The sequence below is a fragment of the Thermobia domestica genome, chromosome 17, assembly GCF_964235325.1.
Source record: "Thermobia domestica chromosome 17, izTheDome1.hap1.1, whole genome shotgun sequence".
Classification (NCBI taxonomy): domain Eukaryota; kingdom Metazoa; phylum Arthropoda; class Insecta; order Zygentoma; family Lepismatidae; genus Thermobia; species Thermobia domestica.
In genome coordinates, this window is record NC_137470.1 from 74183461 (window position 1) to 74327639 (window position 144179).

Sequence of the window (144179 nt, forward strand, 5' to 3'; positions counted from 1 at the left end):
TGGGGCAATGAAAACTTTAGCCACGACCATTTGACCCACCATCCACCATGAACTACTCTCACCCACTGTGACCCACAGATCCGCCAAAACCCATTGTCAACAACTCTGACCCATGATTCACGCCCTGTTCTCTACTGACTAAAGAGTTTAAACTTGTAATAAACCAAGGCTATGAAATTATCACTCATCGGAGTTTGAATTTCTACGATCAATCGTTCAAGCACCGCTGTATTACAATAACGGTGGATCTGACATTTCTAATATAAATAAAATAAAGAGTTTGCTTGTGTGTCTGTCTATCTGTGTGCGACCTGTGGACCAGACGAGTGGACCGAAAGTTTTCAAAATTTGGTCACGGGTAGCTTGGTCTAGGCCCCAGATCAAGACGAAGAGTTTATTCAAATCTCGAAATAGAGGGGTCTCAGGGGGACGCTTACCAGGACCGGCTTGGGGACCAGCCAAGTTGACCGAGAGTTACCGAATTTTGGTCAAAGATACCTTGGTCCAGGTCCCACACCAAGGCAAAGCATTTTTCACAAAATTCGGGCCAGAGGGGTCTCAGGGGGCGTTTACCGGGACATGTAAAAGTAGAAGAAAATGACCGATATTCGTGTCGATTTCATAGTTTTCGCGGTCGCTGAGATCAATGGTAAAACTCTGATCGCATTACTTCCAAATTCACCCTATTCGGCTGCGGGCCGGGAGTCAACGGGGAGGGGGAGGGATACCGAAACGTAAAAGTAATCCAAAATGACCGATATTAGTGTCAAATCCATAGTTTTCACGATCTCTGAGATCAATGGTGACACTACCATTGGCGATGACTTTCAAATTCATCCACCATTGTATGCGAGCCTCGGATTACCAGAAGGGGGAATTCCGAGACATGTAAAAATAATCGAAAATGCACGATATTAATGTCAAATCCATAGTTTTTGGGGTCGCTGAGCTCAATGGTGAAACTCAAGACCGCGTTTAATTTCACATTTAGCCCCCACCAGCTAAGGAACGGAGGCATTATAAAGGGGATCACGAGACATGTAAAAATAATCCACAATGACTGATTAGTGTCAAATCCATAGTTTTCTCGGTCGCTGAGATCAATGGTGATACTTTCATTAGCGATGATTTTCAAATTCGGCCACCATTGTATGCGGGTCGGAAGTCACCGGGTATAGAGAATTGCGAGACATGTAAAAAAATGGAAAATGACCGATATTAGTGTCAAATCCATACTTTTCGCTGTCGCTGAGGTGAATGGCGATACTCCCACATGCGTTGACTTCCAAATACAGCCCCTATCGGCTGCGGGCCAGAGGCGTTGTTTGTTTGTTTGTTTTTTCAAAATTGGAACCAGAGGATCATAGGGGCTTTTACCGGGATATGTAAAAGTATTAGAAAATGGCAGATGTTACATGTCACACATTCATAGTTTTTGCGGTATCGACTGGTGGCCAGAGGCGATTTTTTTCACAATCCGAACCAAGGGGGTCTCAAGGGTCGTTTACCGGAACATGTAAAAGTAGTAGAAAATGACCAACATTTGTGTCGAATCCATATTTATCGGGGTTGTTCAGATGTACAGTGACCCTCGCGATAGCGTTTACGTTCAAATTCAGCCCCCATCGGTCTTACCAATGAAAACAAATGTACGTTGTTGGATATATATTCACACAAAATATATCCAATTTTAGAAATGTTTCTTAATTGTTCTTCCGTTGTTCAGTTTGTTTAGACTGATATTTTATCTGATCCGTGCGAAGAACGGGCATAACAGCTAGTACGAAATGGTAACGTGTTTGTCATGGACCAAATTACAATGAATTCAATTATATAGATAATAATTATAATTATCATTGAAAATTATTTCCTTGCTGAACTATAAACACTTTTCAGTAGAAAAAAGTATAAAATTTTCCATATAATTAAGCGTACCGTGCAAACTTAAAATTTTTAATGTAATTAAGCTTACAGTACAAATTTTCTCTTTTTCTCACAACTTAATTTCCTTGTGCTCTGAACGCTAAACACAAGCTTCAGCAATTATTATAATAGAAAGCAGTGGATATACAATATAATGCGAAGCACTGTATTTTTTGTTTCTCAATTTGTTTCTAAACTAATATCGATCGTTTCGATTACTTTTTACAAATCAACCCACTACCACTTTCCCATACGTAGAAAGTCCCCCTTCCATAAAATATATTTTTTTAAACAAAATGCAAGGACACGTTCTGTTTATTTTTAGCTCCATAGATTGATGTCCAGTTTCGTGTCGAGCCGAGTTTGACAAATAGCTTCCTCGTTTAGCTCCTTTTAACTCGTTTTGAAATCATGATCTGTACTAGAAAGCAAAAGCCATGAGAAATGTAAGCAGTAATGTGGAATATTTTAGTGGTGCTCACGACAGGGTTACATTTTGTCTCGTACTTTTAGTGCATCTCGTTTCGTCTCGATAGCGAAACGACTACCGGTATAGATTTTTATAACAAGACAGCGACAAATGCCGTGGGCACCGGCGTTATTAACTTGTTCCACCACCAACGAATTTCGAGGTGGTTTCTTTTGCATGGTTTGTACGCCTATTCACACTTTTTGTGCGTCACCGCAAGTGGGTCAAAATGGGCCTACAAATATGGCAGAACAAATGCTGTTCCGCCACCAACGAATTTCAAGGTCGTTTCCTTCACATCGTTTTGTGCGTCATGGGAAGTGGGTTAAAATGGGTCTCCAAGATGGGACGAAAATGATCCATTGTTCCGCCACCAACGAATTTCGAGGTCGCGTCTTTCGCATCGTTTAGTGCCTGTTTCTTGCCGTTTTGAGCGCGTATTTTCATGTTTTGTGCTTCACTTGAAGTGGGTCAAAATGGGCCTCGTAAGTGGGACGAAAATGACCCACTGCACCACCACTACCGAATTTCGAGGTCGTTCCTTTCGCATCGACTAGTGCCTGTTTTGTGCCGTTTCGTGCCCCTATATCGACGGATTGTGCGTTACCGGAAGTGTGTCAAAATGGGCCTCCAAAGCGTGAGGAAAATGACCCACTGTTCCGCCACTATCGAATTTCGAGGTCGTTTCTTTCGCATCGTTTTGTGCCTATTTTTTTTAAAGTTTTCTGCGCCTATTTCCTCGTCTTGTGCGTCACCGGCAGTGAGTTAACCGGGCCTTCAAAGTGGGAGTTGAATGACTCACTGTTCCGCCACTATCGAATTTCGAGGTCGTTTTTTTCGCATCGTTTACTGCTTGTTTTGTACGTTTTGTGCGTTACCGGAAATGGGTCAATGTTATCCTACAAATATGGCGGAACAAGTTAATGCTGTTCCGTCGGGAACGATTTCGAGGTGTTTCCTTCACATCGTCTTGTGCGTGTTTTCTACCGTTTGGAACTCTATTTCCACGTTTTGTGTGTCATCGGAAGTAGATCAAAATGGGCCACCATGGTGAAACACTGATGACCCACTGTTCCGCCACCAACGAATTTCGAGGTGCATTCTTTCGCATCGCTTTGTGCGTGCTTTCTGCCGTTTCACCGGAAATGAGTCAAAATTGCTCTACAAATATTTCGGAACAAGTTAATGCTGTTCCGCCACCAATGAATTTCGAGGTCGTTCCCTTTAAATCGCCTAGTTTCTGTTTTGTGTGACTATTTGCACGTTTTGTGCGTCACCGGAAGTGAGTCAAATGGACTTCCAAGGTGGGACGAAAATGACCAACAGTTCCGCCACTATCGAATTTCGAGGTCGTTCATTTCACATCCTTTCATGCTTGTTTTGTGCCGTTTTGTGCGCCTATTTCGACGTTTTGTGAGTCACTGAAAGAGGGTCAAAATGGGCCTCTAAGGTGGGACAAAAATGACCCACTGTTGCTCTACTATTGAATTTCGAGGTAGTTTCTTTCGCAATGTTTAGTGCCATTTTTGTGTCGTTTTGTGTGCCTATTTCCACGTTCTGTGCGTCACCGGAAATGGGTCAATGTTATCCTACAAATATGGCAGAACAAGTTAATGCTGTTCCGTCAGGAACGATTTCGAGATCGTTTCCTTTATATCGTCTTGTGCCTGTTTTCAACCGTTTTGTAAGCCTATTTCCAAGTTTTGTGAATCAATTGTAGTGGGTCAAAATGGGCATTGAATGTAGGAAGAAAAATGACCCACTGTCCCACCAGTATCGAATTTCGAGGTTGCTTCTTTTGCATTGTTTAGTGCATGTTTTGTACCGTTTCTGCGCATATTTTCACGTTTTGTGGGCCACCAAAAGTGGGTCAAAGAAGACCTACAAATATGTCAGAAAAAGGCATATTCACCCCACTTTCAAGGCCCAATTTGACCCACTTCCACGGACGCACATAGCGACACAAATCACGCACAAAAAGTGTGAAGTAAACGACCTCGACATTCGATGGTGACGTTACAGCATTAACTTATTCCGCTATACTTGTAGGCCATTTTGACCCATTTTCGTTTTCGCACTAAAGTGGAAATAGGCGCACAAAACGTTACTAAACAGGCACTATACGATGCGAAAGAAACGACGTCCAAGTTCGATAGTGGCGGAACAATAGCTCTTTTTCCTCACACCTTGATGGACCATTTTGACGCATTCTGGTGATGCTCAAAACGTGGAAGTGGGCGAACAGAACGGTACAAAATATACACTAAACGATGTGAAGGAAACGTCCTCCAAATTTGTTAGTAGCGGAACAGCATTAACTTGTTCCGTTATATTCGTAGGTCCATTTTGGCCCACTTCCGGTGACGCACAAAACGTACAAAACAGGCACTAAACGATGCGAAAGAAACCTCAAAATTCGATAGTGGTGGAACAGCGAGCCATTTAACTCCCACTTTAAAGGTCCGTTTAACTAACCTCGGGTGATGGACAAGAAGAGAAATAGGTGCAGAAAACTTTTTAAAAAAGGCATTAAACGATGCGGAAGAAACTATCTGGAAATTCAGTAGTAGCGGAGCAATGGGTCATTTTTGTCACATTTTGGAGGCCCATTTTGACACAATTCTGATACCGCACAAAACGTAGAAATAGGGGCACGAAACATTCACTAGTCGATGCGAAAGGAAGGACCTCGAAATTCGGTAGTGGTGGAGCAGTGGGTCATTTTCGTCCTACTTTCGAGGCTCATTTTGGCCCTCTTCCAGTGACGCACAAAACGTCGAAATAGGCGCACAAAAGGGTACAAGATGTGAAATTAACGACCTCAAAATTCGATAGTGGCGGAGCTTGTCATTTTCGTCCCATCTTGGAAGCCCATTTTGACCCACTTCTAGTGACGCACAAAACGTGAAAATACGCGCTCAAAATGGCAAGAAACTAGCACTAAACGATGCGAAAGAAGGACCTCGAAATTCGTTGGTGGCGGAACAGTGGGTCATTTTCGTCCCACCTTGGAGACTCATTTTAACCCACTTCCCATGACGCACAAAACGGCACAAAACGATGTGAAGGAAACGACCTCGAAATTCGTTGGTGGCGGAACAGCAATAACTTGTTCCGCCATATTTTTAGGCCCATTTGACCCACTTCCGGTGACGCACAAAGCGACACAAAACACGCACAAAAGATGCAATACAAAGCACCTCGAAATTCGTTGGTGGCGAAACAAGTTAATGACCAACATACCGAAGCCGAACCGAGCCGTGAGCACCAATATAAGTACTGTAGTTCTTACCATTAAGGCTGAGAACTGCACGGTCCAATTTTTTAGCCAAAGCAGAAGCCCAACCGGGATAGTGATATCAACTGGCTCGGCTCGGTTCAACTGAGCGAACAGCTTGAGCTGGCTTGGTTGGGATGACCCATCGACTGGGCTCAATTGAGCCGATGGCTTGAGACGGCTCGGTAGGGACGAGTCATCGACTCGGCTCGATTGGAGCCAATGGCTTGAACCAGCTCGGTTGAAACGAGCCCATCGGTTGGGTTCGAGTCAGCTCAACTGAGCTGATGGCTCGAACCGGCTAGAGCTTGCTCGGTTGGGTGAGCTGTTGGCTAGGCTCACTTCTCGGTTCGGCTCGATAAGTGAATGAGCTGTGAGCGAGCCACTTGAGTCGTTGACAATCCTAAACCCGAGTCGAGCAGTTTTGAACATGTTTGGCTGAAGTCCTATAACTTTCAACAATTCTTGGCTCGAGCCCGAATACTTGCTTCTCCTGAACTCACACCTAGAATCTCGTGACCGATGTCCTTGGCTCCTGAAGATTTCTTGACGACCGAAATCGACAGTCTTCTAATTTTTAGTATTCAGATACAAACCGCCTATATTCCATGTTTACATACGGTGTTATAATAATAATAATTAGTTATAGTAATAGTAGTAGTATCATTGATAATTATATTGTCTATGTAGGATACTTGAAGAGAGTAGTACTTGGAACTACACAAAGGATTTAGGTCAAATTGGCTCGACTCGACTCGAAACTCGATCCGAATTCGAGTCGAGTTTGGGAAATTTTTCGAGCCGAGTTCTCGAGTCAAGCTCAAAGATGCCTGCTTCGAGTCGAGTCGAGTTTTTAAAAAAACTCGGTCGTGTCCATCCCTATTGTATGCATGACGGGCATATAGAGTTCCTTCGAGGGGAGATAATACCATAAACATAATTTATTTAAAAAATACTGAGTTTCACGGTTTTCTTCCCAGGGGGGCGAAGGGATGGTAGTTATCCAGCATTTCTTATAAGTACCTTATTTGAAATATGTAAAACAGTAACAAGTGGACAACACAATATACACACATCTTCTTATCTTCAGTTTTAATTGCTGATTTCAATTGCAATTAAGAATTAAATGTTTCAATTGCATCCTTTGCGATTGACAATTAACAATTGACGAAAATTAAATTGCAAATTTTATGTTGAACTCAATTGCAATTAATTTTCAGAGCAATTACTTTCAATTGATTGATCAATTGCAATTAATTTCAATTTATTTTGCCCAACACTGGCTACTAGTGGTTCATGGGGGCATTTTCGGTAGATCGCGTTAACGCTCCGGTTACGCGTAGTTTATTGGCAATAAACAAATGTAAGATTTTTTTTTTTTTTTAAAGTTGGTAGTTCACAGTAAGATTTATAAACGGTACGGTAGTTCAAAGCTTCATAAGTTTGGCCACCACTGCACTAGACCAACGGAAAGAACCTGGAAATTGATAGTTTATCTAAAGATATATATATTGTATTCAAAATTTGCAGTAATTTAGTTGGAGTAAATAGCTTCTAGCTCCTCTCTCCATTTAACAGTATAACGACTTGTAATACCATTTTTAACTTCACTTTCGTACTCAATCAGTTGTTAAGGCACAGTGATTGTATTATATATAATATTTATTTATTTATTAAAAAGACTTCAGATGCAGCGAAAAGGCCACTTTACACTGAAACATTAACAACAAAGGAACAAATTTTAATGAAAGTTTACCACGGATTATTGTGTTGAAGGTATCCTGACATTCGCCTGTTGGAACTGAAAAATCAACAGTTAGGATGCTTGTTATCGAAATTTGAACCTCAGGACTTCCGATTACGAAGAATCAACGCTAAATACTAATTTACGTTTGCTCAATAAATGTGATGAAATTATTTTTGTCATTATTGTAAAATTTTATTATTTTCATAAAGCAAAGGGTGCATTTGCTACTTGGGTTGAGAACTATCCCTACCATACTTTTACACTACAACTAATAGTTCACGTTCTTTATTTCCGTTTATTTTCTACATATTACTTGCTATGACTATTTGGAATAAATGTTAAATTGTAGTAATGTTTCAATAACGTTTGAGTATATATATATTTGGTCTAGGAATTAATTCGTGCGGTTGGTACGCACACATTGAAGCTGTAGTACAAACACAAAATACATAAATACCTTAAGAAAAATATTGTCCATCGCTAGCCACCACTTTCGCCCATCTGTCAGGCAATGTACGGATTCCGTGGCGAAAGAAGTCCTTATCCTTGGAAGCGATCCAGTCAGAGACCCATGTTTCGATATCTTCTGAAGAAGTAAACCGCTGTCCAATCAAATCGTTGTTCATGCAATCGAACAAGTAGTAGTCCGAAGGAGCAACGTCTGGTGAATACGGCGGGTGGGGTAAAACTTCCCATCCGACATTTTCTAAATAGGTTTTGACCGGTTTTGCGACATGTGGGCGAGCGTTATCATGTTGAACAATAAGTTTATCATGTCTGTTCTCCCATTCTGGTCGTGTTCTGGCCAGAGCTTGCTTCAAACGCATTAATTGTCGTCGATAACGTTCTCCATTCATAGTTTCACCCGGTTGCAGCAGTTCATAGTACACCACACCTTTCATATCCCACCATATGCACAGCATAACCTTTGCACAGTGAATATCTCGTTTTGGTTGTGATGGACCTGGTTCACCTGGTTTCACCCAGGCCTTTTTTCGTTTAGGGTTCTCGTAATGGATCCACTTCTCATCACCCGTAATAATTCGATGCAGAAACCCCTTTCTGCTCTGTCGTTGAAGCAGCAATTCGCAAATGGTTTTTCGTCTTTCAACGTCTCTGTCTTTCAATTCATGTGGAACCCAATGTGACATCTTTTGAATCATTCCCATGGCTTTCAAGCGTTTGGAGACTGTTGTTTGATCAACGCCTAATGCTGCTGCAAGTTGTTCCTGCGTTTGACACGAATCCTGCTCGAGCAATGCTGTCAATTCTTCGTCTTGAAATTTTTTTGGCTGTCCAGCTCGCTCTTGGTCTGCCAAGCCGAAATCGCCACTTCTAAACCGTGCAAACCACTTCTGACACGTTCGCTCAGCTTGAGCATGGTCACCATACACTTCCACCAAAATACGATGACTTTCAGTCGCACTTTTCTGCATGTTAAAGTAATGCAGCAGGACACCCCGCAAAAACACTTTATCAGGCGCAAATTGCGCCATGTTCACTTAACTACAAACTGGTGTTGTTGACGCTTTAATCCACTGCCCTATACTACGAACGATACGCGATGACAGGGGTTTGCAACACATGTGTGGATACACGGAACTGTGGGACGCTCCGTTCGTTGCGCCATCTCTTGTCCACCCGCACGAATTAATTCCTAGACCAAATATATATATATATATATATATATATATATATATATATATATATATATATATATATATATATATATATATATATATATATATATATAGATAGATAGATAGATAGATAGATAGATAGATAGATAGATAGATATACAGGATGTTTCAAAACAACACCGACAACGTTTCGGAGATGATTCTGACACCAAGGTAAGACGAAAAGTATAGACCAACCTGGTTGCACAAATGTTTCCTTTCGGAGTTATAAGCTGCCGAAAACATGAAAATTGAATTTTAAAGGTCCATAGCTCCAAAACTACGGGACCTACAGTAGTCGGGTCAAGACTTCACTTACGAACTAATACGTGCCCTGTCCAAATATCCATGTTTCAGAATCATGCGGTACTTCCGCAACAATTTTTATAGAAGGTAGTTGGTGAGTACTTCAAATTATATGCACGTAGCCAAACTGCCTCTATAAAAATTGTGAGAGTAACTTAGGATTCTGAAACATGTATTTTTGGATAGCGCACGTGTAAGTTCCTAAGTCTTGACCCGACTAAGGTAGATCCCATCTCGACCAACTTCGTAACATGGATGAGGTTCGAAGCTGGGCTGGTTTTAGACTATTCACTTTGATGGTAGAAGCGGGGGAGGGGGTATAAAAAAATAAATAAAACTTAATAACTCCTGAATCACTCGACCGATCTTGATCAAATTTTCAACATAGATGAGGTTCAGGCCTGAGATTGTTTTTATGATTTAAATTTGACGGAGCAACGTAGGGGAGAAAGAGGGGGAGATATATAAAAAATTAATTTATATAAGACTGAAAGTTGACAATTTTTGTAAATTAATAACTCTTGAACTATCCGACCAATCTCAATCAAATTTTCAAGATACATGAGGTTCGGATCTAGAAACATTTTTGTAATTTCACTTTAACGGTTGATCCTGGTGGAGAGGGACGGGAGGGGATGTATAAATAAAAATTAATAAAACCTAATAACTTTTGAACCACCCAACCAATCTCGATCAAATTTTCAACATATATGACGGTCGGGCCTTGGGTGTTTTTTATCGTTTCACTTTGACGAGCCAACGTAGGGGGAGTGGGAGGGGAGATATATATGTATAAAAAAAAGATTAAAATTCCTTTATTACTTCATCACTCTTGAACCACCCGACCGATCTCAATCAAATTTTCAACATATATGAGATTAGGGGCAGGGATTACTTTTGAATATTGACTTGGATGATCCAACGTAGCGGAGGGGGAGAGAAATTTAAAAATGATCAAAAATGACCGATATTAGTGTTGAATCCATAGTTTTCGGGGTCGATGGGAGAAACAGTGACACTTCTGTTGCTGTTTCAATCCAAATTCAGCCCTGATTATTGGGGTGGGTACAACGTAGAGGAGGGGGATAAAAATTTTAAAATGATCGAAAGTGACTAATATTAGCGTCGATACATAGTTTTAGGAGTAGCTGTGATTAAGTAACAATTCTGATGCCGTGTGCCGCAGAACGGAGGAGGGAAACTATATATACCGTAGGGAAAGGGGAGGGAAATTTAAAAATTATCAAAAATGACCGATATTAGTGTTGAATAAATAGTTTTCGCGGTCGTTGTGAGGAACAGTGACACTTCTGATGCTGTTTCAATCCAAATTCAGCCCTGATAGTGGGAAGGGGGAAGATACAACGTAGGGGAGGGGGGTACACATTTAAAATGATCGAAAATGACTAATATTAGTGTCGAATCCATAGTTTTAGGAGTACCTGAGATTAACAGTGACAATTCTGATGCCGTGTGCCGCAGCACGAAGGAGGGGGAACTATATATAATATAATAATAATCGAAAATGACCAATATAAGTGTTTAATCCATAGTTTGCGGGATCATTCAGATGCACAGTAGCATTTCCGATCCGGTTTAATTCCAAAATCAGCCCCGCCACTCGAGGGAAGAGGAAAAAGATATATATATATATATATATATATATATATATATATACACATATGACTGAGAATGGCCACTATCAGTGTCGAATTTGTAGCTTTCTGGGTCGCTTGATGAACAGTGATACTTTCGATCCCGTTTAAATTCAAATTCAACCCCGCAACTGGGGGAAGGGGAGGAAGAGAGATTTAAAAATGATCGAAAATGATCAATATTAGTAGTGTCGAATTCATAGTTTTCGGGTTCGCCGAGATGATCAATGATCTTTCCGATGCCATTTAAATCGATGTCATTAAAAACGAAAACAGATTATTTCACGGGTACTAAACACATGAGATACGGAGTTGTGCATTTAAATTTTCATTTCAACCCAGCGAAACGAGTAATATATGCTACTATATATATATACAAGTTTCAAATATTTAAAAGTTATCCTTTCAATTTATGACAATAACTAGAAATGAAATTTCCTCTTGCTACATAATTCTTGATCACCTTAACATTTTTAAAAAGACAATTCTGTAATATTTGCAAATACTCATATGAACTAGAATGAAGCGAATAATATTAAAAGAAAAATTTCTGGAACGAAAGAATGTTGTTTAACGAATGACAGAAAGAAGATTTTAAAAAAAAAGAAAGAAAAACTATACTTCAGACTGTGAGACTTGAACTGATCATCGAAAAAGTGAAACAACTAGAAGTTACACAAGAACCAACTACTATACGAAGATGAGTTAAAATTATCTTACTTGGTAAACGTCTTATGAGAATCATTAACACAAAATACCTGATCGCTTCACATATTAACGCCTGTCCGTCCACTATCAACACCTTTAGGTGAGCTCAGGGATCGCATTACAGCTGCACTTACTGCCACTAATTCTATGGCCTATGGAACCAGGAGGTTCAATGCAGTGTTCACAAAAGCTCTCCACTGACTGATGTCCTTAGCCAACTAGATAGTTTCTACTTTGTATTCCTATTTCTGCAAATCTATCTTAATATTATCCTTACCGCTACTAACATGGATATATTAGGGCGCGTATGGAACGAACCAGACTACTGCATAGATGTGTGTCGTGTGACGAAAGGAAGTCACATCGAACATTTGTAACAGTACATCTGAAACTTGGACAGTTTCTGTATATGTGTGTGTATTATTCATTATTGTATGTGTTACTCTTGTAATGCCTTTTGTGCGGTAGAGTCAAATGCCATACGGGTTTTTCTACCTCGTTTTATTACAAAACTACAAATGTTAAAACAAACTATATTACAGCGTTTCACTTTGGTAGGTGCTTGAGATTGCTTCTGCCCGTAGCAGCTGGAGATGGATAGGTGAGGTTAACTACTTAGAAGCAGAGTGATGCCTTCGGAGGTGGTGTGGTGTTTTGTATATTCTCTTCATGGGTAGCATGAACTTTGTGGTGGACAAACACCGTGTGTGTGGGTTTCCTCAGGGTTCTCCCGTTTCCTCCCACTTTCTTCATTCCTCCATTTCATTCATCACTCATCATTACCGTCTCCTTTAGCCTAACCGGCATAACCGTAGGACACAAAACTCAAAAATTTCATTCTTTCTTCATGGGTAGTAGTGGCGTTAGTTTTTCTTTTGGTTACGTATTGATGCCATGATAACAAGGCGTCGTCTGCGTTGTTGTTTACATCATACACATGAAGCTGACAATCAAGTGGAGGAAATATTACAATTTTTTAATGAAGCCTTTTCAAACCCCATGAATCATTTATGATCACCTTGTATATGACCTTTCTAAGTATCCTATAAATAAATAAATATACTGGTTCATTTCTGACATGAGATAACCAACTGGATATAAATCCACAAAAATAAATTTTCTTCCAGATACTGATTAAAATAAGGAAGGGAAAATGTTTGTTTTCTCAAGATTTCTATTAGCATTGTATTTAATTTTACACTTACCGAACTAAATAGTCACCATTAATAAATTATTTGTTTGGAGTTAACGTATGATGCGACTTCCCAACTCCAAATACTCAAACTGGCAAGGACGTACGCAGAAATTTATTTCGGAAAGGGGTTGAAATTCAATATGTGGTTAAATTATATTAAAATTTGATAAAATTACCCCTCAAATTAGATTAAATTCACAGAAATGTCAGGATTTCGGCGGAGGGGGGTCCGGACCCAAGGGACCAATCACTGGAAACGTCCCTGCTCACCGGAAATTAAACTTGCGTCTTCTGCACTAAAAGCGAGGATGAACACAATGAAGAAATTCTGAGAAGCAAATTTCTTACAAATATCATCTCTTTTCGTCGCGACTTCTGTCGAGGAATTTGAAGTTTGAAATGTATAAAACTATAATCATACTTGTTGTTGTGTATGGTTGCGAAACATGGTCGCTTACTCTGAGGGAAGAACATAGACTGAAAGTATTTGAGAACAAGATCCTGAGACGAATATTCGGACCCCAGAGGAAGGGGAATGGCGGAAACTTCATAACGAGGAACTACATAATTTATACGGTGTACCGAACATTGTAAGGGTCATCAAGTCTAGGAACCTTAGGTGGGCAGGTCATGTAGCTAGGGTGGAAGAAAGTAGAAACGCTTTTAAAGTCTTGACTGGAAGACCAATCGGAAAACGACCATTAGGAAGACCTAGGTGCAGATGGGAGGTCAATATTTACATGGATCTCGCAGAAATAGAAATACAAAGTAGAAACTGGATCCAGTTGGCTAAGGACAGAAGTCAATGAAAAGCTTTTGTCAAGGTGGCATTGAACCTCCGAGTTCCATACGTCATAGAGTGAATGTGTTAATTGTCATATCCTGGCATGAACAAATTGTCAATAGGTCCTTCCTTATTATCTTATTGCAATTGTTTTATTGGTTCTCTTGCCGACACCCGCCACATCTTGCTGAGAAAAATTTTACCAAAATATTCATCTATGATTATTACCCTTTTTGTAAGTATCGTGAAACATTTATTTATAAATGAAGGGAGCAAAAAGATATTTTTATTTTATTTTATTTTTTTTCTTTTTTAATTTCTCGCTATGGAAAGGTTTATGATATTTTAAATTAATGTAGAATTGACAGCCATAATACTAGGTGACCAAAAAGGTTCGTGCCGTTTGAGCATAGAAAAAAAGCGCATTCAAAAATATTTATTCAGAAAAATAGCCTCCATCCTACAACCTTTTTCTCCCATCTACGGACAAGTCCATGGATGCCATTTTTGTAGAAAATTGTATCCTGCTACTCAAAACTGCGCATTTCTCTACTTCTCGAATTCTGAACTCCCGATTCCGCATGTAATTGCACATGGCCAAGAAGAGACGGTAATCCGATGGAGTTACTTCTAGGGAGTAAAGAGGGTGTGGGAAAAATTCCCACCCAAGTGACGAGATCGCTTCCAGGGTCATACTTGCTGTATGAGGTTTCACATTGTCTTGGTGGTACAAAACCCCTTTTCTGTTCACGATTGCTGGCTGTTCCTGGCCGAGCTTGGTAGCTGCTGTTAGCAGCTGTACTGAGTAAACATCGTTTGTGATGGTCTTACTACTCTTCAAAAGCTCAAAATGCACTATCCCAGGAACAGTCTGCTACACACACAGCACTACATTGCGCTGATGAATATCGGATTTAGCACACAGAGTCGTTGGGTAGCAACCAATGGTACGAGTGCTTATCGTTATCATTCATCACCCACTTTTCATCACACGTCAAAACAGGTCCAAAATTGAACAATTTTTGTTCCTACTCAGCAAGGATGAGCAAGTGTCCAGCAGCTGGAGTCTGTTTGCGGCAGTCAGCTCGTGACGGACACTAGCTCTTCTTCCACGATTGTCCAAGCTCACGTAAACGTAAATCAATGATGTCATCACTTACTCCAAATCGTTGAGCGAATTCCTGATACGTCTCGCTCCAATCCTCTTCACTAGATGCGTTCAGCTGGTCCACATTGGGTGATTTTGGTCTTCCGGATCGAGGTTTATCTTCAAGGCTCTCATCGCCAGTCGAAAACGTTTTAAATCACTTACGTGCGGTTCGTTCACTAAGTGTAGTCTCTCCGAATGCAGATCTATTTTTTTCTTGCTGCTTCAGTACCCATTGTGCCCAATTTGATCTCATAGGTAAATAAGGCCTAATCACTGCGTTTGACACACTCATAATTCACACTGAATATCAAACTCTCTCACACACACACCTGCCAACTACATCATCTCAGATTGCTCGAGGGGGAAAAGCAGCGACATTTTGCAAAACGGCACGTACTTTTTTGGTCACCTGATGTTACCAATGCATGAAACCTCCAGAAAAAGTACAGAAAACTACACTTTTAAAGGGACTCTATTTTGGAATGGCATAAACTGAGAGGTTCATAAGTTTTGTGCTGAATACTATTACATGTAACGAGTCTGCAGAAATAACTACAACTATGATACTACTGCTATCATAGATTTATGGGGGTCCGAAAGTTGGAGTTTGTGATTTTGATACCATTTTTGGGGCATAATATCTCAGGAGGGCAAAGTGTTAAAAATTTCTGCTTAGGCCACAAAGTAATTCTGTATGTGAATAAACTATTGAAAAAGATAATACATGGAGAAAAAAGTGAGGACATGGTAAAAACGCGAAGAAAGCACGTGCGTGTCGATGGTCGTAGCCCGGAAAAATTTAAATGTTTGGATATACTTCATGCTTGATCTCAGAAACTACGCATGGTGCAGCAATTAGGATAGATGCATGTAATGCTACCTTGTGAACACATTAACTTCCGCAACTGAAATTGAATTTCAATGACCTTTGCTTATACATTGAGGGACTTAATACCGCGGTCCAGTTCGACGATGGGTGTCATGGGTGCAACCGGGTACATAGCCTCTCTTGCATATAACCGTGGCAATGACCATGGACCTAGAAAGACGGAATAAACGTCACTCGCAAGCTTTTGGACAACTGAACACAAACGAAAGCGGCCTTAATTGCTAAACTCTGCGTAGTTTTTTTGATCTAGCATGAAATATATCCTATTTAAATTTTTCCGGGCTACGACCATCGTCACGCACGTGCTTTCTTCGCACTTTTACCATGTCCTCACTTTTTACTCCATGTAATATGTCATGATTTTTTTGCAATAGTTTATTCACATACATAATTTCTTTCTGGTCTAAGCAGCAAATTTTAGCACTTTGCCCTCCTGAGATATTACGCCTGAAAAATGGCATCAAAATCACAAACTTCAACTTTCGGACCCCCAGAAATCTATGATAGCAGTAGTATCATAGCTGTAGTTATTTCTGCAGACTCGTTACATGTAATAGTATTCAACACAAAACTTATGAACCCCCAACTCTCTGCCATTCCAAATACAGTCCCGTTAAAAGTGCAATTTTCTGTACTTTTTCTGGTGATTTCAGATATTGGTTTGCAACCCTGTATATTTATTTAGAAGCAAGATATATATTATTCGTGTACCTCAGTCTCTCCTGCACACATCTGTTTTTGTTTGGTGTTCGTCTGATTTGTACGTCCTGAGCAATTGTAGTTTTCGTAGACGCTTGCAAATGCAAAAATTGGCACTCGATCGACAATAAAGTTCAGGAACACTTGTACATACGACACCGTGAATGATGTTATTGACTTTCTCATACACAAGGTTCGTCACACTCCAATTTCTATAATTTTCGGAAATGGTCGAGCAACCATTTTCACCATCTTTGGACCACTTCAGATGAATTGACAAATATCTGCAGTATTGTATTTTAAAAGCGCTTGTCTAGTTATCATAAAAGTCAAGAAATAGTGGTAGCTTGAATAACTTACTTTATTTGGAAGATTGTTTAGAATTATAAAATAAAGTACGAAAATCAAATTCTGTCTGGGTATTTTAGGATCTCAAAGTTCGTTCGTGAAGCCAGTCTGATTTCCCCAGAAAATAAATATTGTGCCCTTATTGAGTACTAATTGAAAATATGGACTACAAGTTTATCGACAGAAAAAAATCTTTATTTATTATGAAATTCGCACAAAGGTGCCAGAAACAGGATAACTTAAAATACTTGTAACTTCTGAATGAGTTAATACAGAATATTAGTTCCGATCTTGTTTTCGTTAACAACAAGACTGCCACACACTTTTTCAATACAAGGTCAAACAAATGACTTCTTCTAACTCAACTTATTAAAATATACAGGGTGTATCAAAACAACACTGACAACGTTTGGGAGTTGATTCCTGACACCAAGGTAAGGCGAAAAGTATAAAAAACTTGGGTGCAGAAATCTGTCATTTCGGAGTTATAGGCTGCCGAAAACTTGAGGAAAAAAAAAACTTTAAAGGTCCATAGCTCCAATACTATGAGACCTACCGTAGTCGGATCAAGACTTCACTTAGGAACTAGTATGTGCGCTATCCAAAAATACAGGTTTCAGAATCCTGCGGTACTCACGCAGCAATTTTTTTATGGAGGGAGTTTTGCTACGAGCATATAATATGAAGTACTCACCAACTATATAAAATTTGTTGCAAAAGTACCGCAGGATTCTGAAACATGAATATTTGGATAGGGCACATACTAGTTCGTAAGTGTAGTCTTGATCCGACTACGGTACGTTCCATAGTATTAAAACAGTGGTCGATTAAAAGTTCATTTTTTCGTGTTTTCGGCAGCCTAGAACTCCGAAATGACGGATTTCTGCACTCAAATTTTTCTATGCTTCTTGTCTTGTCTTGGTGTCAAGAATCACCTCCCAAACGTTGTCGGTGTTGTTTTGAAACACCCCTTATAATAATTTACGTTAATAATAATAAGAGGAGGCTCTACGATATCTATGATCCTGGTCACATCCTAGTCGTTGACTTCAAACTAAAGGACATAAACGACTCTGCGTTTTGCAATAACACTGAAATTGAGACTATTAATCTGCAATAGCTCCGCTGGAAGTTAAGTACTTCAAACTTAATTTCATTTTTGATCCCGCCAAGAGGATGAAGTGAGAACTACAACCTGTCAACAGAAACACAGTCTAGATCAACACTCAAAGCTCTATAATAAATGGGTTATTATTTTGAATGGAATTCAGACTGAACACTTGAAAACTGTTCCTTGGAAGACAAGTTGTAGCTTATATAAGAGCCATCAGTTAATATAATATGGGTTCACATTGATTTCGTACTGCGTGTTATGGGGATTTTATTCTAAAGACTATTATTTTAAAAAAGTCACCATTTGAAATATGAAACATCACAGGTGCAATATTCAGTACAAGCAAATATTTAACAACGCACAATATTTGTAGTCTCAGTCACTGAAAACTAAGTCTATTTAGATAAAATATGTTGCATATGTCCCAGGGACAATACTACTTCTCCCCCCCTTCCTCACACACACACACAAACAAACACAAACACGTCCGTATCATTAACAGGTGCAATTTACTCGATTATTATTATATTAACCTTCTGCTTTGTTTCACAAGTTTACAAGGAAGTATAAAATAAAACTTCTCTTCTTTCATCACAGTCGATATTTGGGACTTAAGTCTTGAAATCGCTTGCTCTCATACACATAAATAGCAAACTTCAACGCAGCTCATGATGATTCACGTAATAGTTACAAGTGATCAATCATACTCATGACTACTCTCCTGCTTCAGCAGCAAATTATCTCTTTCTTCCTCTGTTGCGTCATTACCATTCGTCTTAGTACGGGACATTTTTGTCAATCCTTCTGTGAGACCGGACTGAGTGACACTAGAAAGAAAAATAAACCATAAATGAAATATATTATCCAAAAGCTGCGAGTAGATAAAAACTAGATTTAAAAAATACATAAAAAATAATAAAATTTAAGAAATCTCTAAGAACAGATTGCTAAATCGAGTAGTTCAAGGCGTTGGGCTAACAATACAAGAAGCATCGATAACAAATTCTAGTCTCATATATGCATACAAGTCATTACTTCACTACTTATTTATTCATCATAATTTCTCGTAAAATAGAAAGTGAAATACAGGTGTATCAAAAAGGACCTTACAACTTTAAAACTCATATTGATTTATTCATTTACCTTACAGAAATGGTTTTGGTGTCATTTTGTAGCAAAATACATCAAGGTTTGACTCACATAATACACTAGTTGAGAAAAAAGCCACGGCAAACGCTAGCGCAGTTGCAGCAAAGATACCTGCCTTTACTGGTCCCGAACGTGCTAGCTGTGTGTTCTGGTTTGAAGAATCCAAGTCTGCGACAATTGTGCAACGTAATTTTCGTACAAAGTATGGTAAAGATCCTTCCAGTAGGCCTATTATTTATTAGTGGTATAAAGTACTATTGAAACTGGATGTTCGGTAAGACAACAAATCTTCAGGTTGTCTCCGTACGTCTGAAGACTTAGAGAAAGTGAGACAAAAATTTGTGAACAGTTCTACAAAATCAACCCGGCACGTTCTTCGATATCTGGGAATCCCACACATGACAGTTTGGCGTGTGTTGAGAAAACGGTTGCATCTCAAGCCATACAAATTAAAAATGGTGCAAGAATTAAAAGACAATGATAGAATTGCTCGTAAGGAATTTTGTTTGGAAATGCTACAGAAACCGACTTCAGAAGGGATGTTTGCCACCATCACCAATGGAAGCTACATTGAACCTCTAAAGGTATAATGTATTTAAAATAAGTATTTTTCTACAAAATGACACCAAAATCCTGTCTGTAAACTAAACAAATAAATCAATATGAGTTTTGAAAGTTGTAAAATCTTTTTTGATACACCCTGTATTTATAGATCATGTTCCGCGATTATGCGCTATAGGATAAAGGAAACGAGTGATTAATAAAAGTGAATGATTATGGGAGAATTGCTGGAACGAGACAATATAACATCGGCTAAACTATGGACAGGATGCTGTTCACTAGAAACAGAATGGTCTGGGATGGAATAAAGGATATGAGCTCGTTAACATAATGAATTCAAATTGACGGAAATGATAAACCGTAGACTATAATTTTACATTTACGAGTGTTATCTATCCGAATCTCTAAAGCTTCAAAACTGAAACTACACTCGAGAAAAATAATCCAGGCCAAATTAGTGACACTATCTTCTCACTTTCATTTATCATGTGTAAATTGCAAACATTAACTTATAATAATCTCGCATATAATATCAGAAATAAAAAATAAATTCTTAAGTATATTAAAACAGTAGCAAAGTCGAAAAGAGAGAGAAAACAAATAACATAATTACAAGCACCAGAATATAAGAACGTAATTCTCTTAATAATGAATCAGGCTTTTGAGTGAAGCCACAAACATGTCTCACAAGCTGAGAATTTGAAAAATGCAAACAAATCAGGGAAAATCGGAGAAATTTTGCGAAAAATAGTTCTCTTTTAACGAGATCCAGGTGCTGGTACATGTACAAGAGATAGCTCTCTGACAAGTTTCGTTGATGTGCGATTAGCAGGTATGAAGACCGCAAAATTCTTCGAACTATATTGCAAGTTTGAAAAATAAAAAAATAAATAAATAAATAAATAAAAAATCAAAAGTAAGTAATAAAAAATTTCAGTACTGCTCATCTAATTACCTCAGTGCTAATTTTTTCATCGTTCGTGGTTAGTTCATGGTTCGTATGTCATCGTCTTTAAAATGAACCATGCTTTCTAGTGGTTCATGTGTAGTTACGATCAATTAATTCGGAAAAAAATCTTCACGACTTTTTTTTTCTAAAATACAGGGTGGTAGGTAATTCCACCGACAAACTTTGGGAGGCGGTTCCTTATACGAAATGAAAGAAAAAAGTTCTAATAAACATAGGTCGAATAACGTCTCCTTTCAGAGTTATGACTACCGAAAATTCGAAATATCACGTTTCAAAACATCCTGGCGTAGAAACTATAGGGCCTATCCCAAGCGGTTTAAGGAATTACACAAGAACTGGTATACGCTCAATCTAAATATCGATGTTTCAGAATTCACCGGTACCAGCGAAACGAACGCACCATTAGTACTTAAAGGAGTATCCCTATACTTCAACTTCCTTTTCACAGTTCCTTTCACCGATAACGGAAGATGGTAAAACATGGATATTTAGAGAACATATCAGTTCCTGTGTAATTCCTTAAACCGCTTGGGATAGGTCCTATAGTTTCTAAGTTAGGGAGTTTTGAAAAATGATTTTTCGAATTTTCAATGGATCATAACTCTGAAAGGAGGAGTTTTTCGGCCCATGTTTATTAGAACTTTTTTCTTTCATTTCGTATAAGGAATCGCCTCCCAAAGTTTGTCGGTGGAGTTACCTACCACCCTGTATGTATTTTTTGAACGCCTATATCGGGGATCCACCCTGAGGTACCCGCAATAACATTCCTTAGGATGTTATCTGCCAGGTTTTATTGAATACGGTTAGTAGGTGTGAAGACATAGAAGACTTTTTCAATTAAAGACAATTCTTGTACCTAATGTGATATTCGAGAGCAAGAGAGGGATACTGAGAGAATGAGAAAGTATTTTCGTATATAAATGGTCATCTTAAGAGTTAATTAAGCGGTGCGTCATGTACTTATGATCTAATTAAGTACATGTATAACTCCTAACTGAGAATCACTACAAATGTACTGATGAAATCATATGGTTTGTAGTACGTGGAATTCTTCATTCAGCAGTGAAATGTTGTTACTAAAGCCAGATGGTGCCGTTATGTAAAGACCTATCCATCATTTGGAGCGAGTTTACAAGGAAGTGTTCTTTCTGCTGCCACATAGACTAGCCTTTGTCGCTTTTTTTTTTTTTACAATATAAATCAAATATAGGCTACTACTCTTCAAGTGGACTGAAAGCTGGTTTATCCGTGTTTGAAACTATACGTTATGTGCGTGTCGGGTTGGGGGAAAGAGAGAGGAGCAACGGGGTCGTATCCTACTGCTTTGTTTTGTACAGTGTTGTTCAAAAACCTCTGGCCACCTATCTTGCTTTAAAAGGTCATATCCTGGCAATCGTACGTAGGGAATTCTAACACTTCTCTAAATAAAGATTTCAATTAGCCACAGAAAATCCACATCCGTTTGATGAAATTCCGATTGTGGATAAGAATACACGCGTTTTTAAAAAAGATGGGCGGCCAGGCTATTTTGAATAAGACTGAATATGCATTTTTGTTTCCTTTGGTCAAGGTTGGAACCCTACGTGTGTTATAGATAAGAAATATGATTATAAAAGTTCCTTTTTCCTTGTTATTTTATTTTGTGCTTGTACATTTATTACCTGACCAGAACAACAGTGCTGATTTTGACTAGCGGCGCTCAGGGACGGATCCAGGGGAGGGGTGGGGGGCGATTGCACCACCCCCCCCCAGGAGAGGGAACTTTCTTATTTTATTTACTGCAAATTATGGATGCGTCAAACTATCAAATAATACTTTCAATAAAGTGAATACTTTCAAATATCTAAGGTCAATATTAACAGACCAAAACTATATTCACGAAGAGATTACATGTCGACTAAAAGCAGGGAATTCGTGTTATTATTCAATTCAAAATCTTTTGTCGTCGCGAATTCTGTCGAATAATTCGAAGCTTAAAATGTATAAAACGATAATCATACTTGTTGTGCTTTATGGTTGCAAAACATGGTTGCTTACTCTGAGGGAAGAACGTAGACTGAAAGTGTTTGAGAACAAGCTTGTAAAACGAATATTCGGACCCAAGAGAAACGGGAATGGTGGAAACTTCACAACCAGGAACTACAGAATTTATATCGTTTACCAAACATTACTAGGGTAATCAAATCTAGGAGGCTAAAGTGCGAGGTCATGTGGCCACAATGGAAGGAAATAGGAACATTTTTAAAGTTTTCACTGGAAGTCTAATAGGAAAATGACAATTAGGAAGACCTAGGCGCAGATGGGAGGACAATATTAAGGTGGATCTTGCAGAAATAGGAATACAAAATAGAAACTAGATCAGTTGGCCAAGGATAGAAGTCAATGGAGAGCTTTTGTGAACGCGGCATTGAACCTCCGGGTTCCATAGGCCCTAGAGTTAGTTAGTTAGTTACTATCTATTAATCTAAAGATTTACTGAATGTCGATAATAAAGAAAGTTGTCTATCATTTCCGGCTACAATCGAAACGCCTTTCATGACTAAGTTTTAATGGGCCTTACCTATAGGTTTGACCAATTTTCGTTAAAATAATATGCTCGTTTGTTTGATTTCGCCAATACACGTTAATGGAATTAAATCCGTCAATAATATTACTTACAAGAAAATTTATTTACTGTGTATGGTGCACACTGAAGATAAAACTTGAATCCGAGGTCAGAACTGTAGAATAAAGAGAACATTCGTATGAGATTATTATTATTATTTTTTTAACTTTTATACTTACACAACATCCATTTCCTCATCATCATCATCTACCGAGATTTGGAAATAAGGATTGGCTGATGCAGGCCTGAATTTATAACCAGTGAGGACAAAGAACACATAAGTTGCCATTTCTCTGAACATTTCATCAAGCCACTCATACTGAAATGGTACAGTGATCTGAAAAATAACAGTGAAATTTGTATTATTACTATTATTATTATTGTATTATTGACAAATATAGAAAATAACGCAAAAAAAAAGGAACATCATACATAACACACCATAACTAAATTTTGACATAATTACGAAAAAAATATGTTAAAGTTTCTAGAAGTTAGGATACGCTTCAGACTGCGAATACCATAATTTTACCTTAACGAACAATGTTTCTATAATGACAGAGAGTAAAAATTATAATTTCAAAAATATTATACAATTTTTGTTAAAGATTATATACTTTTCGTTACAAAAACTGACAATGCCCTCCAAAGTTTTAAGTTAAAAAAAAAAATGTGCCTGGATCTTTCTGTATTCCCAGCTGTATAGATACACGGAATTTAGTTTGTCCACCATTCTGTTACGGCAAGATCATTTCTCTACAACAATACATTCTCTTAGCGGAGTTCGAAACACACTATGATTTCGGAGGAAAAGAGGAGGAGTGGGGACGTAATTTCAGTTTTATGGACAAGGAATACGCTCGTACGAATGTAAGAAAACTATAAAATAAATCACGTGCACGTAATATAGTAGATTATATAACATACTAATTAAACAAAATTACAATCTCCTTTTATTCTCTCTTTCTAATGTGCTCTATTAAACAGAAAGCAATAATAATAATAATAAAATATTCCTCTTGCAAACCACTAGTTCTCCAGTATTTTGTGCTAACGGGAGTCATTATGTAAGAAAAGAGGTGGTCACTAAATTATCAATATTAATACAACTGTAACATACTACCATAGTAGCCAAATGCAGCAATTTTTGGGACAACAATGAAGGAAGCCATACTATCTCACAGGAAAGGAACAGTCTCACTAGAAACAATGGGTTTCAACTCAGCCCTATCTGATCGCCCCTTTTCAGGAACAAAAAGAGACCTTCAACAAAGCCATTTCTTGCAGCCACAACAACAGCCAATCACAAGCCCCCATTCATAGCCCTGTCCCTAAATAGTCACTATAAATACATGCTCACGTCTCCGGTATCTTCATTATAATAAGATGAATGCAATATTAATGGGTGCGGGACAGACACTTGCCCGGACAGTTGTTCTAGACCCAACGACCTTGGACGAATCATAATTCGCCATCTGACACTTACCCGGAAAGAGACTTTCAGGCGACAAATGTCGTTTCAGGGAACACCACGCGAAGGTAGTCTCTCTTCGTCCCCCATATATTTTGTTTTACACTTTCCAATGCTCGTCATTTTATCCATACTGCTGGTTCCAGCGGAGACCATCTTTTTTTTTTCAGTTTCTTTTTCTTCCAACAGAAACTCGTCCATTTTATGTACATTATATACAAATTTACAAATTTACATTACTCTTATTTCTGAATATAAGCAATTGTTTTCAGAAATTTCTTTAGACATCCATCTTTTTCAAGTTTACACAAAGCCTCGCTAATAATCATATCAGTCATAATTGCAAACATTTTTCTTCTCTTGACGTCAAGATTGAGAGCTACCCTGTCATAATTGTGGCCATGGTACTCAGTCTTCTCGGAGTGTATTCATTAACGAGTATAAATTCGGATGAGCCCTTAAAAACAAACTGTTCAACATCCTGTTCCAACTTTCCGAGACGTTGTTGGTTCGGTGGTGTCTACCAGAACAATTCCACATACATTTTGAAATACTTCTGTTTTCAAGCCACTGGTCGACGAAATAGTCGTAGAAGCATCGTAAACTTTCATTTTCTGGTGTTTCTTCTTGGATACATAACCAGCCATCGTCAATCAGGTGTAGTGGTACATGAGCTAGTGCAGCACACATTCGGACGTAAAGGCGAACTTCTGCACTTTTCTTGTACTCAATCACTAGACCGAGTTCCTGTACTTGTCTCCATTCCACACACACTGGTTGAAATGATAGTTGCAACCGAATATCGTTGCTGCTGGGAACAAAGAGTTGATTGATTGAATGACTGCAATTTCAAAATCCATAACTACATACTCGGATTCCAGCTAGGTACGTGATTCTTGATAGCTGCAAAGAGTCTATCATAGGTCTGACGTTCCTTGTTTGGTAGAAGCGCGTAAACAACAGAGATGACATTAGTTTCTTCCAAAGAACTTCCCAGATCAGCATGAACGCAGAAAAGTTGTCCGAACTGCTTAATGGAGCTTTTAAATGTCCCATCAACAAAAAAAAGACGATGATGATGCTAAGGCTTTTCTTCCTTTGGCGCTGGCAAAAACAAGTAGCTTATTCTGAGGTCCAAATATTTCATCGTGAAGAAGAACATTTCCTCCGTCATTCATTGTTAAGAGCTGTTCTGGTATACAGATATCTGCTGAGATATTGGGATCAGATATTGTTCCTAAATATTTCCTCCTAAAATGACACAATGACTGCTTGGTGCTTGTTTGCTTGGGTATCACCGTCAGAAATTCGTGCCCAGGATTAAATAGCTGTCCATCTTTTGTGCAGATTTTGGAAATAGTGTAATCCGTCTCCTTCGCTCGTTTCTTGGCTTTAGCCATTTGCTTTCTAACGTCATTTCCAGCAACGTCCGGGACACAAATTTGAGATCGCCTGGAACGCCACTGCTTTGAGTTAAAAAAAAGGCCCTTACATTTTGTCGTCCTATAATTCACACAATGGCAATAAGTTACATTTTATTTGTTGGTGTAGTCAACAATATGTTGGTATCCATTGAATGATTTTTAAATAAATAAAAATTACGAAAAAGATTTTTTAAATATACAAACTTATTTGAACCTATTATAAATGTTAACGCTTCTTTCCCTAGCTTCCGAGCAAGTGTCACCATCGCAAATTAAGGAGGCTTACGTCACTGACCTCTAAGGGGGAACTGTCACTAAATTCTTCTCCGTGCAAATGTAATAAACTCGATGTCAATATCTTCACCTGGCTGATAGCTCAAGAAGACATTAAAAACTGGTATTTTATCTCTTGTATGACTATTTTCTATAGGCCTTAGATAACACTCTTGTCAGTACAGATTATAATTTCTTCTCAACGAGCATTGTAGTGTTAGTTTTCTTTCAACAATTAACTTTATGGCTAAGGAACTTGAAGGTTCAACCCATCAAGAGGCAAAATCCATCTATTCGAGCTATCTTCTGCCGAGAGAAATTTGTTTGAATTATTCGAGGCCTATGTAATACCTTATCTCATCGAGTACTATTACTCAATCCCTTTGCTACCCCAAGATCCTCCATTCCTCAGGTGTCCCGATTACAACGTACTACAATTCTATGCACTACACTGTATTTTCTTTCACTCTCTAAATCTTCTGCCCATCCCAGACTTCTCACTGTACTACTGACAAGATATTCAGCGGTTTATAGCTATCGGATATTTCGCGTGTAACTTTCTAAATTCATTCTATTTTACTTAACTACTCGAAGAAAAAAATCACTCCCTTTCCTTCCATCTTTCCTCTATGGCGTTGTGAAGAAGGCAATTTCTTTGCAAAAATGAACAATATGAGTGTACTATGTTTTCCATCTCTTCTGTTTCTTTTTCTATTTCCAGTATTGATAGCCTGATGTTACAAGTGAGAGTAAGCTGCACTCTCTCATATAGCTGGGGTGCTGACAAGGACAGTACACTACGAAGCAATAATGCAAATACAACTTTCACCTATTCGCCGAATAATGAAGGCACATACGACGTTCTAGTTCCAAGTGCGTTTCCCTAACTGCCAGGGATGTTTCTTCCACTACAAATGTAGGATAAGGGTACCTATACTCGAACATGCGTTTCTTGATCAATTTGAATGTAAAAGTAAGTCCTTCAAGGAAGGCACCATTAATTCCTATCCCTTCGGTTTTCAACATGATGTAAATTTAAAAAAAATTATATATATATATATATATATATATATATATATATATATATATATATATATATATATATATATATATATATATATATATATATATATATATATATATATACAGGGTGTTAATGAACTTTACCGACAAACTGTAAGAGGTGATTCCTTACATCAAAATAAGAAAAACAAAGTTCATATAGACATGTGGGGAAAAGTGCATAGTTTCAGAGCTAGGGCTGTCCAAAATCGCGAAAAAGCCTATTTCAAGAGGCCTTATTTTGAATTCCAGAAACTGTGGATGGTGGTCCTTATCAGCGTAAAGGAAATCACGCATACCCAATCCAAAAATGCATATTTCATTAATGTTAATGGGTGTACAGAGTATTCCATGCAGGATGAAATTTCCAGACATGCCATCAAGCGAATTTTGAGATATGCTCTGACTTTATGATTGGTCCAAAGTAGGCAAACGACAAGCCTTGATAGCAATGAACACGGAATCCTTTGGCGCGAGGTTGGAAGTGTTAAGGATCGTCAGCAGCGCGTTCCCTTGTACTCGGGAGAACGCATGCTGGAATGTTTTATTTCACGCTTATAAGTGAAGAAAATGTAAAATATACCATGACGAAATACATCGCATCGCGCGTTATTCTGAACACAAAGAAATATGAAGCTGCTGGTTCCTAGCACTTCCGACTTCCCTCCGAAGCATTGGATGTCCATTGTTGTCAAGGCTTACCTCCTGCCTACTTTGGACCCTTCTTGAAACCAGGGTATATCTGAAAACTCTATTGAGAGTTTATGTGAGAATTAAACTCTGAAGGGAATGCCCTTTACCCCTATTGAAAATTGACGAAATATGCACTTTTGGATTGTGTATGCGTGGCTTCCTTTACGCTGACAAGGACCACCATCCACGGTTTCTGGAATTCAAAATAGGGTCTGTTGAAATTTGTCTTTTTCGCAATTTTGGACATACCTAACTCAGAAATTATGCACTTTTCGCCATAGGTCCATATGAACTTTTTTTCTTATTTTGATGTGAGGAATCACTTCTTATAGTTTCTCGTCGGTGTAGTTCATTAAGACCCTGTATATATATATATATATATATATATATATTAGAGTTGCAACCAGTTATATGGGAAAATTTCGAAATTTATTTTAACAGAGTCTCACTCCCTAAATTTATTCCTTTTGGTGACTTAAGAGGCCTCATCCCGGCGAAAGTAAAATACCGCTAATTTTACAGTAATTATGTGATATCTACAAATAGACAAAAGATAATCGAAATGTGGAACAAGAGCGCTCTAGACAATACCATTTTCCATGAGATACCGTTATCACGACTCACTTATCTGTTTTCAATTTCGAGCCATTTTGAAAATCGGCATTTATTTTCACGTTTCTAAACGGCTGAAAATAAAAGCCACTAGGTGACTTGTGATAACGGTACCTCACGCAAAATAATATTGTCTAGGGCGCTCTTGTTCCATATTTCGATTATCTTTTATCTATTTGAAGATATCACATAATTTCTGTAAAATTAGCAGTATTTTAATTTCGCCGGGATGAGGTCTCTTAAGAATGCGTGCAAAATTTCATGAAATTATTTTAATATTTAAAGGTCGCTCAACGCACTCAAACTTATAGCTACGTTTATATTACTAAATCATTACATGAGAAACTTAGCGTGTCTTAACCGGGATCAGCCCAACTCTTTCTCTTTGAGTTACAGTTTTCACACTTACAGTATATAACCTCCGGATGTACTCACAACGTATTGCAAAGTTTGATGATGATAGTTTAGAGGTCTCATATATAGGGTGCGTTACGAGTATATTTCATTGGGCGCTTGTGACGTCATTTGACTTTTTCATTTTACCTGAGAGTTTCTTCTCAAACCTAGCATTTATTACAACAATTTGACATTTGAAAATAAGATATAATGTGAAATACACTTTAGGAATCATGAATACACTTTAGGAAAGTAATTCTATTAAGACCCTCGTCGCTATATTTCTGTTCTTTCCAAGGAGAACTCGCTGAGAGACGCTATCTGTTAGATAAGATTATTTTCTAGAAATAAATTTTGGAGATAATCGGCAGAATATGCTCACGAAACAGGTCCGACATCCCGAAGACAGTCCGTTACATAGAAGCCAAAGTTGTGTCGACCAGCCAACATCCTTACACCAGAGCTGTCTTCAGCACTGAATGGTGCAAAAGTCAGCGACAAAAATGCCACTCATGTTCTAGCTGCTGCAGCGGAAGCTTTGGGTCACAGCTAACGAGAAATCTGTGTTAATAAGGAATCTATTAGAAGAGCACGCAGAAGGAACCACAAGGAAATCGCTAGTAAAATTTGTTCGTCTTTTCCACCTGGTGGTCCTCTTATACTGCATTGGGATGAGAAGTTGTTCCCTGCTCTGACTTCTAAGGAACCAGTTAATCGCATAAAAATGTTTATGGAGTATTAAAAATCCATCGATATGTCGTTACCTACTGGTGTGTCACGCAGTCCCCTAAGGTGTGTCGTGAAATTTTAGAATTTAAAAATCATGAAGAATTTTATAATAATTGGTTAAAATCGAGAATACTGTACCAGTCAACACTTCTAGCGGTAACAATAATGCTCACTGCTATATAGTCATTATGAAAACTAATTGGTGATATTATTATTATTTATAATAAAGTCGCAAGTGTGTCACAATGTCCTGGACGTTCAGTAAAGTGTGTCGTGAGTCAAAAAAGGTTGAGAACCACTGCTATAGAGCTTCACAATTATAATATATTAATATTAAAGAGTTTATTACAGAAAAAAAAAATACAGTATGCTACATTAGTGCACTGGACCTCCAACTGGATAAAATTATTAAGAGTATGTTTACTCAACACTCAGTGGTACAGTCCGCAGCAAAAAACCTGCAACATAAGCATGTAAGTTTATTCTGAAACTACGCCTAATAGCCCAGGGAATCAACGTAACGTCTAAGTGGCACGATTCACGCCAGAAGAAACCTTTGCGTCCTCCGCTGCACATTTATTTTGGAGCAAAAGATTTCGTCGTTTCACAATAAACTTACGCTCATGTTGCAGGTTTTTTGCTGCGGACTGTACATCTTCTCAATTCTTTAAAATGTCTCCTTTAAGAGTTTACCAGCTGTTTCTATTGTCTTGCATCAAAAGCGAAAGAAAAGCTAGAAGTAGTGGCAACACAGTGATAAAATACTGACCTGTTAAATTAACGGGTTGCGAGTTCAAAACCCGCTACATGATCAAGATTATGGGTTTAATAATATTATAGGTTAAATGCTATTACATCTGAAGTTCGAATAAGCCTATTCTTCGAGACACTTGTAAAGAATTTATTTCAGACGAAGACTATATATATATATAAAGAAAAAAAATAAATAAAAAATAAAAAAAACGAAACTCAGAGAAAAATGTTAAAGGTAACAAAGTCCTGTGTAGATCAACAGCAACAAAGATAATAACTAATATCTGTACAAAATATAACTTACCTTAAGCAAATACACAATTATCCTTGTAAAATAGATGTAACATACTATCATTATGTAGAAGTGGCGGAAGAGTTTCAGTTTCCTTAGGTTCATAGCAGCTTTCCCATCAATGTGAGATGCCTCTTGAAGATGCCGTATCGACCTTGCAGAATAAAGGAGAAAAGCTTAACAAGAAATCTTCACTTACAGAGACAACCTTACTACTTAGAGATATATACAAGTGAAAGCAAAATATAATATGCAGAACTACAGAATATAAGATTGTTACACATCGTTAGTGAAAAACACAGGTAAATTTTTAAGTTTGAAGTTACCAATTAAAAAAATATGCACTCAGTCACATCTGAAAGTCTTAAAATTTTCATTTCAAATGTTTATAAAATCTCAGCAAATCGAAATTCGCCGACTCTTAGCAGAATTCCGTCACTTTTCCCGATTTCTCGCCACCCTGACCAACTTTTCCTACAGTGATGACTGCATACGCGCGATACGCTATCGTTGTGAGTGCAATTCGCTGTCGAGCTTCATACCAGCCGAAGTGTGATGGTGTGGAGTGACATTCGATACGAGACGTGATTGGCTGCTACACATTGGAAGGAACCTCAATATTGACTGCTAGATCAAAACAAACAAACAAACAAACAAACAAACAAAAAAAAATAATCAGAGATCCGAAGTCACACTCTTTTCCCAGAAAACTTCGGACACCCGCTTATATTTCAGTGAGACACTGCTCAGCTACGTGTAGCCCTGATATGTCGACTATTGAACATGAGTGGGACATGGTTAATCGACACATTTCATTATCGTCCTCCAGCAGACAATGCCGATGTCTTGTGACCTCGCATACTACAGGCTGATTTACTTATATTGAGCCAAATTTACCTGTGCCACTTACCTAGGAAATGCCGTGCGTCCACCACCAGTTATGCTGATCTGTACACCACCTCTACTGACTATTGCCCAGCATCGGAGTTTCGAGTGTGGAGACTGCGCTGCAGCTGGACTATGGATGCTGCACCTCATTTCTCTTTACAGGCTTTCCGCATACCGAAGACAGTGCGGACTCGACGATGGGACAAGCGCCGCTTGAGAAGTTCAAAAGTGCGATAGTCCACTGGGCTGGCATCCGAAATCTTCACAGGGATGTCAGGGAAGGGAACTGCCGAAATTCCAGTTTCCTGTTCCATACGGCGACAGAATTCCAGCGATATTTTTACAGTGTGGCTGGTTGCCTTGTCTTGGTATAGTTCAACCTGGTTTACGTCTTGTCCGTCCAATGCTGGGATTTCATGTTAGTACATTTCAGTCAGGACATGAGTCTGGTAGCGCGCAACATTGATTTTGATGTTTTGCTCCATCTTTCGACGACGCAGTTTGCCCCTGTACGAGAAATCGACCACAATCAAGAACCCTTCTTGGAAACGGTTCTAGCTGTTCACGTCGGCGAGGTGGACTCAGGGCTCTGTATCGCATATTTCCGTATAATACGATTAACAGTAGCAAGACCTATACGAAAATTACGCACTTGACACATTTCTACGAGGCGCGACGCCGCGAATGGAAAGGGCCACAATGAACTCCCAAAATCTGTTCAGTTTCTGCGGCATCAGACTACACTCGGACACACTGTTCTACTGCCTGACTAACGAAATACTATTGCTTGCCTCATGGCAATCGAATAATAATGAAACGCGTATGCGTGGTATAATTGCAGACTGACTTCAATAGTATATCAATGGATCAACCTCTGTACTTCTGCAGCAAGACAAATAAAGGTAACTTACCAAACAACAGGAAAAAGTATCGCTCCACAACACAGCAAATCCACTAAAATGAACAAATCACGCCACGTCCTGTGTTCTGTATCACCTTCCTCTGATTCTTCAATAATAATTTCCGCAACATTAGCCAGGACCTGGAAATAACGGTACCATATATATGTTTTGCTTCTGATTGGGCATAATAATAAACGAGTGGTAAGAACTTAAAGAGTACTAACATGAAGCGACAGATTTAGAGATTTCAAAAAGCACGACTAAAATTTTGTCTTACAAATAGATCGGATACATAGATATTCGTTTTGCTCCAACTACACTTCACTTGGAGACATTGTAACTTAGTGAAACTCATTCATTTGACCTCACACTCGACTTTATTAATGCTTTTCAACAGCACACTGGCCTACTTTTCGCATTCACTTGATCTCAGGACTGTGAACCTCATGAAGCTTGCGTTCACTCGATCTAATTCTCAAATCGAGAACTTCAGGGTTCGACTATGCAAGTTTGGAAATTGGTTAAACAATTTCCAGTAAGAAGTTCATCAATTGGAAAGATCTGAAGTTTGCCTTCTTTGTGAGTCGTTCCATGTTTAACATTGGCGAGAGCCAAGTACACATTAACTTACCAGTTTTAATCATACGGAAAACTTAATTCACAAATAATTATGTTTACTGTATACTGTTATTATTTTTTAAAAAAATAATTTTATGTTTGATGAGTATAACCTTACCATCGTTCTTATTTTAGACAGTAATAGACAGTTAGTGATACATTACATGTCGTACTTTGCGTTATTCTATTTAGTTTTATTCGTGTATATTTTGAAGGGTTGAATTTTTCTGTACGAGAGAATTTTGCACTGAAAACGAATAACAAGAGGCGGAAATGAACTTGTTGCACGGAAGACGGCTAAAGATTATATTAAAGTACTCACTTTATAAGTTCGGTATTGCATCTATTAATATATACCACACTAGGGGACTAAACACACCGCTCATTTTTAACTTATTTTAATCCTAAACACAGGGGATTGCGGAAAAGAATCAAAGAAAATATACATGATATTGTATCAAAATCGGATGAGTTTTACATAAGTTATCGTGGAACTCTAAAAAAAAAAAAAAAAAAAAAAAAATCGGAAGCGGGTTATACTACTACTATATCCTTCATTGATTTCAGCTTCATGCAAAGTGAAAAACTGTGAAGCCTTAAAGAAAATGTGCGATTTATTACACTACAATGAAACAGTTAACGGAAATTATCGTGGTACATCTTTTTTTAAACTGCGGGAAGAGGAGGGGAAAACTAATCCATTCCACATGGGGAGACTGAATTTACATCTCATTCTTGACTAAACATTATTCCCAAGCAATGGGGATTGCGAAGAGGACTTAAAGAAACTGTACATTATATTGTGAGACAAGAATTTTAGGAAACATGAAAATGGATCAAAAGATTGTGATCTTGGCCAATAAATTAGTTTTTGGATTAAGGGGCCACAAAATATTTGAACGGCCATTGAGTTGGTTTTTTTTTTTTTTTTTTTTTTTTTTTTTTTTTTTTTTTTTTTTGAGATAAGCACATCATACTGAGCTAAGTGATAGTTTGGGTTTGACTACACTGTATGTAGTTCAACAAGATAAGGCCTACAAGAAAATTTTTGATTGAAATATACTGGATCTTGAATCAGGACCCACAAAATTCTTGAACGGCTAGTGTAAAGGAGATTATAATGATGAGAAATGAATGAAATGGTGGAATGAAGAAAGTGTGAGGAAACGGGAGAACCCCGAGAAAACACACACACACACACGGTGTTTGTCCACCACAAAGTTCACTTGACGCGAGCTGGTAAAGAACCAAGAACCAGAGGTGAACGTTCTACTACTGAGCCACAGCGCCTCTGTGGTTTGTATTGGGAAATCGTCTAGCATATATATGTGTAAAATTGCTACATGAAATGGATTTTACCCTTTTTAATCCCCTTGTGTTTGACGAATTCCTTGACGGAAACAGGAAATGGTTATTTCTGCAAGTGAAAGGAAGGCACATACCAGGTTTCACCAAAATCGGGTAAGTTTTACAGGAGTTATCGTGGAACAGACGGATGGACAGACATAAATAATAATAATAATAATAATAATAATAATAATAATAATAATAATAATAATAATAACTACTACTAATAATAATAATATCAAAATCAAACATACTGTTTCCGTTCCAATATGTTTATAAGATAACGAATATGAAGATTACTCTTGTCTACTTGCCAACAGATTGATAGTTGTTACAGGATTAGATTATGCTTTAAAGGTGTTTAAAAAACAGTACAACATACCTGCAATGGGATGACGATCATGAAAATCTTTTTATCTTTCTCAGACAATATGTGCTTTATAAATGTCCAACCAGTTCCAACCAAGACAATTGTGATAAAAAGAACAGATCCTTTTAACCTGTTTGTATGAGAAAGATTATCAGTCACTGGGAACATTACATTTGCAACACAAAGTAAATTATCATTCGCTTTACTCTAGAACAAGTTTATTTGTAACAAAGATTATGAGTGGAAGTAATAGTTTTAAATTTCACGCCCTTCTGTAATGGTCCAAGTGGAAGGAAAAACAGGGAGGAGGACTTTTCAGCAAGATGGGCTTTCGTCTACGGATACAATATACAAGTAGTAATAAGAATAATATTACATTGGGTTAGCATCGGTTTAAATTAAAATAAACAACAAATGACCAAGAATGACTTATTTTAACATTTTTACCGTAGTATTGTTATTATACGCAATTTTCGAAACGATACGTAAAAATAAGATTTACGAAATACTTTAATTATTTTCACCAAAACACACTGCACTTATTATGATTACATATTTTCACATTATTTTACTCTATATTTATTCTCCACCTGAATGTAATTTATATGTTGGGCCTGAAGGTGTATTGCGCAGTTTCGCGGTCGTCGCTGAAATCTCAATTAAACAGTTCACATCCCTCTTCCTGACGTATGCCCAGCCATCTAACTTCTAAACATATAAATAAACGATCAATGAGAATATACATAGATTGGATGAAAGATGGGGACACCGTAGCCTACTGGTTAGAGCGTTGGACTCGTGTCCACATGGTCCCACGTTCGATTCCCGACCGGTGCTTCCCAATTTTCCGCGTCCACTCAACGTCGTGAGGCAAAACTAGGGAGTCACGTGAATAAAGATGTGATAGCCACTAGGTCTAGAAAGCTCCTGATACGTCTATTGGAGACAGGGTGAAGCAACTCACTGATCACGTAGTTCAGCCATTCAGGCCCACAGAGGGCTGTCACGCGAAGTGGTTTAGTTTTGTTTGGATAAAAAGTAATAACAACACTGTTCTTAATTCAGAAAGAGGTGTCTCAGTACCACAAGAGTTCCGTAGCTGAGAAGGGAGTGTGAGATGAGGAAGTGTGGGGAATGGTGACGACTGTGTTATTCAGTTAAAAGCCGTGAAGAAGAAAATAAAAGTGGAAGCGCCCTAACTACGTTTCGGAAAGACCTACAACGTACTTCGATCAAGATTGAAGTGGCACATGGGCGCTGTGCACAACAATGTTTTCAGGGACTTCGTGAAGCGTGAGGTGATGTAACATCACCGCAACATACGGTGGCGTGATGGGTAAAAGTGTATCGTGGAGGCAGTGATACTGCTAAAGGTCGCCCCCGTTCTAGACGACCCCCAACAGACAACAGCACAATTCAGCTCCTTATCTTTTTGCTGAATGCAGATCGCCTATGGACAGCGCGTGACTTAGCCGGGGAGGTAGGCGTGTGCTATAGAACAGTCCTACACATACTGCACAACATTCTTGGGGTCCGCAAAAACTGAAGCGCGTTCGATATCGAATCAAATCACTGAGGCGCAACAACGGCATGGCCATACACTTGCAGAAGAATTGATGATCTGCTTCCAGAGGGAGGTTGAAATTTTCCCTGAGAGGAATGTCAAGATGGTTGAAATCTGCATTTGGTCGTATGAATCACAGTGCAGCGGCAATCCAAAGGATAGATTTGTCCTGAGTTCCCTCGCCCAAAGAACATCCACCCTGCACATGGTGATGGTGTGAAAGTGATGTTAGGTATGGATTATGATATCCATGGGGTAATATTGCATCATGTTTTTCCTTAAAGACACACAAGCCACAGATTACAACCTGCTGTTGCATCTTCTTGCGATAAACCTTCATCCTGCACTCTGGAGACAGCGAGTACATGTTCGGACAAGGAATAACATCATCCTTCATAACAGTGCATAGTGTTACACGGCTATCACTTTGATGGAGCTCCAGCGTCGGTAACAGTTGGAGATATTATAACATCCCCGTATTCACCTGATATGAGCCCGTGCGATTATCACCATCATCATCATCACCATTATCATCTACTACTACTACTAAATAAAAGCAGTAGTGAAAAACTTGCCTATTGTTCAGTGACTATAAACAAACTTTAGAAAAATAATCTAGATTTTTGAGTTTCTTGTTTATACTGAAAATACAAAACACGAACACAATAAAGAAGAAGAAGAAAAGCTTTCTCCCTCTCCTGCCTGAAATAACAATATAAAATGTTCCCGTTTCTACGGAAGGCAAGAAATGTAATCATAGCCATTAATGTATTAATAAACATTTTCAAAGTATTGTTTATTCTTGTATATTCGCTAAAATTTGCGTTCACAATCGAAACTGATTCCATCTGTAAATCAAGATGTAGAAACATTCTGTCAAAAACAAAGGAGCATCAGAAAATGATGTGAAAGAATACACGGAGGATAAGTTTGCATTTACTTTTTAAAGTGTTCTTGCTCTCATTTACCAATTACCTTCCTCCCCCCTTTCTAAATCTACAGCAACTCCACCTTCACGAGATTGTTTGCAGGAATGCAAATGAAAATTGCATAATTTAAACGTTTTCTAAGATTTTTCACTTCAAGGATTATCAATTATATTTTCACATGTTACTGAACTATTTGTTAAATTAAGTTTTGAATGTGAAGATTATATTAATATTGATGGATCAATACTTTATCGATACATACAGTCATGCTGAAGTTAAACTGAATAACAACAGTATATTTCTTCCAGAAGATCTACACTGAGTGCTCACTGAATTGCGACCACCCCTCCACAAAAGAAACCGTGGCCAGCAGCTGAGCTAATTACATTGACCACCCAGACTAGTAGAATTTCAGAGAAAGAACACACTAGAAGCTACAAGTTGGTAGACAGCACACTGTAATAATCGGAGGTGGGCATGATTTATCCGCATTTGGGTACCCGAGTAATAGATCAATAACCCAGACAGCGATACTTGTCGGATGCCCCCCATTCTATTGTAGCGAAGGTATACAAAGAGTGGGGACGAAATGGGGTAACGGTCTCCAAGAGAGGGAACAGCAGGAGTATACGGAAATTCAAAACATGAGGCGAGCGTCGCGTCAAACATCTCCTGACAGCCAAACGAACCATCAGGGGCGGGAATTACGCGACCAATACAATGGTGGATGCACAACACCCATATCCCACGCAATTTTTTTTTGCGGCGTACACTGGCACGCATGAAGCTCCACAGCAGACGACACACACATCACCCACTCCTTACGACTCGTCAGTGTATACTTCGTCGCGCTTGGGCACAGGAATGGGTGCGTTGGTCTGATTAAACACAGTTTGTGCTGCTTCTCTCGGACGGGCGTGCGTATATGTGGCGCCAACAGCATGAAGCTATGGACCCCTCGTGTATGGTGCGTATTGTACAGGCAAGTGGGGGCGGCTGTATGGTTTGGGGATGCTTGCGTTGGCATGGACTGGGACCGTTGTTGTGCATGGATCACAGTGAGACATCCGTTGTGTACCTGCAGGTGTTACAAGAGCACATACACCCTACAATGCAACCTTCTACCCACACAAAAATGGCATTTTCCAGGACGACAATGCACGGTGCTCCAAGCCAGGACTGACTGCACTTGCTTGGATTAAGGAGCATTCCACGGAGCTGATGCATATGAATTGGCCCCTAACTCACCGGATCTTAATCCTATAGAACATCTATGGGAGTTGTGGAACAAGCTCTTCGCATCATGACTTGCGTCGACATCTATGAGGTTATTGGGGTGCCACCAGCAAAATATAGTATCAAGTCCACATATCAGCAACTACCAGAATCCCTGCTACACCGTGTTCAAACCATCCTCTGAGCAAATGGTGGAACAACAAATTATTAGATAGGTCGTCGCAATTCAGTGAACACTCAGTATATATATATATATATATATATATATATATATATATATATATCTCCATCCTTAAGTAAAACTGTAATAAAGACCTAAAATATTTCTCTTCTTGGGACTTTCCTCACTACTAAATGAATGAACACAGGGTAACTATGGATTAGAGCAAAAACTTAAAAAAGAACAGTGGGTGTTCTGCTTTTTCAAACGAGAGTATGCACATGTCTAAAAAGCAATCAAAGGATGTTAAGTTTACAAATTGTCGACTTCTATTGTCTGCACTTAGTAACAGTAAAAATACTCCAGAAACTTACAGATGTGTAATGTAGTAAAGAACAGCCCAAGCTTCCACATGCTGTCCCATGATCTCAATGAAGTGGTAGTTCATTCCATGAAATACAAGGGAAAACGATTTCAGGTAAACTAATGCTCCCATCAAATAGTGGATCTTGAAAACGGGGTGCCTGAAAACAGAGAAAAAAATATAATAACTTTTTTAAAAATCCTAGACGAAAGTATGCTGCAAATTTTATTTTATTTAAGAACAACGTAGTTAATCAAGATTTATTAACCTTTGAGGATCATGAACAAAAATATTATTTTGAAATAAGATTTTTTTGGCGTATATCTAATTAAGATGATACTTAGAGACTATTTTCTATAGAAGTTACTAGCAGAATACCCGTTCTTCATACGGGGAGAAAATGTATTATTTTGTACATAAAATAATAATGAGGGCTGAATTTGGATTTGAACTGCATCGGAGTGTCACCGTTCATCTCAGCGATCCAGAAAACTATAGATTCGACACTAATATCGGTCATTTTTCGATCATTTTTAAATATCTCCCCCTCCCCTAAGTTGCATCTTTCAAGTAAAATGAAAAAAAAAAAAAAAATCCAGGCCCGAACCTCATCTAAATTGAAAATTTGATAAAGATTGGTTGGGTGGTTCAAGAGTTACTAAGTCACAGAGATAGTCACTTTCATTTTATATAACCTCGGGGCCATAAATAAGCGACTATTTTTCTTGAAAGAGGAAAGATTTTCTCTACCCCCTGTGGCTTAGCAACCGCAAACTGCACTGGAGGTCGCGAAGGAGTCAATGCCGCCAGATTTCTAAACTGAATGAACTTGTTTCTCTCTGTTTGAAGGTTTCCATTCCAGATTGTCATATGGGAATAGCAGAAGTAAAAACTTTTTTTTTAGTTCAACCTAGATACAACTTGCATTAAGTTAGTATTCGAAAGTTTTCGATAAAGTGATATCTTTATTTATTGCCCATAAAAGATCTGTAGGGAAAATGAGCTAACGGAGAAACTCATTTTTTAAAACGGATTCTATTTTCTTCAGGGTGACATTTTTTTAAAGGAAAAAAAGTATGGAAAGGGGAAAAATTTATGCACTTAAAAGGTAAATATTTATTCTCAATTTCTGCAAGAGCCTAACTTTAAGCGCTATAGTTTACAACTTAAGGCAGGTAGTACGGTGATTTTCCTTTTTTCTCTTTATAGTTTTCCGATTTTTGCAAACTATAATAAAACGAATCATATATTTGTAAATTTAAGCATGAATTTTTTGAAGTTTATATATAAAGAAAGAAAACAAAGACAGTATGACTTATGTCTTTATCCACGATTGAATAGCGACACACACAAAAGGGCTAAAAGTTAAAACCTTTTTTTGTATTGTTTTGAAAATTAAAGAAATGAAGAGAAAGAAGTGAAAATCCTAGCTTTCTCAATAAATTTCGTTCCTGATAGAACACTTCAATTTATTGTTTATGACCACCAATGTTTTTCAACAGTTGTCAGTTCGTAAGTTTGAGTTCTCTACTTTCCCTCGACATTTCGTTCGAAGAGATTGTAGTATGCTGGTGGTGTCTACGTATTTTCTCAATGACTGGAAATGTCTAATTTCTTTCGGCGGTACCAGATGATAAGCAGCCTGGTCCTTCTGGCCAGAGAAGACCAACTAACAAAAAGAAGAATCTTATACTTGGAAGTGGAGCAAAGCAGAGGAAACAAAGCATGAAAGTTTCAGAGGGCTCAACCCCTAGCTGCTACTAGCTACGATCTGGTTTCAATATGAACATTGGTTAAGAAATCCGGGCGATATGTATCTTTTTTTAATTAATGCTAATTATTCAACACTTATCCCCAATAAAGCTTTTAATTTTCTTATTACTAAGTGCAAAAATTGACGTACATTACTTTCAAAATTCAAGGATATAAAATTACTTAAAAAACGAGAAAATTTTCGAAACGAGAGGTAAAGAATCATTTGAGAATCGAGACAAGACGACACTTCTTCAAACTTAACAAGACAATACTAGTCAAGGCTGAGTTAAATAGTTTTTGCGCGTCCCAAAACCAGTGACCTTACTTGAATAAAGGAGATCACATATCGGAATAATATGAAATAATTCTAAACATTTATTTAATATCATCGGTTTATTTGGTTTCAATGATGAAACCACAGACCCAGCCCACGTCACTAACCTTGCGATACGTTTTCATGTAAGATATTTGCACTCAATTGAATTACATTGATTTCGATACAAAGGTAAAGTATTTACACATATCATTCTCAACAGCCTGTTTTCAATTTTATTTTAAGATTCGGTACTGACAGATTTATCAACCGAGTGCTAATCAAATTTGCAATTTTCCTGACATTTTGCACTAATGTTTGTTTCTAATTACCTGGGATATTTCTTTAATAAAACTAAAATTATAATATTATAGAAATTGACCCCATTTCCCCTTCTCAGGAACGGAATTAAAAAAAAAAAAGAAAAAGAAAAAGAAAAAAGAAAAAGAAAAGAAACGAAGGTCGCGGTCTGTAATTTTTATGAAAAGTATATGTGCTGAATTTTACGCCTTCTTAAGCGAATCCTCACCTTCGGCATTTTCTGAACAAATAACACGGCGCAACACGAAATCTGCCTTTACATGGAACTATGTTTTTCTTATGTATTTTTGCATGGGAAAATCAAATATGTAGTCTGCATCACATACCAAATTTGTAATAATAATAAATAAAAAAAAAAAAAAAAAAACTAGTTTGAAATTTTGTACTGAAATACCATATTTTTACGGGTGGTGATGAAATATGATTAGGCTAATGTTTGTTCTTTTTTTTTTTTTTTTTTTTTTTTAATGTAACGTACCTTTTTAGCAGCGAGGCTATATAAGACGTGGGCAGTGGCAGATCTAGCCCAGGGCGGGGGGGGGGATAAGCTCCCAGTTCTTTGAGTGTCAAAAATAATTTAAGCTATTATTTATATATTTTTGAAAGTTATAGTGAACTCATGATACACCTATCATAGTCTGAGTTCTGGTTGTCTCCAGTTTTTACCTTCTAGATATGGCTCTGGACGTGAGCCTACAATTTAAGGTGGAATCCGAACCACTGTGTCGTTCAATGTTCTACGGGGATCGAACCCGAGACTCCGTGCACCGATGGCGCGTATGCTACCTACTAGAGCAGCGGAAAGGGCAGAAATGTGCTTAAGATAAAAATTGTTGCATATGTAATATACTTTACAATATAGGTTTATTTAAACATCATCCAAGCGACAATTTTTCTTCTTTACAAAAGGAATACGCTGTTTAAAGAGGAGTTCTGCTCAACCCCCAGTTTTCTCCTACTGCGTAGAAGTCTTTTTCTCCGTTATAAAAGGGAACACTAATTTCTTATATTTCTCCTCACTCTTTATCTTCATTTCAGGCAGTAACCCATTAACATCTAGTAATAAGCGAGTTCAGATTTGTGTTGCCTAACTGTGCTGCCATATGTTCTAGCATCTGAGTAATATTTGGATCTATTGTATTGTTACTTGCTGAGTGGTATTTCGTTAGGAGTGATTGACTTTCTTTGCACAATATGTTAAAATAAGTTTGTTTAGAAAACGACAAAGTTATTTTGAGGACTATTTTGTTCAAAATGGAGGTATTGTTTATTGTAAAGATGTAGATGGCTTATTTTAGTCTTTGGGACTGAACATAATACCATCGAGTGTCGCTTGTTTATTGACAGCTCGAAACTATGAAGACAGTGCTTCTCCATATTGGAAATGTTCCTGTTTCTATCTGTTCCTGTAGCATATGTAGCTCATACAAAGGAAACGTATGAAGTTATGAGTGTAATATTGGACTTCCTTTTAAAAAAAATCAAGTATCACGTGTGTGGGGACTTGGAAGTTATTGGTATTCTCTCAGGAATGCAACAAGGATACACCAAGTATTGTTGTTTTTTTTATGTGAATGGGATACCCGTAATAAAGCAAACAACTACGTCCGTAAATACTGGCCTCAAGGACAAGATTTCATTTCTGACACCACGAACATATCTCATAAATCAATTGTGAACCCTCAAGACCTATTTTTGCTACCGTTACATATCAAGCTCGGGTTAATGAAGATTTATGTTAAAGCATTGTTAGAGAATTTACTTCTTTCACGCACTTAAGAAGAAATTCCCAAATTTAAGTGAGGTAAAAAATTAAATAAGGAGTACTTGTTGGTCTACAAATTAAAAGTCATGCAGGATGAAGACTTTAAAACTAAATGTTCTGAAATTAAGAAACTAGCTTGATTGCCATTTAATTCAGTATGTTCAGGTTTTGTTTTTTCGAAATGCTATTGTTAGTGACATTGTGCGCAGTTTTCAACTCATGGGATACAACAAGTCATTAAAATTACACTTTTTGCACTTATATCTTGACTTTTTTCTCAAAACCTCGGCCCAGTAAGTGATGAACACGGAGAACGGTTTCATTAGGACATTGCCACATTTGAAAAGCGTTACAGTGAAAAATGGACTGAAAGTATGCTTGCTCAGTATTGCTGGTCTACCATCAGAGAGACTTCAGAAGATGTCTACAAGCGTAAGCGACCAAAGAAAGTATTTTAAAGGATAAGTGAACAAAATTTAATATTAGTATAATACGCCCTCCTAGCATACATTAGATAGTAAATATATATATAAAATATGTATATATAATTCGTATAATGTGTTGTGGTCTGTCTAACAAAAACTGACGTGATGGAACATTTTGGTTTCCACCAATGAAGTCAGCACCTGTCATTTAGTTAAAATCACATGATTACATTTGAAGGACAGAAAAAAAGTTCAAATTTGTTGCACAGTGTAATCGGAAGTCTGAATATTAATACAAACCCCCTTTTTTCTCCTGTAGAAGCGAAGTTTTCGAAATGGATGAAACGTGTTTTCGGTTAATTTTATGAAGAATTTATCCCCTAGTTTCATCTTCTTAACTTCAAGGATTTATGATATATTCTATTCGTAGTAAAAAAAAATTTGAATTCTCTTTCACTCTCCTATAGGATATATATTTTTAAAAATCTTTTATTAGCCCTTGCTTTTTGACAAAGGCATATTCTGTACAAATCCATGTTTCTATCTATAATAGTTTGAGTAAGGTATTAATGAGTATGTCACTTTAGATATAATCTTTTTTAATTTTTTAAATATAATAGTGTATATAAGTATATCTTTTTAAAAACTCATAAATAATTCGTGTTCAGTTTTGGTATTTTCACCCTATTTGAATTACGTTGCTGGAACTCGATCATTTAACATCTTTCTTAGGTCACTTTTTATTACACAATTCACGAGTCAATACGTTTCTCCTACGGTTTTCTCAATGGCTTTCTCTAGACCAAAGAACATATGGTGTCCAGATATTTTTAAGAAAAAATGTGACAACCTCGTCCCTCAGAACGTGCAGAAAACACTTTTATGATCACTTGTGGTCATGCTTACGGAAGGGGCTGTTTCTTGCGAAGGGTATGGGTAAGGGACGTTTATCGGTGGCCGCGACTAAATATATCCCTTCCCTCCCCCAACCCTAAGTTCTACCGTCAAAGTGAAGTGATAAAAAAAAAAAAAAAAAAAAAATCCCAGCTTGAATCTAATCTATGTTGAAAAGTTGATTGAGTCAGTCGGGTGGTTCAAGAGTTATTAAGTCACAAACATAGTCACGTTCAATTTTATGTATTAGATTTAATAATTTTAATTTTGTTTCCGTATGTGGTTTCTCTTACTTGTTAGGTAAGAGTTACCTCTTACGGCACGTGGTAATAATCAGTGCTACAATGTAGTTTTCACCACGTAACCATCTAGAAACAAAGGTTAATAGTATTAAGCATTATTACTCAAGTTTCTCTCTTCCCCCCTCGCCCCCCACACAAAGGAAGTTCTGTTTTAAATTGGAATAAAATGATAATACAAAATAATCTCCAAAATGGCTCTAAGAGCAAGACAGTAGTTAACTGAGGAATAATTCCTTGGGGTTCCCCATTTAATCGATACATGACAAGTTTATATACGCGTAAAGTTAGCCTCTGTACTACAGCACACTAGTCACACTGTCAAATTGATTGACGGCCAGGATAAATGCAGAAGAATCAAAGGCTAAGGATCAACAGAGACGACACAACGGCTACGGATCTGAAAAAGATTATGAATAAGATCGACAAATATGAAACGTTGTGTGGTTGAATGAAGAAATCGGAACTGACTATGGAAAAAGATAAACGTAATTGAAGCAATGTCTGAACTGCCACTGGAATTGAGGTAAAGAAGTTTTTAGAGAGAAGTTGTGAGCTAATCCAGTGTGATTTACGTAACTTTCTTAGTTTAAATTTAATACAGAAATACCCTAAAGTTGGATATATTTAATTTAAATACAGTTTCACTAAATTATTCATTTAAATATTTGCATTTTCTGTCTAGTCTAGTTTGCAGAGTGGTGACAAAATTTATAGAAAAGAATTCCCTGACTCTTCCTGGTTTTCCAGATAATTTCTTGAAACTTTCCCTAATATGTAATTAGCTATACAGACGTTCCCGTATTCATGGAAAAACAAGACAAAGAAAAAAGTACAACTATGATACATAAGTAATGTATTTCCATTATTACTTTCTAATATAATAATAACAAACAGTGTGTTACAAAATTGTAACAATCTTTTGAGAACAGATTCCTCACATTAATATAAGAGAAAAAAAAAATTGGTATGGGCCTGTGGTCGGAAGTGCATAGTTTTGTAGCTATAGGGTGCCGGACACGTGAAAACGTGAACTTTAAAAGTCCCTAGTTTCATTACTATAGGACCGATCGTAGTCGGGTCAAGACAACACTGAGGAACTAGTATGTGAACTATCTAAATATCCATCTTTCAGAATCTCCGGTACATACACAATCATTTTTAGAGAATCTGTCTGCGAGTACTTGATCACTCTCCACCTACCTCTCTGAAAATTGGTGTTCAAGTACTGGAACATTCTTAAACATGGATATTTGGATAGTTCACATACCAGTTTCCCAGTAATGTCTTGACCCGACTACGATAGGTCTCATAGTAGTGGCGCTATGAACTTTTAAAGTTCACTTGTTTCACGTTTTCGGCACCCAAAACTATCCACTTATTATAATAAAGAAATTAATATAATAAGTAATATATTATTATATTACTTTCATTATAATATAAGCGCCTTTTGAACGTGCTTTAATTATGTGGCTAGGAATGCTGTATGATCCGAACGAACGATGCTAAAGGCCCAAGTTTGCTTATTATGTCAACAACATCGCTTACACATATTGTTGGAATTATGTTATTGCTATTAGGGCTATTAGTTACTGCACTTTCCATGTGATTTAACTCTTCAGCAATATGTTTTGCACTAGAAATATTGATTGCTTTGTACATGATTGTATTTGGTACGTTTGCCTTGTGATTTATTACTATAATTCTAAAAATACATTTTGTTGTTATAAATACTATTTTCCAACTTTATAAAATACTACATCTTTAATTCATTGTACAGGTATGAGCAAAATTAGTGACGTGTCACTTTAATCTGACGTTGTTTGAAAATATCTACATTTTCTTTATGCTCGAAATTTTGGAAGATTTTTACAGCAGGAAAGGTTAGTGACAAACACGCTTGTAATATTTGCTTCATATTTTAAAATAATTAGAAAAAAGAAAAAAAAAACTTAATTTGGCCAAAAAATTACGAAAATTACCAACTCTGTTGGAAAGGATATTTTTCTAGATCAGGATGAAATTCTGCAGTTCAGCGTAAAACTGAGACCTCTACGTCGCTGACAGTCAGAACAATGTGGATTCATATCTACGAACAAAACATTCAATCAAATCTTTCTAACATTTCTTATATCTGCAGACTCCACATAAATAAAGCAAATAGTGGAAATTATCTATCAAAAGGAACGAATTGGAATAGATCATAATGAAAACTATGTCTCGCAGTAGAACAGACGTATAGCATGTAAGAAATGGTTGCCGCGAGAGTGTAAAATAAATAAAATAAATAAATACATAAATGTGATTAAAGGCGCTTCGAGATCCGTACGCAGAAATTTATCTACTATTACTGTTGTTTATGTATGTGAAAAAATAAACTACTACATATGTTTAAAACTCATAATATCAAAATAAAAAAAAAAGTCGTTCTTGCACCTGTGATACTATTCTTTACTTTTGTTTGCAAAGTTGTCGTAAGTATTGTCTGCAACGGCACCGACTCTGCAAAATTTATGTGGATGCATATCAATAGCGGAGCGTGTTATATGTTTCCAGGGGAGTTTCGATATATTTTTGTTGATTTCCTTTTAGTTAAAAATATTTTATGAACACTGTCATAAAGGGTTGCGCTCGATTCTATTCACAATATAGTTCCATTTTTTATTGTGTGAACTGCCTTTTACTAGGCCAGAGACAGGCAAGGAAGAGCGGAGTGTGTTGCTTGGTTGCCTTTGCACAAACACATTTGCAAACAAACAATTATGTTTTAGAGGTTTGAAATTTTAACTTCCATCTCAATGTTTTAATTGTTTATTATTTTCTTGATAATGGCAAGTGAGAAGTATTTACTTTATTTTGTTTCTATCTAAAAATGCTGTGGGTGCGTTTGATTATTTCTGTGGGTGCTGGAGCGATACTTTTTACTGGAGCTGGAGAGTAACTTTTTACCAAATGCATGTATCTGAAAACTATTGCTACCATTGTTTTTCTGCTTAAATTCTAGCCCAAAATCATGTATCATATTGCCCTATTCCTATTTACAAAACTTGACCTGAATTCAAGATGGTAGATTTCAAGATGGCTGCTGTCAAGGTTCACCTTACCGTACGACTTCCCCTTAGGTATAGTATGTACTGAACGTATTGTGCATTTGTCGCCATGGATACGAAACATTTCAATCTGCCATTTTGGTTAATTCCACTTCCAAAACGCAGCTGCTTTTTTGTGTTAGGTCTTTCTGTGGGACTTCCTTCCTCTGAGTGAAATTTTACGGTAGGTTTCGATGTGAGCTCATTCATACTTCCCGTGTGAGATTGAGTAGAATTAGCCTTTTGGTCACACTATACTGAGTTACTTAAGTCAAACCAAAGCTTACAATAAATAAATAAATAAAATAAAATAAAATAAAAAAAGCTACCGATAACTATGGACACACAAAATTTACAATTCTATGAACTTACAAAGGATGATAGTTATACCGCAAAAGGTATAATATTTTTACAAAAGTGTATTAAAATGTTTTACCATACAGAAGGGTCTTGAAAGCAAGAGTGTGTTTCTTTCAATAATTTCGCTAGAATTTTCTACTTATGAAAGTAAAGATATAAAAAGGAAGGAGGTCACTATTTGTCCTTATCAAAAGATTAACGTACATTTCATGATTACTACTCGTTTATAATAGTCAGACTTTTAAATCTCAAGTAATGACCAAAGTAACTAAGCTTTTTTAAAGAGTTTTCAATATTCGGTATGAAAGGGAGGCCTGAAAAATTTAAGTGAAGTCACAACAAATGTTTAGAAGAAGTATAGGGTTATTCAAAGAGCGCACCGGTTTTGTTACATCAAATTACGAACTTTACTTTTTCAAAAGTCTAACAAAATTCATAAACATGTTCATCACGCAATCTGATTTCAGGTATGGTGAATGACGTCGGATATATGACCTCCTCTACTGCGCTGGTATCTAACAACTCTATTCGTGTAATTCGCTATGACTGTTTGACAAGTTTCCACTTGGATTTCACTGATGACTCTTCGAATTTCCTCCTTAATTCACGGATGGAACGGGGTTTATTGACATACGCCAATGATATGAGTACCTCCGAAAAAAAGAAAGGAGTCTCAAGGAGTTAAGTCGCATGACCTCGGGGGATATTGCTGATCAGAATTACGCGAAATAAGGCGATCCGGGAACCGCTCTTGGAGCAACTGGATTGTTTCGAGGGCAGCATGGCAGGCTATAGTAAACTGCTCCATGGCTTAGACTGAACAAATGCAACAAATTCAGACTAAGGCGACAATCGGAATGTATGTCTGTAGATCAGCAATACAAAACACTGTCGGCGACAAGGAAACAAAAATTTGCCAGACGATCCAAAACCCTTTAATAAAACAGAAATACACTTTTCAGGGAAGAATAGAGTTTTGCTTGCCAGGCCAAGCTACTTAAGCTAGAAACAAGAAATATGGACAGTAGGGTGGAACGAAAAAAATTCGAATTCTTAAATTTTATTTCTAATAGTGTGCAAAGATTACCTTCGATGCGGAAAAGACAAAATAAAATTTTAGGGTAATCGGAACATGCTTTAAGGTGCCGCAATTACGATAATGTTTCATAAATTTAAAATTTCGTGTACTATTTCAGCCTCTTTCGCTTTTTTCACTATAAAAACCTTTATTGTGCTTGTTATATCTATTTGTTGATGAAACAAACTTCTGGGGTGGGGGAGATGAAGCGATTTAAATTTATGAAGAAGTTAAAAAATTAAACCATAAGCCAAAAATGAGGGAAAAACTAATTTTTAAACGAAAAATTACTGTATTCGAAGATAGAATTATTAGTCCTTATTCCTTCTCCCCACAAAAAGATTGTTTCTTCAATAATAAGAAATAACAAGTACAATCAATGTTTTTACAGTGCAAATAAAAGAACAATGAAAGAGACTGAAATGGAATAAGACATGTCATATTTGTGAAAATTTGTCGTCTTTGCGGCACCTGAAAGCATACTTCGATTACTCTAAAATTTTATTTTTCTGTTTTTAAATCAAAAGGCAACTTTTCCGCACAATTAGAAATAAAATTTAAAAATTCGAGTTTTTTGCTACACCCTAATGGACAACAAAAAGGATCTGGGACGTGAGGTACCGCCAAGGAACGAATTTTGAAAATTCGACGTGGATCTGAAGGAATGTGGATTGCAATTATTATAATACGATGTCCACACTTCATAATCCCCTAAGGTTACAGACATAAATTTGATATTCGGAATTTGCTTTTAAAATAATTAGACATACGTTTCAGCCCTTTTAGATGTTTGACCTGGGATGGAAAAAACAAGGGACCCAGAATGGTTTACTGAGATGTCCATAACGGGCGCTCGAATATCTATATATAGTTCATATGAATTTTATATGAGAGGTGCAGAAGTAAGAATGCAATATATTGCCGCAGTAACATGTGGGAACATTTACTAGTCCTCACACAGCTTCTATACTCCAAGTCCTTGTGTGTTTTCTCAAGATATTTTAAGTGACAAGTCAAGGAACAGCGCTCGCCCATTGACTTTCAATGCCTTAACTTGCAGTGCCAGTCACCCATCCTCTCTGCTTGGTATCGTTCTCCTAGATTCCTGTGCTTTTCAATTGTTTATATAGAAAATCCCCCTGTAAAACACTGTACATACACATTACACAAACACCCTGACAAACGCACACGCATAACTGGCTGCATATATTACGATATCCCTTTGGTTTATTGATTTCTATTGAATAAATTTTCTTCAGTAATTATTTCCACGTCATTCAGGCCACGTCGTTTTTAAACCTTGCCAGAAATGACCTTGAGTTTTAAGCAAAATTCGGTCAAGGTGTGTGAAGCTGTTCAAAAGAAGCGTTAGGAATACTACGAGTACTACGTTAATTACTTACAAACTTAAATCACCTGTACCTCTTACAAGGAGACTTACGGAAGTGTCACTCACCGATTTGAATAAAACTTTGCACACTTGCAGAACATCGAAAAATAATCGACACGTATTATTATTATTATTATTATTATTATTATTATTATTATTATTTTATTTCGGCAGTGGTGCTGGTTTAAGGGTAGAAACCGCCCTTTGAACCATTAGCGGTGGTCTCTAAGCATAGACCGAAAACAACCATTTAATTTAGAAGAAAGCACACTGCCAGTGCCTTTTTAAGGACGCCTGATTCAGAATCTGACGTCAAAATTACAAAATTCAAAATTCAATATAGTGACGGCGGATTCAATATAGTGATAACAATTACAAGATGTCTTCTTGTTTGAAATTCTCTGCAGTTAGCCAAGAACAATTATAGTTGGCTGAGATTACTACGAGGAGGTTACAGACCAATTTGAAACCCCTTTCTATACTCATTTTAATGGGATGCTTGATTAAAGTGAGTCTCTGCACCTCTCACTATAGCGTTTACAGAGACACAAACAGTAGAAAGTGTGGCACAGTCAATAAATTTATGACTCTCAACTACACCCATACGGCCTTTAATTCTGAAAATGGTGTTCTGTTATCACCCTTGTTAATTTTTGCAGGAAAAGAATGGAACATTTCGCCCTATAGTCCAAAACAACCTCTTTTAATCTGAAAATGTCCTTGTGAAAGCATCAAATTCGGGAAAATTAACATCAGCTCTTGTGAGATCATGTTTTCAAGAGGTTTATCTCAGAGCGTCTAATACAAAGTCCATTTTTTTTTTTTTAAATTAGATTTGTGGAGTGGTCACATTCATCACCTTTCAACCTTTTTGCGAACAAAAGAGTACCTCAAAATAGAAACCATTCGGCACTAACAACTGATAGGATTCAGCCTCTTGATGTGTTCGTCTTAAGGCCGTGAAACAACTTCTCGAGACATTTAGTGATATTGTCCTCTACAACTATAACATAAATTTACATCTCTGTAATAATATAATTTAGATCCAAATCAATGATCAAATATTATTAGATATGCATGATACAAAAACAGTTATTTGGAAGAAGATTGTGCTGCATTCTGCGATTTGTCACAGTTATTGCTGTAATAAGGTGAGCTTGGTGTAAACAATGTTTGTGCATCACACACTTCTTTTTTTATTATTATTATTATTATTATTATTATTATTATTACTGTGAAGCGTTTTCTCAATAAATTTCTAATTATAACAATTCAGATATGTGAAGTTCTGACATAGTGAAAGGCGAGGAAACTCACTGTACATAAGCACCTCCAATAGGCTAATAATAGAGACTAACTTTAATCAAGCATTTCGTTAAAATAAAGGGGTTTCAAATCAACAGAAAGAGATTTCAAATCGGCCTGCAAGCTCGTCGTAGTAACCCCTGCCAACTATAATTGTTCTAGGCTAACTGCACAGAATTTCAAACCAGAAGACATTTTGTAATTGTAATCACTATATTGGGTTCGCCATTTTGAATTTTGACGTCAGATTCTGAATCAGCTGTCCAGAACCCCCCTGGCATTATGTTTTCTTCTATATCAAATGATTGTTTTCTGACTATGCTTGGAGACCACCCCTAACGTTCAAAGGGTGGTTTCTACCCTTAAATCTTCACCATTGCCGAAACAAACAAACAAACAAACAAAAAAATACGTGTCGATTATTTTTCGATGTTCTACAAATATGCAAAGTTTCATTCAAATTGGTGAGTGACACTTCCGTATGTCTCCTTGTTAGACTGAAGTTTGTCCAAACAATAGGAAGTGTTAGTCCAACCAGCCCAATCAAAATCTCGACTAGCCTAAATATGTATAGGGTGGCGTGAATGTTGCCCTATAATTCTGTTATTAAACTAGCCCAAGAACTAAAAATTTTGCTAGCCCAATCAGCTCAAATGAAGTACTACCTGGCCCAATAAAGACCTCGACTAGCCCAAACATTTGCAAGGCAAGTTCCAACACCGGTTACTTTTGCAACATACTTGATCAAATTTGGGCTATGTAAGTTACCTACAGTTCCATGTGAGACTGAAACTTGTGAACTAAAACCTGCGACTATAATGTTTCCTATGATAACTACGACATGGTGGTTAGCGCAAAACGAAATTAACCTCTTAAATAAAATTGATACATTTTGCTTGAAAGCGACAAAATTACTGTTGTATGTTAGGTTGAGGAAAAAAAAAAAAAAAAAAAAGCATGTGCATGAGTTACAATAGAAATTCCACGAAAATTTATTATAGTGTAAATAAAAATGAATAAATTAATAATAATCAAAAAGAAGTCTTACTTGCTCTTCCTCAAGATGAAGACCCAAAAGCAGCCTGAGAGGAAAAATAAAATTGCCATTGTGAAATAGAGAGCTGGAAGAGGCATTTCCCCGGCTGATAAGTAATTTCCTGCATTGTTTTCTTCAATCTCAATCTAAAAATAAATAAATAAAAAATAGTAATAAGGAATAATGATTATACAAGCAAATATAAAAAAAATGTAAAAGCGAGTACCTTCAAACAATTGCGTCTCTACAAATGGTATTTGAAACATGGTGAATCATGGTTTTATCCCAGAGCACACAGTAACGCTTCTTCTTGACTTATTTATATAAACAGGGTGGAAGGGAACAAAACTGAAAGATTTCGGGAGGTAATTCTACAGCTAAAAACAAAGAGAAAAGTTCAAATAAACATAGGTCGAACGGCAGCGTTTTCAAGTAGCAACCGTGCGACGTTTCGCCACTCTCCTTCTTCTAAATCCAATATCTGATGAACACAATATTTTGTGAAAACAAAAAGATGTTTTACAAGAAATACAAATTTGTGATTATGACTATGAATTTTTCGAGATTTGTTCACGAAGCAATATAGCGTTATTTCACTGAATCTAACTGTTATAAAGCAAACATCTCTTGCAAACTAATATACATGTAATAATGTCATTCCGTATTTCCAGCACATGAGGTTCCGGGATCAACATCTGGTGGAGGCTGAAATCCTTGGAAACAAGTAAGTAGTGGTTAAGAACACATTAAAATATTGGATACTGTTTTTCATGGTCTTGATACTGGGCAACGTACAATCAGGGACGACCCTAGGCAATTTGCCGCCCTGTGCAATGATATCATTTGCCGCTCCCTTTCCCCAGAAAGAACAAATCTTAAAAGCCACGATTTTAAGTATGCTACTCCATCATAAACAACGAAGGGGAGGGAAATAGCACTCGCACTCAGAAAGGCTTAAGCACTACTAATAAATCTCGTTCTCTCTGTTTTCTCTTTAAATAATAATCTATTATGTTAGTGAAAAATAAAACAAACACACCTGTAGAGGAAAGATGGTAATCGTTTTATAGAATTCAATATCGAGGTTCAGTCTCAATATATCAGTTTGCAATTTTAGTGCAACTAGCTATTTTATCTTTATTTCTTGATTTTCCTTCTACATCTGTTAAAAATTAAAAAAAAAAACTTTTTTCCGCCTTCCATGATAAGGAGCTTATTTATGACAAAGACAAGACTAGTTTTCTTATCAAAACTGTGGTAATTAACTAAATGGAACAGGAGTTCGCTATTTTTCGAGAATTGAGTTCTTGTATTTGACAACAATCAAGCAATTCATGCTGGAATTTGTTTGACCATTTGCTTAGCATTGTCCATATGACCTTAAACTAATGCGACGTAAACATGATTTAATGACTCTAGTATTCAAAAGTCAGCTTAGTAAATTTAACTACCATCAATATGAAGTATGTTTCCAACAAGAAATTTTTATTGTAAATAATATAGTTGTGACATATTTTGCCGCTCCGTGCAAATGTACGTGTTACACATATGGAAGAGTAGGCCCTGCGCTCAATAAACAAGGAGTGTGCAAATAATTACAAGGGTGCAGGAGAGAAAATATAGAATTACGTGATGTATCTCTTAACCATAAAAAAACAACAGCATTCTCCATGCTCAAGTTGACTCAACAATATTTCGATTATAGAGTTCTCGATTTTACACCACAACACTATGGACAAATTTTCAACAAATTATAAAATTACCTGCAAATATCTTACTTACAATGAAGCCGAATTCAACCATGCTTTCTTTCTGGTAGTTAGGACAGCTATGGAAATACAAATTGTAAAGTCCTTCCTCTTTCTCACTAGCGACGTATACAGCGAACTAAAATAATAATAATAATAAAATTAATAACAATCTTTACTTAAGTTTAAGTGATTAAACTTAGTCATTCTTTTCCAGCAAATTACTACTAGCCCAAATATCGGAACCTACAAATGGTAAGCTTAAGAACTGCCTAATATATCGCCACAATTCGTCGCAATGTGAAATATTGGGCTGGTGCGATGGAAATGCCCAGAAGAGTGCATTTTCGTGTAAATAAATTTCACTAACACACAGCGTTTCTTGGATTTCATTCCCATTACTTGATAAGATGTTGCTAATATGATAAGATACCTCCAGAAGATGATCCCTGTCGACCAATGTCAACCTATGTGGCACGCATAAATTCTACTTTCTTACCTTAGCGATTGCGTAGAGCCTCCAAATGACAGTGGTATAGCGTAAAACTAACTTATCCGCAATGAAACGAACACTTTTCCAACGGATCGACTCCACGGTGTTCGTGAGTTCATCAAAGCACGATGTTGGTTGCTGGTCTCGGGGATCATTTTTAATGTGTCGCCGGTGCGAAATTTCAAAAAACTAACGGCTTACGATACGTGCATTCGCCACTTTTGGTCTGAATTCACTGTTGATGGTCTCTGCAGCTAGACATGCAGAATTCCCCAGTTTGAACTAATGAACAAAAATCACTCGTAACTGTGTGTTCTAAATGGTACACTTTCACATGACTTTGTTCAACACACAACCTTCTCACCGACTTGGCAATTCAAACTTTCTGAACATGTAGAGTTACGAGGGCTGTTCGGAAAGTAGCATTCGATTGGTTAAAAAAGGAACACCAAAGTAAATAATAATAAACTATTATATACATACGAAAACAACTACTTTGCCCTATGTTTCAGCATAGTTTCCATAAACATTCAAGCACTTATCATATCTCTGCACCAGCTTAGAAATTCCATCAGCATAAAAATCTCCCGCCTGTGCCTTGAGCCAGCCTGTGACCGCATCTTGCATCACCAAAGCGCTGAGATCCAAGCCACTTTTTCACATTCATGAACAGATTGTGAAACGTCGATTTTCAGGAACTTTACCATCAATTTTCAGAACGAGCTCATCAGTGACCACGGACGGCCTGCCACTCCTCTCTTCGTCATGAATGTTTGTTGGTCCACTTTTAAATAAACGAATCCATTCACGAACAACTCCATCACTCATCATACTTGGTCCATACACGGCACAAAGCTCCCAATGAGTAGCTGCTGCCGAATATTGTTTTGCCGTAAGAAAACGTACAAGAGCTCTCGCACTTGACAGGGTTTTCTATTGCAGCACACATTTTGAGACGCTATAAAAGTGGAACTAGTGATCAGACAACCTTCATCAATGACGGCTCGAGGCAGACTGATCTACCGCGCACACCTGTGCAAAGATGGCAGCGCTGCCCCCACTACTTCACGCACAGTGACAAATCGGAGGTTACTTCCCGAACGCGCCTCGTAGTTACATCATGCGCGTGACCTTCGTTCATTTATTGGTTGCGAAACCGACAATGGCTTCCCACTGGACATAAAACAGACATTTCAGTCGCACAAACCCAAAACCTCACATGCTTTATAATCAAATCGCCATGCTTTAAAACTAGTTACTTCAGCGTCTAATTCATGCTTAGGGTATATATACTAACCTAACGTGACGATATTCCCTGATTAAATTCATTAGAAACTTTCTTAATTTCAATATTTGTGAAATAACTATTTGCCATACTCTTGCCCCTAAATTTTTTCGTTCCCATCTTAATGAAAAATCTCATTTTTCTACTCACATTTTTAAGTACGTCCACTACCTTTAACAATCTGCAATAAATTTATACTTAAACATTAGCAATATTCGAAACCAATATTTCTTTCATGTTATATAGTCCTGTGATCCTGTCTTTAATATCTGGTCGGACGAAATACTTTGTTGTAAACTCTAAATTTTAGTACTGCAGGTCAGTTCCTGAAGTTTCATCCATGACCACAAAGGAATGTAAAAATCTTCAGCATTTTAAAAAATGAAATGAAATCTTCCAGTTTAACGTTCCACGATTATGCTCTTTACGCTAAGGGAGACAGGGTCTGCATTTGAACTTGAATCGTATTCATTAGGCAAATTTTATGCATTGTCGCTGCTGTCGTCATTAGTTAATCCACTTACAAAGTAGCACATCAGTTCTAACAAGTAGACCTCAGCACTTCGCCGTTGCGTTAGCAAAAGGAAACAACTACTGTCCTAATGTAGGGTTGAATATAAGACACTGACAAAAATTTTAGCTGCTAATGAGCACTAGAAATATGGAAAAACGAAGTAGAAACATGGATGTGGGAAAGCCATGTACAATATATTTTGATAGTTTCAAGACCGATTTTTTTTTTCGAAATAGGTGGAGAAACAATAGTTATGACTTCAACTATGTAAATCGAGTTAGGAGGGATGTTTTTATGACATTCCGGATCATGACCGCCATCTTGAAATCCGCCATATTGGATCGAGTCAACTTTTTCAAATGGAAAGAGGGTAATGTGGGGTATCAAACAACAATGATTTTTTTCTACCCAATCTCATGCAATAATTAGTTTGTCCATATCTAGAACGGTTTACAACTTACAGTTCTTTGAATGTTGAAAGTTCGTTGTTTGTATCAGATAACAGAATACTATAGTGACAATGAACATAGCTCTAGAGATAGCATTCTTACAGGACAAAGTTACGGCAATGAGAGAAATGCAAGTTCTCAGCATTCATAAAATGGTCAAAACACAATTTTGCAGAGCACCATGAGCACCTAATAAAAAATGAAGCGTCACAAATGTCACAAAAGTTAATGCCGGGAATATTGAAAGCGTACTTCTTCGGCACCTCGAACCATTCGATCAGATCATCAATAAATCCTAATTTACAAAATGCATATTGAATCTTTCCTGTGAAGCGAGGAGACTGAAATTGATTGTACACAAAAGAATGCAGAGTGACAATAGTATCTCTGTCATGCAGTTTTGAATGGAAATGTTCGTCCTTTATTGCATAATCACATATAGTACGCCAATATGGTTTGTATTGTCTAAAAAAAATACATCCAAAGGTTGAATTATGCCGGTGGTACCTTTTGGAATTTGTCGCACTTCCACTGATTTCCCAGGTGGAGCTGTTGTACGTCGCATCTCTTCATTATTAAATGATGCCCAGCTATCCACCATAAGTAAATTCCTGCTACCTGCATTCGGCCAATGTCAATTCACATACCATTCTCGCAGTTCATGTAATCCCATTTTGCCAGATGTTGATGCTGTAACATGTATATTGCCAAGTTTCTGCACTAACCTATTAAATCCAGTCTGCAATGTTACAGGCACTATTCCGTTCTTTTCCTGGAAAACAATGAACAGCTTACCAACTAACTCTCCCTTTAAATTAATTATGGGCATGATTGTGTAGGGGTGTGTTACATTTATTGCAAGGGCCTCAATTTTCCTGGTATACGGACAAAATCTCGCGGCCGAAACATCGCCGCCCAAAATCTCGCCGGCCAAAACCTCGCGGGACAAAATCTCGCCGGGCCAAAACCTCGCCGCCCAAAACCTCGCGGGACAAAATCTCGCCGGGCCAAAACCTCGCCGCCCAAAACCTCGCGTGGCCAAAACCTCGCCGCCCAAAACCTCGCGGGACAAAATCTCGCCGGGCCAAAACCTCGCCGCGAATGAAACTTTTCTTTAAAATTTACCCAATGTGTTTCCTAATATGCAATTCCACATTACAAATAATAATAATAATAATAATAATAATAATAATAATATACAAAACATCGTGTGCGTGGGCTTTCTCTGGTTATTCCCGTTTCCTCCCACTTTCTTTATTCGATCATTTCCTTCATCCTGGTCATCTACGTCTTCTTTAACCTATAGTACATAATCAAGGGACGTCGTAAAAACTCATATATTGTTTCATATTTTCATAAATATTATTAGATTTTTGTTAAAATTTTAAGTTTTTGGATGTTCCAAAGTTCACGAAACTAACCTCGTTAGTTGTCATTACTTTCCTTATGCAGACTTTCTTTCCCTATAACCAGTTTAAAAATATCCTGTCGCCCTACCTTCACATTGAAATCCTCTAATACAGAAATAGAATTTTCATATGGTATCGCGGGACTTGGTCAAATACCCGTGATACTTCTTCTGAAACAGCGTCTTTTATACCGTCATCCTTATCATCTGTTGGAACATTTACATTTTGGTCAGGCGAGATTTTGGGTATGGCGATATTTTGGGGCGCGAGGTTTTGGCCCGGCGAGATTTTGGCCCGCGAGGTTTTGGGTGGCGAGGTTTTGGCCAGGCGAGGTTTTGGCCAGGCGGGGTTTTGGCCCGGCGAGATTTTGTCCCGCGAGGTTTCGGCCTGGCGAGATTTTGGGCCGCGAGGTTTTGGCCAGGCGAGGTTTTGGTCCACGAGGTTGTCCCCGCGAGGTTCTGGCCGCGAGGTTTTGTACCCAAACCATTTTCCTTTTCCCTTTTATATCTAAAGTTCTCGGGCGATGCATTTCAAATTGAAAGCCACTTTGGTCAGCATTACAGACATATTTAAACTCAAAATAAGGCAACGTCTGTTTGATACTGTGAACGTAGTCTTTAGCAGTCTGCATTAGGTGTGGCTGGCGCTCATGATGAAGTCTTGTTTTAAAGATTGTCACTTTCCGTAGCCCAATATTATAATGTCGTTTGAAGTTCAGTAGCTAGGCCTCCGAGGCTTTAAACTGTTCATACCCAATATCACGCGCAACGTGGCATGCCATTCGCTGAAGATCACTGTCTGATACCGTTTGCAAAAGTACTTCACGTGCGTGTATAAACTGCATGTACAATGCCTCTCGTAAAAGGGAACTTTTGTCTTCGCGTGATAGTCCTTTATTTTTTTTTCTTAGCAACACGATCGTAGGTCCACTCGCTAATGCGAAATCGGTTACATATTGTCTTTTTACTGTGGTTTGGATGTTGTTTCATGTAGTTAATAATTTGTTTCGTCTTCTCAACCGAGAGTGAAGCACCTTTCTTGCGTTTAGCGGGTGATGGAAGTGATGCGTCTGAAGTACTTTCTTGGACACTTGGTGTTCTGTCGGCATCTTCGGAATCTGTTGAATGATTACCCTCTTCCGCTTCCATACTAGCTTCTTGATTGTTTATCTCATGATGTACCTCCTCTAGAACATCCAGAGTGTATTCCATTTCAAATTCCAGTTCTTCATCCGCTAGGAATCCAATTATGTCATCTGCGATTGCTCTTTCCTCTTCTAATATATTTGTTGCTTTGTGCTTGAACCGTAATGTCTGTAACTGCTGCAAAAGGTACATGGCAATGTTTGCCTTATTTAACGTCATGGTGTGTCGTTTTTTAGTCTCTATTTGTTGCCTGCACACACACTTCCTAACACACACACGCACGCACTTCACAGTATTACAAACACAATACAATAAACGAAATAAGTATTTCTCAAACAATTCCGAGTTCACGGGTAGAACTGACAGTGAAAATAAATATTTCCTGCACTTGTCTCCTTACAAAGAATTTTGACGCTGTAGAAGGTACGTGATGCACGTAAGCTCCTGCCTTCTACCGTAGCTGCTACGACCAGGAATGCCATTGGTAGCCAGAATTTCTATTCTCTTCATCGTGCTGCCACTACTGTTTATAGTTTCAGTTGAATGCACAAACGCACATACGAAGTGGCGAGGTCAAAACCACTTTATGAATGCTGAGGACTTGCATTTCTTGCATTGCCGTAATTTTGTTCTGTAAGAATGCTGTCTCTGGAGCTATGTTCATTGCCACTGTAGTTATCTGTTATCTGATACAAACAACAAACTTTCAACATTCAAAGAACTGTAAGTTGTAAACCGTTCTAGATATGGACAAACTAATTATTGCACGAGATTGGGTAGAAAAAATTATTGTTGTTTGATACCCCACATGACCCTCTTTCCATTTGAAAAAGTTGACTCGATCCAATATGGCGGATTTCAAGATGGCGGTCATGATCCGGAATGTCATAAAAACATCCCTCCTAACTCGATTTACATAGTTGAAGTCATAACTATTGTTCCTCCATCTATTTCGGAAAAAAATCGGTCTTGCAACTATCTAATTCTGTTATACATGCCTTTCCCACATTCATGTTTCTATTTCGTCTTCCCATGTTTCTAGTGCTCATTAGCAGCTAAAATTTTTGTCAGTGTCTTATATTCAACCCTACATTAGGACAGTAGTTGCTTCCTTTTGCTAACGCAACGGCGAAGTGGTGAGGTCTACTTGTAAGGCTGCTTCAGAATCATGTGAAATCATATAGTCATGTGCAGAAGAAAATGTCATAATACTATAAGCGATGTTTTCTCAAAAATACTTCTATTTTCTGTATATATTCTTAACTTTCGAAGGTTTCAGTAGGAGGAAATATTGCTGACAAATATATTTTCAATGTTAGCGTAAAACAATTGTTACGGAATATGAAGTAAGGACCGACGCAGGACATCATCTTCATGTGGGAATTCATTCATTCATCAATGGAAAGCCAAGTAGCCTTCGAAGAGTTCACTGCCTGATGGTTATTAACATCGATCTTCTGTTATGTCGCTAGCTGACTTTGCATTCAAAGAATAATGATCTATTGCTTAGCTGTTAACGAGGAAGTCTTTGTACTTATAAGAACCCATTAATGTAATAAACAATGGTAGCGACCTCTTAGTATCTTTACTTTATTTTTACCATGAAGCCCTTAATATAAAGTTAAAACGAACTTTGAGGCCCTTGAAGTCAACTTATCATATCATTCGCATGATGAGTTGAATAATGTTGCTTGACGTTAAATTTCTTTGAGCAACCTCTTAATGTATTTTGACATATTAACCATTTAATGATATTATTACCTTCTACGAAAAAAATAGAAACCCTCACAAGAACTTAAGACTACTAACTTGCGTTCTGCTGCTTGTTGCATACGCCTATACGCCTGTTTACTGTCAGTGATTTACTTTGCGTTATACGCCCAGGCCAAATTCATTGCTGTTTACCTGATTAAGCAGTCCGCTCCACTCGAAATGGTGTGACAAGTATCAAAGTGGAAACACGGCAGGTTGCCTGAGCAAATTCGTATCGGACAAGCATAATTCTAGGGGCGCCTGCATTCTGGTTTACAAATACAAGGAAATCAATAGGGAATTCAGAATTCTTTAATAAAAATCAGAAATTTTTGTGTCCAAGAATTAATTATACATCATATACTGCGTCCACAGATTTCTGGGCTGTAACAAGACCTGGCACAATTTGAGAGATTATTTAATGAGATTTTGTAAATACTAGGCAGCTTACTTCTACATTTCTGATTTTATTATCTTCGCATTATTCACGAATCTTCAAGGCAAACTGTGGGGAGCGTAGTTCAATTCTCAATATACAGGGTGCTTGAAAAAGAATGACCTGATTTAAAAAGTCCATATGTATTGATAAAAACATACTACAAAAGTGGGATAAATTACAAAATACTCACCAAATCTTCAAGTTTTACCTACGCTCTTATAAATGCTCTATGTGTCTAGCAGCAGCAGTACGAACAACATCTAGACGATAGCTAAATTTCACCATTCCATCGGAAGTGCGAGGCCAACCTGGACTCCTACCTTTGCACAAGTATCCTGTCTCTTCAAATTGGCGATACCAACGATGAACGTCTTTGGGTGCAGATGGATCAATGCCAAAACGCCGACGAAAAGCACGCTGGACCGAAATCACTGACTCAGTCTTTGGAAACTGCAGCACACAAAACGCCTTCTGTTGAGAGGACGCAGTCTTACTTCTGACTGACATCTAACGGCGATTTTCTGAAGCTCTAGGCCACACCGATTTAAACTACACTCATTTCCTTGCCGGCACGTCCCATGTTCCGTAATTATTACCGTCCAAAATCAGGTCATTCTTTTTGAAACACGGTGTATTACTTGTAGTTGTTAGCCGCTACATTTTGAAAATGGAGACAGAACATAAAGTGTTTCTCCTTTAGCCTAACCGGCATAACCGTGGGACGTACAACTTAAAAACTTAAAAGAACATAAAGTGCTTCGTTCAGTGTAATGAATTTGTCAGTTTTACACATATGAAAAGATAGTAAATGCTCTCAGAATATCTCATTAACATGCATTTCTGTTTCAAACTACAGAGTGAGGATCCATAAGGCTTAAAAGTCATCTGGACAGCTAAACCACGATCGCAATTAATTTAAATTATACATTTTCATAATGATATTTTAAATCTTACAGTGTAAAGCGCTTGAAGATAAAGACACTGGAGAAAGTATGGTTAATTACTTACACTAGTGTTGTAATATGAGTGTCCATCTATATTTTCTACATCCAATGGAAGTCTGACTCCCGCACAGTAACAATCACCGCCCCTTCCAGTTGGTAAGTTTTTCTTTACTTCAAATACTGAAATAAAAATAACGAAGACATTATTTATCACTGTATTGCGAGCAGTGATGATAATTAGAAATGTAAGTAAAAGGCTAATACTCACCACAAGAAAGAAAAAAAAATCCTCTAGAAAGTACTTTCGTCTTCATCTTCAGTCTAGGTACACTTCGAAAAGAATTAAAACATAGAAAGCGTACAACAGTTGTCCGCATTGGCATCACATCTCAAAGACAATAACTATAATATATCTAATCCATGTTTGCTAGAAAAAGCAAAAGCAACAACTGAACGAAAAGTTTAGGAGGCTTTTTACATTCATAAGGAGAAACCGACACTCAATAGATAGGTGACATAGATGTGATTTGAAGCAGTGTTTTTACTACTCATTTCCGCCGTCTGGAAGGTAGTGAAAAAAAAAGTGAATAGTGACAAGTGAGCTACTATTAACATCGAGTCTATTTCCAGTGACAACAAGAGTTTTAATTCGCATATTTTTTAAAATTCTTTTTCACCACTTTTACCCATCCATATATGCTTTCCTATGTTTTAATCCTTTTTGAAGTGTGCCTACGTTGAAGACGAAGACCATGTCATAAAGTACTTCCTAGAGAAGTTGTTTGTTTCTTGTGGTATTAGCCTTTTATTTACATTTTGAAGACATTATTTGTTTGCTTTTTAATTAAGCTGACTAGAATGCACGGTACTGCACAAGAAGGTTCACCTTCATTCGAACGAACTTCTAATATATGTGATATAACGTATTAATATTACGTTGTATAAACTATCATTCAGGGTATAAGTTCTCTAGATTACTTTCAAGTCTTCAGCCTAAAGTTAATATGATTATCAAATAGGATTTCCGAGCTACTTACATGAAGCTATCACTTACTATTGGAGAGATTAAACAAAGAAAGAAAAAAAAAACTGAAAGAAGAAAATAATTTTCAGATGTAGTGTTGGTTACAAAAGGACAGCTCTGCTCATTCATCAATATTTTTCAAATTAACTTAGAGACTTAGGAGCCTGACATAATAATACAAAATTTACCATTTTTGGATTAAAAGATCCAATATATGAAATGAAATGAAATCTTTGAGTTTTACGTCTCACGGTTATGCCGGTTAGGCTAAAGGAGACGGTGAAGATGAGTAATGAATGAAATGGTGGAATGAAGAAAGTGGGAGGAAACGGGAGAACCCCGAGAAAACCCACGCACACGGTGTTTGTCCACCACAAAGTTCACTTGGCGGGGGCTGGGATCGAACCCGGGACCCCAAGCACCAGAGGTGAATGCTCTACCACTGAGCCACCGCGGCCCCCCAGATCCAATATACTTCAGGCAAAAATTTTCTTGTAGGCCTTATATCTCGAGAACTACATATAGTGTAGCCAAACCGAAACTAACAATTTACACAGTACGATGTGCTTATTCCGTAAAAAATACGAAAACTCGATTTAGGGGCCGTTTACAAATTTTGTGGCCCCTGATCCAAAAAATTCAATGCATTTCATTGAATCAAACATATTCTTGTATGCCTTATATGTGGAGAACTACATACAGTGTACCCAAACCAAAACCAACAATTTACTTAGTATGATGCGCTTATTCCGTTAAAAATACGAAAACTCGATTTAGGGGCCGTTCAAAAATTTGGTGGCCCCTGATCCAAAAAATTCAATATACTTCATTGAATCAAACAGTTTCTTGTACGCCTTATATTTTGAGAACTACATACAGTGTAGCCAAACCAAAACGAACAATTTACTTATTATGATGAACTTATTCCGAAAAAAAAAATATGAAAACTTGATTTAGAGGCCGTTCAACTATTTGGTGGCCCCTGATCCAAAAAATTCAATATATTTCATTGAATCAAACCATTTTCTTGTATGCCTCATATTTTGAGAACTACATATAGTGTAGCCAAACCAAAACTAACAATTCACTCAGTATGATGTGCTTATTCCGTAAAAAATATGAAAACTCGATTTAGGGACCGATCAAAAATTTGGTGGCACCTGATCCAAAAAAAAAAAAAAAAATCAATATATTTCACTGAATCAAACATTTTCTTTTACGCCTTATATGTGGAGAACTACATATAGCGTAGCCAAACCAAAACTAACAATTTAGTCAGTATGATGTGAGTATTCCGTAAAAAATATGAAAACTCAAATTAGGATCCGTTCCAAACTTTTGTGACCCCTGATACAAAAACTAATTCTTGGCCAAGATCGCAATCTTTTGATCCAGTTTTGGATCATCCTTAAAGTTCTTGTTCTCTTGCTTGTTTTTCGTAAGTCAAAAGAGATAATGAAATGCAACTTACCTCAATCATAATGTTATTCTACAACAGAAAATGTGAACCTGAAGAATTTTCAGTGTTGCCATCTATAGAAATTAGTGTCGGTAGAATAGCATTTCCACCCAAAATCTAAGTTAAGGCAGCGACTAGAGGAACGAACTTAAGTGTATTTGATTACCTAGCATGTTGTCTTGGAATCCTGTGACATACTTTTTAAATAATAGTTATATTTAGTTTGTAATAAACAAAATAGTTTTAACATACAGTTATTAAAATTAAATAATAATGTTATTTAAAAAGTAGCTCATAGGATACCAAAACAACTTGATAGGTAATCAAATACAGTTGAGTTCGTTCCTCTACTCGCTCCCGTAACTTAGATTTTGGAGGAAATGTTATTGTAGCAACACTGTAATTTCTACGGATGGCTGCACTGAAAATTCTTAAGGTTCATATTTTCTGTTGTAGAATAACATTATCTATGATGGTAAGTTGCATTTCATTATCTCCTTTCACTAATGAAAAACAAGCAAAAGAAAAATGATATATTTTTATTATTTTCAGTATATCAGGCTCTTACGATGCAACGATGGTATGGGCAATTGAACACCTGAATAGTTTGATTCCTTTCTACTCAAAAAATTGTTGAAGAAAAAGTATAAAGCAAGTTGTTCCACTCAGATGATTCCTATGCTACAATAAAATAATTTGTTACATGGACTTACTTGTATCACCGTCCATTGGCAATATAGCTTGCTGGATCTGTCGTGTTGGTTCTGTTTGTCGTCTTGCCTTTCCTAATTCTTGAATGAATTGCCCCGCTTCATGAGATATGCTATGTGTTGATCTCTTCGATCTACCAACATGGTTTCGTTTTTTGTTTTTATAAATGCAGATTTGGGCATCTTGACTACAATTAACTTGCAACCTACAACAAAGTAAAAAATATCGTTCATTGTCGAATTTAGAAATATTAATAAAATTACGTAAATTTAGTTTCAAATCAAAATGATATGAGGTGATCAGTGATCACACAAAACATTAGCTCGAGAGATTCTTACTGAATTTCCAAATGAATGATACTTTTAACTAAATCAAAATTAATTAAGAAAAGATCATTTAGGCCTCTATGTAACATACGTGGTCTGTTAGAAAAGTATCCGACCTTATTATTATTATTTTTCGAAAATGTGATGGAGTTGAAGCAAGCACGTTTGCGTGAGCCGACCTTGAACCTTCGTGCTCACGCATGAATTTTTTCCCGCCTGTCGACAGCGTCAGTTGTTGGCAAGCAGCATTTCAGCGAGGTAATTTGTAGTGCTTGCGTCGGTCTTTCAGTGCAAGTGAAATGACGGAACGACTGGAGCCGCGCTACTGCATCAAATTTTGCCAAAAACTGACTGACAGGCATTCGAAAGATTCAGACAGCTTTCGGGGACAATGCTATAGGTGTCACACTGATTAAGGAGTGGTGCAACCGGTTTAAATACGATCGAACATCGGCGGAGAGCGAGCCACGCTCCGGTCGCCCATCAACATATCGAAATGACCAGGTCATTGCCAACGTGAACGCCGTGGTGATGCGGGACCGTTGTGTGACTATCCGAGAAACAGCGGAAGAGGTGGGCATAAATACTTTTTCGGCATATTACATTTTGACCCAAGATTTGGCCATGAAGAGAGTGGCGGCGAAATTCGTGGCGAAGCTGCTAACGGCGGAGCAAAAGCAACTTCGTGTTGAAGTCGCACAGAACATGTTGGACTCCGCAGTAACCGCGACTTCATGAACGCATCATCACTGATGTTGAGTTCTGGGTGTACGGGTACGACCCGGAAAAATATCCCAGTCGTCCCACTGAAAGCATTCCTCCTCACCAAGACCGAAGAAGGCCCGCCAAGTGCGATGCAACGTCAAAATGATGCTGACTGCTTCCTTTGACTCCCGCGGTGTGGTACACCACGAGTACGCACCACAGGGTCAAACAATCACTAAAGAGCACTACAGGGATATCCTCCGTCGCCTACGTGATGCTGTGTGGCGCAAGAGACCGGACTTGTGGTCAACAGGTGTTTGGCGCCTCGATCACGACAATTCTCCAGTACATTCCTCGCATTTGATTCAGACTTTTTTGGCGAAACACCAGAATCCTGTGCTTTGACAGGCTCCATACTCTCCTGATATGGCCCCCTGCGACTTCTGGCTGTTCCCCAAACTCAAGAGGCCATTAAAAGGAACGCAATTTCAGACCAGAGAGGACATTATGGCAGCAACGACAGCCGAGCTCAACTCCATTCTGAAAGAGGCCTTTTCCGCATGCTTTCAACAATGGCGGCACCTCTGGAAGAAGTGTGTGGAGTCCCAAGGATCCTACTATGAGGGTGATTACGTGTCCAACGTTCCAGGTAAGCCAGTTTTTTTTTTTTTTTTCGGGCAAAGGTCAGATACTTTTCTAACAGACCACGTAAATGCTTTGAGTATCAATAATTCAAAAAAATAATTAAAAGAAAAAAAAACATTAAATATCGCACAACGAAAAACATCATGCAATTCAAATGGGAAAGATTACATTATAAATGAAGTACAATACATATTGAAAAGGCCTACTCCATTATGTTAAACATACGAAAAACTGAATCGAAAGTGAAGTTGTTGGAAATACACTGTTTTCAATCTAGAATGGTGGAACTTGTCCAATTGCACGAGCAGTTTGGGGTCCACACTGATAAGGGGCCCTATGTTAAACAAAAACGCAAAGTTGCCAGTTCAGCAACCTATTCTCTTGGACTCTCACTATACCAACAATATAGAATTCTTGGAAAATGGCTAACTGATTCATACTAGCTTTGCTATATTCAATAACTTGCACTAAAATACAGATCGCTGAGCAAAGAAACGTTTATTTATAAAATAATAAGTATGTGACAGTTTCGCCAATTAACTGAACATATTGGCTTCATCACACATTGACATCTGATGAAGCCAATATGTTCAGTTAATTGGCGAAACTGTCACATAGTTATTATTTTATAATAAACGTTGCTTTGCTCAGCATTTTGTATTTTAGTATAAGTTGGAAAATGGATTCAAGTGTTCTAGGTACCCTGAGACCACAATGGGCACGTTTCATTTTTGCGTGCCTTTACTCACTGTTCAAACAACCTGCTGAGCTGGAAACAATGATTTTTCAGTTAACATAAGGCGCCTTATCAATGTGGAGCCCAAACTGCTGGTGCGACTGGAAACATGCCACCATTTTCGATTGAAAACAGCCCACTTCCAACAACTTTACTCTTCCTTTTTCAATCAAAAGATCCAACATATTTCAATCAAAAATTTTCTTGTAGGCCTTATATCTGGAGAACTGCATATAGTGTAGGTAAACCCAAACTATCATTTAAATCAGTATGATGTGGTTATTCCGTAAAAAATACGAAAACTCGATATGGGAGGGGGAAGTTCAAAAATTGTGTAACCCCTGACCCAAAAATGCATCAAAAGATCCAATATATTTCAATCAAAAATTTTCTTGTACACCTTATATCTAGAGAACTGCATATAGAGTAGTCAAACCCAAACTATCACTTAACTCACTATGATGTGCTTATTCCGTAGAAAATACGAAAACTCGATTTAGGAGCCGTTCAAAAATTTTATGGCCCCTGATCCAAAAACTAACTATTAGCCAAGACCGCAATCTTCTGTTGCATTTTTTGGATCATTCCTAAATTTTTGTTTTGTATCTTTAGTCATAATGAAGTTCACCTATGGCCCCAGACTTTTGTTACACTTGGTATAAAATGAATGTTTGTTTAAACCACCGTGCTAGAATTATGGGGGAAGAGAAGTAGTAAGCATTAGATCAACACCAACAAATTACGTTGAGACAATAACTGTTTGTATTCCTTACAACCACGTAACAAAGAAGATAAAATGCAAGTTCTCAGATGCTCCGCTATGAAATGAAATGTAAGTAAACGAAATGATTTAGATATAATCTGACTACCAGTAGCCAAACACTGACAGTTTAACAACATCTTCAGAATGTAGTCTTCCAGCCCGTACAATTAAAGCGAAAAGGAAAGCTGTACTTGTATTTGGTCTAGGAATTAATTCGTGCGGTTTTACAAAAGATGGCGTAACTAGCTTATTGTCCCATAGTTTCGTTGATCCAAACATGCGTTGAAAACTACTGTCATTGAGCATCTTGTTTAGTATATGTCAGTTGCTTGAAGCGGAAACAACAACATCTTTTCTTCAACTGAAAATGGCGCATTTTGTGCCTGATAAAGTGTTTTTGCGGGGAGTTATTCTTCATTGCTTTAACATGAAGAAAAGTGCTACCGCAAGTCATATATTTTAGTGGAAGTGTTTGGTGACCATGCTCTAGCTGAGCGAACGTGTCAGAAGTAGTTTGCACGGTTTAAAGGTGGTGATTTCAGCTTGGAAGACCAAAAGCAATTTGGACAGCCAAAAGAATTTGAAGATGAAGAATTGAGAGCATTGCTTGATCAGGATTCGTGTCAAACGCAGGACGAACTTGCAGAAGTATTTGGAGTTGAGCAAACAACAGTTTCCAAACGTCTCAAAGCCATAGGAATGATTCAAAAGATGTCTTATTGGGTTTCACATGAATTGAAAAGAAAGACGTTGAAAGAAGAAAAACCGTTTGCAAATTGCTGCTTCAAAGACAGAAAAGGAAGGGATTTTTGCATCGAATTGTAACTGGTGATGAGAAGTGGATTCATTACGAGAATCCTAAACGAAAAAAGGCCTGGGTGAAGCAAGGTGAACCAGGTCCTTCACAACCGAAACGAGATATTCATTGTGCAAAGGTTATGCTGTATATATGGTGGGATTTGAAACGTGTGGTGTACTATGAACTTCTGAAACTTGGTGAAACTATTAATGGACACCGCTATCGACAACAATTAATGCGTTTGAAGCAAGCTCTGGCCTGAAAACGACCAGAATGGAATAACAGGCATAATAAACTTATTTATCAAGATGATAACGCTCGACCACATGTCGCAAAACCGGTCAAAACCTATTTGGAAAATGTCGGATGGAAGGTGTTACTCCACCCGCGATATTCACCAGACACTGCTCCGTCTGACTACTACTTGATCGATTGCATGAATAACGATTTGATTGGACAGCGGTTCACTTCTTCAGAAAATATCGAAAAATGGATCTTTGATTAGATTGCGTCAAAAGATGAGGAATTCTTTCGACACGGAATCCGTAAATTGCCTGAAAGATGGGAGAAAGTAGTGGCTAGCGATGGACAATATTTTTGTTAACGTATTCATTTACTTTGTTTTTGAAATAAAGCTTCAATTTTTATTAAAAACCGCACGAATTAATTCCTAGACCAAATAGTTCTTATTTGTACCGTGAGAAAGACATACTTATTGACAAAAATGCACCAAGAAGGAATCGTACAATTCAATTGCAGTTCTGAGGATGTGTACATCTATGAAGGTGTGTAAATGATTAGACTTTCAAAGATTGGAATCATCGCGAATGGCCACAATTGGGCAGTAATGTCAACAGCAAGGAATTTAGCTCTGGTCGTGTCAGTTGTCAAGCGTGAGAGTCTGAGTCAGCACAGTGCGGAGAGGTCAACAAATACACACAACGCCTTGTCACCGCATAATACAGCGTTACCAACATCTGACGGCATTCGAATGGGACCGCATCATGGGGCTGCACGAGGCCGGCTAGGCGTTTTGTGTGATTGCCAGACATGTGGGGCATTCCGATGTCACTGTGGTTTGCTGTTGGGGGCAGTGGATATTTGAAAGTTCAGGTCGACAATATCAGACCACAATATGAGAGGATGATCGTATTGTGCGTGAAGCATTGTGTAATCCTGTGACGTCTGTGCATGCCATCCGAACACAAGTAGTGGCTCTCTACAACACCCTGTTGTCATTCCGCACCGTGTCTCGACGACTGGTATCAGCTGGATTGGGGATGCATCGTACCCTGCGTATATTGTCATTAACATCAGTGCACAGATATTGTGTGGAGTGGTGTCGCATTCGTTTCATGAATGGCAATGAACCGTGTTCAACGATGAGTGCTGATTCTGCATTATGCCAGATAACCATTGTGTACGTGTGTGAAAACGCCGAAGGGAAAGGTCACATCCAGCAAATATTGTGGATCGGTACGTCGGCGTTACTATTGGCATCATGGTATGGGGAGTCATAGTGTATGACTTTCGGTCTCTTCTCGCAGTCATTCTTGAAACCTCGTCGGCACAGCAATACGTGGGTGAGATTCTGCGTCCACATAAATTTCTCCTCTTGCGAGAGAATGCTGGTACAAGCTTTCAACAAGACAACGCTCGGCCACACATGGCAGGTGTCTCTGTGAACTGTCTATGTCATGTTGAGTTTTTTCTCTGGACATCAAGATCACCTGATCTCTCTGCAATTGAACACGCGGAACCAGCTCGGAAGCCAACTCCTAGCCACTGCCGATCTGCATCATCTCGAGGCAGTTACAGCAGGGTTGGACTGACCTGCTTCAGGCTACGGTACGACGAATTTATGTCTTACTTCCACGAAACATCAATGCTAAAACTTACTGCTATGCCACACTTATTATGCTCGTACAACCAAACTCGTTGTTAGATTAATCTGATATTGTAATTATTACACTAAAGTGACGTTTCATTGCAATCTCTCAACTCCTTCTGGGTGATTCATTTTCTTAAGTCAGTGAGTGTAAATGGTTCAACGGTGTATTTTTGATATTGGCAATAAATTACTGAACTCTCCAGCTTAAGAACTCCAAAGGTTCACTACCATGAACACTAGAACTTGGAAATGGACAATATTGTGTACCAAGCCATCGAACTAGGGCTATTACTTGCTTAAAAAAACACAGTGCCTCCTATTTTTTTCATGGAAACTAATGGAGATACATAAATAACAACAGCATAGATAAACAGAGAAATATTTCAGCTACAGACTGTCATTTTTCCACATAGTTCCCACCATTCGTTATGCACTTTTGCCAACGATGAACCAGAGCCTGCATGCTGCGCTTGTAAAAATCGGTATTCCATGGACTGTCTTTTGGATTGCGGCTCGTAGTGAAGACACCACGTCTCATCTCCAGTGACGATGCTATCCAGAAAATTGTCATGTTCAGCTCCGTATTGGTCCAGCAGGTCCCGACAAATTTCCATACGCTGAGTTTTGTGACCTTCTGTAAGCATCCGCAGCACCCATCTCGACTTTGCGATAAGCAAGATGTTCTAGCATTTTTTCCAAGGCATTACAGCCGACATTCAGCTTTGTATACAATTCTCTGGTCATTATCCGGTGATCAGCATGGATGAGTTGATCAAGGCGCTCTTCATTGCGAGGGATGACAGCTGTGCAGGGTCGACCGAGCCGTGGCTTGTCATGAACACACTTTTCACCACCTTGAAAACGTCGTACCCATCGCCTCACATTGCTCACGTCTATTGTATCATCTCCATAAAACTTTACCAAGCATCGATGGATTTCAATTCCTTCAGCAGTGAGGAATTCAATCACACATCGTTGTTTTATACGCACGTCCATATCAGGCTCCATTTTGGAACACTTCTATGCTAGCGCCAATACCGCAGAACAATGGGATCAGCTGCAAATAAAAGAGGAAGGTTCAAGCATTAGCACTATACCAACGACATCCGGCACGGACATACAAATTCAACACAAAAAAATAGGAGGTATTAATTTCGGAACGACCCTCGTATACATATGGAGGAACGTACGAACACACACACACAAAAAAAAATTGCCGAAGTGGGAAAAGAAACTGAATTGTTCTAAAGAAGAATAGATGTTCTCCTAAAGCCTTCGGATCATCTGCAAATTGCAAGCTAGCTAGCGTCGTCATCTCTTAGAGTGAGGTAAAAGGCAAAGCAGCTAGCGACAACTATTAGCCTGATGGCAAACTATTACGAATATGAATGACAGACTGAGATGTCTTAGGTTTATTATAAGAATTAAAAATAACTAAATTTTTTCGCCTAGATCTTTATTCAACCTGTAACTCTTAAATGTTTTGGAGCTTGGATATTTAACATTACTCACAAACTGATATGTTTCTGTACTATAATAGGATAGCGTCAATCCATTTGGAATCACTCAATTTTAGATTAAAAAGATGCTGACGAAACTTATATTATTTGATTTCTGTACAGAAAGCAGTAGAATATTTAGGGACTTGAAACCAAGCATTCATTCATTTTCTAGATATTCCATTTTTTCTGAGCGGCCATTTTGTGTAGGAACGTGAACTACAATGCTTTTAGAACGGTTTGCAGTAAACTCTGTAGCTCCGTTATTTTTGAAGACATTGATTTAAAAAAAAAAGATTTAAAAGCTAATTAAATGTGCAATGTTTCGTGTGCAGTGCAGTTTCATGTCAAGTCCGAGTCGCCCCTAGGCAATTGGCCGTCCCCTGCAATGGCATCATTTACCGCCCACCCCAAAAAGAACAAATCTTAAAATTCAAAGTATGCTACCCTATCATAAACAGCGAAGAGGGCCAAAAAGGGCACTCCCACTCAGAAAGGCCTAAACACTACACTACAAGTAAAATTCGTTGTGTCTGTTTTTTCTCTTTAAATAATAATCTATTATGTTACTGAAAGATAAAGCAAACACACTGCAGAGAAAAGATGGCAATCCTTTTTATGAAATTCAATATCGAGCTTCAATCTCAATATATCAGTTTCCAATTCGAGTGTAACTAGCTTTTTTTTTATCTTTATTTGTTGATTTTCCTTCTACATCTGTTAAAAAACTTCTAAAAAAAACTAGTTTCCACCGTCAATGATAAGAAGCTTATTTATGACAAAGACAACACTAGTTTTCATACCAACAACAAGCCGGCTCAGCTAGAAGTAGGTCCCCCTCGAAAGCTGGAACGCTTAAATGGGTAGGGCTACTGCCCACCTGCCTCGCACAAGTTATGGCTCTGGTGAACGCTGTATCAAATATTACCTTCTGTTATTCTCTAAATGTTAACAGGTTCCTTCTTGAATTTCGGTCAGTATATTTATCACTATATGAAAACAATGTCTAGAATTATATGAGAATGTGCAAAGAAATTAAAATTCTGATTACTCTTTAAACAATCCCTTATGCAGAAAAAAAAAAAAAAAAAAACATTTCAATTCAGCTCCAAAATGTCTACAAGAATCATGTAACATTTTTCTCCAGAAATTGTTTTTTTTATTATTATTATTATTATTTAACCCTTTTAAACTATATATCATATTTTTAAGTCCATTGGGTAATATTTTCATTATTCGATTTAGAAAGAACCAATAAACTTTTTTTACTTCCGTTTTTTAAGCATAGAACCATTGTGCAACACGTTACGTATGGTTTCACGCCTTTCTACGTCGAGACATAGGCGATGACGTCATAATTTACAGAAAAATATTTTTTGTTAGGCCGCTTTTTATTATTTTTAAGTGGGCTTACTTTTGCACTTACAAGATTGAAATTTCGCACACACATTCACTGCCCCCCCTCAGTATTTTCACTATTTGTTTCAGATCTCCCCGTTAAAACAGGAGGTAAAGAGGGCAGGGCCATACTGTTACCCAGGAGCCCACCAGGTAGATACTACTCCCCGACAATGAAAGGGAGCCTGGGAGTGTCACTCGGATCAAGTATGTTGAAAAGTCTTAAAATACAGATTTAAAATTTCTTTTAGGCAGTAATTTCTCCCCTGACCAGGAGTAAAAGTGGACCTGAAAAGGTAGGGGGACGCATGGCGTCACGCCGTCTCCAGGGCCTTTTGTCCATTGTAATTTTTTAGAAAATCGGGGACGCCATGGATATTTTCTAGAAGTGAGGGACGCGTCCCTCTGCGTTCCCCCTCACTTTTACCATGCCCCGATTGATCTGATGTAATGCCCAATTCTCCATTCTCCTTTTGCAACTGTACATTCATCTGCACAAGCTCCATTACTTGACATCTCCTCGTAAAATAACAATGGCGCAACTGTGCAATGAACCCCTCATAGGCACTTTGATGCATATACAAACACATACATGAAGCATCAGAAGTAATTTATAGTTTATACAAAAGCAACACTTCTCCATTGTCCTGTATTAGCAGTTCATTCCTGACTTCGTAAACATGATAGAACGAATGATATTCTTCTATCATCCCGGAAGCAACACAACTCGAAAGTATGCACTTAGTATGATTCCTTACAGAGGGTATGACCCTCACCTCACTTTCACACAACTTTCACATAAGCAATTGCTATAAACACAAACTTCCAAAAGATACCTCCATTAAACTGCTGTACAGAGTATCGAAATATTAAAATAACTCATTACAAAAAAACAAAATTCTATATCATCAGTGACATCGAAATATATATTTTTCAGTTAATATGTTTATTTCTGTTCAATTTACTTTACAGCAGCTGTTTACACAACCCACTTCTTTTCAATGTATTATACTAATATTTGATTTATACATTCACATAATAACGTTAATGAAATACATTAAACATTACTTTTTATCACTGTCAAAAGCCCTAATGTTACCACAGTAAAGCATGATAAAATTGTGCAAATCTCTGTACAGTACACGCCTCATCGAATACATATCTCGTATCATTAATAATGTATTAATACATAGTTCTCTTGTGTTGACATGTTTTCCTAATAACATTATTTGAGCCGTGTGGCTATAAATCCACATTATAAATCTTTTGGCTGAGGGATAGAATGACATGTAAGGGACAAATAGTAGTCTATAAAATTCACTCATGAGTATATATATATATATATATATATATACAATTCTATCTATGATTCTTACCTGCAACATATTGATTGCCCGTGTGATTTTTCTGTAAAGATATAAATACTTTCTTTAAAAAAAATCGAGTACGGCCCTGCCAGAGGGAAAAAAAGTTTTAGAAAAGGGACACTGTTAACAAAAAAAAAAAAAAAATCACTTTTTGCGATTTTCCCGCCTCAGATACATGATGGAGACATGTGAATGGTACCGTTTGAAAGGCTGCGCTATTCTGAAGAGAATGAGGTAGAGCCATGGCCATAGGACAAAATAGGATGTCTCAAGAAGTTTTTATATCACATATAGGTCTTTTAGAGTAGTCTGGGGCATTGTGGGTCTCATTGGTAAATACTTCTTCCCGTCCTTACTATTCAAGATAGAAGCTTGAAATTTAGTACATCCCTTACTATTTTTTAGTTGATTTTAAGATCTATGCGTTAACATAGGGGAGCCCAGAGGGGCTCAAAATTTGAGAAGAAAAAAATTCAGAAAAAAATCCCGATTTCTCTCAAAATTTCGCGCCTCAGTGACATGATAGGGAAATGTGAATGGTACTGTTTGAAAGGCTGTTCTATTCGAAAGAGAATGAGGTACTATACATGATTCTAGGATAAATAGTGATGATGCTGTAGCTGCCTGACTGAAAGTCTATAATTTACCCCCCCCCCCCAAAAAAAAAATATTAAAAGACTTAACAGTGAAACGATCAACTAGTATGTGGTACTGTTATTAGACAGCTGCTGGAGTAAAATTTTAAATTATTTCAATATAACTAAACTCTTTCCTCTTCTTTTATAGCCTTGCGGCCTACATCCCCATTAAACACTTACTCAATCTTTTTTTTTTTTTTTAATTCTTATTTGTTTTAGAATGATGCACCTGAAAAATGACACTTTTGTTGATAAATTAAACAAAATTGTTATCTATCTAAGCCTACTAATAATTGGTTCGCTATTGAAGATTCAAAATCGAAATCCGATCGACTTTCCCTTCAACGGATAGGAGAGAGCCACTTTAGTAGATATTTGCTAACCAACAAGAGTTTGTAATACTGTATGGTATGTAATACAATATGGCTAAAATGTAGACACAACAGATAACAAGTAAATTTATTTCTACAATTCTCTTACACAAAGGAAAACTAATCCCAATTTTGGAACATGGAATACACTGCGAATCACTTACCACTTGTTTTGAAAATCCAAGGTAAAATATGTAACTGCTCCATTTGGATCGTGATTTTTCTCCTGAAGTAAGCATCTATCCTGATGACTATCTAAATACGGATTCATAGCGTCACTAACCGTTCGATCAAGTGTAAATCCAAACTAAAAGAAAAAAAATATATATATATACACGTCATTTTATTATATATATTCTTTTTTATGTTGTTTAATGTACACAAATAATTAGAACAAAGGAGTCTGGAAAATAAAATGAATTATTTCGGAAGGAGGAGGAGGGAGAAAAGAAAAATTAAACAGTAAAAAACCTGTGAAACGAAAAGGGGAGATCCTTTCTTGGCCTCAGTTGTAAGAATTATACTTCGACATATCTATCAACTGCAGTACCTCTCAGACCTCGATTCACCTGTCGTCAAATTCTATGCCTTAGGCAGGAGTACTGATGCAGGGCGGTAAAGTTCTCGTGCCAAAATAATAGGATCACAGTAGATGCTTATAAAAATCTGAGGTGTTTGAAAACTTTTGAGCGGTAGTGAACTTCTGTAAATTTGGTTGGTCCTTCTTGTCACCTTCTATTGGTAAATAAATGCAAAACATATAAACGCAATAAATACACGTTTTACCATGTGCTCCCTTCGTGGTTGGCCTTTGTCCTAATTTTTCTTCTCTGACGAAGCTTTCTTGCATTATACAGTGTTATGGATAGATACGTAATGGGTCTATTCTCTTTCACAGAAAATAGTATTTTTATGCACATCTCTTACATTTTGAGAAGAGTGTGTTGGCCTACACCTTAAAATTCGGAATTATTAAAGAACTAAAAATTAGTAAATGTTCTGTGGAACGCAAATACATACATATGTAAATGTAGTAGATTCACCTCGTATCCTTCTTTGAAAAAATCGTGAAAAACACGCGCAAGCAACACTTAATATTTTGTAGGGAAATTTCAATTAGCATGAGACGGGATTTTTGTAAGCATCCACTAATATCACTCTTTATTGCAAGATACGATTATATGAATGAACACATTAGTTTCATCTCTTGAATCGGGTATCGGTACCACGATATACTCTTTAAAATTCTGGAAGGTGTGCATTTCCTTATTGTAAAAGTTCTGCTAGTGCATGAGTAGGTAGAACTAGGTAGATGAAATCAGAGTTCGGAATCGACTCCCACTACCGGTTTATTTATAAAAATCCTCTAATAACAATAATATTTACAGAAATACTTTAGTACATCTTTTTCTATTGTGAAGTAGAAATTAGGTAGCCCAAGACCGTGCAGTCGTGGATTGTGGATAGGATCTCTACAGAGTCCCGAAGCAGGCTAAGCAGAGTGGCGTAGGAACTCCCAATGCTCCGCAGCAAGCAGTAAGAGGTATACAGGGTGACAAGAAATAACCCGAACAAAGCTTGGTGTATCCTGCCACGAATGTAGTGTCCTGTAGCCAAATAAGTGGTTTCTGTTGGATTCTTGTGTAGCTGTATTTTTTTTTTTTCAGATTCCGCACGAGGATTTTTTTTTTTTTTTTTTTTTTTTTGAATGACAACCAAACGCAGGGCAATGTTGGAACTGTTTCGTCAAGGACAGCGTCAATGTGCAATTGTTCGTTTCCTTGGAGTTCCAAAAACTAGTCTCGGGCACAGTTCGCGAATCCGATAGCTCAGCCATAAAAGGCGACCGTCCCGGACGAGGAAGAAAGCGCACTGTCCAAGAACCGCAAAATCATCAATAAGTGAGAGCAACGAAATCCGAGGGTCTCCGTGAGAAAAATCGCTGCTAAACCGGGATCAACCGCGAATCGGTGCGGCAAATGGCAAAAAGGGAGCTCAACCTCAAGGCGTACAAACTCCAAAAAGTTCAGCTGCTCACGGACAAGAACAAGCGCGTGCGACTCGAATCGAAGACTGGCGACTGTCTGCCTTATCAAGCACCGGGCCGCAGGTCAGCGATGGAAGCGCTTTCTCTTCACCGACGAGAAGCTGTTCACCGTGGGGCAGACGCACAAAAAACAACAAGGACCTGGTCCGGAGAGGCTCCCGGCACCTCGCCATCGTCAACACCGCCAAAATCCGTAGTCAGTCATGGTATGGGGCGGAATTTGTGCAAGTGGCAAGACCCCTCTGGTTTCATGGATCAAGGGGTCAAGATAAAACACGAAGTGTACCCCCGCAATTTTCTCGAGACTGTGGTACTTCCGTGGGAAAATCGGCATTTTGACAACACAGAATGGACTAACCAACAGGACTCCGCTCCAGCCCACAGGGTGAAACGGACAATAGACTGGTGCAGAACCAATTTTCCAGACTCCATCGCGTCTTCAGAATGGCCGCCCTACTCGCAGGTCTCATCCCATGGACTACGGTGTATGATTGATTTTGGAGGCCAGGGCATGCACTACACGCCACAAAAGTTTGAAATCGTTGAAGCAATCCCTGCGTCGTAAGTGGAACCGATTGTTGTCTGAGGACCTGCGGCCCATCGCCGAACATTTGAAAACACGTTAGGACCTCTGTATCGCCGCAAAGGTCCGCCACTTAGAAACCGACTGAACATATTGTTTCTAAATACCCATGTTCTTGGTATTGTGTTGTTTTGCTAAACTCTTTCGGTTTAATAAATGTATGGTAACAAAAATTCGTCCGGATTATTTCTTGTCACCCTGTAAAAAGTCACAGCCCCGAGAAAGGCTTAGCAACTGAGGTTGGGATCCCGAAAGAGCCCCGCAGCAGACTAGAGGCTTTGAGGTTGAGTTCTCATAGTACTCCCGGCAAGCAAGAGGAGGCTGACCAATCGAAGACTGGCGACTGTCCGCTGGTTGCTGTCCAGTATTTAGGCGTCCCGGCGGCGGTAGCGCTGCTGCTGCAATATCGTCATGTGATTTGTAGGGGGAGCTGGTGGTCCGTCGTCTGTTTCTCGTAGTAATGCCGTGGTGTGTAATACTCCGGCGTAAATGCATGTGATGTCTACAAACAGGAGCATATGACTTTGTACACAGAAGCACGAGGTACATTATATCATCTTTGAATTTTGGTAATTGCTACAATAAAAAATTTGGTATGGTAGTATAGGACCGAAGTACTTTAGCAAGTTCCGTTCCCTTCTGAGTAAAAGAATTGACAAAACTTAAATTTCGAAGGTTCTTTGATCTGTTTTATCATCTCTGATCATCCTTTGGCATGTTATATGGTCAAGCAGAAGAATTCATTCTCTTTCATAAGACATGAGTACGTTAATATTCCCTGTTAAACGTCGGGAGGGGTTCTTTGGAGCACCCCTTAAATTCGGAAATTATCAGTAAGTAAATATTGGTAAATGTTCCCTAGAACTTGTATATACAGGGTGTTCAAAACAACACCGACAACGTTTGGGAGGTGATTCCTGACACCAAGATAAGACAAAAAGTATAGACCAACCTGGATGCACAAATGTTTCCTTTCAGAGTTATAGGCTGTCGAAAACATGAAAAAAAAATGAACTTTTAAGGTCCATAGCTTCCATTACTATGGGACGTACCATAGTCGGGTCAAGACTTCACTTATAACCGCCACCAGGTTACAGAAGTATTTTTTGTGGACGCTCTGTATATTTCCAAAAGACAGTGATCATTTTTTTCGATTTATACTATATTCTGCGACGCAAATAAGTTCTTTCTTCGGTGGGAATTGCTTCCTTCTCACGCAACTTGACAAAGAAGTCTCTCATTGTTTTTTCATATTTATATTTAAAACATTCATATATATATTGAAAACATTTCAGTGAGCTACGAACATTTTCAGCGTTTCTCCCTGACTTATTATTATGCACAGTATATATTATGCAGTTATTTGGAACTGAATTAAGTGCTTTCTTTAATCATTTATGGAGATACTAGCTGACCAGATTTTCAAGTGACCAGAGTGACGCCAGTCACATTGCTTTTGCAGTTTCTTAACTGTACTTTCTCACGCCCGAGTTATCACAATGTCTCGTGCATCGTGACCAGTGGACTAAAATTAACATAAATGATTTTCCGTATTCTGTTTGCATCCAACACTCTTCAGTCGACCACTGCAGCTTGTATCTAGAACTTTTGAGCCCGGGGAGTTTGACTCCAGGTTTAGAAGCCGTAACCACGCACGTTGCGTCGGGAATCAAGTATGATTTTGTGTTAAGGAGCATAAGCTCTTAGCCGGTTAAGGACGTTTTCTTACGGCTAGCCCCAACTAGTGAAGTCCCAGGTTCATAAACGTTGTGCGGCAAAAAGTTATAAACGCGCCCTCCAACATCAGCATTCCACTTCGGAAATTATTTCACTGAAGACTCACATCGACTCTTCAGGACTGTTTGGAGTAGCAACCAGGACACTACGTGGGATTACCCCGGCGATCCTTTCCTCAGTGCTAATCCCCCAAGCGCGTCAATGGTGTGAGAAAAGTATTTATAGTGTAATTTCAAACATAATCTCTCATATATATAAAGGGCTACAGTGCATTAAAAAGGCAAAGTGTGATTTTAGTGATGAAGATTATTATACATATTCTGTGTTAAGTGTTGTGTTCATTCCTCTTCGCTATTTTTTTTATACAATAGTATTCTAATAAATAAGTATAGTGTTTTTATCAGCTGATTTTAATACACTATCCAACAAATTTTCACTTTTATTCTGTACAAGTCATGATGATGGGTGTTCTTAAATAATTCCGATCCCTAACTCTAAAAATCAAGTCAAATTCTTCCCATCACGTCACACTTTTTATCTACAGGTTGCCCTAAAAACGAACTTACATCATATATTTAATATGTATCCAGATATAAAGTGTTCAGGAAAAGTTATTATTATAAAACTAAATGTTGTGTTAAATAGAAAATTTAAGGAAATTAACTAAATATAAGATCATTTAAGGGTACTGTCAGTTTTTTAGTGGTTGATTAAAAAATCAAAATCACAATAAAAATAAAATTTTAAATTATATGTATTTTATCCTTTTTCACGACACAGCTATTTATTTAAGTTCAAGAATAATACATTAATGTAAAAGTCTTTATTTTACGAAACAGGAGATCGTAAGTGTTATTTTTACGTTATAGAGGGTGTTCTACAAGTTAAAAAAAAAAAGTTGCATTTAACAATTGCTCACTGAACTGCAAGTGGGAAATTTCACAATGGGCTTTGAGCCTAGTTTCTTTAAACAAATGAAATGAGTCTTACAAAAGATGCAGACATGAAGAGCTTCATACTTACAACTATATTACTATACGAATAAACATATTACAAATATATTACTACCATACTACTATAATATAAATATAATACTACAAAAATGGAGAAAAGTGCAGCTGAAAATATTTACTGACAAACCTTACATCGTCAGGAAACATATACTAGTGTTTAAATATAAAAGAGATTACATGACGAAAGGTGCCACAGCTATAAATTTACAGTTTACTCTGCTCAATACTTGAAAGTTTTTCTAGTTGCGACTTAGATTTCCTCTTGCACACTCTTTTGGTTTTTCTCGGTAGTAATCAACAATAGATCCCCATCGCATCGTGGCAAGATCCCATGTACCTTCGTAACGTTGTTCTATTTGTGAGACCTCTTGATGAAACAACTTACTTTGTTCATCACTCAGTGCTCCTAACTTCTCTGGGAAGAAAATGCAGTGTAGAAAGTCATATATCAAGGTTATTCTATAGCCCAACATTTTATAGTTTTTTGGCTTGGGAGACCCGGGTTCGATTCCCGGCGGGAACTCATGTGGTTTTGATTCCACGTTAATCCATCTCATATAGCCTCGCTGTTGAAAGGGACGTTAAACTGAAAATCAACTCATTTTATAATTTTGTATCAGACTACACACCAGTTCTCCACAGTCTTCAGCTTTCTTGTTCCCTAAAAATCCTATGATAACACTCTTGAAAGATAACCATGCGGCCTTTTCAGGTGGGTTCAATGTGTGTACAAAGTGTGCGTCCTTAATGAGGCTCCAATTTTTAGTTCAACAAATACCTTTTTTTTTTTTTTTTTTTTTTTTTTTTTTTTTTTTTTTTTTTTTTAATTTGGCCTACGATGTTCGTGGAAACACTTGTCGCTACTATTCGATGCCAATACCTTCTTGTCCATTCCCTTCCTTTGAACCCTTTACAACAGTATCTATATCATTCGTAATACGGGTGCATTTTAATTATTTTATTTTACTTTATCAACAAGATGTTCTACATCGTCTAATTTTTATTCTGATTTCTGAACTTTTTGTATTGATACCCCAATTTTGACTTACATCGACTCACACTTTTCGTTATTTTTTTGTTTTTCGCGACTCTCTAAAACGAATTTTTAAAAATCTCTTAATTTGAGCTTGTGCCAATTCAAATTTCTCATTACAAGTCTCAAATTTATTATCTATAGTCTGTTTTAGCGCCTCGAACTTTTTGATCACTTCCAAGAAAACTTTAAATTATTTTCTATTCGCGTTTTTCCTTTTCCTTTTTTTTTCTCTTTCTTGAGTGCTGGCTAATTATCATTCGGATGCTAACGATGCAGTAGTTCATATCCAAAAATGAAATGAAATCTTTGAGTTTTACATCCCACGGATTATGCCGGCTAGGCTAAAGGAGACTGTGATGATGAGAAATGAATTAAATCGTAGAATGAAGAAGATGGGAGGAAATGGGAGAACCCCGGGGAAACCCACGCACACGGTGTTTATCCAGCACAAAGTTCATTGGCGGGAGCAGGATTTGAACCCGGGACACCCTGCACCAGATGTGAACGCTCTACCACTGAGTCACCGCGGCCCTAAGTTCATATCCAGTTCAGATTCGGTAGCGCCATTACTTATAAACACTTATCGAGCGTTTACACCTGGTACAGGATTGAGTCTGGCTGGACTAACAAGTGATAAAATATTAAAACAACTTATTCTTTTCTACGGAAGGTCTAAACTAAATTTCCCTCCAGTAGACAGACTTCGGCTTATTCAAGATAAATATACATGCGTGCATTACGGAAATCGAGAAAGCTCATATATACAGGGTGTTACATAAATTTGTCACAATATTTTGGGAATGGACTCCTCACATCAAAATAAGAAAAAGTTCATATGCACCTGTTGTTGGAAGTGCATAATTTCGTAGTTATAGGGTGCGGAAAACGTGAAGAAATGAACATTAAAGGTCCAAAGTTCCACTACTATAGGATCGATCGTAGTTGGGTCAGAACATCACTGAGAAACTAGTGTGTGAACTAGCCAAATATAGATCTTTCAAAACCTCCGGTACTTGCACAATCATTTTTAGAGAGGCTGTTTGGGAGTACTTGATTACTCTCCAGCTACCTCTCTAAAAATTGTTGTGCAAGAACTGGAGCATTCTTAAACATGGATGTTTGGATAGTTCACAAACCAATTCCTCAGTGGTGTTTTGACCCGACTACGATAGGAAGAGAAGCAGTGGAAGTCTGATGATGAGACAGTTATTGTGTTGAAATTGTTACGTGATTGTGTGCTTTGTACATATTATCACATAGCTTTGCTCGGCGTGTTGTTGTGTTTAGTTTTCCGAAACATTCTAGAAAATGCTTCCTTCGTTTGGGATTAGAAGGAATACTCGAAGGCAGGAGTTGAAGTGAGTACTTAGCTCTCTTTCTTGAACTATAGCTGACATTTTTTTGAGTGAGACAAAAGAGTAAGTGTTTGAGTAGAGTAGTTTTGTGTGAGTCAAGAGCTAGGTCTTTTCGCACAGATGCAATGACGTACCTTAAACACGAAAAGAAAACTAAGACAAAATCAACAATAATAAAACAAGGAATAAGTTAATTGAAATACATGAAAAATATCCACAGACGAGCTAAAATTGCATGCAAAACGTTAAAATCTCGTAAAAACAGCAGCAATCCAGGGATAAAACGAGTGTTGTTACCAAGCAGGCAGTGTAGGTAAACAGGGAGATTGTAACGGTGCCAAGCCAGAGCGGGGCAATCGACAAGATGATGATGAATAGATGATAAAAAAGGAGCTGCAACTCGACGTAAAATGCGTGAAATGGCTGTGTCCAATACGCAGTCGAGTTCTTCTCGAAGAGATTGTCGGGAACTAGATGTTCAGACTCCTAAGCGTGGCTTAATGGCATGCAATTTGTTGGCATGTGCGAGATCCCATTCCGACTGCCATCGCTGTAAAAGACAAGTTGTGAACACAGGGTAAAGATTAACGCAAGGGAGAGGCGTCGCGAGTTCAACACCATGAAGAGCTGCAATATGACAAAAGAGCTCGCTTCAAGGAACCTTGTCCAGACATAATGAAGACTTTCTTTACTATAGGCTCCAGCTGCTTGTGTCAGCTTTTACCAACGAGAAACGCAAACTACAAATACCCAGTGGAGCGGTGATTAGGATTTTAACTGCTGCTAAATGCTTCAGCTGTATTTTTAAATTGTGCGTGTTAAATCATTTGGCAACAAAGGAGCACTTCAACAATAATGTCAACATCGTCGGCTAGTAATGAATTCTGAGTAGAATATTTCAAAACACGAAGTTACATACGAGAACACTTAGTTGTGAAAAAATGCTTACCTTTGCTGTTTTATCGAATGGGTCTGCATGAAACTTTTTTAATTGTACTTCAAGAATTCCACCAGTTTTGAAGCCAAACGTACTTAAGGCTATGTACTTTCTAACATCATTCTGAAACAAAGTAGAACAAATACATAAATAAAGTCTCTGAACCTGATGAATAGAAACATTAAAAATGATGCCTAAGTGTAAAAACATTTCGTTATCTTTCGTGATTTTGAAAACAACAAAACACAATCAATAAATGCAATCACTGGGATAATGTGTATGGATAGCCTGATCATTTGACATTACCATTCACTTCGTAGCTTACACTCGACACATATACATATTACAGATGCTAAAATTCAACTGTCCTTCCACCTGCTTTCCTCAAAGTATTAAACCCGTCGGATATGGAATGGAAATGAAATCTTCCAGTTTAACGTCGCACGTTCATGCTCTTTAGGCTAAGGGATTAAGGCAAGTGAATGATGATGGAAGAATTGGTGGAATGAGAATGTGGGAGGAAACTGGAGCACCCCGAGAAAATCCACGATGTTGTCAATCACAAACCAGGGACTCCATGCACCAGAGTTAAGCGCTCTACAAATCACTGAGCCACCAGTATGGAATGAGCAAATTCTCCTACTTTATATACTAGCTGAACCTACGCTCTCTACACAGCGCGTCATTTACATATGAGCATAAATCTCCTTACATTTATTTCTAGACAGAAGCATCAAATGATCATTTTTGGTTGTTTTTCTAGATGAAGTATAAATCTCACAAAGTTGCCGCTATCTTGTACCGTTGCGTACCGCCAGAAAATAGGCGTGTGTTCCTGTTTCCCAGAAAGGTGTTTAAACTGGTTTTTCACGCTCAGCGTTGATTTGTTTCGATGAACAGAAAAATAATCCAATGCGTATGTTCCTGTTTCGCAGAATGAGGTATTTTATTTTTGACATAAGTTTGTGGAGATCCTGTATTTGTATTACGCCAATATTTATATTAAATGTTGAGAAATTGATTTCATCGTAATATTGTAATCACATAAACAAATTGTAAGTAACAAACAAATTACTTCATAAATTATTGAGAAAGTCAAGATGGATGAATATCAGCACATCGTAAAGTAAAAGGAACGAAAAGATAGATGGTACATTTAAAGTTTGTCCACGTCTACTTTCATAGTTATATACATTGCACGGGAATTATTTCGGACATTTTTCCACTTCTGCTTATTGTAAAGCAAAAGTCAGTCATTGTACACACCTATGCTTCAGCAAATCAAGAAAAAAAGCTCAAGATTGTTGCTTCCAGTTCCGTGTGCAAGAATTTATGACTGCCTTTGAACAAGTGGCAATAAACGCTACAAGACGAACATTCCAGCAAGCGACATTACGCATTTCTTTGTTTTATTTTACCGAATCTATTTGGAGAAAGATATAAAAGATATTGAGTTGGTTCCACCTTAGAAGGCTGGCAATGATATGAGAAAATAGGTTAGGAGAGCAGACGCACTTCCACTCGTTCCTCTTGAAGACATTCCTGATGCATTTCCATATATACAAGACGATGCACCCGACACCACGGAGAGACAGGTTTTTCTAGACTATTTGGCGGATGTTGACGAACCGAATGTAACCTTCCACCCGTAAATACAGCAATATTTGAAAGTTTTATTATTGAATTGCTATTTGACTACTTGTTATTAAAGGTTTTATTAATGTTTCAGGGCAATAAGAAACAAATTTGATAACAACAGCGAAAAAAGCACGAACAATGCCGAGGTTTAGTAGGAATTAGACATAAATCATCCCTATATAAACAGATTCATTCTACTTTTGAAGCAAGAACAGTCCGAGAATGTGGATACTGGAAGCAGGCAACTTAACTTTGCGGAGAAGATTGTGGAGGCTGTTTAGACAGTCGTACTAGGGTTCTTAACAATAGGTTTAGATGAGACAAGGTTGACCTTATTCCGTACTTTAATGCAGTGTCTCATCGCATTCTTTTAGAAGTTCAAATTACAATCCAATGAACACACGGTGATATTACAAGTCGCACCTGTATACTAAATTTACTAAGGTTCATGCCATTATTGTTCAATTAAACATTTTTTTTTTTTTTAATTTGCGTGTCTGTGTGTTTGAAATTTGTTCTTGTTGCTTGCACTTCTGCAACTAGGCTCTATTGCGAACCACATCTCTTTAGATTTATGTTGGTGTCTTGTTCCTTTCGCCAAATATTTCTAACATTGAGGTGCTATCAAAACTTTTCATGCGATTCTATGAAAGAGAAATGGGTAAACTTGGCCACGATGCACACTGATAAGGCGTCCTCCGAAACAGGAAGTAATCACGAAAATGTGCTACTTTATAAACAGGTACAGTCCGCAGCATAAAACCTGCAACATGAGCATGTTAAGTTTATTGTGAAGCTACGCCTAACAGCGCAGAGAATCAACATAACGTCTAAGTGGCACGAATCACGCCAGGAGAAACCTCGGCGTCCTCCTCTACACATTTATTTTGGAATAAAAGACTTCGTCGTTTCACAATAAACTTACATGCTCATGTTGCAGGTTTTAGGGGGATTTAGGATTTGGATTTCTGGGCTTTCGGCATCTAAGGCCATTTAGCCCTTCACGATTTGAGGGATGACGTCCCTCGGCGAGCACACAATCCGGGGAAAGGGAAGGAATAAAGGATTGGGGAAGGAAGGAAGCGGCCTGGGACCTATAAGTTAGGTACCACCCCGGCATTTGCCTGGTGTGAATGAGGAAAACCCAGGAAAACCTCATTCAGGGTGGCTGGCCTGAAAAAGCTGTTACACTTTTTCGACCGAGTGCCCCCACCGGGAATCGAACCCGGGACCGCTCGCACCGAAGGCGAGAGCGTTAGCGAATGTTGCAGGTTTTATGCTGTGGACTGTACAAATATCAACACAAACAACTTCTTCTCATACGAAAAACCATGAAAGATTCAGTTACCCTTATTTCCTCATTTTTCAGACTATCGCTTAAACCTTTTAGTGAAAATACGTCTTTGAATGAGGCATTAGAGGATATTTCTGCAGACTCGGCAAGTTGCATAGACATACAGTTCTGGACGAAATTGTTGGAAATTCGATTCGGAATCAGATTTCTTAACTTTCGGCCTCTATGGCAATATCAGCCCCTCACGTATGAGGGATAACGTTCATATCGGGGGAATGGGGAAGGAAGGAAGCGGCCTGAGACCACTGTGTTAGGTACCATTCAGATATTGCTTGGTGGGACTGAGGAAAATCTAAGAAAAACATCAATTAGGATGACTGGCAAAAAAAAAAAAAAAAAGTATTACACCTTTCTGATCGAGTATCCCCTCACTGGGAATTTAATCCAGGATCCAGGTTCACTGTTGGACGGTCGACTCTTGGAACGACACAGCGTAAAGAGAAATGCCAGATATCTATATCTATATAGATAGATAGATATACTGCTCTCAATGGAATAATTCAACAAAATCATAACGAATTTGAAACTGTTGGTGATTTTTAGCCGTAAACTGAAGTGGAAAGAAGCATAATAATTTCATATAAACTACATTTTCGAGACAATACCCTACAAGATCTCCAGACAATACCTCCTATGACTTATCTTGTGAAAAAACGTCAAGAACTGTGTTTTTGTGCCAAAGTTACTCACGGACATCGCCGTAATGCAAGACAGGATCTTACCAGGCGTGAATTCCATTGATGCCAGTACCTTAGGAAAAGTTGGGTCGAATTTGCCTGTAATCTGGAAGTTATTTTGTATTTTGTTTTTAATCCTAGTCATAAAATTTATTCATACTAACGTAAGCTTCCTGTATACAGTATATAATAAAACAATTCTGTTCTTTCAATTCTGCCACTTTTATCATCGTACAGCGCCATGCATGGCAACCTCCCAAATCTCACACACATAAAAATGACTACATTCACCTCTAGCCAACCTATCTAATTTCTTTGGTGTGTAGTCAATTTTTCTCTTATGTGGAACCAAATACACAAAGAACAAAAAAATCGGAAATGGAAAAGGAATATCATGTGGAAGAGGGGAATGATTTAAAAATACAAGTTGCGTTTCCCCGCTGAATTGCTAAACTAAGTCTCTGTATTAAAAATTATTTGCTCCGCGGATCTCCTGTTTTCGCAACCAGCTGTGAACAAAAATATCCGCCAAATCACCACCAATCAGTTCGCAGAAATTGAAAAAAAGAAAGCATGGAATGTATATTTTTTAAAAATCATACTTGCTATGTAACTTAGGATCTGGTAATGTGGATTATGAGACAATAGCGCGTGCAGAAGAATTTCTGGTGAATCTCTACACTGATTCACAAAAATCTCCGATCAGTGCTGTCTGTGCTGATTTGGTCAGTCACAAAAAATCAAACCATCTTCCACCAATGAAGGGTGCTCATGCTCCACATCAAGCGAGCACACCTTCAAACATATATTTGGCGACACGCCAGCAACTCGAATATTAACTTCCTTCAGCAATTTGGTTGGCAAACTACGAATGGAAAATTGGTGCCCAAATAGACCACTCAGGAATCTATGCCTAAAAGATGCCCAGAGTTAGTCTTGTACATGTAAACATGAGACACAAACAATTGCAAGTGTGTGCGGGCTTTAGTGGAATGCATTAGAGCCTGTAGCTGTAATAGTAACAAGTGTTATAACTTACTTATAAACACTTATTCACCTACCAGAAAATGATTCATCTGATGAGGATTCAAAAGACTAAAAAAATATGTAATTTTGCAAATATTTTGTATGATAATGTAGAATATTATATTTGGTCTAGGAATTAATTCGTGCGGTTTTTAATAAAAATTGAAGCTTTATTTCAAAAACAAAGTAAATGAATACGTTAACAAAAATATTGTCCATCGCTAGCCACTACTTTCTCCCATCTTTCAGGCAATTTACGGATTCCGTGTCGAAAGAATTCCTCATCTTTTGACGCAATCTAATCAAACATCCATTTTTCGATATTTTCTGAAGAAGTGAACCGCTGTCCAATCAAATCGTTATTCATGCAATCGATCAAGTAGTAGTCAGACGGAGCAGTGTCTGGTGAATATCGCGGGTGGAGTAACACTTTCCATCCGACATTTTCCTAATAGGTTTTGACCGGTTTTGCGACATGTGGTCGAGCGTTATCATCTTGATAAATAAGTTTATTATGCCTGTTATTCCATTCTGGTCGTTTTCAGACCAGAGCTTGCTTCAAACGCATTAATTGTTGTCGATAGCGGTGTCCATTAATAGTTTCACCAAGTTTCAGAAGTTCATAGTACACCACACGTTTCAAATCCCACCATATATACAGCATAACCTTTGCACAATGAATATCTCGTTTCGGTTGTGAAGGACCTGGTTCACCTTGCTTCACCCAGGCCTTTTTTCGTTTAGGATTCTCGTAATGAATCCACTTCTCATCACCAGTTACAATTCGATGCAAAAATCCCTTCCTTTTCTGTCTTTGAAGCAGCAATTCGCAAACGGTTTTTCTTCTTTCAACGTCTTTCTTTTCAATTCATGTGAAACCCAATAAGACATCTTTTGAATCATTCCTATGGCTTTGAGACGTTTGGAAACTGTTGTTTGCTCAACTCCAAATGCTTCTGCAAGTTCGTCCTGCGTTTGACACGAATCCTGATCAAGCAATGCTCTCAATTCTTCATCTTCAAATTCTTTTGGCTGTCCAAATTGCTTTTGGTCTTCCAAGCTGAAATCACCACCTTTAAACCGTGCAAACCACTTCTGACACGTTCGCTCAGCTAGAGCATGGCCACCAAACACTTCCACTAAAATATGATGACTTGCGGTAGCACTTTTCTTCATGTTAAAGCAATGAAGAATAACTCCCCGCAAAAACACTTTATCAGGCACAAAATGCGCCATTTTCAGTTGAAGAAAAAATGTTGTTGTTTCCGCTTCAGGCAACTGACATATACTAAACAAGATGCTCAATGACAGTAGTTTTCAACGCATGTTTGGATCAACGAAACTATGGGACAATAAGCTAGTTACGCCATCTTTTGTAAAACCGCACGAATTAATTCCTAGACCAAATAGTTTTCCTTGTTTTCAGTAATTAGTAAGTATTTAATGAAGTTCGATGTAACATTTTCATAAATTACATACAAATATAATTATTGAGGTTTCTGCAAAAACATTTTTTAAAGTGACCATTGAGAAAATACAGGCCCATTCTTGATTTTAGAAATACCCTTCAGGTGCAATGATGTTATCAATCACCCTTTATATCGCCTGTAAATGGTGTTTGCCCTTACTTAAGACATTTTTACATATGTTCATACATTATTTATATTTTCTGCTTTCTCATTATGGCAAGATAAACATTTTTGTTAAAGAAATAAGGAATTATTTTCAATAACCGGTGGAAATACAGCACACAAATAGAGTTGAAAAATGGGAATCATCCTGAGTATCAATTGTAAATGGATTTTAACATTATAAAAGACATCCCTACTTATCTCAAAATTTTGTGACCCTTAACAAATGGTTGTATCAAGTGACGGGAGAGCTAGAATGATCATGACAGTTTAGGAGAGCTCAAGGGGGAAGGGTGAGAACTGTTTTTTTTCAAATATTGGAGAAAAAAATGAGCTTTTATCTCGGAAACGAAACCTTTATTGACTGACGTGAGCTCAAATTCAGTGGTGCCATTCGGAGCATCAATATTCGAATCAAAGCGCATTTGCCTTCAAACTTACCTCGCTGTATTGGTACCGTTGGAAAGATAGTTTAACGCTCTGCAAATTTAATTGGGGATGTTCTTTCTATATCTCAACTCATTGGGGGATACAGAGCAAAAAAGAAAATATTAAGGACAAAACAGGTCAGTTTTTAATGTGTATGTTAAATTTTCCGAAAAACCGTTAGGTCTATCCAAAGCATGAATATACAAAATCGTAAAGTACACTTTACAGATAAAACCGGAAAAAGAAATTTGTTAATATCTTGATTAGTTTCGGAGATATGGTTTTTTATTAGAAACGCTCGTTTTTTAGCTTCAGTAGCGGTGGAGGGGGTGTACGGGGGAACTTTCCGCTCGTATCAAGCAACCGGCGGTCTAGAAATGACCAGGATAGTGGACTTGATGATTTAGGACCACCGGTTGCTTTTACTCTCTCGGGTTGATCCAACTCCTTATTTTGAAGACTTTTCCAAATTTGGCCTCCCGACTACCCCGGGGATAAACTTTAGAACACACGCTCCAGTTTATCTTCGTAAATATCCAGATGTTTGTAATTATTTTGTTTCATCTTTTTAAGTGTGAATTTGTGTTATGGTACTTTATTTGTTTCTTAAATAGTGTGTTAATGGGACTCTGCTTTTGTTTTAAAATTAGGCGGTGTGTTTTCTTGGCTCGAAAATAGTGCCAAGGCGCAAGAATACAATCTGCATTGGGTTACAGCTGTGGCTTTGTCAAGTCCACCGTAAAATCATGGCAAGGTTCTAGAACGCAGGTCTTCCTCCAGGTCCAACACCCAGAGGCCAAGTTAGTTGAATAACAACAAAGTAAACTATTTCAAACTATTAACCAACCGAAATGCCACTTGCATAAGAAGGATTCTTCTAATGATCTATATATAAAACAACAGTGGAAGTGCAGAGCCACCCCACACCTCCAAACGGATACTGGTATTATTTTTGAATATATATTATTAGAAGAAATCTTTCAATGCAAATGGATTGTCATTAATTAATAATTTCGAACAATTTATTTTGTCACAATTCACCAAACTTGCTTCAAAACTAACCAGGAACATCAATATCATCAGATAATGCAAAAAAATACACCCACAGCAAAAAATGAATTTCAAGGAACACCATACTGTATGCCACAATTAAAAATTAATTTGTAAACGCAAAAATCCCAAACACATATTATAGGGGGCTGGCTTTAATGCGAGGCTGAGGAATTCAGATTTAGTTTACAGGTGCCCCACCCCCGTCACCAAGAAACGGTCACTCGACGGTCATGGGCAGGGTTGCCAGTGCGTTGTCAAAAAATTCACCTAATACTCACTTAATTAAAGAATTTATGCAATCCCTATAGAAAGATTTTTTTTTTTAATTCGTCATTTACTAATTTGCATAAGCAGTTACCGTATTTGGGTACATTTTGCATATTACTCACCTTCTACATTTTATAACCACCCGCGTGGCGGAGCGGTCTAGCATTACTTCTCTAGTTTCGATGTATATAGTTTGCCGTCTTACGCTGTGAAGCCATTGTCAAATGAATAATAAGCAACAAAACCACAACAGCACTCAACAAATAACCAACTCAATCTCTTCAGAATGACATTCACGTGACAATTTTCTACCCCTGGCAATGCTGACATATTGAAGGAGGGTAAGGGAGTGTCGCAAGAGTAAGGGGTAAAAATGTTCAAAATTTTTCCCCTCTACCTCAGCCCCCGCTGGTAAACACGCTAGCTCCTTATAATACAAACACAATAGAATCAAGAAATAGAACAATAAAAGAAACTAGGTGGCTAAGTAAACAAATATAATAGTGGAATGTTCAAAGAGTGAAGTTCAGTGTTTTTAGTTTCGGTAATATATATTTGAACGATCAAAAAGAGTCCAACAAATGGAAGAAAAGAAGATAGAAAAGAATAAGGAACGAAAAGGAACCAAAAAAGGTACACAAAATATATTTCATTAGTTTTGTGTTCTAGAACCTTCACCTTAAGTAGCGTTTTATTGGGACTCTGCTTTTGTTTTAAATATAGTGGTACTTTTTGGCTCGAAAATAGTACCAAGGCGCAAGAATACCATTTGCACCATTGGATTACAGCTGGAGCGGGATTTGTCAAGTCCATTATAAAACTATCTAAAAAATAAAAAAAATAACCTTCAAGAGTAAATACCTCTTGAGGATTTTTGATAGAAAAATTACTCATATCATATTATAGGGTTGTAAATGAGATTGATTCATGAAATATAAACAAAATCGAGTTTTCGAGAAAATGTCAAATATTGATTTTCACTCTTATGCAAACTACTCTTACTTCTGGAGGTAGGAAGTCGAAAAACTCCCTACGAGAATCTTATAAGAATTTAGTTTAAAATTTGGTTTCGATAGGCTGAGCAGTATAATCTCTAGGACAGCGTTTCCCAACCGGTGTGCCGCGAATGGGCCGCTGGTGTGCCGCGAGGAAATTGAAACAAATTATTAATTCTATAGGAACCAAATTGCAAAACATAGGGAAAAATGTATATTTGTGTTTCACATTACTATGAACCTCTACTATAAATCTACAATTTTAAGTTGCATACTGTGTTACTTTTCTGTACATTTTTAATGTTGGAAAACGTATTTATCATTGTTATGACCATTATTGCTTCTTTATTGTTGCAGACTATTTCGTAACTTGAAATTTTAACATATCATTCAATAAATTCAACAAAGCAAACATGCATACAAATTACCCACATTTGTGTTTTAAAGGTACAGGAGATTTCTTTATTTGTTCGTTATTTAGTGATCTTCCTTTTTAGTGAAAGATTAGATACATTTTTCGAAAGGCAAAGTGGATTTTTAAAAACCCGAGTCCTATATTTCATTGCAATTGTTTTCTATTTTAAAATTAGAATGAAAAATAAGCATAATGATTTACCACGGGAGAAGACCAGCGATCGAGCTTTCTTCTCTGTAAGAAGATCAGTAATCACAGAAAAATACCAAGGTATTTTATATTTAGAAATAATAATAGTAATAATATATATATATGATATGGGTGTGCCGCGAGAATTCAAATTACACCTGTAGTGTGCCGCAAGTTGAAAAAGGTTGGGAAACGCTGCTCTAGGAGAATAAAAACTGCTGGACGAACAATTTCTGGGCACATAAGGGCTACGAAATGTGTAAAGTAGTTGAAATCCGGATTTTCCCCACGATGAGCGTTGTTTATTCTCTTCTATTGTCGTTCGAAAGTGAAAAAAAAGGAATTACTAAAGATCTACCTCAGTTTTCTAATTATTACGCTTCGATAATTACACACACACACAAACTATAAACAGTTGCATTAAAAAGAAAATTGAGAAACTAATTTTTTTTGCCTATCTGGGGGGTATGTGATGTATAGTATAGTATAGAACAAAGGTCCTTGAATCGTAAAATCTACTGTAAGAAAACAAACCGAAAACTCGAAATTACACGTATTGTATTTTTTTTTTTTAAGTAAAGGAACTCTCATTTTATTTCCTCCAGAAGAAGTCAGCTTTTTGTTATAAAACGTAGAATTACCAGCAGTGGTCGAAGTGAGACGGTATGCGGTGGTATGCCATACCGCCTCTGTCTTTCTAGTGATCAAGACATACCGTCACTGGAGGGTAGATGCTAAATACCTTTAATAAATCCATCTTTATACCCAGTAATTGCCGAATAGTCTTGCACGTAAAAAGATTTTATTTGTTATGTAGAAATAATTTCTAAGTTGACAACACCGACATTTTTGTTACCTTTTTCCTCCGTTTGTTTTTGAAATGAAGTATCTTCAAAGAAGTTCATCTAGTTAGTATTTTGATATGCCATATTGAATTGTTTATTTCTTATGTATGTGTGTGTCTTCTTGCCTTAATGCATATATATATCGTGTTTTGAGCATGGACGAATTTACGGGTTGTCAGCAGTGGGGGCGGATCTTCCGGGGGTTTGGAATACCCCTTAGTCAAGTGGGAGTCCACGAGTTTTCCCGCAGGAAATTGTTAATATAAAAACTTGGGCTTTGAACATTTTCGTGTATAATTCTCTGTAATACAACATAAGTGGATATTTGTTGCTGTTTTTTTTTTTTTCAAAATGTTGGTGGGAATCAAAGTTTCTCCATGTCCTCCCCCCGTAACTACAGAAAAGCTCTCCAATGGTTTGCAGTCATTATGTAAATAGAAATGCAATCTTTTAGGCAATATACCCTCACTGTATTTCAACATTTAGGTAGCCGATTTATCGAGTCAAAATCGTAATAAAACATACCACCTCTGCTTATTTTTCCACTTCGAACACTGATTATCAGTCTTTATATTTCATATCTGCCCCCTGACCCTGAGATACTCTTTCAGGGTCTTTTGTATTTTGAGGGAAACTAAGAGAAACTTGTCCCAGCTATTTAAACTATGTGTGTCGTAGGCGTACTCTTCTATATTATAAAGAATTACCCATATTTTCGTTACTCTTAACAAATTGTTTACTTGCTTGTTTCAAGAAATTAAGATATGTGAGTGCGTCAGTAGTACAAAGTTTGTTCCAGGAAACGAGGATGGAAGTTCAGAAATTTCCTTTGTAAGACAACGGAATTTCATAAGTTTCAAATATACAGTAAAACATGAATGCTTAAATGGCATTTTAAATAGGAAACAGCTTTAAATATAAGCCTGGAGCGAGGAATGCAACGTCCCTTATAAAATACTATTTTTGAAGGTAATAAAATACTTATGTTGTTGAGAAGGCAGCTTATGTAATTATTTTATATTGGTACACCTATCCTTATACTGCAGCATATATATATCCAGTTGTAAATAAAATAATTATATTTCGTTAATCGAAAATAAAATCACTTTCGGTCATAGAATTTAGTTAAAAGCTTAAAACGCAGTGTTGAATAATTGGCAAATAAATATTATTTCTCTCCATAGTAAATAGTCTATAAAATGTGTTCGTGACTAACAACTTTACTTTACAAAATCGATGTAATATCGCAAAATGATGTGCTATTTATTGAGAAAACCTTGAATGTAATTTTCTTTCTCACTATTTGTACTGTACACGGACAAGTTTAGTTACTAATTCACCAATACAATGAAACCATATTTCTAAGAAGTGAAAATAAGTAAATATGCTTACAGTAATCTCCAGCTTATGAATTCTAGCAGTGCTGCAGGTAAACTTATATACTAATAATAAACTACATAATATTAATTTCGCAAGCTCCATCTCGAATCAGAATTTTCTCAATATATATGATCAACTAAAGGATGGTATCAACCAACTAGCAGTGTTGCCAAAACGTTCACACAAAAAGTCGCTAAACGAGATATAAATTACTCCAATTTAAGAAGAAAATCAACCCCAAATACGCGTTGCGCACAATTTCCTTGTGCCTCATTAAGTAAGGAATTGCGTCAGTTGGCGATAATAGCAAAAATTGTCAAGACAAAGAAACAAACTATAACAAGAAAACAGAGTTGCCACAAATTTCGTAGAGTAATATAGTAATTTCTTATGGTGTGTTTATATGTAGTATGTGAAGAAAATATCGAGTAATGTACCATACCACTTCTTTTCTGGTAAGTAAAACCACGAAATGGTGCAATGTCTAAAAATTTATTATTATTATCTTGTTGTAAATAGAGGATCTGACTCATGAATCTTCTTAGAAGAATCGATGCATTCTGCGTGTACGTGTGTGTAATAGACTGAAATACTGTGATGTCACATCCTTTTCGTTGCCATGGTGGTCGCCATTTTATTTCACAAATAGCTTAAATACCTAAAGGATCTAAAAGCAAATCGAAAACAGTGGTGAAATATTTCGGAATTGCAAACATTAGAGTGAATGAAATATTTATGTTTCTATTCAAGTATTTCTAATTAATGAAACTAAAAAACAGAGATACAGAAAAAGAAAAAGATAAATGAACTCATCTTGTTAATAATCACTTAATCAGATATTAACCTTAAATAGTTCAGAAATTTTTTTGATTTATTAATATAAGTATCATAAGATTGCATACGTGTACAACATTAATGTTCAACAGTTGTTTAGAATATATGCTGAACCACTTATAATTGGAGGTTTCCTTCTTGTACTGTTTCTAAATGTTTTTTTTTTTTTTTTAACAAAGTTGATAAGGAATATAAGAAAAGATCTGATCTATATCCAATGATGATCTGGATCGAGAGTTGCCCAAATTTTGTAGGGTAATATAGTAATTTCTTATAGTATATTCATATGTAGTATGTGAAGAAAATATCGAGTAATGTACCATACCACTTCTTTTCTGGTAAATAAAACCACGAAATAGTGCGATGTCTGAAAATTTATTATTCTTGTAAATAGAGGATCTCTCTCACGAAAATTTTCAAAGGCTTGCTTTTCTCCTCTTTCTTTTGTAATATTGTAGACATTAATAATGTACACTTCCACTATCAAGAGTAGCTATAAGAAAAGTAAATGTCCCAATAGAATTAACATTGTTCTAAAAGATTTTTCCCCTTAAAAAATCGTATACTTTTACAGTTTTCAATGCTCCGACAATTTGTCAATACGCACGTTAGGGAGTTTAATAGTGTGTGTAATTGCTTCTTAAAGTGGATTACATGGTAATAACGTTTACATTAATTATTTGATTTCTACCTTATCACTTACTAGGGATGATTCTATATCGAGACGAAGTACCTGAAAAAACCTATATTTCGTCTGAAAGCTCTTGCCATTAGAAGTACGAAACCGTTTTCAAATCACGGGCAAACCCGCAACCTGACTTATAAAGGGCCAATTTTTTGGTGTTTGTGACCCTATGAATGGCATAATCGACAGAAGTAAAAATGAATGTTACGATGCATCACTCGTAAGTGCGTGAGCCCATCATGTTCTTTTTTTTTTTTTTTGGCTCATTGCTAGAACGTGACTCGGGCAAGGGTTTGATATCACTTTGCAGTCAGACGCAAGGTTGCTTGAAATGAAATGCAAGGTTGCAAGGTCATTTTAAGCAACCTTGGTCAGACGTACCCATTTGGTCAGTGTTACCAAGGAATTGTAAATACGGGGAACGGACAGAATGGCAGGAGGACGAAATGGCAGGGTACAAAATGGCAGGAGGACATAAAGGCAGAAAGTATAATTTGAATTCTCAGGTTTTAAACTATTTTGTTTCTTACTTGGTAAATGAAGATTTCAACATAAATTTTCGATTTATTCATTATGTTCTAAAATTCGAACTGCTAATAATTTTTCAATTCTGAGAATACTGATGTAAGAATTAAGAGAGTGCCACCAAGATTTCCACCGGAAGTTTGGAATGCTCATGAGGAAACTTTTGTCTAACAATCCTCGCACAAATAACTTATGTGAGGGTTGGTATCATAAAGCCTGTCTCAGACGGGACCGAGGTAAGGCAGCGATTCACGATCTAAAATTCACGACCTTAACGATCGTGTGAGAAGTAACTTGCCCCTAGTACAGGTTGAAATTTTCTGCTGTCCTTATTTGGATCCTGACTTGGAAGAAATAGAAGCAGTTTCTATTTCCTTCTGGACTTGCATACAACTACCAATCAGAAAAGAGTAACGCCTGACAACATTTAACTTTATTTCTCTCTGTAATTTCAGAACAATGCTACCTGGACAAGAGAAGCATTAATAGTATTAATAGAGTCATACGAAAAATACGATTTTTTGTATAACATGAAGCACGATTTATATTATTTAAAAGAATGCAAGAATAAAGACCTCAGAGAAGGTATCCCCCCGAACACTACAGATGTGAACAAATGTAATTACTTCTTTCAAAAGAATAAAAATGGGTGATTTAAGTATATTGAGCAATTTGTATACCAAGAAAAAAAGTAACATGTTAAAAAAAGCGTGCAGGTTTACTTTTGGTACAACACTTGAAATAATTGTTCAAAAATTAAAATGCTTTATGCTGGGCGACATGAAAATATCCACATGGCATAGTTAAAATTCAAGAGGGTATCATAAGCAATTATTAAAAAAATATAATTCTTTTACGATTTGCTATAAATACAGCGTCCGGATGCATGCATAACAATTACAGTCCAAAAATCGCAAAACAACCTGCGCTAGGTCGCCACTAAAAGGCACGAATGCTATCTAATCGAGTCATAGCAGAGCGAAGCTGTACGGCCGAGCGTTAGCGAAGGGGTGCGTCTGAAGGGAACAGGCGCATCAGCGAAGGTGGGTATCCGCATAAGCGTGGGTAGTGAAAACGAGTGGGTTTTGACAATGATACGAGTTTCAATAGCATTTGTCATGATTTCATACTAGTAGCGTTCCTCTTGTAAACTGTGCAGAAAAATCACCGCCGGTGGAAAGTATTTTCTTTACAAGCATCTTTCATATCAACTCATTTTATCCGTTGATAAATAATACTAATAATAATAAGCACTTGTGATAATTTTAGACTAGTAATCCTACACTTGTAAACATAAAATTCAGATGTGATGCGCTAAAAACAGAAACAATGAGAGTTAATTGTCGTCAGTGTTATGTGGCTTTCGTGAAATTTTAGGGAACAGTTCCACAATACAAAAATTCCGGGTGTAGTGCATGAGATGGGTTCCCGGGGCGGTATAAGGTTACTTTATGGGCTATGTGGGTATTTGTTGTGGGTACTGAGCTGAGCGGATGCACTCAGTACCTATACTAGAAAATTGCTCTTTTTTCTTTATTTTAGCTTTCCGCGCCTGATAACTGCTCTCATGTACATATTTGGACAAGTCATTTGATTTTCAGTTCTACAATCTGGTGGATCCAAGGATCTACAGACCATTTTCTCCCCATGTTCGTATCTCGCTGCTGAATTTTCGGAGTTACTAATTTCAATAGCGTATGGAATTCTGAATAATCCATTCTGTAGATTTTTTTTGTAGGAACGAGGATCTTCTGTAAGTAGTTCATTATTCACCATTGAAAATACGGTGCTTTCCTGTGCATTATTGCGGCGAAGAATTCAGTCCCTGGTCCACCAGCTCCTCTTCATTCTTTCTCTCTCTCTCGTTTTTTTTTTGGGGGGGAGGGGGGAAGGGGAGTAAAGACAGTGTGTGGGGGCGAAGCCCCCGGATGGACAGAATCAGAAAATACGAAGAGCAAGTTCACGAAATTCATTGTTGATGCAAAGGCCGATAGATAAGAAATGCGAAGCCGTAGGCCGAGCAGACCTGGGGTTCTGCGGACAGAACCCCCAGCTAGCCAAAGGCTAGTTTTGTTATATAGAATTAATGATGATGTAAGTAATTGGTAATTCTGACGACTGCAGAGTGTTCCTTATAGTCTGTTCTACATATCCTTTATTATTGAGAATTAAGAAAGATGTACGTAATTAGTCATTCTTACAACTACAAGCTGTTTTTATAATTTAACGGATATATTATAGGAAATTAGAAAAAAACTGTCATTCCTGTAACTGTAAAGAATTTTATAGGTCTGTACTATGATATGTTTGCTTTCAAGCTATATTTTCTTGTAGTTAAAATTGTTATAAGAGATATCAATTGGAAGATGGTTACAAAGAAATAAATTTAAGGTAAGATTTGTTAAGTTTGGATAACTGATGTTTACCCCCTTTTACGCTCTTGGTTCAATTTAGTTATATTTATATGCTTTGGACATTCGAGGCAGAATTGAAAAAATCGAGAACCGTTACCTACTAACAAACGCAATAGGTGAAACCTACAGTTAGGAGTTAATTTTTGCCAAATTAACTTCCTGCTATTTTGTCCTTCTGCCATTTCATTCTCCTGCCATTTTGTCCTCCTGCCATTTTGTCCTCCTGCCATTCCGTCCGCTGCCATTTGGTCCTCCTGCCTTTATTTCCTGCCATTATGTCCCCTGGCATTCTAACCTAAATTCGTAAATACAATGTGGCAGATGGTTTTTGTGCCACTGAATGGATATAAACGAAACGTGGCATAAACATTATTCGTCACTAGAAAAAATATATTCTGGGCGTATTATTTGTATTTATTTCTTTTGTATGAACTTACAAGTATGAGGAATGTCCTCAAGTAAGTGTAACATGCGTCATATGTACAAAAACTTACATGAGTAAAATAAAGTAAAATTATCTTGTCATGATATTTACGTACTCCTCAATCGTATAACAAGAATTTTCTAATAGAAATGATTTTAACTTTTTTCTAAACCTTTTCATATTTTCTTCGTACTTTATATCAATAGGCAACATGTTGTACAACTTAACACCACCATAACTTACACTTTTTTGATACATTGCTGAGCGGTGATTACACAAATGAAAAACATTCTTATTTCGCGTATTATGATTATGTACATCCTTATTTGATACGAATGTCGATGAGTGTTCTTTCAAATACAAAAAGAGACGATACAAATATAAACTATCCAGTGGAAGTATATTGACCTTCTTAAACAAATGTCTACAAGAAAAAGTCTGCTTGTATTCATGAAGTATTCTTATGACTTTCTTCTGAATTTTGAAAACATTACATCTCTGACTTGAATTTCCCCAAAACATGATACCATATTGCAAGATAGAGCTAAAACACGAATGGTACAAGGTTTTAGCTAATTTCAAATTTACCTTCTTTCTAATAATCCTTAGTGCATAACAAATTTTGTTTAATTTATTAATAATTGACTCTATATGAAATTCCCATGTCAGGTTATGATCTATAGTAAGACCTAAAAACGAACAGTGTTGTATAGTTAATTTTATTTTGGTTCAGATACAGGTTAGGGTATATAGGTTTACTGCACTTGTTATGAAAATTTATAGTAATGGATTCTTCAACATTAACAAAAAGATTATTATTCTTCATCCAAAGAGATACTTCATTTAGAGTTTGCCTAGCATTCTGTTCCAATAATTTTTCATTTTTTCCCTTCACTAGCAGAGTGGTATCTCAGCGAAAAGGATAATATCTGCTGAAGATGTTTTTTTTTAAAAATCATTAATATATAAAAGGAAAAGCAATGGCCCTAGAATAGATCCTTGTGGAATTCCGTGTTTTATATACAATTCATCTGATAAATAGCTTCATACAATGTTATTATTCTTATGCGTTATTTCTACGGCCTGCCTACGAATTTTTAAGTACGAACCAAACCAGTCCTTGCTTTACCATGTATTCCAAAGTTCTCCAGTTTGTTCAAAAGTAAACTGTGTTGCACTATGTCGAAAGCTTTAGACAAATCAAGAAAGATTCCTATACAGTTTTCTTTCTTATCTACAATATTTCTTACTTTGTCAATGAAATTAAATATTGCCGTATTTGCAGATCGACCTTTAAGGAAGCCATGTTGTTTTGTTGAGATAACATTTTCTTTCAATAAAAAAATAATTACCCTGTTATACATATTTTTTCCAAAACTTTTCCAACGACAGGTAGGAGATATTTTGGTCTGTAGTTATTTATGTTTTTTTTTTTACCTTTTTAAAAGAAGGGCTTAAGTTGCGCAATTTTTAATTTTTCTGGATACTCGCCAATTGTAAGTGATATATTTGCTAAATGACAGAGTGGCTTTCTCACCTGATGGAAACATCTTTTCAATAAATTATCTGAGATTTAATCAATTCCAGCTGTATTTTTGTTTTTCAGAGATTTTATTATTCTCCCAAGGACCCCATTTGTCAGTGTTGACAACCAATTATAAAAATGAAAAGGTGTAAAACAGGTTCCGTACGATGATATGTTTATACACTAACCTTGGCAAAAACATCACAAGACACTATAGCAAAAAGATTTTGAGTGTGAACGTCGCCCAACCATTGTAGATTGTCATTGTTGCCAACCAAGTGTAAACATCACAATGTTACAAATGGCGTGATTGCCATTGAAAGAATATATAACAAATGTGACAGAAGCAGCATTGGAATGGAAAACAGTGTGAGTGTTCCCGTCTCCCAAGAACCCCAGCTTGGCAATGTTGCCAACCAATGCGACCAGGGCCGGCTTTAGGCGGTGCAGGGCCCCAGGTTTACAACTAACTTGCACCAAGGTCCGTAGAAGTATATATACTGCCGCTCACTTCAAACTGGACAGTATTGTCTCAATGTGAGTATACAGTCAATCTAAAAACTTAGTTACCATCACTCAGATTCTGTTTATTTAATCTGAGCACTGGCTCTACACGGATCTCTTCAAGATCTCTCATTAACTCTAACTCTTGTGCTCCTGAACGCTTCCTAATACAATATTAGTTAACCTGTGCTAACGCTGATTTACGAATCTGTAGAAGACCTCATGTAGGAAGTCACTTGTGTTCTATTAAGTCCACGGACTTACTCGAGCCAGCTAATAAAATTCTTCCTAACTCGAACTTGCGTCGCTTACGTCATTTAAAAACATTCTCAATACTTCCTTTTGGTGAACGTTTCATAATCCTTCTTGAGATCTATATTAACGTCTCGTATCGACGTGCCAATGTTGTAGTCTGCTGGAGATATCAGATGACCTTTGGAATGAAATCCTGTTGGACATCGTTCTAACCTGGGAACTGTATTTTCCATTCGTCTCACCTCTATTCCATCATCCAACTAGGAGAAGACCAGCCTGTGCGAAGTCCCAATTTTCCGAAGACTTCTAGTCCTGTACGAAGCTAAGTGACGACATCGTCTAACACGAAGTCCTGACCATCGTCCGTCTATCCTGATCTTGTATTTCAGCCGCTCGAAGTACAAGTGAGTAATTTTATCGCAATAGTGTTTTTAAGTGCTTTTAAGTGATTGTGCTACCTGGTGCGTACGAAACGGCTACAGCAACGTCGAGGTAACCCAGAGTCTTCCCATCTCGACTTGGAGTGCCTGGAGGTAGGACTACGGACCTCAGGTGGGTTACCACTGTTTAATTTAATATTTTCATGTACCTGTCATTTGCATTTCGTTTTCATCAAGTCGCTTAACTGTAAAGGGGATCACCTCCCAAGTAGTTTCAAAATTACTTTGAAACCTTTTAGTTGTTTTAATATCGTTTGTGTGAATTGCTAATTACTTTTGATTTCCAAGATTTCTTTTAATTCGAGCGGTAATCTCGTGTTTAATTGTAATGATATAATATGTTTTGATATGTTAACTTGTTAAGTATTCTGAACTGGCTGATAGCAGTGGTATTCCAACTCGCTGACGCCTACTCGCTAATATCATAATACTCGTAATCATTCGTTCTCTTGCGTACTGACCACCCCTCGTCCTCATTCTGACGAAAACCGCCCTGCTTTTGTTATTTGTATTTTTACGGGACCCTAAAGCTGTCCCCTTGACGAGTGGTCATTCTATAGCCTATTTGCTCGAGATGGACATCCGCGCCTTTGCGCTCTGACTCGGTTGTTATTGAAATTGTATGTTATTTAATAATCTACCATCCGAGCTGCATAGCTCATCTTTGACACGGACTAATTTAAAGTCCCTATATAAACAGCCTTTTTCAAGGCTACCTATTGCTCTTAATAATTATTATTGTGTTAATAACAACCTCTACCACCAAGACCTAATTAGTGGTAAGTGAAAGGGATTGATACCATCACCGACGCCCACACATAATTGGTGTCGGCCGGTGACATGCGATACCCCGCGTCACACACTAATTTGATGGCGGTAGCGTGGGGATGTGAACCCGCTGCCATAATTTGGTGGCTACAGTGAGATTCGAACCCTGGCCTATATAAATGGTGGCCCTGATGTGAACTATTCTTGTTGTGCGATAATTATCCACTGGCGGTATATAAATACTTGTTGTTCTTGGCTATCGTTCTCTGTCGGTGTCTTCAAACCCTGTCAGTACGCCCATAAATTAGTTAAGCGCTCGTGTATATAAAACCAATATTATGAATTCTACCAGAGCTTACTTGGGAGCGTGAACAAACTATTCGTTGTTCTTTGAATGCAAATTATAGAAGTGGTGTTTTTACAATTTCCTAACACTGAAAATCCTACCAGTCGACCACGAAGGTCTAGTGCCCCTTGAGACCGTTCGTGGGCGCGACAATAGTTTCTTTACCAAACTTGGCAGAGAAGTGTGGAATATCAAGAAACGAGCATAAGCAAAATTTAGAATGCTTCCGTACATAAAGACGGCCGCAGTGGCCAACAACCTGAGTCATAAAAATGTGTTTCAAGTTTGAAAATTTCATTTTATTTGTAAAAAGGGGTGAAAAACAAAAACATATTATACACCTGGAGGAAGTAGACATCTATTTGAAGTTATGTTTATCATGGCCGTCATCTTGAAGTCGGTCATCTTGTATCTCGAATTTTTTTAAATAGGAAGGGGTCATGTAATATATCAAATTGAGCTAGAATTTTACGAGAAATACAATAGTGAAGTCTATGTTTCCGTAACTTTTATATTTGTAAGATATAATGAAATGCACATTGATATGAGTTCGTTGGTTCAAACATTTTTTAACAGCTGTATTTTTTGGAAAATAATTGAAGTCGGGAAAACCTAATGTACGCTAGTGAGAACATCGTAGATAGCACGTATGAAAGGTATAATCAGCTTGAAATTGTTATCGACTGCAGACAAAATGAAATGGTGATGAGACGACCACAAACCTTAAGGAACTGATGGGTGCCATAATTTCCATTGGATTATTTGAGATGAGTTGATTTTGAGTTTAACGTCCCTTTCAGCAGCGAGGCTATATGAGACAGGTCCTACTGATTAACGTGGAATCCGAACCACATGAGCTCCCGCCGGGAACCGAACCCAGGTCTCCCATGCCAAAGGCGCGTACACTAACCGCTTAGCCATGACGGAACTCTTGGAGTATTCAAGTTAGAAGACAATCTTCATAAGAAAGCCACCTATTCAGTACGCAGTAGTGTAGATTCGGCTTTCCTGACTTGATTGAAAAAAAAAATACATCCACGGGATTATTCGCAAGTTTGTCCTCTGGTTTTGTATTTTTAATATAGCTATAATAAGAAGAAGGGTGTGCAAAGAAGTCACACTGAAGCCGATTTATTTGAAACCATCTCGGTATTCACGGTAGTATCACATGACATAGTCAGTAAGAACGCCAGGAACTTTTACTTACATGTTAGTAGGGTGTTCAAAATAAAAGAGGGTGTGCACCCACAATAATGATATACATTTTTACACACACTCAAAGAGAACAATATTTCTACGCCCAGGGTTGTAAGGAAATTTGGGGGAGTGTTAGGGGTGTGAGGAATACTCCCTGGACGTAATATCTATTTTTACAACAGAAGTTGTAAACGTAAAAAAAATAATAAACTACTGCATCCAATTCAGAAAATATTTGCTTATGCCCGGAAATTTAATACAAACTACTCACTTACTTGTTAGGGAGAGGACATACCCTCCCTTTTGGAGTCCATGGATGTACCTGTATTGGAATACGCTGTGCGCACTTGACAAGCGAGAGTAGTAGAGCTATCTTAACGGTACCAAAGCCACTTCGCCAGGGGCCCCGCGAACAAAATGACACGCATTAATTACATGTATTAGGAGAAAAAATTTTGTCATAGGGACCACAACACACTTGTTTGCTCTGGGGCCAAATATATTGTTAAAATGGCATTGGAGAGTAGATTAGACTGGACAGTAGAGTATACAGCACTAGATGGAGACACCAAATCCGAAGGAACTTGATTATAATCTCTGTATCGTGTGCCAGGGTCAGAAAAGAGAAGTAACTCGAAATTTGTCTCTTGAATTACTAGAAAAGCTAATAACAATTGCAGTGGACAGAAGCAATTTGGTGACCTTCAGTATTCAGCGGTCGCATCTCTTCTTAAACTGTTATCTCCTGAGCATCTGCAGGAAAAGGCAGCATTCTTCCACAAAGTCTGTTACGCTAGTTTAGATCACAAAGGACACTATGATAAATCGAAGCGGAGATATGAGGAGGCTTTAAAACATGGATCCATATTGCCTACGGTTGCAAAAAGAGGACGTCCATCGAAATTAACAGTGAATAGTGCAAGTTCGGTGACAACAATGGATGCTCCAAGTTCAACAAGGTTTTCTACCTTTCCATTTGACAGAAACAAATGTATATTTTGTCAAGAGGCTGAGGGTGAACTTCATTTAGTGCAGACGTAGTCCATGCGGCAAAAAATTAAGAACGTTGTTGAAAATAGTTCTGATGAATTGAAGTGCCGCCTTCTCGCCTTGTTGAACGAACCCGGGGACGCAATTGCATATGACATGAAATACCACTTAAAATGCTTGGTGTAAGCTGAAAGAAGAAAATCTTTATCAGAACCACATGAAACTGGATTGTTAACATCTTCGGCAGACGTTTTGGCTGACATCGAAATACTAAATATCTTGCATTGCACATTTTATCGGGATAAAGATGCTATAATAAGTATGCGGGATGTTAATACAACTTATCTTAATATTCTCTCTGAGAAAAGTGGAAAGATAGTTATGGCAACTATAAGCGTCATCTGAAATCACAAATACAGAAGAAGTTACCAAATGTGAAGTTTGTTCGTCCACCACAAATGAAGGCTCCTGAGAATCTCTGCGCTTCCAAGACGATTGAAAAGGGCGTTCATAGCTTTGAAAACGTTTCTCATGCTGACGCAACTGCAGTTCTCAAAGCATCACAAATAATTCGTGGCGAAATCCTTGCCAGTGAACACTGGAAATTTGATGGATCTTTTGACGGGTATGGCTGTCCGCCAATCCTCCAACAGTTCATGCGTTGGCTGATACAAGGCTGTAAGTCAGAGATTCAGAAAACACGACGAGCTGAAGAAGTTAATAAAGCCGTGAATAACTTATGTCAATTGGTTGTCGCTAGCTGTAGATCTGATCGTCAAATTAACTATCATCCAAAACATGACGATAGTAATTTCCGACAATAAGCTGATACACTATTAACCATTGGGTTTTCGCTACTCATTCATCATAAAACAAGAAGCAAACAGCTCGTAAATGCATTGGAGAACTATGTAATTGGAGTTAATTATAAGAAAATAGAGGACATTGAAGTTAGATTTGCCCATGCCATGCAGACAGAAGTGAGACAGTATGATAATGTTCATATACCTCCATTCACAGTTAAAGAGAATCCAGTGTGGTTTGCCATTGATAACATCGACTTTAATGAAGATACAGCCACAGGAAAAGACACTTTACACGGAACTTGTACCGTAATGTATCAAAAGCAGTATTCCAATGAAGATAGTTCAGAAGTTGTGCTTCAATCCTGAAGGTAAGATTAGTCACGAAAAACTTGCTCCAAGTGTGTGCCTTCGTCAGTTTTCAGCTCCAGTTCCTCAGCCACAGACTCACAAATGTTATTGTATTTCTAAACCAATTGACGAACTACAGATGTGCAATGACAAGGACATTGTGTGGATTGTCATCATGTGCACGCATAGTAAATTCAAGCACATGTGATTCACAAGAAGAAAATGAACGTTGTGCGCCAAAACCTGTTGCGAAGTTCATGATTCCTTTGACTCTACATTTAAGTCTCCACATGCATGTATTTTGAGTTTTAATTTTTTTTATAATTAGACAGCGTTGTGAATCAAGTAAATGGGCGGTATTTTTTAAAATAAACATATTGATGCATATACCAACAGAGAGATATCCTACGTGTGCAAACTTTTTTTCTTTTTGGAAACAACAAATGGTGCTTATTCCATGCATGTTACCATATTGCGCATAATGGCTGCTGCATAACGCTGTCCAAAATACTTTCTATTTCAGCGTAATCTTAGCAAAATATAATTATAATATACAATTTAAATATGTATTTTTGCGTTCACAAAGTTTAATATTTTTTGAAATGTTTGTGTGGTCTGAGTAAACTATTTTCACCGCCCATTAAGTGTTGTTCTGAAGTTTTATTAAAGATGTTGAATTATTATTATGAAGTCTGTTAATGCAAATAAAATTGTGTTTTAAAATATTTAACATGATTCAATTAATACCAAAAGAAAACATGAGCAGCTGTAGAATATAATTTATTTACATGTGCTTGCACGCTCTGAATATGGTTGTCAGAGGTAAAAGCAATAACTAGAGCACCAATTTTCGCTCATCAGAAATATCGCCCACGGATCAATATAACAGGTGCATACCTTGTGTAAGCGAGAACAATGTTTTCGTTATGGCAGCTATTTTGATTGCCGCCATATTGGATTCGGCCAACCTGTCAGACTGGGACCACTTCAATTCCTCTTTCATCGTATCATAATATAAAGGATCTTATAAAATAGAGGATCTGCCCATACGTATCTTCATCCTATGAACTCAATGAAGCAAAAACAACGGAGCATCGCCTGAGCTGACACGTCTGATTGGCTGCTCTCGATTCCGCCATGATTGTTGACTCGAAACATTGCGATCTTAGTGGCGCGGAGCGGACAGAGTGGGCTTGGCGAAGCTATAACGTATAGCATCACGATTTTGTTGTATGGGCAGATCCTCTATTTTATAACACCCTTGCATAATATTAACACATCCAACTGGAAAGATTTCAGCAAAGTGACTCTTTGGTTATTTTATTACTCTTAGCCTCCTCTATTTATGTGGGAAACTCAAGCAAAAAAGGGAAATATTAATTTGTTATAGTTTCGTTGTTTCTTATCCAAACTGAATGATGTAAAGACAATTTATTACTCTTTTAAAAGGTACAGAACGTTGTTTTCAATTATTTGCCATTTACTTGTTATTTAAAAATATATATATATAAAGAAAACACATAATAAAATGTGCAAAATTTGAAATAAAATTATTTCTCACGTTATTAATTGCATCGATAAGTAATAATTCTTTTCAATTTTTAAAAATCTATTACTTTCTACATCCTTTGGTGTTTGTTGCATGAAGATTGGTCAATTAATATGGGAGATATAGGCTTTTAAAGACAGCGCTGTGCATTCGCGAAGGCGGCCATCTTTAATAGCCGCCATATTGGATTCGGATGAACGAAAAAATGGCAACCGTGTCAGAATTTCAAAGCATCACCGAAAGCATAAAAATCAAGTGTTAGTACAATTTTAACAAGAAATGCACACGGGATTACACAATATTCCCCACTATGAGTACCAACTGCATTTATCTGATTTATGTTATCGCTAATTGAATTACTATCCTGATTCAAGAGCCCACTGTACTTACTATTCATCCACGATTAAAATTTGTCTTTCTTTGAAGAGAGAAAATAAGAAATATACGCTCCCGCATGTCTGAATGTTAGTTATACAGAGTGTTAATGAACTATACCGACAAACTGTAAGAGGTGATATCTCACATCAAAATAAGAGAAAAAGTTTATATGGACCTATGGCGAAAAGTGCATAGTTTCAGAGCTAGGGCTGTCCAAAATCGAGAAAAAGCCAAATCTCAAAAGGCCCTATTTCGAAATCGAGAAGCTGTGGATGGAGGTCATTATCAGCGTAAAGGAAGCTACGCATACACAAACCAAAAGTGCATATTTCGTCAATTTTCAATAGGTGTACAGGTTATTCCCTACAGGGTGTAGTTCTCAGATATGCTCTCAATGGAATCCTGAGATATGCCCTGATTTCAAGGAGGGTCCGAAGTGGCAGGAGGTATGCCTTGACAACATCCAGTGCTTCGAAGGGAAGTCGGAAGTGTTAGGAACTGGCAGCTCCATGTTTTTTTATGTGTGTGTGTGTGTGTTCAGAATAACATGTGATGCGATGTGTTTCGCCACGGTATATTTCAAGTTTTCTTCATTTATAAGCATGAAAGAAAACATTGCAGCATGTGTTTCCGCGAGTACGAGAAACCGCGCTGCTGACGATCCTTAACATTACCGACATCGCACCAAAGGATTTCGTATTCACTGCTATCAAGGCTTATCCTTTGCCTACTTTGGACCAATCATAAAATCAGAGCATATCTCAAAATTCGGTTGATGGTATGTCTGGGAATTTTACCCTGCATGGAGTACTCTGTACACACATTGAACATTAATGAAATATACATTTTTGGAACGCGCATGCGTGACTTCCTTTACGCTAATAAGACCACCATCCACAGTTTCTCGAATTCGAAATAGGACCTCTTGAAATTAGGCTTTTTCGCGATTTTGGACAGTCCTAGCTCTGAAACTATGCACTTTTTACCATATGTCCATATTAGCTTTTTCTCTTATTTTGATGTAAGGAATCACCTATTACAGTTTGCCAGTATAGTTCATTAACACCCTGTGTATATATATAACTTAAGGAAAAAGAGCGAAGTAAGTGAAACGTAAGATTGAGTGGAGTTGACACAATGTTTCTCCCAGGTGTGATCCAGGATTTGGTTTTCCGATAATGCTTCCGTTAAGCAGTAGATTCGTGTTCGCATAGAATCAACAGTGAATACTAGTCGGTATAGCATGACACTTTACATCAGTAACTTTAAAACAAACATTATAAAGAAAATATCATTGGCAAGATTTATCATTGCCCTTTTTCTGGTCAGATGCCCGAGCTTTGGAAAGTTGACTCTTAACACTAAAAATCATAAAACCTAAATAAATAAACATACCGACTTGCGAATTGTTTATAAATAACTTCAATCATTTCACAAAATTTTTCTCGCTTTGCACTCCCATCTAACCTGAAAAATAGTAAAAGTTTCTCACTAGTCATCTTTTTAAATAATGCATTGGAATAGTATATGCGTTTTCTCTAACATTTTATTTTGTATTTTAAAATTCAGAAATTTTTTTGAATGCAAACTTTTCCAACATTGGCCCCGAATATGAGATGATATCAATAAAAATGAGTAACTACTCCTGAGAAGTCCTGCTAGAGAATCGGAGTAACTACACCTATAGTAATCTCTTCCCTCAATTTTGTATCAATAAAATAAGCCACTACTCAGTAACTGCTCCAGATTTATGAACGTTTAGGTGCGTTTGCTCTGCGCGTAGCAGAGAGTCGTATCAATAAAAGGAGTGATTACTCATTTCTCCCATCTGTCGGGAAGTCATTTCGTTGACCTTAACCTATGGCGCAGTATCCTAAACGCCATGGAAGGCACAAGTAGAAACGACAGTTTCAGTTAAAGTGCATTTGTAGACTCTATAAAAGAGTTTCCAGTGGTACTCCCATGCGCAAAAAAAAAAAAAAAATGCGCGTATACTGTAACTCACGATTTTCCGTATTTATTCCTTTTCCTTACGTTTATGGGTAAAATTGAGTTATTAGTATGTGGAGATAATAGAGAGCAATCCATCTAAGGAGATATTTCCAAAAAATATAATAAAATAATAAAAATATAAACAAAAAACAAAATTATGCTCGGTTTTGTGTATACTGGCAACGATGATTTCTAGGGATTTTTTCAGTAGTACAGCACGATTGCGGAGGGAATTCAGTAGGGAAGTCGTGGAGATGGATCAAGGAACTGGATACTGAACTAAAATGTTGCATTTATTGGTTAAAACCTAGTGTGTAGATTGCCTGCCAAATATAAATTAGCTTCTGTAATTAAGATGTCGTACGAAAATATAGAATTAAACAGAAAAACTCTTATGTTAAGGTTCGAAGCGATACGCACCATGGTTATGAAGATTATTTCTTAAGAAAAAAGAACAAACACAACGTAGCCTCTGTGGTTAGGTGGATAGAGTGGCGGACTCGTAGTTATTTTATTACTTTGACACCACATCGAATCCCATCCTATCCCTTTTTTTTTTACAAAACATTATAATTTTCATGTTAGGGGTATAATAAGAACCGAAGCAATATACTAAGGACAACTTATTGATATCCAGGATTACAGTATTGGTAATAGCTATTGTTTTCAGTTCATGTTGTTGTATAGCTTCTCTCACCCTGTTTTCTTGGGAAAATAACAAATTTGTCTCCAACAAAATGCAAGGATATATACGGACAGAAAAAGACATCTTAATATCAAACGTGATTTATCGTGATGAAATGGACTAGTTTGCCATTATTTAAAAAAAAAACTAAAGTAAATTACTGAAGTTGACTTTCCTTTAGCTTTTAGCTAAAAAAAATATTTTTTTTTCTTTATTGACTATACTTTATGAGGCAAGGTGTGTGATCATACCCACAAATTTAACTAGGGAGTGAGAGATAATCGTTTATACAAACATTTTACAGGTTTAGGTGCGTGAAACACCAATACACCATGGTCTCGCTTATCCGACCATCCTTTGTTACACATACCGTATGATCCGATATATCATTGCAGAAAGCACCAATCGGCAAGAAGAACTGCAAGTTGTGGTCTTAATCTATTTTTCATGCTCTGGAGTATATCGCCTAGCGCGCCCGTCTATACGTTGACTCATATATCTATCATTCAGTGCAGACACGTATCCAGGTTTTCTATTCGGAGGGGGCCCAACCCGAATCCTCGTAAGCACGTAATTCTAATGTTTTAAAAATATCAATATCAATATCAATAATAATAATAATAATAATAATAATAATAATAATAATAATAATAATAATAATAATAATAATAATAATAATAATAATAATAATGCAACAGTTCTGTATTTCTCTTAAACTTTTTCCTACTTTTCATTTATAAACCGGTTTGCTTTGGAAACTGCATTATAGCACAAACAAAATGAAACATATTTTCGACAGAAATGTAACTAAAGAAAACTGTCTGCTACGTATATCACATAACAAAAATAGCAAGAAGATATTGAGTGTATCGTTCTAATATATTAAAGTTGAAAACAGAACGGAAACAAAATGTTAATCCTATTTAATTCCTGTTCTTTAATTCCAAATGGTATAATGGCATTAATGTATGTTCTTAGAATTATAACAAGACAACAGCACATTGCCCAAAGTTTGGACACTGACTATTAGTAAACTGATATAAAAGAATCTCAAAAGGGTAAAAGCATGTTTATTAAAAAGTGCTTGAGTTTCGGAGGGGGACAGCCCTCAGGCCCTCACGCTGGATACGTCCCTGATTCAGTGCAGTGCAGTTATTTGTTATAAAACATTATTATTAGATGTGTAATATGTAAAATTATATCATAAGTTTTACTTTTAACAGGTCTTTTCTTAACACATCCATATTATCCAGCGTTTTGCCTGCCTGTTTATGTCGAATAAGCGAAATTCTACTGTATTTAAAAAGCTAGCATATACATGAACTAGAATTGTATTGTCCTAGAACAGACAATAGTGTGAAATGCTTATATTAAAAGGCTGGAATAAAAAAAAATAAATACTCTTTTGGTAGCGTGAGAACAAATTAAAAACAATTCAATATATTTCCTAGGTATTAGATTATCATCTTATTGTGTCGATATGTATTCTTTTTTTAAACATAGTTTTAAAAGTCATACCATTCTCAATATTCCTAAGGAAATCGAAAGAAAAACTCCTATGTGCCTCTTGTGGCAAAGCGGCTTAAGTGCGTGGTCTGAAACGTTAAGGTATAGATAGAGTACCCGTACTTCAAAAATGCAAATCCGGGACGCTACTAAATTACGAGAATCTTTGAAATGCTTAAAATTGAAAGAAGTGTTGAATACTAATTTACTTTTCTCCATTAGATAGAGTTGTTCAAGCATTACGTTATCACATTTTTATTCCTTTCACTAGACCTTCTTCCAAGGGCGCCGATTTCCCTGTAATTTTTTTTTTCTGGGAGGGCATTCAAATGCAGACGATATATATTAGGATTTTAAGGCAAATTGCATTCAAATTATTCCAAATATTGTATATTCATAAATACAAAGGGGGCCTACATGAGCTTTGGGGGGCCCGGCCCCCTAGGATCGGCGCCCTTGCCTTCTTCCTAGTTAAGCAAACGTAAGCAGATGATTTATTCCCTTCCCCTGATAAGCAAAATTGTTTTTGTTTCTCAAGATTTGTTGTGTTTCGTGAAATAACAGCAGGAATTTCCAGATTACTTAACAATCTAAATGAATGTTTTCACTTAGAGCCATCCCGTCGATTCGCTTTGCCTAGGACTAAAATAAATTAAGAGTCAATAATGAAAGAGACATGTGGATCGAAGATCTTTCTTTGTTCGAACTTTGATTTTTTCAAATCCATGATGGGAAATTATATTATGTGTACAATTTTCGAAATTAATAGTATACAATCGTAAAAATATCTTACAAAACGATGGTTTATTGCAAAATACTTTGACTCAAAGAATAAATTACAAGTAATAAACTTGTTACTTTTCCTGAAGAGTCTAAGTCTTGAATGAGACAGAGGCTCTTCAGCGTAGTGCTTGGAAAGATTGCCTCACTTGTTCTACCTTCCCGTGACTCAGCCTTGATTCGACTTGATCCTAAACGGATTATTCAGAAGTCGAAGTCGGAAGATGTTTCCCATTTTTCCCAAACACTCTTGGTCGATTACAATCTGCCTCACTTGTGAGGGGACAACCCCATGCCGTAAGCGTCGGTGGACTACCGATAGGCAACTAGCGACATGTCCCCAAAAATTGGTGGTCCCGCAGCCAAAAATTGGTCCCACTTCCGCTTTGAAAACTATACCACCACTGGCAGAGAAGCGACGGAACGCCAACGAACCACAAAATTGTTCCCCTAAAATACGTTAAATCGCCTTTGCATTAAGGTGAGTCTACAAACATTTAAAAAAAAATAAATAAAGTGCCCTGAGCTGGGCGTGAACCACCAACCTTAGGGTTATTAGGTGCGTGTTCTTCGGAATTCGCCACGGAGGCGATTGTGAAGACACAGCTTGTAGAGTGATAAATCGTTGAAGTATTTTTAATATTTCTAATCAGAGTGCTCCATTAACCGTGTATATTTGACGATAACTGTTTGGAATCAGATCAAATGCTCTCGTCATGTAATTTTATAACAAAATGGCAAGCGTCTATTTACTTTTTTCATAGTTCTCCCATATTCACTTGGTAGTGATCGGCGACAGTTGTCAACTAAATTCATACAATTATACGCACCCATCTCAAGATTTTTCACTTCATGATGTAAAGGCAGGAGTTACTCTTGACCCCCGGAGCTCAAGTATTGTCCTTATAATAACAATTCGTCAGGGAAAAGTAATATATAATAATAACCGCATGCACATGACTGGGATAGTTCGTGTTGGTCCCTTTGCGATTCTCCGTGACAAATCAAAGGAGCGGGGATCAAAATGAAGTCCTCGCTGTTACGTGGTGGAAACTTTAATATCCCCGATTCTAGATATCTGCTTCGACTCGACGAATCCCTGCCACTAGTGGCACGCTAGCGGCAATCCTTCGACGCGTCGCTATATTGACGATCGCCATTTACCAGCAAGTGGGCCACTAGGTGTTGGCGACGTTTACGGCATGGAGAAGCTAATAAACAAACAAACCAATAAATAAATCTAAAACCTTATAAAAATGTTTTCCCAAAATCTACATCTAGCAAAATCATTTGTTGGTATTCCAGAACTGCAAATTCACCTGTATTCATAATTTACTTCTATCGTAGTTTTGATATGAGAATGATGTGTCTGAAACTGTAACACAGGTCATTAAGACTTTTTTTTTTGCTTTAGTCAGATTTAGCAGTTTCACTTAGCAGTTAGTCAATTTGGATCTGTGATTTTAGAGTTTTAGAGATTTCCTTAAATTTTTCATTTCTACAACAGTTGGCAACTAACACCATTAACGTATCTCTTTCGATATTTCCATAGGCAATGGCTTGGTCACTCCCAGTATATTTCATACAATGAACTACGGTGTCTTACTCCATTAATCCGAACTACATTTAATATCCAACAACTCTGTACATTTTCTCTTAAATCTGCAAACTTTCTACTAGGTTAAAACTGAGTATTTTCTATTTTCTTCCTTTCTTGCTAAAACGAAAGTGTTCTTTAGACAACCTGAAATGATGACTCTATATTACATTATGTTGCATAGGGCATTTTATGTAGCATATCATTTGACAGTTGGACACTTTCTTCGTATATTGAAAGCAACAGGGATTAAGTTTTTCTACACTTACATGAGAAGTAAACAAACTCTTTTTAATTCGTGGAATTGTGCCAATGCACTAGGTCCAGAGAGTTTTTAATTTAAGATTATTATTATTATTATTATTATTATTATTATTATTTTATTGACTTAGGTTTTCCTGAATATTAAGCAATATTTCACAAAAAGCTGGTATTTTTAAACAAATGTGTTCGATATGAAGTTTTCATAAAGTAGTCACTCTCTCCTATAAATAATTTCAGAGGGGCCGCGGTGGCTCAGTGATAAAGCGTTCACCTTTGGTGCATGGGATCCTTGGTTTGACCCCAGCTCGCACCAAGTGAATTTTGTGGTGGACAAACACCATGTGCATGGGTTTTCTCGGGGTTCTCCCGTTTTCTCCCACTTTCTTCATTCCACCATTTCATTCATTTCTCATCATCACCGTGTCCTTTAGCCTAGTCGGTATAACCATGGGTCGTAAAACTTAAAGATTTGATCTCAAATAATTCCAACCCAAACAGTTGCAGGAAGTATGTCATTTCGAATAAAACAAACTACTCTATAAAATTCTGAGTACAGTATTATTATTTTTTAAATATACAATTCTAGCGGACCTTATTTCTAAATCGAAGGGTAAGAAGACTAAATTCACTCTTATTATTATAGATTAATTTCAATTGAAGCAGTTAAAATAGTTGGGGAAAAATTAGAAAGCCATACCCTATATTCCAGTTTGCCACAACCGGATAACAGGCACACTGGCGTGCCCAGCAAATTACAAGAATATTTGTCGAGTTTATTTTATTTATTATTATCAACGATTCTCCCATGGATCAGCTGTCTGTATACAGTTAAACAAACAAGTATCACGTTGAGGGAATGAGTGGAATTATTTACTTTAATAGTAATAGAAAGGTATATTTTCTTGTATTTTCTACCGGGAGTAACTGCATCCGGTCTAGAAAGCTGGAGCTAACAACGAAGGAACCCGATGTGCCAAACACACGCCACTCTATAGTCATGAGTGCCACAAGTCCTTTTCTACGTCTTGGCACCCTAAAGGTTGTTGCCTTCAAAGAGAGAGAGAGAGAAATAACTTAAGTCTATTGCACTTCCATGCCTAAATAAATACATTATGTAAATAACTGTTTCGTTTTCTGTTTTTATTATTATTATTATTATTATTATTATTATTATTATAAATTTCTTAGGAAGTTGACTGCCATATGTATGCACACTGCTCTCCCGTGCAGCGCCTCGTGTATGATTTTCCATACATAAACTATATATTCCAAGTTTGTTGTGTTCGTTCTATAGATGTGTTTGTAATTAGATGCATATGGCGTATAAGTCAAAATTTAATGTCCACGCTACGTATATGCAAAATCATAGACAAAGAAATTTATGAACTAAGACATTTATGGCGCTAAAACAAAGGGCAAAAATAAAGAATTACTGGCGGATTGTTGCCCGTTGTGCACAGGTATTAACGGTTAACAGTGTTAAATTTAAACACATAGTTTTAATTAAGCACGAATTTAACTTATAGAGTACAGTGCGGAAAGGCTGAGGAGTTTGCTAGGATCGTTACAATATCGAACCCCGTAAAATGTACTGCAAACTTGTCCGCAAGCCCCCCGTAATGTTCAACAGATGTTGTGCATTAATGCTCATTTCAATGCAAACCTATATAGACCTACGCACTTCAATACTAAACGAAGGTGCAGAGACTATTCATGAGTTCCAGTATTAAACTCTCTCACCCAATGTATTCTCCTAACATGTCTCCCAGCGATTACAATATTTTTTGGCATCTCAATCACTTCCTAGTAGGATATCTTTAACTAGAGACCACTGATTAACCTGGTATTGGATGTTTCACTTTCTTACCTTTGGAGTTGACAGTCATGGGTTGGACTTTTACACGCAAATATCTAATATTAACAACGTTTCTTCTATAATTTCGGAATACAGTGAAACCTCTCTAAAGCGGACAGCCGTGGGTAATAAAAAATTGTCCGCTATAGAGAGGTGTCCGCCTTAGGGAGGTTTCAATATTTTCTTACGTAAATGAGTAAACAAGGTAATATGCAATTCGAAACAAATATTTTTTGCATGAATCATATATTTACGAATGTTGCCAAAATGTTACTGTACCTGCATTATCCTCCGCCATCCAATACTCTATGTTCGAGAGATAACATGGAAATAAGATGATATAGTTCTCTGCACTTTACACTTATCACTTTACTACGTTTTCAGTATGTCGCTTTTATTTGCAGTTAATTACAGTCCAGTAGTGTCTTTTTTGGGACAATATGCGTGCCCGCGGGCAAAAAATTCCAAACTTGTCTTTTGCTTGGTTAGGGATTCCAGCGGGACAGTAGAATAACATGTCATTCCAAACGGCGGACAATTATCAATCACTTTTGTGTCTAAAACAGCTTGGGTGGAAGTGGGATGCAAGCAAAAGACATGAGAGTGTTGTTAAACAGAGACGCTTCATCTGGGTTGCTGAGCACAGTTGAGGAAGCTAAATGTCACATTGTTTCCTTGGTGACACATATATGAAAAAATGAATTTTTACTATACTTTTAAACTTGTTTCTAGAGAAAGTGTCCGTAATACGGAGGTAAATAATACCTATAAAAGACAGAAAAGACTGTCCGTGTCCACATTAGAGAATGTCCGCTTTAGAGAGGTTTGCCAATATGTTTTTTACTATTACAGTGTTTGGGGATTACAAAATATGTCCGTTACGGGAGGTGTCCGCTTTACAGAGGTGTCCGTTAGTAGAGGTTTCACTGTATTGTATTATTTCTTTGTATTATTCATTAGCTTCGTTAGACTTGTTTAAACACTTTTCTCTTTGCACCTATTCCTTAACGTTGGATAAAAATACACTAGCTCTCACCGGGAATCAAATCCAGAACCAATGCACTTGAACCATTTGGCCACAGCAAGGCACATTTAAAAAGAAGTTTGGATTTTGTTAGGAAAATTGTGATTGGGTGTAACATTTAAAAATATATTTAAGAATGGGTACGGATGAAACGCACTGAATTTTCTCGCTCGAATTTCTTAAACTGACTCGTGTTAGGCTGCAGCTATTACTGAAACATTTATTTGGGAAATGCGAATAAAATAATGTGTTTTAGAAAACTTTGTTCGAAGCAACTTACGTCCAAAAGTAAAGTACCATTCGTCATATTTCTGTTATAAATAACTTATGCCATACATTAGAATTATTAAGGAGATAATTGTATGTGAACTATGATCAAAAGCGTCTGAGTACTTTCTGAGAAAATCGTTAAAAAAGTCATCCCCAAGAATAAAATATTCCTTGTATATCTTTTCAGGACAAACGAGTTATGCTATTTATGAAATACGAACAAAATTGCCAGAGTAATTATCGACAAAATCGTAGGGTAAAACTTGCTCCGAAAAATAATATACCACTTCTAGCTTTTTAGGATGATGGAATTATACCATATCGTTAGGTTATCTATGTATCATTTATTTATGAAATATGAACAAAATTGGATCAGGCGTTAATAGGAAAATCGTCGAAGAGTAGGCTAAACTACCTCTTCTGAATGTTTACAGGACGAACGAGTTGTGTCATATTGTCAGGTTATTAATGATACATTTATTTATAAAATGTGATTGAGAAAATTGTTCAAAAAAATTCATCCCATACAGTAAATTACACCTTACGTATTTTTTCAGAGCAATGATTCATACTATATTTGTAAAAATACAAACAAAATGTTTACAGCCGTTTTTGAGACAATTTAATGATTTTAAATTTTCATCCTTCAGTAAACTACCCTTATTTCTAGGTGTCGGAGGATATAGAATTCGAAACGATAGTGTTATAAACACAAATCTCCGGGTGTAGATGAAATTCCGGCTGAGTTAATTTTAGCTGGAGGCGAAAAATTGTGGAACAAGATACACAAACTCATTCTCCTTATCTGGAACAAGGAAGAATTGCCACAAGAGTGGAAAGAATCAATCATTGTTCCAATTTACTAGAAAGGCGACAAAACTGACTGTAATAATTATCGAGGCATTTCTCTTCTATCAACATCCTATAAAATCCTTTCAAATATTCTGTTAGCAAGACTGACCCCATACGCAGATGAAATTATTGGAGATTATCAGTGCGGATTTAGACGAAATCGATCAACTATCGACCAAATATTTACCATTCGCCAAATACTCGGAAAAAAGTGGGAATACAATACCCCGGTACATCAACTATTTATTGATTTTAGAAAGGCGTACGACTCGGTTAGGAGAGAAACATTATACAACGTTCTTACAGAACTTGGAATACCGAGAAAGCTGATTAGATTAATTAAGATATGTTTAAATGAATCCCAAAGTAAAGTCCGGGTAGGAAAATTTTTGTCCACGAGCTTTCACGTCGAAAATGGCCTGAAACAAGGAGATGCGTTGTCGCCATTATTATTTAACTTCGTTCTGGAATACGCTATAAGGAAAATCAAAGATAGCAACCAGGGCCTACAGTTGAACGGTATTGACCAGGTTATGGCATATGCTGATGATGTAAATTTAATAGGCGATGATAGGAGAACAATAGAAATAAATGCAGAGATCTTATTAAACGCTTGCAGGGACATGGGTTTAGAAGTAAATGCAGAGAAAACTAAATACATGGAAGTGCGTCGGGACTGGAATACAGCAAATTATGGATGCGTTAAAATATTAAATAATACTTTTGGTAAAGTGGATAGTTTCAAATATCTAGGATCAATATTAAGAGAGGGAAATCATATTCACGAAGAAATTAAATGTCGACTAAAAGCAGGGAATTCGTGTTACTATTCGGTTCAAAATCTCTTGTTGTCGCGAATTCTGTCGAGGAATTTGAAGCTTAAAATATACAAAACGATTATTATGCCTGTTGTTCTGTATGGCTGCGAAACATGGTCACTTACTCTGAGGGAAGAACATAGACTGAAAGTATTTGAGAACAAGATCCTGAGACGAATATTCGGACCCAAGAGGAACGGGAATGGGGAATGGCGGAAACTTCATAACGAGGAACTACACAATTTATATGATCTACCCAACATTGTTAGGGTCGTCAAGTCTAGGAGGCTTAGGTGGGCGGGTCATGTAGCTAGAATGGAAGAAAGTAGAAATGCTTTCAAAGTCTTGACTGGAAGACCAATCGGAAAACGACCATTAGGAAGACCTAGGCGCAGATGGGAGGACAATATTAAGATGGATCTCGCAGAGATTGGAATACAAAGTAGAAACTGGATGCAGTTAGCTAAGGATAGAAGTCAGTGGAGAGCTTTTGTGAACGCGGCATTGAACCTCCGGTTCCATAGGCCATATAGTTAGTTAGTATTTTTAAAGTGTTATAAAAACTTCATGTCTAGAATTCGGTCCAGATACGTCGAACAGTATGGCCTCTATTTGAATACATGAAAAAGCGTGACGAACCGACAGACGAACAGATGGACAGACATCAAAATTACTTTTTCGATATGTGGGGGCGTGAAACTTGAATTCATTGAAATCTCGAATTCGATTTTTATCACTATTACTACAATTTCTTCTTTCGTCGCTCGAACGTGAAAACGAATAGGAATACAACGACACGTAAGGTGATAATTTGTAATTCCCAAAATTTAATGAGTTAAGTTTAATGTGTTGCCGTGCTAGAAAAAAAGCTTATGCCTGTTTGTTATATCATTTTAATATCAGTTTTTCACGCTACTATACAATGTAGAAATATGGTATGATTATCGTTCATATTCATGCTATCTTTTGGAAATATTCGTGTTTCGTATACATAGATCTGTATAATTTAGCTTCGTTAACGAAAACATTCCTTACACAGACTTATGATTGCATTTTGAAATCGTGTTTTTGTCGTCGTTAGAATTTAGTAAATATAAGCATAACACTCAAATTAGTTTTTGACTTTTACAGAAAACCAAATTTCTGTAAAAAAAAGCCCAAAAGAAAAAACTGCGGCTGACTTAATCCCCACCCTTCTTGTGCAGTGCATAATGAAACGCAAGTGTTATATAAATTATCCCCTACTCTCATTCGTTGCCGCTAGCGCAAATTATAAATAAAATTTTAAAAAAATCATTCCTATAAATCAAAAAGGTCATCTAATCAAAGTAAATAATTTAAAAAAAATAAAAATTAAAAATAAAGTAATTGTTTTTAAGCACTCAGGTTGTTAAATATATAATTTGCTTGTAGTTTACTTATTGTATATTATTTGTTTAATCATAATACATAATACTCGTAATTTTAATCTCACGTTAAATTCTTAGCCGTAATCTCTCGTAACTTTACAGTGTATTATAAAGATTTATAAATTATTTGTTTTAATTTGTTTTTTTTTTATTCATTATCTTTACGGCAAGCACTTTTCTCTTCCCCAATATCTTTTCAGCGGCCGGTGAAAACGGGAACTGCTTATATAGTTTATAATGACCTTTCGTGGGTGCTAAGAGCCACAAAGCCAAAGTTTAAAGCAAATGGTTAAAAAAATGTCGTCTGTTAGCAATCCAAAATAAATCGTCCTATTCCCAATAAACCCACAAAGGTCGGTCATAATTTCTTGCAATTGTGGATATGAAAAAAAGAGAGAGAGGGAGAAAGTCAATACTCTAAAAAGAAAAAAAACACAAGCACACACACACACAGACAAACGATAATTTGACATCAGCTTTTTCCTTTCTTCCTTTTTTTCACGACAACAAGCATCATTCGATTTAACGTCATGTCGATATAACAAGGGGTAAACGTGGGAAGACTGTCAAGGTCTCGTATGTTATTTTTCCTGTTCTTGACACACAAATCCGAAGTAAGTTGTTTGCTGTTCAAGAACACGTATTCTAATACTGAATAAATACGTCGATTAAAGGATACTATCAATAAGTTATTTCCTTATTATACTGTTTCGGTTCTTATTAACATCAAAGTTATACACTTCCAATAACGTTTTGTTAAAAAAAATGGGATGGGATAGGATGGGATTCGATGTGGTGTCAAAATAATAAAATATCCACGAGTCCGCCACTCTATCCAACTAACCACAGAGGCTACGTTGTGTTTGTTCTTTTTTCTTAAGAAATAATCTTCATAACCATGGTGCGTATCGCTTCGAACCTTAACATAAGAGTTTTTCTGTTTAATTCTATATTTTCGTACGACATCTTAGTTACAGAAGCTAATTTATATTTGGCAGGCAATCTACACACTAGGTTTTAACCAATAAATGCAACATTTTAGTTCAGTATCCAGTTCCTTGATCCATCTCCTCGACTTCCCTACTGAATTCCCTCCGCAATCGTGCTGTACTACTGAAAAAATCTCTAGAAATCATCGTTGTCAGTATACACAAAACCGAGCATAATTTTGTTTTTTGTTTATATTTTTATTATTTTATTATATTTTTTGGAAATATCTCTTTAGATGGATTGCTCTCTATTATCTCCACATACTAATAACTCAATTTTACCCATAAACGTAAGGAAAAAGGAATAAATACGGAAAATCGTGAGTTACAGTATGCGCGCAATTTTTTTTGCGCATGGGAGTACTTTCGAAGTCACAGCCATCAGAAAGTAAACGAAAGAAAGCCGAAGCTTTGAAAGCAATCACAGTGAAATGCAACGAAATATCAAATACACCAACGACTGAGACACAAATCCAAAAGAAAATCTTTAATATTCGAGCGAGAATAAAAAATACTGATTTGAAAAAAAGCGGGAAACAAGAAAGTAATACTGAAATCATGGGAACGAATCCATTGGAGCTGATGGATCCTGATTCGAATCCAGCAATATCAAGATTAACACGACAAGCGCATATCCCGTGTTGTAGGTCTTCGTAGATTGTTTGGCTTTAAGAATGAAATCAGACACTTGGCTTCTTTGTTTCTTTTAAAAAAGAAAAAGTCCAGAAAATCACGTCCATCTGATTGTGTTTTTCACACCACACGTGTCCCCTTCCGCCTTGACATAAACAAAATACATACACTTGTATATCCCCTTCCTATTAAGGTATTAGTGTCCAAAAAATATTAGGTTTCTTCATTGCCACGTGTATAGAATCAAGTGCTCCGATAGCATCGCGGAAATGTATATTGTTCTTTTCCACTCTGCCTTTGCTGCTTGCATATTACGCACACTTGACGGCAAGTTTTCAGATTTCGCAATAATTGCATCCATTACACTTGTAATAGTCACAGACACAGTACTTTGAGTTAGCGTACGCGCCTTTTTCGTGGGAGACCCGGGTTCTATTCATGGTGGGAGCTCATGTAGTTCGGATTCACGTTAATCAGTAGGTTCCGTCTCATATAGCCTCGCTGCTGAAAGGAACGTTAAACTCAAAATCAACTCAACAGTATTTTGAGCCACACCAGAATCTACTGACACTCCAACCTGGAATCCCGGATCACTCACGTAACGCAAAAAAAAAAAAAAAAACCGCATCTTTTCGTCATTACTTAGTGCGCCATCTCGAGTTTCGGTTGATTCTCCTAAAAATGTTGTGCTAACCACTTCGCAGTTTCTTTCTTGAACCTATAGTTTTTTTTTTTTTTTTTGTAATCACATTTGCAACATTTCTACGCAGTTTTTAAGTTTTCCTAGACTGCAAAACAATCATGTACTCTGCCATGTTTGTTACGGAGTCACCTACTGAGCTTGCTCCACAAATTTGGAGAAGTTTCTCGCACCACAGAGCAGTCTCAGAATTTTATTGATACCAAACGCGGAGTAGTTACTCAACTCGAGAATAGAGGTGTAGTTGCTCTAAAGGGGAAGGGCTTCTCCGAGGTCAACCGAGGCGAGTAGTGCTTCGTTCTCCTTTTGTTGATACCAATGCGAGTAACTACTTCAAAATTGGGCATAATGAGTAACTTCTCCGTTTTATTGATATCACGCATGGTCTTAACAGATGTATAAGTTTCAACTTTGTATTTCTTATAGTTCCGAACTTATGACGTGATATATTTAACGCGACGTTAGAATTTGTCATTAGCAACATTTCACTATTTCAATCTCCTTCAATATTTGAAAATTCTTCTTGATATGAGAAAAACAGATCATTTGCTAGAGAATGGAATGTTTTACAATAATCTATTCATATCTAGCAAAAAACGATTTCCAAAATTCAGGCTAAGTTTGGCAACAATGGGCATAAGGATTAGGATTGCAATTTACTCCTGTACTACAATCTAAGAATGAGACACTCTATAGAAATTACGGGTCTGTGACACACGGTTATGATATAACTGAAACATTTCTTCATTTTAAAAAATAACTTAAAGAGTTTTGGATCTAAGGTAATTAAGGCGTAAGCATGAGCTTTGTAAATTCTTCTTAATTTATTTCTTCTTTAATATTCTTCAACGCATCTTACTTGATATACAGGTTAAAAATATTTCTGTACTACCGTTTATGAATGATACCTAGAAAATGTATAGTGCAGAACAGTGAGGCTTTTCCAAGGTACCTTTCATGTGGATACCTAAATCTGGGGACAAGTAGGGTGCTTAAGTATTAAAAAGAAACCTTTTTCGAAAAAGTGAGAACGCTATTTCCGACTTTATGTATCTGTGAATGATAGAGTTTGAAACCCTGATTCACTCTAAAAAGAATGGCAAACATACTGCAAAACCAAGCTAACTAATCTAGAGTAGGATTTTTCTAAGTGTATTTATTTCCTTATTTCCGATATATAAAGTTATAAAATATGAAATATATTTAATTTTCATACCTACTAACAATATTTCTATTGAATTTGTGAAATACTTAGTATAGTACATGTAGTACTGTTTAAGAGATATTTTGTGTGTATGTACCTTAACCTCGTGCCCTGGTATGGGCTCTCAATTTCTTATTTCTTATTTATTTATAAAAATACAACGCAAATGGTGTCGTGGCAAAGCCTAATTCATCTTTAGCTTCATATTGTGAGTTCTGTTAAGAGAATGAGAAAAAAGATTGTTATAGAAGTTGTTTATGATTGGTGATGACGAAAGGAAAACAAAAATTCTCTGTCATTAATAAATATTATAAATTTACTTGGAAGGTATATTGCAGCAATTTACGGTCATTGACAACGGGTACCGTCATGAAGACATATTGACATTCACAGAGTGATTTTCCTTGTTCTTTACATCATTAATATTAATAAGTATAATAGTCATATACTATTGATTGTAAATTTTACATTTGATTAGTGTTGTATTTATAATATATACAATGAAGTTTTAAGAACGCAACGTGTTGCGGTAGGTAAGGAGGAAGACCGTAGCTGTCAAAATATTTTTCATAACGATGACTATCAATATAAGTATCAACCCAGCGACTCCCCCATTTTGTTCTTGATCCGTATTCACAATGATTGCCAGAGGGAGAGAAATCCGTAAAGACAATTCATTGCTGCAAATTTGTAAAATAATTTCTGAATAACGGACTTAAACACTAGCTAGACACTCCATTTACACACTAGAAATGATGAAAACTCTCCATACACAATACAGTTTGTAGATGCTAATTTCTCCTGGAAATGTACTTTTAATCGGATGGCATCATACTGTTGTAAATTTCAAAAATGACTCTTCAGTAGAAGAATCCGGTGTAAGGTCGAATACAAACAGTATACATCCATTCTTGTAGCTCGCTCTTGAAATTGTATTTTCAGATTGGTAAAATGTATTCTTGATCCTGAAAACAAAGTGTGGAACGATTAAATGTAGAGTTTCACTTCAAGGCTGAGTTGATACGGTTTTCAAGGTACAGCTTTTCCATCTACGTAATGTAAAGCAAATTAATGCACAGATGTTGAAATTCAAATGCATTGCTGTTAATTATTTCACTGGTTACCATTCGATGCAAACCCTACAATAACACGATTTGAGAATGTTCTCATAAACAGGTTACCAATAGTTTTGTATTGTTCATCTTTCGGAAAGGTAAATAATTTCATTTGAATTCTTCTGAGAGGATACATTGCAGGCACATATTGTAAAATTTTACTGTGTGACAATTTTGACATTAGGAATAATGCTGACATATTTCACTTGCAACGATGCATGTAGAATATTGATTTTTGCATTGACACCACTTTCACTGGCCGTGAGACAAAAGTTTGGATTTGTAGGGATAAGGTTCACCCACTCCATGAACTCCACTTCATGCAATTCAATACCATGAATTAAAATTTTATCCTGGTTAAAAATGTCACAATGATGTCTAATTATCGAATTTCGAACACTGTTTTGTCAATTCAAATCGTTGTTGAAATTCTTCATTACCACTGGCGGTTGCGTTCATCTAACCAACAGTATCTTCAAAACACTTTGGTCTTTGTAAATGTGTATTTTTAGCACCATCACTAAAATTTAGCAGTTTTTCCAGGTATGAACAATATGGGTGATTATTAAATCAGTTTGCTGTTCAAGTAGATTTGTACTTCACAAAACATGGCATTTAGAAAATTACTGACAGGAGCAATTGGTATATTCGCTTCCGTGATGGAGGAACCAGCTGTTTTCTCAATTTATGCTTATACGTACAGTAATATTTGTGCCAACTCAACATATTCATCACTTATACTACTCAATACAATTTATATTGATGAATTTTCAGTTATGGAAATTGTTTGTGTGGGTAACGTTGAAAATATGTCCAATTCACTTTTTACACATTCGTATGATTTATGATGGAAGAAAGTCATGGCTGAATTAATCGAAATATCTGGTGATGATAATGGTGTGACCTATCTTTTCTTCTTATGTGATAATTTACGTCTCTCAATGGGATTGGTACTGTTGTTGATCGCTGGAAGTTCAACCTCAAACTAAGAGCAGTTGTCCCACTTTTCTTTGATATCCGCTTTCCCACATGGTTTTCAACTTATTTACAGCTTTCTATTCTAAATTTAATTTTGCATCTTGCATGCATTCATGAAATAATTCTTCAAAGGGTTGATTCGACACCATACCATCAATTAACATATTGGCGTCTGATTTTAATAATTCTTTTTCTACAGTTTTAGCTCATTGCTACACTAATGGTAACACTGAACGAAATGATTCACCAAGGAAACTACCAATTCCATACCCTGTTTGATAGGAACTTCCCACGTAGACGTTTCCTATGCCAGATAACGCCTGCTTTTGGTAATATTGCAAATACGGATCAGCCATGGCGAAGACAACGGGAATGTAGTTTTTTACACACAGTTCCAAAGGTGATTGGTATCATATGACCTGTGCTATCCCTTATATCGATTTGAATTTGCTCGAAATTCATTTTTTCCTTCGGAACATAATGTGCAGGATTTAAGATTTGCACTACATGACTTCCAAATGTATCATTCACAGAAACTGTGGTGTGAAAATAATTCGTAACAATTGTGCCATCGTATCTCCAACAATGACAAATTCAATGGTGTCACAGTAGTTGTACATTTGTGATGGTAAACCTAATCGCACATCGGATGTATATTGTCTCTTTTGCACATCTTTCAAAACGCATTTCGGTTAAAATCCAAGCATTTAATGAACATTCGATGAGAATTCTTCAGAAATACGGATTTCCTTGTTGGAATGTCTTACCAGGCGTACATTATTAGCCCTAGTTGTATCATGGGCGGTCACTCAATGAAATAAAGGGAATGAGTCATTCCCCTGTAATATAGGAATAAAATAATTTTATGAAGTACTGAAATGGTTTACTCAAACTGCAAATTATTTTTATGCTGAAACCTTTTTATTTTACTTATTTCTAAGTTTAAATACGCCAGAAGCTAGCATAGATACAGTCAGTCATTCCGCCGCGCAGCTCTTTTGATATATTTTGCGCAGCGCGACCTACTCGGAATGAGCCGGCCCAATTGCCTTGCCGTGCAGTAGTGTTGCGAGTAGGAATGCATTTTTGTAAGCATTCCCTTGAAAATATGTGTACGGGTGTAGTGCGATATTTTTTATCGTTTCGAACTGCAAATTGAAATAGCCTAAAGTGTTTTGCGGAGTAAATATATTTATTTTAATGAGTTAAAATTCGGATATTCGCTATTGTACTTGGTTTCTTCAAGAGTTGGATTATTTCGCAGGTTTGTAGAGTACATCTCTTTCCTAATGATTGTGGCGGCTATGCTAGGAAGGAAATGACTGTCCAGTTTGCATTCCACCAGCTTTAACCTATGGCAGCGTCGACGCAAGTCAGTAAGGAGAGTGGGGTTGGGGAAATATAAGATTGTGCATACATGTTAGAAACTTTGATAGGGCGGTCATTTAATTCCTGTAGTTATCAACGTAAGAAATAAATAATTTCACAAGGACGATATACACCCGATCTGCCACACATACAAACAAAAACAAAACGTTGTATTCGTCATTTTAATAAGCAACAGTATGAAAAGATAGGCTGGTTATTTGGTTGTAGGAAAGTTTCGAAATTGTACTGTTGGCCTTGCTTGTTATTTTCAAATGAAAAAGGCACTTGGAATCAGTCAGGGTGTGATGATATGAACAATTTATTGAAAGCCACGCAACGTCATTAGCAATCACAAAATCATATTCGATCGCAAATCTGTCTCAGAACTTTCGGCTGAGTACGAACAGACTTTCAGCTAGACCAGCAACTTAAGCAAGAGATTGTTAAGTATAACGAGCAGGTGAAAAATAACAGGGAAGTTGTATGACGAATGATTGATGTAGTTATATTCTTGGCCTGTCAAGACCTTAGTTTCAGAAGCCACTTGGAAGATAAAGACTCGGTTAACAGGGGGAACTATATTGAATTACTTCAGTTATTAAGAAAATATGATGAAGTTTTAGACAACCATTTTCAAACAGCTACAGTATTTTCGGGACTGTCAAAACATATACAAAATGACCTGATTCAAAGCGTTGCCACTGTCATAATAAATTAAATTAAAAAGGAAATAGCTGATTAATCTTCCAATTCTGTGATATTAGACGAAACGAGTGATATATCATCACATTCTCAACTATCAACAGTTGTAAGATACATTCTACACGATGGAGAAGTTGTTGAACGATTACTGGGCTTTATAGATGTCAGTTCAAATCGTACTAAGAGCGCTTTAGCACAACACATTTCCCAAACTCTCGAGAAGTATGACTGTGGTTCCAAACTGGTCGCTCATTGTTATGACGGTGCTGCAGTCATGTCCAGCGAAATTAATGGCCTTCGAAAGGAAGTCAGGAATAAATATCCTGATGCATTGTTTATTCATTGTTTAGCACACCGGCTTAATTTAGTCCTCTCCCAGTCAGTGTCGGCTAACAAAGAATGCAAAATTTTTTTCATGACAGTAATTTTGCCTCTTACTTTTCAAATTCCACAAAACGAATGGCAGCTTTAGATTCAGGAGTTAAGAAGAGATTTCCTAAAGTGTGTCCCACTAGATGGAATTACAATTCAAGGCTTATTGAATCAATAGTAGAGCACAGAAATGAGTTGATGAATCGTTTGTATACTACATTGGATAATCCACAAGAATGAAATAAAGATACGTATAATGAAGCCCGGGGTTTTGATTATGTACTTTCTGACTTTGAGTTTAAATTTTTGATACTAACGTTCAGCTAAATATTTAGTTTCGCTGGAGTACGGGCTCCCTCTACGACGCACTCCAGACAAGTCACTTGCTATAAATTACTGCATTAAAAATGTGAAGGAAACTGAGGAAATTCTGAAAAACAAAACAAATAATTTTGGTTCAGTATGGAACAATTGTGACGCAAAGGTAGGCCCTCCCAGGAAAAGACGTTGCACAAATGACGATAGTGATATGAAAACACGTTATCTTCGTTTACATTGTGAAATATACGACAACGTATGCGGCCAGATTGAGCTTAGATTCTGTAATTTGGGAAAATTGACATTTCTTCAGCTACTTGATGAAAAGAACATACAAAAACCATTCCAAGATGCAGAATTCTCTTCACTAAAAGGAAGTTATGGCCAATACTTCGATTTCGCCCGGCTCAGGAGCGAACTCTGCGTTGCATATTCTACAAATGAATATTCACCAACGGGTATTCCAAAACTTCTTATCTAATTGAAAAGGACTGGATTATCATCGTCTGCTGTCAAGGAACTCTATAAACTTTGTAGCCTGATTGCCACAATTCCAGTTACAAGTTCTACTGCCGAACGCTCTTTTTCTTCACTTAGACGAATTCATACATTCTGCAGAAATACTCAAGATCAAGAGACTGTCTGAGCTATCCTTGAAATCTATTGAAAAAATTTGGTGAAATTGCAACAAGCTGAAAGTAATGATGAGTTTTATAATCGAGTGATTGAAGAGTTCGATAAAAAAGGGAGGAGAATAGATTTAAAATTTAAGTGACGTAGTCTTTTTATAATCGGTTGATTCAAGATTTTTTCAAGAAAGAAAGAATAGACCTAAAATTTAAGTTACGCAGTTAATTTTTATGATTGGGTAATAAAAGAATTTGACAAGAAAGGTAGAAAAATAAACTTAACATTTAAGTGAAGTGTTAAACAGTGGTGACTTATTTTTAACGAATGATTGAAGAATTTGACAGCAAAGGAAGACGAATAGACTTAAAATTTAGGTGACATGGTGAATTTTATAATCGAGTAATTAATGAAGAATTTGACAGGAAAGGATAGAAAAATTTAAGTAACAGGGAGTAACATTATAAAATATTTCAGTTGTTTGTAGTATTTAGTACCTTAACAATTGCTTCCCTCATTACATAAGTCACCAACCGCCACTGAGTTGTATCACTGGACATAAATAAATTGGTCCTTTGTGATGTGTATTAATTGCATGAATAAAATCAAGTATATTCTTATAATATAAAGTCAGATTTCTGTTTGCTTCACTTAGAAGAAGAACATTTTGTTTTATGAAAATCACACCAATATTTCGATGATGTGATCCTTTACTAAACAAATCAGCAATATAACTATTAATTCGTCGCATATGATCATATATAATAATCAAATGTGGTCCACCTTGAGCTGAAATTCTCTCATCTGTGTAAGTACTTCGTGAAATTGTACTGCAACCGGCATCATTCCATATAGGCTTCGCCATTCTGAATAGTACGAATAGTACGAATACGGAATTTCGTATTTATCATACTTGAGAGATTAGGTACTAATCGTTTCACAAAATACAAAATACACCCAATAGGCAAAGCGAGAATATAGGTAAATGTGTGTTTCCACTGTGTATTCATGATGAGTTCTAACACCTTGTTTCAAATGTAGTGTATATTTAAGAAATGGTTATTGAATATCAATGGTTTATTTTTTAGTTTCATAAGTTTCGCTTAATTTGACCATGAAATGTTAAATTATTCTTTGTGCAATCTGATTGTGTGATCAATGAATGGATATCCTTGATGAATTTTAATTGGTTTTTCTTTATGAAACCTTTGTTTAAATTTATAAAAATTTAGAATTTTTCAATCATTGTTTGACTTTCAAAATTTGTTTGATTTTTTAATTTCAGAATTTTCTTTTAATTTTTTTTGTTTGGAAAGACTTTTGGTAAAATTTTGGGTTTGAAACTTTTTAGTTTGAAATTTTGTATTTTCAAAATTTTGATTTGAGAATTTTTAGTTTGGAAGTTTTTTTCTTTGAACAAACTCTTGGTTATTTCTTTTATTTTGAAAATTCATTCATTCATTGGAAACAAAATGTTTGTTTGAATGTCATGAATCTTGTAGCACAACCCTCAAAATTCATATTTCACACAGAAAACATGACTAATAACAAATTGTATATTCGATTTCTAGAAAACTGCTTTTAATTACAATTCCCAATTTTAAGAGGATAGTCCAATGTACTCTTCCGAAAAACTAAAAGGTATCAATGTGTCTTTGTCTTATAAAAGAGAATTGACCCGTATACTTAAAGATATAATCACATAATGTGATATATCCTCATCAAAAGGAAGGTCAATAACTTGTCACGTGGTAAAACAGATTGCTTACGTTTGTATTTATTGGCAATTTTTACCCATTTAAGGGAACGAGATGAAACACCCAAATTTATACTCTTATATATTAGGATCCTAAAAAATACCAATTATTATTTTCTGGCAATTCCGAAATTTAAGGGGTTGTTCGAAAATTTAAGAGGGTTGCATCAATGTGCCCATGTTCTATGAAAGAGAGTGGACCCCTGTACATGGTGCAAGGGATAGCATGCGCTATGACCTTGAAATCCCCAACCAACACACTTGAAAGGAACAGGCAATCCTAATAGTGTTGCTAACTGCCACAACGGTGAACTAGAATTTTGCGATTTGAAGCATTTCTGGGAAGGGATGACAAAGATATTTTGAATCAATCTGCAGTCTTCCTTTTCTCATCTTCATTTAGAAAAATCTGAACAATAAAGTTACTTATTTATTTAATAAGATGTAAAAGTGTACTCGGTGCGTTAAAGGTTTCCTTATTTGTTTATTGTTTGTTTTTTAATTCATGATCATCGTAAAGTAAGCTAAAGTAAGTAAAAATTACATCACATAACACAACCTAGATTTGAGACTCATTCATTCCTGGGATCACGACTCATGTCCTAGCCTTAGGGAAATCTTGGCTACAGACCTGTCAACTCCTTCCCCCCTCATACAGGAAAGTTTGTCATTTTCGATGGTAAACAAAATGGTCCGGGGTGTTTATTTATGATACAAATGTGGCGTCTTGAGTGACACATGAAGAAGCCGAACTGGACACACTGTTCTTGTGTTCTTTCTGTATAGTTCTGTGCTGTTTTCGTCTGTGTTGTGTGCTGGTTTGTTCCCTTTTTTAAACCATAATGGAGGGTAAGAACGTGGAAGATCGAAAGTGATTCACAGCCGAAACAGTGAGATTTTGGTTAATATTTATGATTTTATGAAGAGAGAGGCTGACAGTGGAAATCCAATTAACGTGAAACAAATGCAAAAGAGGGTATCTGGAGCAACCGGTGTTTCAGTAAATACACTAAAATGTGTTTTGAGTGAGCGGGAAAAAACAAAATCATGGGAACAAGCTTTTCTACTCCGAATAAGAAGCGAGTATAACGAAAAACAAAAATCTGACTGGATGATTTTGACAAGTGCGTTTTTTGTCGAACAATCAACGAATTTCACATTGTTCACGGTCAACGACCTTCTGTAAAATCACTGTTACGAACGCTTCCTTAATTTTATTGGAAGCACTTTGTCTTTACGGAAAATAATCCGTTCCTTAGAATTTAGATGGATTAAGGCTGGAAAGAATAAGCGACTACTTATTGAAAAAATGAATTTCGGTCAAAGAGGTTGGCTTATACGCAAGGTATAGATCATTACAGAAGGCAGAAACGTCTCATAATTTACATGGATGAGTCGTACTTGCATTCATCACACACAAAACAATACGCGTGGAGCGATAAGAAAAATACAGGTTTACTCACACGAATTTCTAAAGGACATCGCGTAATAATCATGCATGCTGGCGGATGAATCGGTTTTATTTCACACGCGTTAGTCATATTCAAATCTGGAACGAAATGTGGCGATTATCACGACAACATGAATTGTGAAAACTATGAAAAGTGGTTGAAGTCGCGGTTAATTTCTAACTTGCCAAATAATTCAGTTCTTGTGATAGACAATGCACCATATCACAAAGTCTGTTTATATCGTTCAGCGACATCATTATCTCGTAAAGATGTAATGATCGATTGGCTTGTAAGACACAATATTCCTTTTAGAGAAGATATGCACAAACCAGAACTTCATAATTTAATCAAAGCCAATAAAGATCGTTTTCGGACATTTAAAGTAGATTCGCTCCTTGCTGAATATGGACATTCAGTTCTTCGTTTGGCCCCGTGTTGTCCTGATCTAAACCCGATAGAGTTGGGCTGCCGTCAAGGAATATGTAGCAGCAAGAAATAGCACTTTTTCCATTAACGATGCGATGAAACTCGTCGAAGATAAATTTACAATGATAACAGCGGAAGAGTGGAAGGCGAAGTGTGATAAAGTACGAAGATGTGAACAAGCATATTTGCAAATGTAACCTCAGTTAGACGTTCTAACTGAAAACATTACAATAAACTTGGCCGAGGACAGTGAAAGTAATAGTGACTCCTCAGAAGAAAGTGACGACGAGACGATGATGAGGCAGATTGTATGGACGGTATTGAACATTTATTTTTTAAAAAAACTGGTAAATTAGGGTAAATTAGGTGGAAAATCTCCGAATTTTGAATTTTTGGCAATTTTTACCCATGAAAGGGAACGACGTCGATCACCCAAAATTACCGTGAAATGTGTGAAGGTTCTAAAGAACATTTACTAATTATTGTTTTTTTGACAATTCCCAAATTTAACGTGTGGTTCTATGCAGTGGCGTAGGGAAGGGGGACCCAGAGGGGCCGGCCGCCCCCCCCCCCCAAAGAGGTCCGGCAATGTACTTTGGTACTTTGATGTTTGTAATTTTTTATATATTTTTATGCTCATATATTTTCATGTTTGTAATTTTTCTATATGTGCCTATAACAGCACTTGGGTCCCCCCAAACACACATCCTGGATACGCAACTGGTTCTATGTACCATTCCGAAAATTTAATAGAAGTGCATTAATGCACTCATGTCCTATGAAATGAAATGTACATCTGTACTCATTCATATAACCCTTTGGGGATCCCATGGTACAATTTGTACCATACGGGGTGTTTCATGGTACATTGCGTTATAACTCTCCTATTTGAGCTTTTTCGTCCGATTTTTTTTTTTTTTTTTTGTTTTTCAAGTCCAGAGGCATTGCAGAAGACATTACGGATGGTTTCACACCTTCCTGTGTCGAGACAAAGGAAGTAATGACGTCATAAGTCTAAAATTTATATTTTCGTGTAATACTTTTTTTGGGGGGTTATGTAAAGTATTTTTGGCGGGCTTATTTTTGCACGTAGAAGATTGAAATTTTGCACAAACATGCAGTCCACCGAGTAGTATTTACCAGATTTTTTTTCAGATTTCTGCGTTAAAACAGGGGGGGGGTCGAGAGGGTCAAAATTTGAAAAAAAGATATTTTTACCCAAAAATCCCGTTTTTCCTCATTTTCCCGCCTTAGATACATGATGGAGACAAGTGAATGGTACCGCCTGAAAGGCAGTTCTATACTGAAGGGAATGATGTGCGACACATGGCCCTAGGGTAATTAGGGAAGTGTCAGGGAATTTTTATTAAAATATACTTTTGTATAGAGGAATTTTGGACATTTTCGGTACTATTTTTGTGCTGGCTTATTTTTGAACGTAGAAGATTGAAATTGTGCACAAACATTCAGTCCACCGAGTAGTATTTACCAGATTTTTTTTTTCAGATTTCTGCGCTAAAACAGGGGGGTACAGAGGGGCTAAACGTTGAAAAAGGGAATTTTTTCCAAAAAATCCCTTTTACGGGATTTTCCCGCCTTAGATACATAATGGAAACAAGAGAATGATACCGCCTGTAAGGCAGTTTTATTCTGAAGAGAATGATGGGCGAAACATGACCCTAGGGTAATTAGGGATGTCTCAGGGAAGGTTTAAAAATTTCCCTCTTTATACGGGAATATGGGACATTGTCGGTATATTTTTTTGGCGGGCTTACTTTTGCACCTGGAAAATTGGAATTGTGCATAAACATTCAGCCCACCGAGTAGTATTTACCAGATTTTTTGTCAGATCTCTGCGTTAAAACAAGGGGGTCCAAGGGGGCTAAAAGTTGGAAAAAGGATATTTAGACGCAAATAATCCCGTTTTTCCTCATTTTCTTGCCTTAGATACATGATGGAGACACGTGATTCATAACGCCTGAACGGCAGTTCTACTCTGAAGAGAATGATGGGCGAAACATGACCCTAGGGTAATTAGGGATGTCTCAGGAAATTTTTTACCTGAGATCATAGTGTTTTACGGTAATTTGGGGCATGGTGGGAATTCCTGATAAAATTTCTCCCGCCCTTGGTATTCAAGACAGAAACTTTAAATTTGGCACACACATTCAGTATACCAAGTACTATTTATCAGATTTTTTTTAGATGGCTACGTTCACACAGGGTCGCTCCAGGGGGGCCCAAAGTGCGAGGAAAAAAATTTTCCCTCCAAAATTTTACTTTTGACATCATTTTTTCCGCTCCTGGTATATCGTATGAGCATGCAAGTGGTACCATTTGAAAGCCAGCTTCATTCTGAAGAGAATGAGATATGAACCATGATCCTAGGATAAATAGTGACGATGCAGTAGCTGCTTGACTGAAAGTCTAAAAAGTAGCCCCAAAACCCCGGATCACTGGGAATCATTCAAGTTTAAAATCTCCGGATTATAAAATTTTGGCATTTTTTACCTGTGAGAGGAATGAGTTGGACCCCGGAACTTACAGAAGTATATACCCTTCTCTTGTACTACCACATGAAATTTCTAAATTTGGCATTTTTTCTAAAATTCAAGGAAAGTGATCTTATGTACAGTCCGCGGCATAAAATTTGTTACAAAAATTCTAAGTCCAAATGAATAACAAACTCTTGCCCAGTTTTCTTATGCATTCCCGCAATACATGTATCAATCGATTAGTTGCTTCTAGTATTTATTCCAACTCCTCCCCGTCCTCCACCTCTCCTTGTCTAAAGCAGTATGTGTGACGTAGTACACTCATTCCATTCAGCTGAAAAAGAAACAGGAATCAAGTTTACAACGTTATAGCTTTAAAACAGTCTTTTCCATTCGTTTGTTCTGAAATATTTTTAAGAGCCTAAATTAAAGGAAAGTCACACAATCTTCCCAGAGCTTCATAAATATCTTTAGTTTCATTCTTTTCTTTCTTTAAAGAGTGCAAGCTAGTAAGATGCTCCCTAAGAAATCTATGGAAATTGCCAAGAGCTCTAAAATACCTACGGACAGAAACGAGATTTATTCAATGATTCATTTAATTTCTTTTCAGTAAGTGCAAGCAAATGTTTCAGGGGCGTCTTTTGGGCACGACAGGAGGGTGTAATTCCCCCTCTCTTGAGCTTCATAAATACGTATTTTTGATCAAATGTATAGTAATACACTAATAAAAAGTGAAAATCTTATGTCGCCGGAGAATCTCTTCCTCCCCCCCCCCCCAAATAAAGTCTAAAAGACACTGGTTTTAACAACAAACCTATAGAGTTACGATAGCACATTGCTAAAGAGCTTACATTTGGTTTCAAGAGTCGAAGGTTTGATCTCAAGCCATATGACTTCCTGGGTGACATTGAGAGAGAGAGAGAGAGAGAGAGATAGAGAGAGGGATTCAAGTATGGAGACAGAGAGGGATGATTTGTATACACAGATTTAGAATTGGGGAAAAAATGATCGGACAGCATTCGTATTATGACGAAAATTCTGATTTTGTGAAAGATAAGAAGGGAAGTTTTCGAACTGCGAGGATCACATTAGGCAGTTGTCGAATTAATGTGGAGAACTCTTTTTAGAGAATCAGATGATTACGAAAGGAGAGAAAGATCTTCAGAACTGAGGAATTAAGATTTTAAAAAATCTGGTTTCGGCGACGGGTTTCGAACCACGAACCTTGTGGTCATCGAACCCTGACTTTATCCATTCTGCTGTGGAGGATTCTATTACTGGTTCACATACGTTTCCCTTAGCTGCGTTGAAAGCTACCTTAAGGGGATATTCCAAAAGTTGACTTGGTAGATGCTACTAAATTTACATGGCACTCCTCACTTGTTTGTAGCCCTGCATAAATGCAAAATTGTTTTAAAAGTATATTTTACTTTCAAGTTTTATTGTTTTTTTAATTGTCCTTCAACTTTATTTTATAATTATTTTCTATTTCTTAATTATAACATATTTTCTATTTATATTGTATTCTATGTTACACGTTTATTATTTATATTTTATGTCTTACCTTTGAAGAGGAGCTTTTTACAATTCAGAGCAGCAGGAACATACACAGGATGCAGGCCTTTGCAATCAAGAGCTTTTGCCCCCACGAAATTACTACTTTTTTTTTGTAAATTATATCTAATTTTAGAGATGATGATAGCAGGGGCGGATTCAGGGGAGTGCGTTCGGGCGATCACATCCCCCAGAATAGGGAACTTTTTATACTTTTTATTTTAAAAATAAAACATATCCTAAATCTTTGTATTATAAACTTAAATTAAAACCTAAAGTAGATAGGCCTTAGGCTAGTTTTAGACGGAAGCATTTATCGTAGCATTTCTCGTAGCAAAAATCGTATCATCGATATCCTACCGTGTAAAGTAGCAAATGCTATAGCATTTCCCATGCCATGGCATATCCTATGGCATTTCTTGTCGATAGAACCTGCTCTATTTCGTAGCATTTTCCCCAACATTTCTGCTCCGATTGCAGCGCCGTGGTGTGTTAAAAGGAAGCGATGTGTGGAAAATTGAATTGTAGTAAAGAAAAAAGTTAGAGTAGGGATACTATTATTATGTTGATTAAAAAAATATGAGGAACATCCTTGTTTGTACAAAGTTAAAGCGTGCAGTTTCACTATACGGATACATACAGAAATTCATTTAAAAAAATTTTCTCATTTCATTTATTGGTGTGCTCTTGCATTCTCCGGTACAGGTTCACTTTAACAGGTGGTAAGGTGTAGTTTTACTATACGGATCCATAGTATAAGTGGTAGTAGTAGTAGTAAGAGGAGGAGGAGGAGGAGTAAGTAGTAGTAGTAAGTAGTAGTAGTAGTAGTAGTAAGAATAATAGTAGTAGTAGTAGGAGGAGGAGGAGGAGAAGTAAGTAGTGGGAATGGGTTAGAAGCCCCGATGAGGATGGTTGGGTTCTGTTTTCGATACAAAATGGGGAAGTTACAGGCCTGCCAAAATTTTATGGCAGCTTATTGAAAATTACGTGCATTTCAGGTTCGACTTTAATTTCTATATTTCCACATAAATACGCATCTTAGATGTAAGTGCACACCATATTTTCATTACTTATACACTACTCTATTAAAACATTAGAAATTTCTTCTGTAAATTTTAAAATCTATGGATCTGTATAGTATAACTGCACCGTTAAAAGTCCTTTGTATCATAATAACCATATGCGAAAACAGGCTTTAGAAGAAATAGTGACTGAAATATCTGTTTTTAGTTTTGGAGCCATAATTGCGCTCTTCTCCAGTGATTTGTTTGCTACGTCACGACAAAATGCTTATCAAAATGCTACCATGTAAAAGCACAATATACTTTTCATGCCATAGAATATTATACGAGATTTTTGGCAGCACATCTGCTACGAGAAATGCTACGATAAATGCTTTCGTCTAAAACTGGCCTTACTTTTTTAAGAAAGTTAATTCTGCAGAAGAGCTACTTCTCCATTTCTAAATTTGTATTTTTCTTTTCTTTTCTTACTTTCTTTTTTTCTTTTCTTTTTTTTTTTTTTGCAATCCGCTCTTACCTTGATTTGACTTCGAACGACCGCCCCTCCCAAACAATCATCCTGGATCCGCCCCTGGATGATAGACATTTTAGTAAAATATGACCTCAATCGCTGAAATAAATTCCTGTCAAGCTTTCGATCGCTGAAATAAATTTCTGTCTACGGCCCTGCAAAACAGTGACGATTTTAGGGAGTGATCAGTTAGTAATGCCTCCCTGGAGCAACGACACTTCCCCAGAAGTCATATCTCCGGTAATTCAGAATGTGATTTGTGCATTATCACTTTTCACTCTCAGTGTCTTGAAACGCACCAAAAAGGAACTGTTGTGAAGTATTTACTGGTTCTCCCTATGACCCCATTTCAATATGGCCAACCTTGGACATATACACATCTGAAATATCACCTTTTATGTCAGTGATCCCGAAAACTATCCATTCGACACAAATATAGGATATTTTCGATTCTTTATTC

At 37.1% G+C, this 144179-nt stretch overlaps 1 protein-coding gene across 1 annotated transcript; it reads right to left on the reverse strand.

Annotated features, from left to right (window-relative positions):
* Positions 1 to 16824: 16824 nt before the first annotated feature.
* LOC145673736 (protein GPR107) lies at positions 16825 to 98629 on the reverse strand. The gene is made up of 13 exons (XM_081743474.1): positions 98471 to 98629; positions 86572 to 86682; positions 78016 to 78158; positions 66716 to 66918; positions 63584 to 63699; positions 55124 to 55228; positions 53354 to 53487; positions 39322 to 39471; positions 35071 to 35188; positions 32733 to 32863; positions 30946 to 31087; positions 23408 to 23565; positions 16825 to 18770 (listed from the first exon to the last, which is right to left on the reverse strand). The coding sequence occupies exons 1-13, from the start codon at positions 98558 to 98560 to the stop codon at positions 18641 to 18643; spliced, it is 1731 nt and encodes a 576-aa protein (XP_081599600.1). The 5' UTR covers positions 98561 to 98629; the 3' UTR covers positions 16825 to 18640.
* Positions 98630 to 144179: the final 45550 nt, after the last annotated feature.

Coding starts and splice junctions, on each gene's coding strand:
- LOC145673736 (XM_081743474.1), bottom strand. CDS start 98,560: ATGGAGCTTGCGAAATTAATATTATGTAGTTTATTATTAGTATATAAG. Junction 86,683..98,470: donor TTCATAAGCTGGAGATTACT/GTAAGCATATTT, acceptor ACTTTGTTTCAG/AATGATGTTAGAAAGTACAT. Junction 66,919..78,015: donor TTGGATTTTCAAAACAAGTG/GTAAGTGATTCG, acceptor ACTTTGTTGTAG/GTTGCAAGTTAATTGTAGTC.